The sequence below is a fragment of the Aptenodytes patagonicus genome, unplaced genomic scaffold (genome assembly GCF_965638725.1).
Source record: "Aptenodytes patagonicus unplaced genomic scaffold, bAptPat1.pri.cur scaffold_72, whole genome shotgun sequence".
In the NCBI taxonomy this organism is placed as follows: domain Eukaryota; kingdom Metazoa; phylum Chordata; class Aves; order Sphenisciformes; family Spheniscidae; genus Aptenodytes; species Aptenodytes patagonicus.
The window spans coordinates 425,094-569,272 of NW_027472021.1; the positions used below are offsets into that span (position 1 = coordinate 425,094).

The 144,179-nt window shown below is 48.7% G+C and overlaps 1 protein-coding gene across 1 annotated transcript; it reads right to left on the reverse strand.

Moving 5' to 3' along the window:
- Positions 1-36,825: 36,825 nt before the first annotated feature.
- On the reverse strand, positions 36,826-98,760 carry LOC143173402 (ubiquitin carboxyl-terminal hydrolase 36-like). Its single transcript, XM_076363623.1, is given in 11 exon segments — positions 36,826-37,572; positions 43,923-44,061; positions 44,368-44,471; positions 44,739-44,850; positions 45,175-45,263; positions 45,678-45,748; positions 46,177-46,244; positions 46,901-47,003; positions 97,374-97,489; positions 97,935-98,139; positions 98,745-98,760. Coding segments are annotated over 11 exon segments (1,770 nt in total).
- Between the last annotated feature and the right edge of the window lie 45,419 nt (positions 98,761-144,179).

Genomic DNA, 144,179 nt, shown 5'->3' on the forward strand with positions numbered 1-144,179 from the left:
GGAGGTGGAGATCCCCTGTAATCTGGTACGGTGGTGGGACTCCCCGCCTCACGGTGAAACCCTACGTCACGAATATAACGTCCCGTTCTCCCCGGGTTGGTGTATTCAAATTCCTAATAAATGGGGTGGCTTATGCCCACCATGATCGTTCTCGTTATGAATATGCTTGGTCCCTTAAACATTTCTTATCCAGTCCAGATAATATAGTTGATACACGGGAAATAAATCCCTTACCCTATGAAAATACTCCTCTAATGAATTGCTCACGAACAATTAGCTGTGACTCATTATCGTGGGATCCAATAGAAACAGGGTATGTACCAGAGCTACGAAATCTTTATTCGAGATATGTGTCTTTGTTGGGGTTTTTCGGTACCAGGGTTTAAGCCTGGAGATCCCATGTGTTATGGAAACATAATCAATCAAGAAACCGCGTTAAAATGTGGAGTTACGCTCACCCACAAAACAAAGTGGAATCTTGCGTGGGAAGGGGAAAGCAAACTAGCCGAATCCTACGAGCCATCAACATGCTCCACTGCTAAATATCCAGCCCCTCAGGGTACCTTTTGGACATGTTCAAATGGGAAGATGTGCTCACACCTACAGGTACACGAAATGGCAGGTTTACGCTGTGCCATTGGGATTCCATCGATGTGCCCTGCCAAAACATTTGATGTTATTAATTCTGGGTACAACCGAAAGAAACAAGATACTCAAACACTCCAGTCTGTGCCTGAGTGGGCAGTACATGAACTCTGAATACCCGATTATTATACCTGGGGCATGACAACATCTCTGATGTTAGAAAATGTATTTACCCCACATATAACCCTTAAAAGACACCAGTTTGTGTTAGAAAATTTAACCTGGCAAGTGGATGTTTTGAGTAATTGGACCGCACGTGCTTTTGGAGAATTAAATTTACAGGTGCAACAGGTGTCGAAGATGGCCTTGCAAAACCGCTTAGCCTTAGACATGCTGCTAGTTAAAGAACAAGGTGTATGTGGAGTGCTAAACCGTACGGCTGGAGAATGCTGCGTTACCATACACAATGCTACGACCGCGATCGAGGAAGCCCGTCAGAAGATGCAGGAAATCACAGCCAAGGCAGGAGACTTGTTCCACTCAATGTTACCGAGTGATTGGAAGGGGGATTGGAACCCTGCCTCATGGATTTCAACTTTGCTCAAAACCCTTGGACTTACGGGATGGTGGGATTGGATAGTAGAAGCTTTAGTAATGCTTTTGTTAATATTAATTGGTCTAGCTATCGGCTTTACTGTAATGAGGTGCCTAATTTGCCGCTCCTTCTATCTCTTCCTCTCTGCGCTATGTCCAGATCACCACCATCGAAGAGGACCTTGGAGTGTTTGAGCCACGGGGTGGTGTAAGGGACGAGGCCCAAGTGACTGTGCTGTATGCACAGACAATGCCCCAAGAGAAAGCTCCAGAAGCCAGCCACGGGGAGGGGCCCAGCGTCACTCTCCTTGACTGACTAATGTCTCAAGCACTCCTGAAGCTGGGGTGAGAGAAGACTCTAGAAAGCTTGGACTGGGGCCAATAAATAGGGGCGCACACGAGGCTCCTTGGGGCGCTCTCCACACCGACACCCCCTGTTGGCAGGTCCTGGATGCTGGATCCAGGATTGGTGATCTCTCTCTCTCTCTCCCCCCTCCCCCCCGCCCCCTCCCCTTCTCGCTCTTTGCCGTTGATGCTGCTAAGTAACACAAGGCCTACCTCAGCTTCTCCTAAAGCCGCTTAGCTTATGTGACATAATAATACACAGAGGGTTGATGCTTATAGAGTGTTTGTTCCATTAAAGTTGATGTTGGTGTATGGACCTTGAGTGTTCTCTCACCTTAATCCACACCGAGGGGATTTGTGAATGTTAGTCACTCTCCCCTTCTGGGAGGTGGGACGTGACAATCAATAAAAGTAACAAGTAATTAATACACGAGAATTCATTAATGGGGTATTGCCAAAGACTGATAAAGAAAGTAATCGCACCTTATTAAACGGAAACTAAGATCGGTTATTCCTAACCAGAGAGTAAGTAATTCTTGGCGATCGAGCCATACTAACTCAATGAATAGAAACTACTGATCGATTCCTCGATTTTTTTTTTTATGCCTGCCTTTAGCGTACAGCGGGAGGTAATCGCTAACTCAAATAGCGTCAGTCAAGGGGAATGAATCATGACAAAGACATTCGATTCTCCGTAATTAACGGTCGGTCGATACATTTTTGACTGCTTGCTTTATCGCACACCCAAAGATTTTGAAGACACGTCTAGACAGTGAATGATAACCCTACTGACGATCAAGCAAGAAAGCATTAATAAATACTGAGTCATCGTTAATAATAAACAACAAACAAGGTATTGGTCTTTCTCGATAATGGATTACCATCACTCTTAATGTATTAGAGTCCTCCTCAGCCTGTTAATTAATTAGTGAACAAACAGTATTTCATTAATTATACTAAATATTCTTATAATATATACTATATTATACTATACAAGATACACATACTCCGATGTGTGTGTGTGTGTGTGTGTATATCACATCCACAGCCTTTCCCTCATCCACTAGGCGGGTCACCTGGTCATAGAAGGAGATCAGGTTGGTCAAGCAGGACCTGCCTTTCATGAATCCGTGCTGGCTGGGCCTGATCCCCTGGTTGTCCCGCACATGCCTTGTGAGCACCCTCAAGATGAACCTCTCCATAATCTTCCCCAGCACCAAGGTCTGGCTGACAGGCCTGTAGTTCCCCAGATTCTCCTTCCGGCCCTTCTTGTAGATGGGCGTCACATTGGCAAGCCTCCAGTCGTCCGGGACCTCCCCCGTTAACCAGGACTGCTGATAAATGATGGAGAGTGGCTTGGCAAGCTCCTCCACCAGCTCCCTCAGCACTCTCGGGTGGATCCCATCCAGCCCCATAGACTTGTGAGCATCCAGGTGGTGTAGCAGGTCGTTAACTGCTTCCTCTTGGAGTATGGGGGGGTTTATCCTGCTCGCCGTCCCTGTCTTCCAGATCAGGGGGCTGAATACCCTGAGGATAACTGGTCTGCCTGTTAAAGACTGAGGCAAAGAAGGCATTGAGTACCTCAGCCTTTTCCTCATCCTCGATGACAATGTTCCCCTCCCCGCATGCAATAAAGGACGGAGATTCTCCTTGGCTCTCCTTTTGTCATTAATGTATTTGTAAAAACATTTTTTGTTGTCTCTAACGACAGCAGCCAGATTGTGTTCTAGCTGGGATTTTGCCTTTCTCATTTCCTCTCTGCATGACCTAACGAGATCCCTGTACTCTTCTTGAGTTGCCTGCTCCTTCTTCCACAAGTGGTAAACTCTCCTTTTTTTTCCTGAGTCCCAGCAAGAGCTCCCCGTTCAGCCAGGCTGGTCATCTTCCCTGCCTGTTCTTCTTACGGCATATGGGGACAGCCTGCTCCTGCGCCTTTAAGACTTCCTTCTTGAAGAGCGTCCAGCCTTCCTGGACCCCTTTGCCCTTCAGGACTGTCTCCCAAGGGACTCTCTCAACCAGCGTCCTGAACAGGCCAAAGTCCCCCCTCCGGAAGTCCGTGGTTGCGGTTTTGCTGGCCCCCCTCCTTACTTCACCAAGAATGGAGAATTCTATCATTTCATGGTCGCTAAGCCCAAGACGGCCTCTGACCACCACATCTCCCACCAGTCCTTCTCTGTTTGTAAACAGCAGGTTGAGCGAGGCACCTCCCCTGGTAGGCTCACTTACCAGCTGTGTCAGGAAGTTGTCTTCCACACACTCCAGGAACCTCCTAGACTGTTTCCTCTCTGCCGTGTTGTGTTTCCAGCAGACGTCTGGGAAGTTGAAGTCCCCCACGAGAACAAGGGCTAGCGATTGAGAGACTTCTGCCAGCTGCTTGTAGAATGCTTCATCCGCCTCTTCATCCTGGTTGGGTGGTCTATAACAGACTCCCAGCAGGATATCTGCCTTGTTGGCCTTCCCCCTCATCCTTACCCATAAACACTCGACCTTATCATCATCACAGTCGTTGAGCTCTAGACTATCGAAACACTCCCTAACATGCAGAGCCACCCCACCGCCTCTCCTTCCTTGCCTGTCCCTTCTGAAGAGTTTATAGCCATCCACTGCAGCACTCCAATCGTGGGAGTCACCCCACCGTGTTTCTGTGAGGGCGACTAAGTCACAGCTATCCCGCTGCACAATGGCTTCCAGCTCCTCCTGTTTGCCGCCCATGCTGCGTGCATTGGTGTAGATGCACTTGAGCTGGCCTATCAATTTTGCCCCCAGCATCGGCACGCTACCCCTATGTGGGGGTGAAAAGCGGCATGGACTCCGGCAGACACGGCAACCAAAGACCTTTATTGCTCTTTGTTAGCATCTTTTATAGCAAGCAGAAGTGTACGCGCGCTACCTGCAGCTTGCAGATAGGTTATAGCCTTGTGTTCACGCGCATCTATGCTCTAGCAGATTGGCCCGTTCTTCCTGATCATGCGAAATGCCTTCATGGTCTTTATCTTGTTTTTCTCCTTCCAGCTGCACATTCCTTTCTCCGTTGTTTTCTGCTTAAGTGCCTTGTCATGCCAGGTGGTGCAGTGTTTGCTCATTAAAATCAAACTCAGGAATGTCCGTTAGTGAGATTCCCATCCCCACATCTCCCCCTTTTTGTTTTACTAGAAACACTGCTGAAACAGATCTTTCAATCATTTTTCGCATACCTTGTAACAGACACGGCACACAAACCAGGATGCAAAGAAACATTACTAAGCATAGCCCTCCTAGCTTGGCTAGTCCTTTTAACCAGCCACTTAGACCCCATTTCCCGAATAATTTATCCAACCAGTCCCAGGGGTCTTCCACTCTTAGCTTCTGTACTCCTTCCTTCAACATCTGAATGCTGTGGTGAATTGATTCCGAATGATCAGATAGGTTCATACAACACATTCCCTCCAACTCTTCACACCCATGGCCTTGCGCTAAAAGCAAAAAATCTATCGCTGCTCTATTTTGCAAAGTAGCATGTCATATAGAATCTACATCCATTAATAATCCCGTTAGTGCTTCAGAGGTTGCATTTGATTGTTTCGCCAGCCAACATCCTAATTTATTTAATGTGACCAAACTCTTTGCTGCTGCGACACCTGGAGCCAAGATTGCAACCGCAGCTATAGTGTTCCGGTTCCATAGGTCGACAGCATCATCACATTGTGAAGTGTAGGCATGTGCTCTGCGCTTACCGCGCGTCTTAGGGGTGCTCCTCCTGTGGTCTAGGATCATAGATGTGTTTGGCATTAGTAGAGTTAATCTTCCCAACGAACACGGCCCACCTTTAATATGAGAGGGAATGCCAGGCCAGGCCCGGTCTCCACATATTAAAAAGACCCCCCTGGGTAATCCTATAGGTGCATTAGATGATTTAGATATATTGCTGCTTGTGTGGTTACACCACAGTGATTCATTTTTATAGATTCCCAGGGTAGCGTTAACTGACCAGGCTCGGGAAACATTGGCCCCTGAATAATTGAAATACAAACACCAATCCATTTTTATGGACCCTAATAGCTCGAGTTCCTGAGGTTCTATTGGCAAGTGATTAAGATGTGGTAGGTATCCATCCCAATTGTCAGTGGCGTGTCGTCCCCCCCCGCAGGCCTCCTTGAAAGGACTAATCAGGCCCAAGTCCCAATTATCTAAAGGAAGCCCCACTAGGCAGGTAGAAAAGGGGTTACCGGGGGAAGATATCGACAGGCAGATGGAATCCTGTCCTGTCTGATTGGCCAGAGTTACCCAAACATTTTCCTTCGGCTGTGAGGGTGCCCATAACGCAGCAACCGCACACAGTGATACTAGCCACAAGACACCCCCCCATACTGGCGTCATGGTTTACGTTCTCTTTTTGTTCCGTTTCCACCCAAGTCGTTTGTCACACTGTCGTTTGGTACTTTCCCAGTCCACGGCTAATGGCAACCCACTTGGTCCCCTATATACCCCGGCACGGCCTGGTCCACTAGGTGGTTCCCCAAATATCGAATGACATACTTTGTGTAAGTCCCAGTAATCTACTTCAAACCGTTGATGCATCTGTGGGCTCCTTGGGCTCCTTGTTCAGATACGGTCGAACGCAGCGGACAGGTATCCACCGGGGTCCACGATCTGTGGAAACACAAGCATATCCTCTCCCCCATGTTATAAGATCATAAGGGCCTTCCCATTGGCTATTTTCCAATGACTTGACCCACACCCGAGCCCTTTCTCCTACCGGAGAAGCTGAGTTACAAGATGTAAAGTGTCTCGCTATTACTGTGTTAGGGCTGCCAACTGCTGTCCTGTCTTCCCTTATTGTAAGATGATTTAACACATATATTGCTTTATGGAGGCAGGCTTGTGGTGATTCCCCTAGCATTCCCCCTTTTTGTTTTTGTAGTAGCTGCTTGAGAGTGAGATGAGCCCACTCAACGATACCCTGGCTCTGAGGGGAATAAGGGATACCAGTGATATGTCGAATGCCCCACTGTGCCAAAAAGGCCTGCGTTTTTGCGCTTATGTACCCGGGCCCATTGTCCGTTTTGATCTGGTGTGGAACCCCTAGAGCAGCAAAGGCCCCTTTCCAGTGCCGTAAAATATCTTTGCTTTTTTCTCCGGTCTCTGCGGTCGCCCATAGAGCTCCGGAGAACATATCGATAGAAACATGCACATATTTTTGTTTGCCAAATTCTCCGATATGAGTAACATCGGATTGCCAAATCTGTAGGGCCTTTTCTCCTCGGGGATTTACCCCTGTTTGGGGTATGGGAACTAATTGCTGACAGTCAGGACACATTTGTACAATACTTCGTGCCGTGTCCCAAGTCAACCCAAATTGTTGACGCAGCATTCGGGCAGATTGATGGAAAAACTCGTGCGACAATCGGGCTTGTGTAGAAACGTCTGGTACAGGGACTGTCCATATGGGGGCAGCAAGACAATCAGCTCGCGCATTCCGTTCTGATATAAACCCTGGGAGAGAGGTATGACTCCTCACGTGGAGCACGTAATACGGGTTTACGCGGCGATTCAACAAGTCCCATACCTGTTTGAACATTAAAAACACTGGTTCGTTATCAACTTCTTTGATCCAAGCCTTTTCCAAGCACCTGACAACGTTGGCGACATACTGAGAATCGGTAACCAAATTTAATGGCATCTCCCATTGGCGAAAGACCTGAATTACTGCGTATATTTCCACCAGCTGAGGACTTCCTACAACATGGTGAACTTGATGTTTCCATTCCCCTTTTTCACACCACACTATAACTGCCTTACCTGTTTGTCCTGATCCATCGGTGAATAAGGTGGGTCCTTTGACAGGTACCTCCTTACTCAACGATTCAGGAATTACACTAATTTCCTCATTAAGGGAGAATAATTTGTGAGATGGATAGTGAATTAGAATTTGTCCCTTAAAGTTTTCCAGCGCTATCTGTAGTTCTAGGCTATTAGCCTCACACCAATTAAGGTGGTCTTTAGTCAGTGGGAGATAAATTGTTTTAAGATCTGTGCCCGTTAATTCCAAACATCGTGCGCGTCCCTTTCGCACAAGCATCGAAAACATTTCCACCCTTGTCACTATCGTTTTTGGTGCTTGATGCGGCAGGAATACCCGTTCAATGATGGCTAAGGGATCCTGGGTACCCTTGGTGTCCCATTGGCCTAAGAGGCCCACTGCTTGTCGGGACTGATTTAGGACATACAAGTTAACTCCCAATCCTTCAATTACGCGTTGTGCTTGCCTTTCGGTAAGCGCCTGTGATATTTTTCGTAGCGCTTGTTTGGCCTCTGTCGTTAATTCTCGTGGAGATGTCAACTCAGGATTACCCTTTAACAACTTGAACAGTGGGTTTAACATGTCATTATCTATTCCCAGCAATGGGCGTACCCAATTGATAGTCCCTACTAGTTTTTGCAAGTCATTCAGTGTTTTAATGTTAGATTGCAAGGTTATGGGTTGGGGCTGTATCGTATGTTCTAAAATCTTCCACCCCAAGTACTTCCACGGGGCTTGCACTTGCACCTTTTCAGGAGCTATTTGCAAGCCGTATGTCTTTAACCCCTGCAACATATCTTTCATAACTGTGACGAGTTCCTTTGGGTCTCGTCCGGCGATTAAAATATCGTCCATGTAGTGATAACAAATTAAGTCAGGATATTTGTTTCTTATGGGCGACAACGCACGCGCAACATACATTTGACATATTGTGGGACTGTTTTTCATGCCCTGGGGCAACACCGTCCAATGATATCGCAACCTAGGCCCTTGATGGTTTACAACTGGGAGAGAGAAGGCAAATCTGGGAGCATCTTCCGGCGCTAAGGGAATCGTGAAAAAGCAGTCTTTCAAATCGATAATCACAATGTCCTATTGACGAGGTATCAATGTCGGTGAAGGCATACCTGGTTGCAATGTCCCCATATCTTGAATCACGGCATTTACTTGCCATAAATCATGTAGAAGTCTCCATTTGCCACTTTTCTTTTTTATAACAAACACTGGGGTGTTCCAGGCGCTGGTGGTGGGAACCAGATGTCCTTGACTCACTTGCTCGTCCACCAACGTTCGCAACGCGTCGGCCTTTTCCTGTGATAGGGGCCACTGATCCACCCACACTGGCTGATCGGTGAGCCATGTGAGTCGAACGGTGGGCCGAGCGCCAGTGACCCCCGCTAAAAATGTTGATGCGAATCAGCAGTGCCAATCACTAGTCCCCAAGTGCTCAAGACATCTCGTCCCCACAGGTTTAACGGCGCAGGAACCACAAAAGGTCGAATAGTTGCAACCTGTCCTTCCGGGCTTACAGTCTGTATTAAGTTGGCACTCTGCCTGGACGTCGACAGGCCTCCGATTCCCACTAGCCCCGTGTTGACCAGGATGGTTTCCCATGATCCAGGCCACTTTGCAGTACTGATGATAGTAACGTCTGTCCCTGTATCTATCATTCCCTTCACTACCAGTTGTTCCGGTTTGCTGCCTTTATTCTTTAGAGTGCAGGTCAAAGTGGGCTGAGTTCTTTGGACAAGCTGAGTCCAAAAAATATTTGGTTCACCTGTGGACCCAAATCCACCAGCTCCCCGGGAAATAGGATCCCGATTACGAACCATACTCTTAAAAGGAACTAGCTGTGCAATCCTACTTCCAGCTGGAATAAATACTGGAGGAGATGGGGTCCATAGCAACGCTTGCAGCTGTCCCGTATAATCAGAGTCGATAACCCCAGGTAACACAAACAAACCCTGCATAGTAGCACTGGACCTCCCCACCAATAGGGCACTCAGCCCCTGGCCAAGGGGGCCTCTCACATTGAGGGGCACCCTGTGCACAGTCTGATCGTTTATAGAGAGATTGGTGGCTGTGGAGACATCCACTCCGGCACTGCCGATGGTTCTGGCCTTGAGGTGATCCAGGCCTGCTGAGACAGCGGTCTCATGGGGTTTTGGGGTTGGGGATTTTGGGGTGGCATTTGTGTCGGTGCGCACCCCCACCTCGCGCTCGACTTCCCGTTTCCTGACAAGGGTCGACCGCGGAGATCGTATTTCGACCGGCATTGATTAACATAGTACCTCCCCTTGTGGCAGCGCGGGCAAATACCAGGGGGCTGCTGAATTCCTTCCGATCCTCCCTTCTGTACAGGATTCTCAGGACATTGCCGTTTAAAATGCCCCGAGTTTCCACAGCGGAAACACGCTTTGTTACCGGGACGCAAGGCAGCGGCTAAACAGGCTGCAAAAACCTCATTCTTATGTGTAATTGAACCCACACGATTGCACGCGTCAAGCATGTCTATTATGGTCGGATTTCGCAATGACTGTAAGACTCTTTTACAGTCCTCATTGGCATTTTCTATAGCCAATTTCATAAGCAATGCCTCTTTGGCTTCAGGATTTTGTATTTGTTTTTGAATAGCTTCTTGGAGCTTGTCGATAAAATCCATATAAGGTTCATTGGTCCCTTGCTTAATGCTAGTAAAGGATTTTACCGGTCGTCCTGTATCAGGGATCTTTACCATTGCTTGAAACGCAAGGTCTGCTGATTGTCTTAAAATTTCAGGCGCCAGCCGTGCTTGCAGTTGCGGCGTATTGATAGGGTCCTCCCCCATTAACTGAGCGAGTCCCGCGGCCCGTAGCGGGTCTCCCGCTCGCCGCTCCAAGTTCTGTAAAGCTGCACGATCACAGAGCTCTCGCCAGTGGGCTTGCCAGAGCACTCTTTGTGTAGGGGAAAATATTAAATCAGCTAACGCTTTGGTATCGAAAGGGGTTAACAAGTGTCCCTTCACAATATTTTGCAACAGGCTCTGTGTAAAAGGCGCTCCCAATCCACATTGCATGATGGTCCGCCTTAACTCCTTAACCAAATCCCATTGAAGGGGCTGCCAACTGTTAGGACCTTGTTCACTAATTATGACAGGGTATGCCACAGTAGAAAGGTCTCCTTCTGCCAAGGCTTGTTGTCGAACAGCCTGCCAGTGAGCAGCCGGATCATAGTTTAAGGTTTCATTGTTGTGGCTTGAGACCCCTCTGCTCTGTTGTTTAGGAGACTGTCCGAGATCACTTGATATCGTCAGGGCCGAAAGAGCCTCGGTCAGAAATTTTTCCCCTCCCTCAGGCTGATCTGTCCCACTCGGACCGGGCAAAGGTTCCGAGGGAGCCTGGTCTGGAGTGGCCAGAGTCAGTGGATCAGGAGCAGTGGCTGCCACCACAGCTTGATGGGCAGTACAATCACACTTCAATTGTTTTAACGTATCTGAGACTAAGCGCCATGTAGTAAGGACCGTTTTTGCAGTCTCATCTCCCCCGGTAGCTGCATCCCACAACAAGTTCCCTGCTTTATCCCAAGTTTCCTTCTGAAAAGCAGTAGCCGAATCAGGGGGAATTCCCTTTCGTTTTAGCCATGAAAGCAATAGGCGGAGGGTATGGTCATCATACTTAACTCCACGCTTTTCTAACAGTTTCTTAATAATACATAGTATAGATTCCTCCTCCTTAGTTAGTTGCGATCCCATTTTAAGTTTCCCAGCTGCTCACCTCTGCTCCAACGAGGCGATGATTCAAAGTTCCGGCTCCAGCTCTTTCCTGAGACTGCTCTGTCTCCCGCTGGCTATGACTCATTCAGCTGGCTCCCCACCGGTGCTCTGTTCCAGCATTTTCGCCCCACGTTGGGCGCCATTTGTGGGGGTGAAAAGCGGCACGGACTCCGGCAGACACGGCAACCAAAGACCTTTATTGCTCTTTGTTAGCATCTTTTATAGAAAGCAGAAGTGTACACGCGCTACCTGCAGCTTGCAGATAGGTTATAGCCTTGTGTTCACGCGCATCTATGCTCTAGCAGATTGGCCCGTTCTTCCTGATCATGCGAAATGCCTTCATGGTCTTTATCTTGTTTTTCTCCTTCCAGCTGCACATTCCTTTCTCCGTTGTTTTCTGCTTAAGTGCCTTGTCATGCCAGGTGGTGCAGTGTTTGCTCATTAAAATCAAACTCAGGAATGTCCGTTAGTGAGATTCCCATCCCCACATCCCTAGGCTCATCTCTAGTGAGCCTGGTTTTATCCCCTTCCCCCTTCAAACCTAGTTAAAAGCCCTCTCGATGAGCCCCGCCAATTCATGAGCGAGAATCCTTTTCCCCCAGTGAGACAGCTGAACTCCATCTGTCGCCAGCAGGCCCGGTGCCATGTAAGCCTCCCCATGATCAAAAAAGCCAAAATTCCACCGATGGCACCAGCCCCTGAGCCACGTGTTGATCAGGTGTGTTTTCCTGTTCCTTTCAGTATTCTTCCCTGCCACTGTAGGGATTGAGGAAAACACTACCTGTGCTCCCGATCCTTCAACCAATTGCCCCAGTGCCCTAAAGTCCCTTTTGATCGCTTCTGCACTTCTCTCTGCAGCCTCATCACTGCCAGCCTGTATAACCAATAGCAGGTAGCAATCAGAAGGCCGTACCAGACCAGGGAGTTTCCTAGTAATGTCTCTGACCTGGGCCTCAGGGAGGCAGCAGACTTCCCTGTGGGATGGGTCTGGTCGGCATATTGGGCCCTCTGTTCCCCTCAGAAGGGAATCGCCTACGACAATTACCCTCCTTTTACTCTTAGCAGAGGCAGTCATAATGCGTGGGGCTGACTGCCTCACCCTAGGCAACCCCCTGGATGGACCTTCATCTACATCCTCATTTCCCTGGCCCTCAAGTCCCAGAGCCCCATCTCTGTTGTGTAAGGGCAACTGGGAAGGTGAGGGAGGCCAGGCGGGGGTTCACCTGGCACCCCGAGCAGGGACCTGTTTCCATTCCCCCCCCGTCACTTAGGTCCCCTCCTTCTGCCTGGTGGCAAGAAGGCAGGGGATCCTCTGCTTCTTGTGGAGCCTCCATCTGCTGCCTTTGCCTCAGGGATGGTAGGGTGCAGCTCCACCAATCTATCTCCCTCTCACACTCCCGGATACTCCTTAACCTTTCCACTTCCTCCTTCAGCTCTGCCACCAGGCCGAGCAGATCATCCACCTTGTCACACCGCACACAGGTGTTGTCTCTGCTGCCCTCCGGTACAAGTGACAGGCTCAGGCACTCCCTGCAGCCGGAGACCTGGACAAGCTGTATGCTTGTGTGAGGGCTCCGTCTGGGTCACCACATTCCTTCTGGCGATGGCTTTCGGCCGAGTGGAAACCATAGCTAGGTCCTCTTCTGGGAGGGTGATGACTACTAGTTGAGCTGGCTGAGTTGGCCTCTAGAGCCAGGAGTGGGGACTGCGCCCTGCCCGCTCGCCTTCCCTACATGCCCTGCCTACGCGAACTGCCGCGCCATATTCTTCTGATGCGCCAGGTCCTGCTTACCCACCCTGTTCCCTGTGCTCCGGGTCGCTCGCGCTCCCTGCGGGCTGCTCTTGTATGTGAGGGGATTGGGCTGCTGTCCCTCCTGTACCTGCCCACGCTGAGTCAGAGCTACCGCTCGAAAGGAGCACACTTGTCCGGCTCGGGGAGGAGGTGGGCCTGGGGCACACTCTCTCTCCGTGCCCTTTTGCCTTTCCGGTTTTTACAGAGGTGTTCCCACTTTACAAAGGATGCCCCAGCATGATCCTCCGCTCCGAAGCCCTTTGCATCGGTGGCTTGGCTGAAATGGCAACATGTGACATCACAAGCAGGTGCACAAGCCAGCTGCATGATGCTAATATCAGCTACTCAGTCAGCACGGACAACAGAAGCAGCTGCAGAAGCCTGCTGCCTGCCTCGGCCCTATCACCTACTCAGCCACCTGTCACATCACAAGAACCTGCACAAGACAGCTGCACGCTCCTGCCCCAAGACCTACAAGCCACCACTGACATCACAAGCCCCTGCACCAGCCAGGTGGCCATTCAGAGCCAAACAGCTACTCAGCCACCAGGGACATCGCATGCGCCTGCGCAAGCCAGGTCCTGCTCTGGCCCCATCACCTACTCATGCACATGGGACATCACAAACACCTGCACAGCCCAGCGCCTTGCTCCTGCCCTAACAGCTACAGAGCTACCCGTGACAGCACAAGCACCTGCACAAGCCACCTGCCTCCTCCCGCACTATCACCTACTTGCCATCATGTGACCTCACAAGCACCCGCACAACCCAGGGGCCCGCTTCCGCCCTGTCACCTCCTCAGGCGCGTGTGACATCACAAGCACCTGCACATGCCGCTGTCCAAGTGGCTACTCAGCCAACACGTGCCCTTCCAGGAACCTGAAGAAATCACGTCCGTGCTTCAGTCCTGGCACGTCAGCAGCCATCAGTTCCATCGCAAGCCGCTGCAGAAGCCACGGGCATACTCCTGCCCTATGGCCTACTCAGGCACATTGCACATCGTCAGCACCTGCACAAGCCAGCTGCGTGCTCCTGCCCTAAGTGCTACAGAGCCCCCAGCGACATCACAAGCAGGTGCACAAGCCAGCTGCTTCCTCCTGGCCTATCAGCTCCTCAGTCATCAGTCACAACATAAGCACCTTCACGGGCCAGGTGTCCCTTCATGCACAATCAGCTTCTTGGCCACCACTGACATCACGAGGAGCTGTACAAGCCAGCTGCCTGCTCCTGCTCTACCAACTCCACAGCCACCTGGGACATCACAATGAGCCGCACAAGCAACGGTCCTGCTCTAGCCCTATCCCCTACGCAGCTACATGGGACATCAGAAGCACCTGCACGAGTCAGCTGCATGCTCCCACCCTGCTAGCTACAGTGCCACCAGGGTCATCACGAGGAGCTGCACACACCAGGGGCCACCTCTGGCCCAAGGCCCTACTTGCGATCCTGTGACCTCACAAGCACCTGCACAAGCCAGCCACCTGCTCCTGCCCTAACAGCCACAGAGCCACCACTGACATCAGAAGCAGCTGCAGAATGACCTACTCAGGCACATTGCACATCGTCAGCACCTGCACAAGCCAGCTGCGTGCTCCAGCCCTAACTCCTACAGAGCCCCCAGCGACATCACAAGCAGGTGCACAAGCCAGCTGCTTCCTCCTGGCCTATCAGCTCCTCAGTCATCAGTGACAACATAAGCACCTTCACGGGCCAGGCGTCCCTTCATGCCCAGTCAGCTTCTTGGCCACCAGTGACATCACAAGGAGCTGTACAAGCCAGCTGCCTGCTCCTGCTCTACCAACTCCGCAGCCACCTGGGACATCAAAATGAGCCGCACAAGCAACGGTCCTGCTCTAGCCCTATCCCCTACGCAGCTACATGGGACATCAGAAGCACCTGCACGAGTCAGCTGCATGCTCCCACCCTACTAGCTACAGTGCCACCAGGGTCATCACGAGGAGCTGCACACACCAGGGGCCACCTCTGGCCCGAGGCCCTACTTGCGATCCTCTGACCTCACAAGCACCTGCACAAGCCAGCCACCTGCTCCTGCCCTAACAGCCACAGAGCCACCACTGACATCACAAGCAGCTGCACAAGCCGGGGGCATGCTCCCGCCCTATCACCCGCTCCGCCACATCTCACCTCACAAGCACGCCACCAAGCCAAGTGCCTCCTGCTAACCTGTCACCTCCTCAAGCACATACGACATCGCAAGCACCCGCCAAAGGCAGCTGCATGCTCCGGCCCTAACTCCTACTCAGCCACCTAGGACATCGCAAGCACCTGCACAAGCCAGCTGCATGCTGCTACTCTATCAGCTACTCAGTCAGCACTGACAACAGAAGCAGCTGCAGAAGCCTGCTGCCTGCCTCGGCCCTATCACCTACTCAGCCACCTGTCACATCACAAGAACCTGCACAAGACAGCTGCACGCTCCTGCCCCAAGACCTACAAGCCACCACTGACATCACAAGCCCCTGCACCAGCCAGGTGGCCATTCAGAGCCAAACAGCTACTCAGCCACCAGGGACATCGCATGCACCTGCGCAAGCCAGGTCCTGCTCTGGCCCTACCACCTACTCATGCACATGGGACATCACAAACACCTGCACAGCCCAGCGCCTTGCTCCTGCCCTAATAGCTACAGAGCTACCCCTGACAGCACAAGCACCTGCACAAGCCACCTGCCTCCTCCCGCACTATCACCTACTTGCCATCATGTGACCTCACAAGCACCCGCACAACCCAGGGGCCCGCTTCCGCCCTGTCACCTCCTCAGGTGCATGGGACAGCACAAGCACCTGCACATGCCGCTGTCCAAGTGGCTACTCAGCCAACACGTGCCCTTCCAGGAACCTGAAGAAATCACGTCCGTGCTTCAGTCCTGGCACCTCAGCAGCCATCAGTTCCATCGCAAGCCGCTGCAGAAGCCACGGGCATACTCCTGCCCTATGGCCTACTCAGGCACATTGCACATCGTCAGCACCTGCACAAGCCAGCTGCGTGCTCCGGCCCTAACTCCTACAGAGCCCCCAGCGACATCACAAGCAGGTGCACAAGCCAGCTGCTTCCTCCTGGCCTATCAGCCCCTCAGTCATCAGTCACAACATAAGCACCTTCACGGGCCAGGTGTCCCTTCATGCCCAATCGGCTTCTTGGCCACCACTGACATCTCAAGGAGCTGTACAAGCCAGCTGCCTGCTCCTGCTCTACCAACTCCGCAGCCACCTGGGACATCACAATGAGCCGCACAAGCAACGGTCCTGCTCTAGCCCTATCCCCTACGCAGCTACATGGGACATCAGAAGCACCTGCACGAGTCAGCTGCATGCTCCCACCCTACTAGCTACAGTGCCACCAGGGTCATCACGAGGAGCTGCACACACCAGGGGCCACCTCTGGCCCGAGGCCCTACTTGCGATCCTGTGACCTCACAAGCACCTGCACAAGCCAGCCACCTGCTCCTGCCCTAACAGCCACAGAGCCACCACTGACATCAGAAGCAGCTGCAGAATGACCTACTCAGGCATATTGCACATCGTCAGCACCTGCACAAGCCAGCTGCGTGCTCCAGCCCTAACTCCTACAGAGCCCCCAGCGACATCACAAGCAGGTGCACAAGCCAGCTGCTTCCTCCTGGCCTGTCAGCTCCTCAGTCATCAGTGACAACATAAGCACCTTCACGGGCCAGGCGTCCCTTCATGCCCAGTCAGCTTCTTGGCCACCAGTGACATCACAAGGAGCTGTACAAGCCAGCTGCCTGCTCCTGCTCTACCAACTCCGCAGCCACCTGGGACATCAAAATGAGCCGCACAAGCAACGGTCCTGCTCTAGCCCTATCCCCTACGCAGCTACATGGGACATCAGAAGCACCTGCACGAGTCAGCTGCATGCTCCCACCCTACTAGCTACAGTGCCACCAGGGTCATCACGAGGAGCTGCACACACCAGGGGCCACCTCTGGCCCGAGGCCCTACTTGCGATCCTCTGACCTCACAAGCACCTGCACAAGCCAGCCACCTGCTCCTGCCCTAACAGCCACAGAGCCACCACTGACATCAGAAGCAGCTGCACAATGACCTACTCAGGCACATTGCACATCGTCAGCACCTGCACAAGCCAGCCACCTGCTCCTGCCCTAACAGCCACAGAGCCACCACTGACATCACAAGCAGCTGCACAAGCCGGGGGCATGCTCCCGCCCTATCACCTGCTCCGCCACATGTCACCTCGCAAGCACGCCACCAAGCCAAGTGCCTCCTGCTAACCTATCACCTCCTCAAGCACATACGACAGCGCAAGCACCCGCCAAAGGCAGCTGCATGCTCCGGTCCTAACACCTACTCAGCCACCTAGGACATTGCAAGCACCTGCACAATCCAGCTGCATGCTGCTACTCTATCAGCTACTCAGTCAGCACTGACAACAGAAGCAGCTGCAGAAGCCTGCTGCCTGCCTCGGCCCTATCACCTACTCAGCCACCTGTCACATCACAAGAACCTGCACAAGACAGCTGCACGCTCCTGCCCCAAGACCTACAAGCCACCACTGACATCACAAGCCCCTGCACCAGCCAGGTGGCCATTCAGAGCCAAACAGCTACTCAGCCACCAGGGACATCGCATGCACCTGCGCAAGACAGGTCCTGCTCTGGCCCCATCACCTACTCATGCACATGGGACATCACAAACACCTGCACAGCCCAGCGCCTTGCTCCTGCCCTAACAGCTACAGAGCTACCCCTGACAGCACAAGCACCTGCACAAGCCACCTGCCTCCTCCCGCACTATCACCTACTTGCCACCATGTGACCTTACAAGCACCCGCACAACCCAGGGGCCCGCTTACGCCCTGTCACCTCCTCAGGCGCATGGGACAGCACAAGCACCTGCACATGCCGCTGTCCAAGTGGCTACTCAGCCAACACGTGCCCTTCCAGGAACATGAAGAAATCACGTCCGTGCTTCAGTCCTGGCACTTCAGCAGCCATCAGTTCCATCGCAAGCCGCTGCAGAAGCCACGGCCATACTCCTGCCCTATGGCCTACACAGGCACATTGCACATCGTCAGCACCTGCACAAGCCAGCTGCGTGCTCCGGCCCTAACTCCTACAGAGCCCCCAGCGACATCACAAGCAGCTGCACAAGCCAGCTGCTTCCTCCTGGCCTATCAGCTCCTCAGTCATCAGTCACAACATAAGCACCTTCACGGGCCAGGCGTCCCTTCATGCCCAATCGGCTTCTTGGCCACCACTGACATCACAAGGAGCTGTACAAGCCAGCTGCCTGCTCCTGCCCTACCAACTCCGCAGGCACCTGCGACATCACCATGAGCCGCACAAGCAACGGTCCTGCTCTAGCCCTATCCCCTACGCAGCTACATGGGACATCAGAAGCACCTGCACGAGTCAGCTGCATGCTCCCACCCTGCTAGGTACAGTGCCACCAGGGTTATCACGAGGAGCTGCACACACCAGGGGCCACCTCTGGCCCGAGGCCCTACTTGCGATCCTGTGACCTCACAAGCACCTGCACAAGCCAGCCACCTGCTCCTGCCCTAACAGCCACAGAGCCACCACTGACATCAGAAGCAGCTGCAGAATGACCTACTCAGGCATATTGCACATCGTCAGCACCTGCACAAGCCAGCTGCGTGCTCCAGCCCTAACTCCTACAGAGCCCCCAGCGACATCACAAGCAGGTGCACAAGCCAGCTGCTTCCTCCTGGCCTGTCAGCTCCTCAGTCATCAGTCACAACATAAGCACCTTCACGGGCCAGGCGTCCCTTCATGCCCAGTCAGCTTCTTGGCCACCAGTGACATCACAAGGAGCTGTACAAGCCAGCTGCCTGCTCCTGCTCTACCAACTCCGCAGCCACCTGGGACATCAAAATGAGCCGCACAAGCAACGGTCCTGCTCTAGCCCTATCCCCTACGCAGCTACATGGGACATCAGAAGCACCTGCACGAGTCAGCTGCATGCTCCCACCCTACTAGCTACAGTGCCACCAGGGTCATCACGAGGAGCTGCACACACCAGGGGCCACCTCTGGCCCGAGGCCCTACTTGCGATCCTGTGACCTCACAAGCACCTGCACAAGCCAGCCACCTGCTCCTGCCCTAACAGCCACAGAGCCACCACTGACATCAGAAGCAGCTGCACAATGACCTACTCAGGCACATTGCACATCGTCAGCACCTGCACAAGCCAGCCACCTGCTCCTGCCCTAACAGCCACAGAGCCACCACTGACATCACAAGCAGCTGCACAAGCCGGGGGCATGCTCCCGCCCTATCACCTGCTCCGCCACATGTCACCTCGCAAGCACGCCACCAAGCCAAGTGCCTCCTGCTAACCTATCACCTCCTCAAGCACATACGACAGCGCAAGCACCCGCCAAAGGCAGCTGCATGCTCCGGTCCTAACACCTACTCAGCCACCTAGGACATTGCAAGCACCTGCACAATCCAGCTGCATGCTGCTACTCTATCAGCTACTCAGTCAGCACTGACAACAGAAGCAGCTGCAGAAGCCTGCTGCCTGCCTCGGCCCTATCACCTACTCAGCCACCTGTCACATCACAAGAACCTGCACAAGACAGCTGCACGCTCCTGCCCCAAGACCTACAAGCCACCACTGACATCACAAGCCCCTGCACCAGCCAGGTGGCCATTCAGAGCCAAACAGCTACTCAGCCACCAGGGACATCGCATGCACCTGCGCAAGACAGGTCCTGCTCTGGCCCTACCACCTACTCATGCACATGGGACATCACAAACACCTGCACAGCCCAGCGCCTTGCTCCTGCCCTAACAGCTACAGAGCTACCCCTGACAGCACAAGCACCTGCACAAGCCACCTGCCTCCTCCCGCACTATCACCTACTTGCCATCATGTGACCTCACAAGCACCCGCACAACCCAGGGGCCCGCTTACGCCCTGTCACCTCCTCAGGCGCATGGGACAGCACAAGCACCTGCACATGCCGCTGTCCAAGTGGCTACTCAGCCAACACGTGCCCTTCCAGGAACATGAAGAAATCACGTCCGTGCTTCAGTCCTGGCACTTCAGCAGCCATCAGTTCCATCGCAAGCCGCTGCAGAAGCCACGGGCATACTCCTGCCCTATGGTCTACTCAGGCACATTGCACATCGTCAGCACCTGCACAAGCCAGCTGCGTGCTCCGGCCCTAACTCCTACAGAGCCCCCAGCGACATCACAAGCAGGTGCACAAGCCAGCTGCTTCCTCCTGGCCTATCAGCTCCTCAGTCATCAGTCACAACATAAGCACCTTCACGGGCCAGGCGTCCCTTCATGCCCAATCGGCTTCTTGGCCACCACTGACATCACAAGGAGCTGTACAAGCCAGCTGCCTGCTCCTGCTCTACCAACTCCGCAGGCACCTGGGACATCACCATGAGCCGCACAAGCAACGGTCCTGCTCTAGCCCTATCCCCTACGCAGCTACATGGGACATCAGAAGCACCTGCACGAGTCAGCTGCATGCTCCCACCCTGCTAGGTACAGTGCCACCAGGGTTATCACGAGGAGCTGCACACACCAGGGGCCACCTCTGGCCCGAGACCCTACTTGCGATCCTGTGACCTCACAAGCACCTGCACAAGCCACGGACCTGCTCCTGCCCTAACAGCCACAGAGCCACCACTGACATCACAAGCAGCTGCACAACCCAAGGGGCCTGCTTCCGCCCTATCACCTCCTCAGGCACATGCGAGATCATAAACACATGAACAAGCCAGGTTTCTCCTTCCACCCCATCACCTTCTCAGTCACATGTGACATCACAAGCAGCTGTAGTTGCCACTATCCTGCTCCGCACCTAGTGGCTACTCAGCCAACCAGTGGCCTGCCAGGAACCTGAATACATCAGGGCTGTGCCTCTGTCCTATCACCTCATCAGCTATCAGTCACGTCGGTAGCTGCTGGAGAAGTCACGGGCATTTTCCTGCCCGATTACATACTCAGGTGAATTTGTCGTCTGTCACGTCCCACCCCTGAGAAGGGGTGAGTGACTAAAATTCGCACATCTCCTTGGTGTGGATTAAGGTGACATAACACTCAAGGTCCATACATAAACATCAACTTTAATGGGAGAAACATTCTGTAAACTTTGACCCTCTCACAATTATATCCACCTAAGCTATGCGGCTTTATGAGTAGTTGAGGTAGGCGTTGCGTTACTTAGCAGCTTTAAGAGGAAAGGAGGAGAGCGAGGCGGAGGGGGGGGCTGGGGGCGGGAGACAGAACAGGGGAGAGCGAGCTAGAGAGAGAGAGGGAGAGAGAGGGAGATCACCAGTCCTGGATCCAGCGTCGGACCTGCCAATGGGGGTGTTCTGTGTAGAGAGCGCCCCAGAGGCTTGTACACGCCCCTGTTTATTGGCCCAGTCCCTGCACTTCTGGAACCTTCTCTCGACCCAGTTCCAGGAGTGGTTGAGACTCCAGTCAGTCAAGGGAAGTGACACCAGGCCCCTCCCCGTGACTGCCTTTTGTTACTTCTGGAGCCTTCTCTTGGCGCATTGTCTGTGTCTACAGCACAGTCACGTGCACCTCATCCCTTATACCACCCCATGGCTCAAACACTCCAAGATCCTCTTCAAGAGTCGTGATCTGAACATACCGTATAGAAGGAGAGAGAGAAGAGAATAAGTGGCTAATCAGGCACCTTATTATGGCAAAACCGATAGCTAGACCGATTAACATTAACAAAAGTATCACTAAAGCTTCCACTACCCAATCCCACCATCCCGCAAGTCCAAGTTTTTTGAGCAAAGTTGAAATCCACGAGGCAGGGTTCCAATCCACCTTCCATTCATTTGATAACGCTGACTGGAACAACTCTCCCATCTCGGCTGTGACTTCCTGCACCCTCTGACGTGCTTCCTCGATCGTGGTCGTGGCATTGTGTATGGTAACGCAGCATTCTCCAGCTCTATGGTTCAGCACTCCACATACACCTTGTTCTTTGACTAATAGCATGTCCAGGGCTAGACGGTTCTGCAAGGCTATCTTCAACACCTGTTGAACCTGCAAATTTACTTCTCCAAAAGCACGTGCAGTCCAATTACTCAAAATATGTACCTGCCAGGTCAAATTTTCCAATACAAACTGGTGCCTTTGTAGAAGCACACCTGGGGCCACACGGGCCTCAAACACAAGGGCCGCTTTCATTGCCCAGGTATAACAATCGGGTGCTCGGACCCCTCTTACCCACTCGGCTGCAGCCTGAGGTGTTTGAACATCCCATTTCCTCCGGTTATATTTGGGGTCAATAAAGTCAAATGTTCTGGAGGGGCACATTGATGGCATTACAATGGTACAGTGTAGACCCGCCATTTCGTGCACATGCAGGTGTGAGTACGTCTTCCCACCTGAACACGCCCAGAAGGCACCCTGAGGGGCTGTATATTTAGTAGTGGAGCATGTTGATGGGTCATAGGGTTCGGTTAGTTTGGTTTCCCCTTCCCACACAAGATTCCACTTTGTTTCGTGGGTAAGCGTAACTCTACATTTTAACATGGTTTCTCGATTGACAATGTTTCCATAACACATGGGATCTCTAGGCTTAAACCCCAGTACTGGAAAACCCCAACAAATACACATATCTCAAATGAAGGTTCACAGTTCTGGCATATACCATGTTTCTATTGGGTCCCACGATAACGAGTCACAACTAATTGTTCATGAACAACTCATTAAGGGAGTAATTTCATGGGATAGAGGGTTTATTTCCCATGCATCAATTATGTTATCTGGATTGGACAAAAAATGTTTAAGGGACCAAGTAGATTCATAACGAGAACAATCATGGTGGGCATAAGCCACCCCATTTGTTAGGAATTTGAATACACCAACCCGGGGAGAACAGGACATTATATTTGTGGCATAGGGGTTCACTGTGAGGTGGGGGGGTCCCACCAACGTACTAGATTACAGGGGATCTCCACTTCCCGGGGACACCACGTCCAATTCAGCACAAGATTGCAAGGGATCTTCACTTCCTGGGGACACCATGTTCAATTCTTTCGGGCTGCAAGGGCAGCATTTGTAGTCCCCTGACAGAGCTGTTGCTTCCAACAGGTAGCATTCCACAGCTCTCTCCAGGTCGTGTTAACTGGAAATAGACAGGCCACTGGAGAGGGTCTGTACCAAGTTGTCCCGCTATACTCTTGGAATGGGGGTGAGTCAGCTCCCCACAAACATTTTCCCTTCCCGTATGGACTTTGAATGCACTTTTGGTTTAACATTTCTACCTTCGCATTTAGAATTCGTGAGAAATTTAGCCAAATAATGGCCAATTTGAAGCCCGCTGACGCGGACGTGGGGAGGTCCACACAAAGACCTTGGTCTCTTCGATTCCAGATTCAGCTAAAACCAGTAATCAGCTCCCATGCCAAGTTGGGTTGGCTATCCAAATTCCCAGTTGACTGAGACAAGATTATACATCCACAAAGTAAGGATATAAACTTCTCCCACCCCACCCCTTTTCTCTAGTAAAGAAACAAAACAGGCTTAATAAAATCAGACAAACAATGCAAAGAATGACCCACTCAACAACCGAAAACACAAGTCCCACGGTGGGCTTCTGACAACCTGCAAAATATATCCATAAAGACGAACAATGATTAATAGGATGGGACAATCCATTGGGTATGGATTTGGTGATCCTTCCCATGTGCGTCGGTGGCCACCCAAATGTAAAGATTGAGTGGGTTTTTTAAGGTTAGAGGCACCGCTCCCACTGTCGGCAGGTCCACCAGAACAGGTTGTCCCGGATAATGGAGCAGGTTTGCAGGGTCTTTAGCCTCCTGTTTCCCGGGGAGTATGGACAGAAGCTTAGGACAGAATGCAGTGGGTCATGGGCACCCATTAATTCCCCAGCGGCTATTGACTTGATATACCGCATCTGGCACCTGCTGTGCCCACCCAGGTTCGTGAGGTTTCAGGGCCTGCTGCAAGAGCCCATTCGTGCGTTCAACAATGCCATTTGCCTGGGGGTATTATGGGGTGTGGAAGATCCACTGGATCCCTTCCCGCCGTGCCCACTCTTGAACCACCCCGACAGTAAAGTGGCTTCCATTATCCGATTGGATTAATTGGGGCTTGGGTAAACAACTGAACCAGGACTTCAAACCTCTCATGGTATTATCTCCCGTCGCTCGTCGTACTGCTTCCGCTTGGGTTAACCCCAACACCACTTCAACTCCTACTAGTACATATCGTTTTCCTTCAGAGATCCGAAATGGACCGATGTAGTCCACCTGCCAAGTGTCCCAAAACCCTTTATTATCTCTTAAGTGCAGGGGTTGGTCCTTAAGAGGGTTGTGTTCTTCTAATCGAGTACGGCATAGGCCGCACGCAGAAAGAATGGTATTACACAACTCTCTGGTTACAGACCACCCTCTGCTAACTGCCTCCCTGAACACATCTTTACTTCCCAAATGGCCTCGTTTTATGTGCAACCATTCCAACAAATGTTCCCATTTTTCCCCCTCCCCTTCCATGGCCATTCCTGCTAAATGGGTCAATGAATCCACCTGATTATTCAAAAGGCGAGCTGGGTGATCCCCTGCCTGGTGTGCAGCAACCCATCCGACTACAAAGGACTTCTGTTTAGCAATATTTAGGATTTTTTCCCATTTTCCTCGTTGCCACACCGGTACCCAATTGACCTCCCATTGGTTTTGTTCCCAAAATGGGAGCCATTCGGTACATCCCTTGAACACAGCGTAGGAATCCGTGTAAATAAACACCGGTTCTTTAGTTGCAGCCTCTCCAATAACCATGCTCCACACAGCTGCCAATTCTCCCAGCTGAGCACTTCCCTCTCCTTCCATCACGATTCGGTCCCCTGAATCAACATGCTGGGCTACCGCTCGGTATTTCCATACCTTTCCCTCTCTTCTAGAGGACGCGGCAGTGAACCATACGTTTTTTAGGTGGGGTTCAAATGGAGGGGCAGGTTTTATATAGTAGGGAGGAGGTCCCTGCTCTGGTTGATTGCCGGGTGGTTCTTGTATTTGGAGTATTTTGGGTGTTCCCTCACCTTGGTCATTATTGGCAGTCTCTGTTTTAATCACTGGCCTCATCACCACTTCATCATTCTCGGGGTAAAATGTTTCTCGGTCAATTTCCAACTCCTTAGTCCGGTACAAGGGTCTTAGGCCCTGTTTCTCATCCAACTGTGCCAAGCTTGTAAATCCCAGCACACTATCCAAAATTTCTGGTGGTTTTTTTTTTCTTTTTTGAGATTTAAGCGAATCTGGTACAAGGGCCACCCCGTCCCTGTGCTCCAGGCAGTGGTGGGGCAGAGGGGATCATTTCTCCCCTCCCCCTGTTTCTGAGATTTAAGCGGTTCTAATACAAGGCAGTAAGGTTAAACATATTGTCTCACACAAGACTTATTTTTTCTTTATCAGCTTCCATAGAAAAGAAAATAAAATATTACTGAATAATTTTTAAGAATTTAGTGGTTTTTAAACGCCCCCCCCCGCCGCACTCACACGCGCACACACACACCCCCCGCCCCGAACCGGTGGCCGCCGTGCGCTCGCGGCTTCACCGCCCCGTCCAGCCTCTCCGCCCCGCTCCCCCGCCCCGCCTCAGTCCGGCTCACGGCAAGTCTGCCCGCCCGGCCGGCTTTTTCCCTCCCCGGCTGGCGGGGGACCGGGTAGAGGCGGCGGCCCCCGGGACGAGTTCGCCGTCTGCCGAGAGACTTCAGGACGGGGCGTCCCTTGCCGGGTTATTATTTTTTTTTTTAACGAAACAAACGAATTAAAAGAAGTGTCTGCGATCCTGCAGACGCCGCGGCCCCCCCCCCCTCCCCGCCACACGCGCTCTCAGACACGCACACCTGCGCGCGCTCTCCGTCCCGCCCTCCCTCCCCGCGCTGCAGTTCCGTACCCGCCGGCCGGTGGGTGCGGCCCCCCGCCCCGACCGCAGACTCTCCGGCGCCCCGGAGCAACGAGGGGGATGAGAGGGGGTGAGGCGGGGGGTGTCCCCGCAGCCGCGCGCGTCCCGCTGCCCGGCAACCGGGGCCCTGCGGTTCCCGCCACGCCAACGTTCCCGCGCTCAGGCGCGACGGCGGCAGCGGCGGTAGCAGCAGGGGAGGGCGGGCGGCGCAGAGGCAGGCGAGAGCGCTCGGCGGGCAGGGGGGGAGCCTGGCGCAGAGGCCGGCTGGGCAGCGGGGAATGCTGTCTCTTTCCGGAGAAGGTTTCCATTTAGGTCGTTTGGGGTTTTTTCCCTTATCCCCCTCCCCCAACACACACGGTTCGCGTTCGTTGGTTTTCAGCCCGCGGCGGGGCCGGGCAGGCGCGCAGCAGGGCGAGAGGCAGGGAGGGAGGCGGGAGCCGGGGCACGGGCAGGGCAGGGCAGCGACTCGGCAGCCGGGGTTAGAGACCGCACGCCGCCGGGACTCCCCTCTCCCGCCCGGGCACGGAGGCGGCAGGGACGCCGCCGGGTCCTAAAGTCTCCCGCCTGCCTTCCCCGGGGCGGCCATCCTGCTGGCGGAAGGCGGAGGGGGGGCGGGCGGGGCCGGGGGCCGCCAGCTCTGCCCGGTCCGCGGCCCCCCCGGCGGCGACAAGAAAAAGACTAAAAAAAGGTAAGGGGGGGCGGGCGCAAGGAAAATAAATAAATAAATAGCTAAACGAAGAATAACAGAAAAGAAACGAGGTGTGTGCGGGGCAGGTGTGTGTATTGGTAACGCGTTCCAGATTGTTGCAAATGTTGATTATTATTTTATTGAATCTATATTTTGTGATTGGTAATGAATGGGTAAATATAAGAATATTTTGATTAATCTTTATGTTAGCATTATGTAGGGGTTGCTGTGTTAGTAGTCTTTATGTTAGCGTTATGTAGGGGTTGCTGTGTTATTCACTGGACCATGTTAGCCTTAGTCTTAGTTTTCTAGACTGTAACCAGACCACTTAGGCTTTATTGTATATGGGATGAGTTATTTGACAACTTGACAAGGTAGATGAATATCTAGCTAACTTGGCAACGAAACTTACTTTTAAAGTAACCTAAAGTGAACTGCCCTCATTATAATACTAAAAGCACACCCACAGGTCAAGAAGACCCTTGCCCAGGTGAAGACCCTTCCCCTGCGCAAGCGTACTAACGGAGGAGAATGACACAGCAGATATTATAAGTTTATGTAAATCACTAACCAATCATTGTAATTGGGAGTGTGGTACCTTGTAATTGTTGTGTATAAATGTAACGGTGATCTAACCTGAGGTGTGCTTGATTTGTGGAAATTCCACCTTGCACCCAGCGCTGCAATAAAGAATGCCTGCTTTCTAAAACTCCAAATTGAGTCTTAGAGAGTTCTTTATCTGCCGATTTACGGTAACAAGATCAGGAACAGTGCCGTCCCAGCGAACGCGCGCGTCATTCACGGTCATGAGCTAACCATTAGCTATCAGTCAGTCATCGATAATCATGATAGCAAATAATGGCACTGATCAATAAAAATGACAAGTAATTAATACACGATAATTCATTCATGGAGTATCGCCAAAGACTGATAAAGAAAGTAATAGCACCTTATTAATCGAAAACTAAGATCGGTTATTCATAACCAGAGAGTAATTATTGACGATCGAGCCATACTAACTCAAATAGAAACTACCGATCGATTTTTATTTATGCCTTCCTTTATCGTACACTGGGAGGTAATCGCTAAGTCAAATAGCATCAATCAAGAGGAATGAATCATGATGAAGAAATTCAATTCTCAATAATTAACAATCGGTCGATTCATTTTCCACTGCTTTCTTTATCGCACACCTGTAGATTTTGAAGACGTCTAGACAGCGAACGATAATCATACCGACAATAAAGCAAGAAAGCATTAATACATACAGAGTCATCATTAATAATCAACAACGAAGAAGGTATTGGTCGTTCTTGATAATGTATTAACGTCACTCTTAATGTTTTAGTTATTTAGTCCTCCTCAGCCTATAAATTAATCAATTAATTAACAAACAGTATTTCATAAATTATAATGAAGATTATTATACTATAATATATACTATATTATACTAAACAAGATATATATACACTCAGAAGTGTGTGTATATATATATCAACTACTCAGCCATCAGTGACAAAACAAGCTGCTGCAGAAGCCAGGTGCGTGCTCCTGCCCTATGACCTACTCGGACACATTTGACACCATAAGCACCTGCACGAGTCAGCTGCGTGTTCCGACCCTGCTAGCTACAGTGCCACCAGTGTCATCACAAGCTACTGTAGAAGCCAGGTTCATACTCCCGCTCTATTAACTACACAGGCACATGTGACATCAGAAGCACTTGAACAAGCCAGGGGCCTCCTCCTGCCCTATCTCCTACTTGGGATCATGTGACATCATGAGCTCTGCACAACCCAGTGGGGTCTCCTTCCACCCTATCACCTCCTCAGGCACATGTGACCTCGCAAGCCCAGGGCAAGTTTCAGGGCCTGCTGCAAGAGTCCACTGGTGCATTTGGTAATGCCATTCGCCTGGGGGTAGTATGGGGTGTTACAGATCCACTGGATCCCTTCACCCCGTGCCTACTCTTGAACCACCCTTGCAGTAAAGTGGCTTCCATTGTCCAATTGGATCAATTGGGGTTTGGGTAAACAACTGAACCACGACTTCAAACCTCTCACAGTATTATCTCCCTTACTATTTTCCGTGAGCCTTCTTAAATGGACCCACTGGCCATCCCCTGGCTCACTTACTGGGGACGGCGCATCCAGTTTCCCGTCCCAAGATCCATCAAATCCTTTTCAGGGGCGGTAGGTGCCTTGGAGGCAATTTCCGTCATGTCGTCATATCGGGGTTCTGTCCTCATAGTCTCTCGAGCGGGCTGTTCAATTTTGGGGGGCACCTTCCTTTTGTCTTTCCACGCTCGAATGAGCTTTTCTAAGGCCATAGTAGGCATACCGTCTGTTAAATCCCGGGGAATCCCCTTTTTGATTCCCTCAGCCCACAATAAGTTTCTCTTTGCCCCCGAGATTTACGTGGGGGGTGTGTGTGTGTGTCTTGATTATCCTGCTGTTCCACTCTTTGCACCACAGTTTTTGATTTTGTAGCTCCCCCACTCCTACCATACTTTGTTAACTCTTGGGCTACTTCTCCCCAAGTCATGGGCCCTCCTCCTCGGGCCCGTCTCCCTCCTCGTGGGGCTAACTGCAGTCTTGTAGTTGTACTGCATATAGTTTCAAAGAATCAGGCAAACCCCGGATCAGGGGAGTCATTCTATCGGGGTTAGCAATTAATAGCATCGGGGAAGGTTGTTGAGGGAGTAAACGCCTATCATGCATTAACTGAAGACAAGCAGCCTTCTGCAAACTCTCGATCAAATGGTTTAGAATTGGGGTTTCGATGCATACTGGATCTCCCCTTTCCAAGGGGTCTAGACCCCCTGCCCAATAAGCAGTTCGTTGAGTTAACGACCACGGCTCTCTTGGGTCATCAGTAGTTAGGAAAACCCCTGGCCCCCAGTACCCCTGGGCCTCCTCTTCCAACAACAGAACTCGATCACCACCGGTCAGCGATACTCTCCATACATATTGTGTCTCAGTTTCTTGGGCTAACCTGGTGTATTTTTCCTGGATTTTCGACATTTTGGCTGCCAAGTACGGCACCGTCCAGATAGTAATTTGCGGGGCTCCCGCACCTTGGCCATTATTGGCAGTCTCTGTCTTAATCACTGGCCTCATCACCACTTCCTCATTCTCGGGGTAAAACATTTCTCGGTCAATTTCTAGCTCCTTAATCGGATACAATGGTCTTAGGCTCTGGTTTTTGGCCAACAGTGCCAAGCTCATAAATACTGGCACACTATCCAGAACAGAATTAAGATTTGTCCAATCCGGAGATTCTTGTCCCCCTTCCTCTAATTCGGACCGTAAAATTCTTTCTCGGTCCAAGGCATCTGACAGAGCCACGCGGAGTCGCTGAGTGGTATTACGTTCAGCAGTCAGTTGGCTCCGCAGGATTTCCACTTGTTCTTGCAAAGATTTAACCATTTCATCATTAGTTTGTTTAACCAGGTGCCTCTCCTTCTGGCCTGCCACTAGTGCTGCTCCCAACACAGCACACACCGTGGCTTTCCCTTTTCCTGGTCGCGCCTTTTGTTCCTTCATAAGGGTTGTAATTTTATCTGCTACAGCTTTCAGGTCATGCCAACTAATATGGGCCCATGCCATCCCTGGTGGGGAAGGGCACGCCTTATATTCCTTTAACTTTTCAATAACGGGAGCAGTCAAGCACCGGCATTTCCCAGGCAGCCATGGCTTGCACTGCTGAAACCTCCCCCGGCTTATCGCTGAGAGGTCACTTCCCGGCTCTCCCTGCCCACACTCACCGGGTGGAGAGTCGGTGTCCCTTAGGACCTTCCAACACTGAGGGGATCCTGTCCGTGATGCCAATTTATATGTCATGTGTCACACGGACTCAGGTGGCCACAGAGCCCCAATGACAAAGTACGATTGACTCAAAGAAAGTAGATCTAACAATACTTTTTAATACACATTAAAAGCGGCGTACAAATGATTATAAGAAAAAGAAAGATAACGTAACACTAACACATCGGTAATATCATGATTTGACAAAGTCATCACACTTACAGAGTAACAGGCAACAGACTATAGAAAGTAATGATTCTCGGACACGATGAGAACCGGCAGGAGAGACCGTCACTGTCTGAGGTCAAGTCCTCGTCATCGGTTCACTCATCCCCTACTACTTATATAGTCTGTTGGTCAGGTATATTTTAGAATTCAATCCTTACTTCTAGCAATCTCAGCTTCTAGTCAGTTGTGTTTATTAACTCAGCTACATGCCTTTTTGAACTCTTGCCTACTTGCGGTTTCTGCTCTACTAAGTTGCTTAGCAATGGCTTCACAGGTGCAAGCCACTAAAACTGCAAGCCGTATATGCCATTTGAGAAGAGGCCTTATACCAAGTCTTTTTCAGGCCTAGGAGAGCAAAAGTCAATTCATGAGTTGAGGACTATCAAGCAACACATAGACGCTCCCGTCCACATATTCCTTCTCCTAATCCTCAATCTCATCCGATTCCTCTCCTTCCGACCACTCTTCCAAAGGCTCATAAGGACTTATCCATGCTTGCATGGACACAAATAATTTCCCTATCAATTTAACTACTAGACTCTTGATAATGCAGAAACCAATTATTAAAGCACTTAACAGTAGTATTCCTATCCCCATCCATCGCAAGATGGACCCAATCCATCCACCTAACCACCATTGCCAGTTAGTCAACCAAGTTGGCATCCATTTCGCATCTTCACTAATCCAATTTAAAACTTGAGTATTCTTTTTAAGATTAACTAATGTGCCTCTAAGTCCACTTGAGAAAAATACAACAGTCTTCCGTAGCATTATCTTGTAGGAAACCACACAATCCGCCTTCTTTGAGAAGTATATAATCCAATGCCAATTGATGAGATTCCAATCGGAGTTGTATTCGATCCAATGCCAAAGCAATTTCTTCAAACGCTCGATCCGTGAGATTCGCTCGTTCTGCCAAAGCCTGAGTTAAGTTTTGTATCAATACATCATGTCGAATTACATGAATTGCTGGTGCTAATAAAATTAAAAACCCTTTTAATATGTCGTTTGCCGTTGTTGCTTGCTTTTGTCTATCCAAATTCGAATCCTCTTGAATCTATAAGTCAGGACATAAGGTAATGATACCATGAGTATAATGCATTCCTGGAATCCTAGGAGGTGTCATAGTATATGCCTTACCAGTATCACAAAGCCAAACCAGTTCATTAAGGATATATATTCCTTCCTCATCACATTTGACAATACCATATGGTTGTGTTGGAATTTCCCAATTTTTCTGCATTCCTAAGAATCTACGCCTATATGGGCCAGGTTGTCCGTAACACATCATAATATATCAATATTCCAATAAAAGACGATCATATTGTGGCTAATCCACATCCCAATTCCAAATCCCCCTTTCAGGTTCATTTTCCGTACAATTACCACAGTTGCCAGAAGAGTCATTGTCTTTAAATGAAGATCGACTACAATAAATTTTGGATGAATCAAGAACGTTGGTTTGTATGGTGGGATACCACCATTCAATAGTTGGAGTTTTACACTTATTATCATCGTTATTTGTATTTGTGTTATATGTAATCGATAAATTGTGTGGGACTAAATATTCCATATAAGACCACAAGCAGGAGTATCCATATGCTGGAACCAGAGAACGATCACATACTGCCATATTATTATTAAAAGGATGCAAATCAATGAAGCCTCTTGATCCGAAGTAGGCTTTACCTGTACTATTAATCTCAAAATGTAACTTGCACAATTTAAAAAGAGTTAAATTGTGCCCATCTTGTATTCTTGCATGTTGTCCTCCGTATTGTAGAAAAGACTTATCAGGACAGTAATCAATAGTCACATTTTTGCCATTCACTCTAGATATTAATTCCCCAAATGAAAACCAATACAAGGATTCATTTACGTTTTTCGGTACACAACTTGTCCAAAAATCTTCAGGACATTCTGAAGTTAAGTTTGTCGGATTTGGAAATCTAATTCCAAAAGGATGTTGTGAGATACTGGTTAATAAAATAATAGGAATTTCACTCCGCTCAGTTAAAGATTGGAACCATGCATTAGTAGCATATTGAACTGGAATTTCTCCAGAAGCCTTATACAGAGCTTCTGAAGTGTGATTATAATATTTATCAATAACATCAGACCCTACTGGAACTCCATAAAATTTGATTCCCTCTTCAGCACTATATATGGCAGGAATACAAGCGATCACTCCTCTGTCCTCAGACATATTTTTAAGTCTCAAGTGATGTTTTGTTAAAGACGAAACTAATCGAAGCTAGGTATTGTTAGACAAATGATGATTCAAATGATATCTTTGCAATTAAGCGTCCAAGGAGAATGTTGAATCAAGATCACCAAAACTAGGATCCAGATCAGTATCACACAGTATCTCATCCAGCACACTAGATTCATACTGCTGATAGCCAGTGTCTCCTTCAGTACACGCTTCTGAAAGCCAAATGATATCGTTTCGGAAGGTAAGTGCTCTATTTTCTGCTTCTGTTTTTTCCAATTTTAATCTACACAATTCTAGCTCAGTTTGCAATTGTCTATTCAATGCTCTGGCTTTGATCAGTTCCTGTACTATTGTCCAAGGGAGTCTCCAAGGCAAAGATTTGAGTTGGAGAATCCGATGGTCAGTTTGAAAGTGTAAAGTAAGCAGTGAACCACAGGTCCACAAAGAGGATGCAAAAGATCTTCAAATCACGTCTGTTGGTCTTCCATCCAACCCAGGATTAGCAATGATACGCCATCTGTTCCATTCGTTAGTAATCAGATCACACGGTCGAGATAATCTTACATACTCTTTGTTAAAGTCTTCCCATCTTACTTCTGGGTGTTCCGGATCCACTAAGGCTTTAAGAAGAAATGTAAAACCAAAGCCTTATCCACACTTATGTCTTGTTCGAGGAGATCATTCCAGATCTCCCCTTGGGTAAGCCTGTATTGCAACTCCGCACCAGTCTGGTGGTAATTTTATAAATAAAATCATTTTCAGTCCCTATTAGCACAACATTATATAAAGGTTTGAAATCCACAACTATTCCTGATCTCCACTGTTTTTCATCAGTTTTCTGTTTAAATAACACTTTATCGCCTATTGATAATCGCCATGGTTGTTCATCCTGTTCAGAGAGGTACACAGCTTCTCCAGGTTGAAAAACCATGTCTATAGGGATTCCCATCTTTAAAGCATGACGATTCATTCGCCACTTTATGGTAGGAAAATCAGTGCTACGCAGCTTAAAGAGCTTTATAAACCGTTTAACCTCTGCATTAGCTCTTTCAACTACCCCATTAGCTTCCGGAGAATGTGGTAGATGACATTGCCAAATAATCCCTTCTTGTTGGGCCCATTCCTTAACAATTTTCCCAACGAAGGGTCCTCCATTATCTGATTGAATAAACTGAGGAGTAGGTGTAGCAATAAACCATTTAATCAACGAATCCCTCACGTGCTGTGACGATTGAGCTTTAGTAGGACTTAATCGAAGAAGTCCAGTGACCACATCAATTCCTACCAGAACATAGGAATATCCACGACCTTTCATGGGACCAATATAGTCAGTTTGCCACATTTCAAAGCGTCCCCTATTCTGCTTCAACCGATGGGGAATTACACCCTCAATTTCCTTAGCTCTCCGTGGGTTACACTTCATACAGTTTTTTAATAGCGATTCAACCTGGTCACTACTAAAAGGAATCTGTAATTTCTTACATCTCCTTATTAATGCCTCTCTCCCCTCTTGTCCAAATTTCTTATGCCAGAATTCCAGCAACCGGGCTACATCATCATTTCCTTCTTTCTCTTCAGCCACATTGGCCTGACGGATCATTGTCTGTCTAACTTTCTTAATTTCATTGTCCACCTTTTCATTTCCATACTGTACCCAGCTGTCTATCTTTCCATGTGATCCAATCCATGCAATCTTTAACTTTTCAGTAGGAATCTTTTCCCACAAATCCCAATGAGCAATATTAACAACTTCTCCTGCCTGCTTTCTAGCTTTCCAACGTTCTATCCAATCAGTGACCCCTTTGAATACTGACTATCTGTTACATCTGGCACCAAGTTGTGAAGCCATATATAACGTGTATATTTCACCCCGCTGTTCTGTACCTTCTCCCGTTTCAGTGTATACCTCACCCTGCAGTGATATTACTGCTGCTATGAATTTACCAAAATCTGCCGTCCTCCCTCCATCAATGAACCACGTCTCGCTTTCTTGTAGATCTTCTAGCAGTATCTTTTTCCCAACATATTGTTGTCCATCTGCTTTACCCATCCAAGTTACTTCTTGTTCTAGTACGTCAGTATTCTTACTACCTATAACCTCTATTATATCAACTGCTGATTGTAAGGCCTCTATGGCCATCAAAAGCTGAATTCGTGTAGACATTGTGGCACTTGTCTTACCCAGTTCTTGTTGTGTTTTCAACATCTGAATTATTCTTATTGGACCTTTGAGTATTACTACCAGTTGTCCTTCTGGATTATCTATCCATTCAATGACAGACTCTAATATGTTTTTGACCGCTAACACCATTTTCCAAAAGGTACCATAATTATGCTCAGACTGTTTCCATCCTCTCCTAAAGAACATCATAATGGCTCCCCGCTGGGAGACCTTTGCCTGCCATCCAAAGGAGGAAATCTGTCACTCAATTTCTATAGGTATCTTAGGATCATATTTAGCTAAAGTAGTACTTTCTAGTAACAATATTATAATTTATTCTAACAATTTCTGATAAGTCAATGTCCACTCCCATTGAACCTTTTTCTGTAATAAATTATAGAAAGGTCTAGTAAGCTGAACATATCCTTGAATATGCTGTCTCCAAAACCCTAATTTTCCCAATAAAGTTTGAAGTTCCTTTTTATCTGCAGGGGCCTTCAATTGACTAATCTCTTTCTGTACAGTATCAGGAATAGAAAAACCCTTCTCCTGAATTATAACCCCTAAAAATTTTACTTTTGCTCCAGGTCCCTGTATTTTCTCATGGTTTACTTTTAATTTATTCTTTCCCAAATGTTCTGCTATTTTTAACACAGCATTTTTTACTTCATCATCATGTTCTCCAGTAATTAGAATATCATCAATATATTGGTAAATTTTAACTTTTCCTAAATCTAATTCCTCTAAGAGTGATTTCAGCACATTATGAGCTAATGTAGGGCTATGTTTGTACCCTTGAGGCAGTCCTGTAGGCTGATATTGGGTACCATCGAAAGAAAAAGCAAAATATGTTCTACATTCTACTGCTAATGGGATTGAACTGAACGTATCCGAGACATTCACCACAGCAAAACTTTTAGTGTTATCTTCTTGTAGTGCGCTTAAAATTCCTACTAAATCTGCAGTAGCAACATGGATATTGGGAGTAACCGAGTTGATAGCTTGGACATCAACAGTCAGTCACCATGTCCCATCCTTTTTCTTAACAGGCCATACCGAACTATTATAAGGACTACTGGCCTTTTCAATTAATCCCTTATCTAACCATTCCCTAATTACTTTACGAGTCCCTTCAGTAGATCTGGGAGGTAAGCGATACTGTTTTCTATTAATGATTCAGGTAGGTTCGGGAACTGTAATTTCTTGTAAAATGGTAGTCATCCCAAAAATATAATCTTTCCCTTCTATTTTCCACTGTTGATTTTCCAGATCCTTCATCCCCAATAAATTAAACTCAACTCTAGCCACTAGGACCTCCATGGTCTCTAGTCCCTGTCCTATACCTGTTTCTATCAGGCCATCATAGGCCTCTACTAATCGTCCTGCAATACCTTGAATTCTATGCTTCCGGTTAAGCCTTTTCCCTTCCAAATTATAAAAATCCTTAATTCTTAATATCATTCTAGAAGCTCCTGTATCTACCAAAAATTTAATGTTTTGCCCTTTAAGACCAATACCCTCTATCCAAATCATTCCTCTATCTTTTTGGGCCTGAGGGCTAGGCCCTTCCTCTAGTTTAAATGTGCAGGAGCATCTGGCAGAGATAAGTTGATCAGGCTGACATCTTGTGATAATTGTTCCACCTGATCTGCTGCTTGGGCTCAGTTCCCATAATTAGCGGTTGCCTGCTCAACTACCAGTTGTGCAACTCATTGATTATTTCCTGCATTTTGTTTTTGCATCACATCATTATTATTTCTATTCTCTCGTAGTTTCTGCAACGCGTTTTTGAGATTGGATGTGGGGGTTCCATCAAGTTTTTCCATATTAGCTCCTTTAGCTAACAGTTCCTGCCAAATTTCTAATTGGGTCATATCCCGCAAGCGCTTCATCTGTTTCCCTTTAACCTGCACTGCTACCATACTAGGCTTAGCTGTCATATTAATTAATTAAGTTGTCATATTAATTAACGCTCGCGCCATTTCCCCAAATGTAGGGACATTTCCTCCAGCCCACTGGGATTTTTCACTTAACAGCAAAAATTTAACCATTCCAGTGGTAGCTGAAGCTATTTGGCTGATGTCGTCACCATTGACCACCAGATCCCATGGATCGTCTGGTCGTACCCCCTGAGTGGTCACCCATCGATAGATGCACAACCTCCTTAGAGCTGGCTCAACATCGGTTGGACCATCAATCTTTTTCAGAGCTGGGGCTTCCAGTGCACCATTATCTTCCAAACTCACTGCAATCCAGTAAAGCAGACTCTTTTCCCCTGGCCTCACCAAGGATTTGGGATTCCACCATAACCCTAAATTGATTGCATTCGCTTCTTCATTATCTAAACTAATGTTCTGCCCGCCGGTTTCCCACACTCGGGTAATCCAATCTAATGGACCTTCTCCGCTTTTAATGCAAAATTGGTCAGCTATATTCTGAGCATCTGTTGGTGAGTAAGGTGTTCGTTTAATCACTGTCCTTAAGCTACCCTGGGTGTCAGAGGTAGTCTGAATGACCTGAACCGGGTTAGCTATGTCAGAATCGGAATCATTCCAGATATCCCCCTCCCAGCACTCTAGGCTCACAGCTGCTTTTGCTATTCCCTGCATGACTGGAGTCGAACGCTGGTTAAGCTGTTTCTCCAGTTTCTCAATTTGTTCTTCTAAGTGCTCCTTTGCATTAACTGCCAATCTTGTCTGCTGATAGAGAGTGAGATACAGAGCCAATAATCTCCGTGCTAACCATCCTTTACCTTTTCCTGGTTTCCCTGGTTTTCCTTCTATCAGAAAATGCAAAACCTGACCAATGGTTCCTGATTCTGGAACATCTCCTGCCAATAGTCTGATCGCTCCATGTTCATTGCGCCACCCTATTGGTGCTCCAAGATATTCTACAGACCACGCATCAATCAATTTTCTTTGAGCTGATGAAACAATGGGAAGTCCAGAGGCCCCCTCTGCATGTTCCCACAATGCTGGAGCCTTTTTCCTTCCCCATCTGTATTCATCAGCTCTTGGACCGGGACCCACCTCCCCAGATGGTGATCCTTGCTTCCATTTGCGCTTCCCCCCGGCAGGGTTACTTGGCCCTGCTTCCTCCGCCATCTCTCTTGGATTTCTTACGTTGGCTTATGGGGGTTGCTGGCGATCCCAATTTATGGGTCGGGGGTTCTCAATGAATGCTCTTATAAAAGAACCAGGCTACTATAATGACTACCACCAGGGCTAAGATTTGAGATGTGGCAAACAGACCGCAATGCAATTCTTGTCCTACGCATGTACCATTGGTGGTGTTATTCATCTAAAACAAAAATTCACAATTAACATCACAGCCTCATCACCGTTCTAATTCGTATCCCACTTCTGACACCGATTAATCACACTATGTCACAGGGACTCAGGTGGCCACAGTGCCCCAATGACAAAGTACGATTGACTCAAAGAAAGTAGATCTAACAATACTTTTTAATACACATTAAAAGCATCGTACAAATGATTATAAGAAAAAGAAAGATAACGTAACACTAACACATCGGTAATATCATGATTTGACAAAGTCATCACACTTACAGAGTAACAGGCAACAGACTATAGAAAGTAATGATTCTTGGACACGATGAGAACCGGCAGGAGAGACCGTCACTGTCTGAGGTCAAGTCCTCGTCATCGGTTCACTCATCCCCTACTACTTATATAGTCTGTTGGTCAGGTATATTTTAGAATTCAATCCTTACTTCTAGCAATCTCAGCTTCTAGTCAGTTGTGTTTATTAACTCAGCTACATGCCTTTTTGAACTCTTGCCTACTTGCGGTTTCTGCTCTACTAAGTTGCTTAGCAATGGCTTCACAGGTGCAAGCCACTAAAACTGCAAGCCGTATATGCCATTTGAGAAGAGGCCTTATACCAAGTCTTTTTCAGGCCTAGGAGAGCAAAAGTCAATTCATAAGTTGAGGACTATCAAGCAACACGTAGACGCTCCCGTCCACATCACGCCCACCTACGAGAAGGGGAGAGTGACCAAGGTCTGCAAATCCCCTCGATGTGGATTAAGGTGAGATAACACTCAAGGTCCATACACCAACATCAACTTTAATGGAACAAACACTCTATAAGCATTAACCCTCTGCATATTAATATGTCACATAAGCTAAGCAGCTTTATGAGAAGTTGAGATAGGCCTTGCGTTACTTAGCAATATCAAGGGCAAAGAAAGAGAGAGGGAAAGAAAAAGAGAGCTAGAGAGAGAGAGACAGAGAGAGAGATCACCAATCCTGGATCCAGCGTTGGACCTGCCAACAGCGGGTGTGGTGTAGAGAGTGCCCCAGGAGGCTTGTATGCGTCCCTATTTATTGGCCCCAGTCCAAGGCTTCTGGACTCTTCTCTCATCCCGGTTTCAGGAGTGGTTGAGACATCAGTCAGTCAAGGAGAGTGACACTAGGCCCCTCCCCATGGCTGGCTTCTGGAGCTTTCTCTTGAGGCATTGTCTGTGCTCACAGCACAGTTACATGGGCTTTGTCCCTTACAGTGGCACAGGGCAGGAGCTGGCCAGGGTGTGGAGGAAGGAAAAATACTGGTGAGGAGCCGGCATAGGGACAGAGCGGGAAAGAGATAGAGGGGAAGGGGGACAGCGGGGTGCAGGAATAAAAATAGTGATAAGCAGCAGGACAGAGGGACACAAAGAGAAGAAGAGCAGGAAGGAGGACAGAGGGACAGACTGACACAGGCAGGGTGAGGGAGCGGGCCGGGGGGCAGAGAGACAGAAAAGGTGCCAGGAGACTGGGACAGGGAGCAGGACAGAGGGGCAGAGGGGAAAGGGTGAGAGGGAAAAGGAAGAGGAGAGAGAAAGGGAGAGGCACAGATGGAGAGTGGGACACAGAGCAAGAGAAGGACGGGAAACACTCCAGCGAGCCTGAGAAACAGAGGGATGTGGATCAGGACAAGGAGGTGGAGAAGGACAGAACAGCGATGGCCTCCAGGGTGGAGACGGAGGAAGGGCAAAAGGGGATGGGGAGCAGGACAGAGGCCCGGAGAGGAGAAGGCGCAGCCATCTGAGCAGGGGATACAGGCAGGAAAGAGGGGACAGAGAGAAAAAAGAAGGCCAGGAAGCAGGACATGGTGATAGAAAAAAGAGGACAGGGAGCGGGGGAGAGAGATTTAGAAAAAGAAAAAAATAGCAACAGGCTGTAGGACACACAGGGAGGAAAATACAGACAGGGAGTCAGAGAGAGAGAGAGAGAGAGAGAGAGAGAAAGAAAAAAATAGTTCTGGGCTAAAGGAGGAGAGGGAGGAATTAGGGAGCCGGACAGAGAGTGATGGGGAGAGACCAAAAATAGCAATTATGGGCAACTGCCCCCCTGCTCACCCGCCGGCCTGTGCGGGAGCTGCAGATTATGCACTGCCATGGCCGCATGCCTCGTCCTGGCCCTCTGATGGGAGCAGGATGGGACCCAATCAGTGGCAGCCTCAGCACTCAGCCCATGGCCCCTCCGTGCCAGCCGCACGGGAAGGGTTCTGACCTCCAGGGCTCGGCAGGGCCTGCCGGGCAGTCGCGCTCCCCCCAGCAGCCCTCAGCAGGGACTGCTCCCACCTCTCTCCCCAAACCCTCACCTCGGCCTGGTCCCTGCCGGTCGCTGGCAGCCCCCGCCGTGCCTCCCCTGCCTGCACGCTCCCTGCGCTGTGTGCCAAGGAACTGAACACTGGGACAACTGGGATCAGCGCAATGCTGCCAGGGGCTGCATCCAAGGTGCCCCCCATACCAGGCGGCACACTGAGCCCCCGCTCTCCACTGCCCCATTGACCCCTCTTGGAGCCAGCACTGCTGTACAAGGTCAAAGCCACGGCCATGCCCAGAAGGGCTGAGCATCACGTCCTTCATGCCCCACATCCCCACGCTGCTCCAGAGGAGACCAAGCAGAAGCCAGGTCTCCTGCTGCGGCCCCCAGCCTGGCCACGTCCCCACCTGGCAGCCGAGCATCTCCCGCAGCTGAGTGGCCCCAGCAGAGCAAACCCCCTGGCAGGCAGAGAGCACTGTCGGCCTTCGCTGCCCAGGCACGGCCCCGATGGAGGAATGGCAGATGGGGCAGCCCTGAGCCCTTGGGCCCTGGAGAACACCGCTGCCCATCTCATGGGCCAGGAAGCGCAAGTGCAGGCAGGCCAGGTCACTTGTTCCAAGTCACCAGCTCCGGTGACATGACTCCCAGCCCCTCCGGCACCCCCAGCCCCTCCGGCACCCCATGCCCAAGGCAGAGGCACATCTGGCTCCCCCTGCGCCGCCTGGAAACGGAGCCCTGGGCTCCAGCTGCTCCGGCCCTGCTCCAGGGGAGAACCGGTTACAGGGGCATGAGCAAGGGCAGAGGGGCTATGGGGAGGCACAGATGGATGTGGTAGGCATTCCCCACGCTACAGAGTGGGGATCCCAGCCCCACAGGGCCAGGACCCCACACTGCACACACCCAGCTCCCTCCTACCAAGGGCAGAACGCAAGTCTTTGGGCTCATCGGCTGCCTCGGGTGCACCTGGCACTGCAGGGCGTCAGCCACCACCACACCACCATGTCTCCACCAAGGGCCCAGCCTGGACACGGGCTGCTCCATCCGCAGCAGCTGGGGAAGGTTTCCGGCAGCACCTGGTGCCCCAGGCTCTCCCCAGGCTCCGAGCGCCCACAGGGAGGGAGCTGGCTGAGGGGCCTCCCAGCTCCAAAGAGCATCCAGGGGAAAGACAAGAAGCAGCAAGAAGGCCAGGAATCACACGCTGCAGGAGACAGATTTGTGTTGTGTGGGAAGAGAAGACGGGAGCTCATCCCAGGATGAAACCTGCTCCCCTGAGCCCAGCGCTGGGGTCACACAAGACAAGGCCGATCCACATGAGCTACACAGGGGTCTCAGGCTGGGAGCCGAGAGGTGCCAGGGCTGCAGGCAGCACAGCCTGGGAGGAGGCTGCCTCGGCAGGGTGGACTCTGGGTGCCTGCAGGACAGGCACCTGCCAAGGGCAGCAGGGCAGGCCGAGCCACAGGCAACCACTGCTCAGCCATGCTGCGCCTACTCAGGGGACAGTGAGACAGACGGGGCCACCAAGACAGACGGTGACTCAGCAGCTGAGTCATGGCTGAGTCGGCACCTTGGGACGGGCAGTGAGTCATGAGTGCCCCGGAAAGCTGAGGCCGATGAGAGCGTGACGGGAAACCTCAGCCCTGCTCCTGGAGCAGGCACAGAGGATCCTGCAGTCCAGAAGCACCGGCTTGAGCACCAGCTCTGAAAATTCAGTGCTCCATTTTGTCTAGAAATCTCCCTGTCTCCAATGTGCTTCGTTGCATGCCGTGCTGAGCAGCAAGTCCAGGCAGAGCCAGGGCACACGGGGCAGCAGCCAGATGCTGCGGGGTTGCCCCTGTGGAGCAGAAACATCGGGAGTGGGGTCTGGAAGGGGCGAGGGGAGCCTGGGAATCTGTCAGGAGCATCCTGGCTCAGGAGCAGGGGATGGGGCAGGGACGTGCAGAGGTTGGGGCTGCCTAAGTGTTTGGGGATGTTACCTCTCCAGCTGAGCCTGGGAAAGGCCCTGCAAAGGAGAGCATCAGGAACTGGGGCAGGTCTGTTTGTTTAACATGTTAAATTTTAATAAGAGCATTATTCACAGAAAGAGGAATCCAGATCCCAATGCTGCCAAGCCCTCCCCTGGGCTTGTGAACACTAACCCGAACCGAAACCCAAACACCCTAACCTGAACCCTAACCCTACATGAACCCAAACCCTAATGCTAACCTGAACCCTAAAGCTAACCCAAACCCTAACCCTAAACCCTAACTGTAACCCAAACCCTAACCCTTAGCCCTAACCCTAACTCCTAACCCCAATGCCAACCCCTAACCCTAACCCCTAACCATAACCCTAACCCTAAACCCTAACCCTTAACACTAAACCTAACCCTAATACCCTAACCCCTAATCCTAACCCTAATCCCTAACCGCAACCCTAACCCCTAACTCCTAACCCTAACCCCTAACTCTAACCCTAACCTACCCCCTAACCCTAACCTCCTAACCCTAACCCCAATCCCAATCCCTAAACCCTAATCCCATCCCCTACCCCCTAACCCTAACCCCCTGACCCTCACCCCTAACCCCTAACCCTAACCTCAACCCTAAACCCTAACGCTAACCCCAACCCTAACCCCTAACCCCTAACCCCCTAACCCTAACACCTAAACCCTAAACCCTAACACTAACCCCAACCCTAATCCCTAACCCTAACCCCTAACCCCAACTGTAACCCCTAACCCTATCTCTGATCCCTAACCCTAACCCTCATGCCTCCCGCATCCAGGTGGGCCAACGGTTTTACTGCGACTTGCACAGCGGGAGGTGGGCTGGGGGTGCAGCCCTGTCAGGGCAGGGAGAGGCAGAGCCGGGCAGGGAGCTCGAGTGGTCCAGGAGAAGGGCAAGAGGGTTTGGAGTATCCCTGGGCCATGCCCAGGAGACGAACACCAGCCCTGGTGCCACCAGCTCTGCAGCATGGGCTGGTGTCCACCTCCCCACAGGGCCGGTGCGTGGCACATTAACACGGGCACAGAAGGCAGCTGCGGGAAGGAGAGCAGCTTCTTGGGACTCCGGGCTGCATCACCGGGCAGCGCTGTGTCCGTGTGGGTGGCTTTGAGGGGCAGTTTGGGGGACAGAGACCCAGCAGGCAGCTTCAGCCCTGTCCCAAATGTGCTGCGGGCCACAGGGACTCTGACCTCCTCTGGCCCCGGCAGCTTCTTCCCCAGCAGCATGTCTGGTCTCGAGACAAAGAGAAAGAGAGAAGTTCAGCGAGGAGACAATTCAAGGAGCCAAGGACACAGAGCGATACTGCCCTCCCCATCCCTCCCCAGGCCCACACAGGAACCCTTGGCTCAGCAGGATCCTTCCTGCAAACTGTCCTCCCTCACACCTGCCCATTCGCAGCACTGTGCCTGCCTCCCTGCGAAGCTGCAGCCCACATGCCCTTGCAGAGCAGACAGAGGGGCAGCAGCTCCCAGCTCCCGGGAGCGATGGCCGAGAGCATCCTTCAGGACTCACCCGACCCATCACCGGTGAAAACAGGGGTCTGTTGCTCACAGTTTTCTTGACCTGATCGGAGATGCTGCCAGTGTGGCCAGGCAGGCTGGAGGCAGCTTTGGCAACGGGCCCCTCCGAGCTCTTCTTGGGGCTGGGGATTCTGGTGAAGGCAGAGAAGTGCACGTGTTAACTGCAAGGGTTTGAGCAACTGGAACGCTCTTGTCAGAGATGCACGCAAGGAACAGGAGCCAGAAGCTCCAAGGAGGCGAGGTGCTCTTGATCTACAGCAAAACCATGACAAGGGGCTGGACCTCTCCCTGCCACCCTTCTCCAAGCCAGCACACGCACATGGGCATTGGGGCTACTTGGGCCAAGCTCCTTCCCGCACCCAGGCACGTGCTACCAGCCCTGTCCCAAATGCTGAGAGCAGGGGGCAGAGGGGCCGGGAGACACAGGGTGCTCTCACCTCAGGTAGAACAGCACGTAGGCCTGCTGGTTGAGGACCACTTTGATGTTGCTAGAGCATACCAGGTCATCATTGTCCATTTGATACCACTGCCCATTGTTGGCCTGCAGAAGAAGAGAGAACAGGGCCGGGCTGTGGCCGGGGACCCTCCTGGCCTGAAGAGCAGCAGGAACAGTGCCCATTGGCAGAGCTCCTCTCCCCAAAACCCACAGGTGGCCCAGGGCAGGCAAGGGGACTCTGCGAGAGCAGACCTCCACGCTTCCTGCGGCAGAGCACAGCCTGTACCCCCCATCCAGTGCTCCACACCACGCTCTAGGCAGCAGGACCTCAGGCCAGGAGACAGGCCCAGCTCTGGATTGCCAAGCACTCACCTTTGTGATTTTGCCTCCACTGAAGTTGGCAAAGCGCTTCAGCGAGAGTGTGAGAACATTGGAGGCTCGGTGGATGGTGAAGCGTTTGCTGGCCGGCACTTTCTTCTTGCATCTGCACAGGAAGAGCTCGGGCTATTCAAGCTGTTCCACCACCCAGATGATTGCCAGCCCTGGCCAAGTGGCAAACCCCACAGAAATGACCCTGCTGACACCAGGCACCGCTCCAGGGCACCTGCTCACAGCCATGTCTGCTGGCCCAGGTCCTCCTCACGACAGGAGGGAGTTGAGGAGTGGCAGGCTTCATCTCAGGCTTCCATGGCCACATACCTCACCATAGCCATGGAACAGGTAGAGAAGCCCTCCTGTACTGTGGCAGGCTTTCCACCTGCTTCCCACCAGCACACCCACGGGCCCCTTCCTGCACGCAGCCCCACACACTCATTTGGCACACATGTAGGTGTTCTCCCTGCCCAGCACGTCTGACTTCACAAACGGCTCCAGTGCCCGCACTATGTTTGTGGCTGGCTGCAAGGACAGAGGAGAGGTCAAGGCACGGGTGGCCTGTCCACGCAACAGCTCGGCTCCCTGCTGAGACGCTAGCCCTGAGAGATAACACAGAGCATGAGTACAGGGCCACAGACTACACCAAACCCGTGAGCCTGCCACCAGCTAGGCAATGGCCAGCAGGCTGTGAGGGACAGCTGCGCTGCCCCCCAACACCATGGAGCCTCAACGGAGGAGTTGTGGCTCACACTCAGGCAACAGGCACTGCTCTGTCAGACAGAGAAGGCAGCACAACAACGGAAGCTGCTTCCCTCTTGCCTGCACCGTGCCTTGACACTGGCAGGTTAAGGAGCCTGGAGAGCAGTAATGGGGCAGTTGCAGGAACATCCCCAACGAGAGCAGAGCTCCTCCCCATCCCCGACCCTGCTGCAGTACCCTGATCTCCAGCACCAGGCCCAGGTAAGGGTCATAGGTGTCCGAGACACTCTTGCACGCCGAGCACTTCACTGCAAAAGAAAGAGTCATGAGCACACCCTGGCACAACACCTGCACCCGCCAACATCCCAGCACAGTGCAGGCAGCTGCAGTATTCCCCCTCTCTGGGTTTGGGCTCTAGGGTCTCAGCACCAGGATTCACAGCCTGGCAAGGATGAAGGCTGGCAATTTCACTATGTGCTGGGACAGCAAGTGTTGCTAGATAGCTGGCAAAACGGGTTCCTTTGCTGGTGGCAATGAGCTGGGGACACACAGCCAACAGCTTTTTCCATCGCCACAACAGGGGTCACAACCCGCAGGTATCGCAAGACTGACCAACTGCAGCTCTGGATAATTTACACACGCTTAGCAATTTTCCCAAAAGATTTTTCCTGCAAGGCCCTCAGGGAAACAGCAGCCCTGAGAGTCACAGGCCCAGGACCTGGCAGGCAGCACTCACCACGGGACCGCAGGTAACCACCAAAGTTCTGGTGAACCAGCGTCGTGGCCTGGGTCTGGCGATCCAACCTAGAGACAGCAGCACCGGATCTCAAACTGCCCCTCCGCAATGGCCACTCCTGCAGGCTACTGCTGTGTCCTCAGGACAGCTCCCCCTTACGCGCTCTGGCCAGCGGACGGGCTGCAGAGCTCCGGCAGTGGAGGGAAGTCGCAGCTTCTGCCAGTCTGCTCTCCCAATGCCGGAGCTCAAAGGGTGGCACAAGTCTCCAATGTGCACCTTCCTCTAGAAGAAGCAGAAACTCCTGGCCAGAGCTCAGAGCTGGGTGCTACAGACAGAGGCAATGCAGGCTTCCCAGGACAGAGGGCCCAGGGGAAAGCTGCTCACCCACAGCCACAGAGCTGGGGCTGAACTAGCAAGCATGCCTGGATTCCTCGGCAATTGGGACAGGATCCAAACCCATAGCAGCCTCAGGACCTGGGGACAGGACCACAACTATGCTGGGACAGAAGAGTCAGAAGAAGGGAGAAGGCAGACAACAGCCCAGAGCTGTGTCACAGAGGGGCAGAGAGTTGGGCTATCCACCCGAGGCCCCTGGAGTCAGTACTCCCTCTATGAGTCTGACCTGGGGGACACGTTCACACCCCAGTCCCCTCCTGCAGGCGCAGGGGACCAGCGAGGGGACAGTGGAGGAGAGCAGCGACAGGCCGTCAGCGGCCCCACATACTTGGTACAGCCATTCAGGCAGGCCTTCTGCATGGTATCAACGGTGTAACACAGGAACTCGTGCACATCTTCCTGGCTGCCGAAGCAGATGTGCTGGGCAATCTCTGCAGGAGAGGCAGGAATCAGCCCCAATACGTGCTGCATCATATGCAGGCCCTCCCTCCCTCCCTCGGGGCAGGGACTCCGGGGTTTGAGCCCCCTCAAATCCAAAACAGATGTCAGACTCATGCCGGCCATGGGGGAAGCCCCATGCAGCCCATGAAGTCACCAGCCCCCGGCAGGCTCAGTGAGTCATCTCAGAAGAGCCATCTGCCAAGACCTGCCCCAATCTCAAAGGTTCTGCTCCTGCATAAGTCATAGAATCATAGAATAGTTTGGGTTGAAAGAGACCTTTAAAGGTCATCTAGTCCAAATCCTCTGAGCCCTTCCTCGCTCCCTCCATTTCTTCACCTTTTCCCCCACCTCCCCTTCATTCACTATCATCCTCACTTTAATAAACGAGTTTCAAGGCTGGTATGAAAAATTCTGAGCAGATCAAAATCCAAACGCGCCTTTGCCCATAATACTCTACCACTCCTCCCACCTACCTAGTCCTGTCCCAGCTTCTCTCTTTCACTTGTTTTTCTCCAAAACAGAGGCATGTCACATCCTAGAGAGAGGGAAAAACAACCCAAACCAAAAAACAATGGTTTTTGTAAGAAAGATCCAAAAGGAAGCAGGAGCTACAGTGCATATAACAGCCCTTTCAGGAGGAGGAGGAGTTTCAGGGAGAGTTTTCTGCCCACGAAGCCCCAGAGCCCCTGGGAAGAAAATCGATCATGACTACAGCCTCTGAAGACCCTTTTCCCCCTCCTGTTCTTACTCAGGGCCTACACCCAAGGCTTGAACGTGCAGGTTCTGCAGCTGCTGTAAAACCTGATCCAACACAGCCTGAACTGCATTAGTCCCCCCCAGGGCGCTAATTGTCTGCAGGCAATTTAGTGAGCGTGGACTGAAGCTCTCAGACTCCAGCAGCCACCTTGATATGGACCATCATTTAACCAGACCTGAAACACTGGAGGATCCGTGTGGTTTCACACTAGATACCAAAGCTGGGAAATTCCTCTAACACAACACTAACAAACAAACACAAACCTCCTTGGCTGTGAGAGCTACAGTATGAGCCCAGCGTCAAGCTGCCCTTCCATATTGGCATTACAGCTCCTAGTCTGTCCAGCATCTGTACAAACGTGTGCAGCATTACCTACAGAGATGACCATTTCAATGTAAGAGACAACTCCTGCGCACAAAGATCATGCAGGAAAAAAAGGGTTATTAGGCACTGTGCAAAGGCTGATGGAAAATCTGACTGCAAATATTCAACCTCTGGCTAGAAGCTACATAAGAACAAACTGCTTTGGTGAACATCAAAAAACATGCACGGCTTTCTCAAACTCTGGCCGGGGGGGCCGCTGCTCGGGGACTGGCTGGGCATTGGTTGGCAGGTGGTGAGCAATTGCATTGTGCATCACTTGCTTTGTATATACTTATTATTATGATTTTATTCTATTTCAATTATTAAACTGTTTTTATCTCAACCCATGAGTTTTCTCACTTTTACTCTTCCGATTCTCTCTCCCATCCCACTGGGGGAGGGGGAGTGAGCGAGCGGCTGTGTTGTGCTCAGTTGCCAACTGAGGTTAAACCACAACAACGTGCTATTTTAAAGCACGTTACAGTTAAAACAACAGTAGTGAGAAAATAGTCAAGAATTTGACTTGCAGAATGGGAGATGACTCGTGACTTTCTCAACAGCTTTTACTATTGATGAAGCTTACAACCACCTCACTATTTGGGAATGACATACTTTGTTAGTATTGGTCTGGTTAGAAACTCAGCAGGCTGGCTTGTTCATAACTGCAATTTTTCAATCAGAGGAAAGACAGAACGAAGGAAGAACTAAGCGGAAAGAAGGCCAGCAGGTACCACTTTCAACTAACTTTCACCTGGGTGCAGAAGGAAGCTTCCTTCTAAAAACAATTGCATCTCTGTCGGGATATTGGCTATTCTAGGAAGTGTCTTTTTTCCACCCTTTGCCTCACTAAAAAGCTTTTTGGCCCAGATGGTTTTCTCCTGCTGCAGAAATGTGAAAGTATGGGGAATCTTGCACATTTGTATAGGAAAGCTGTTGCCCACTTAGCTCTGTAGCTGTGAGGGTAGATGCTGCAATGGTCACGGTCACCTGCAAACAGCAGTTGTCTTTGCCTTATGCCCTAACATATCACAGACGAGCCACGTCATGAGAAAAACATGTTCAATTACAACTTCCTGGCTGGATGAGCAAGGACACCACTAGCGGGTCTGCAGGTCAGAAGCCCAATGCTGGTGCCACACCTCAGGCTCTTGACACATGAGAAGCTTAAAAGCGGGGCGGTTACTGTTGGAATGCCAAAAATAAAGGAGAAATATTGCTTGTGTGGGACTTAAAAAAAGAAAGGAAGAGCTTACTCTCTCTGTATTACATTTTCCAAACTGAAATGTAATATGTAAAAAGCAATCAAGACAGGATTAACAACTACCAACAAGTAAAACAGATTTCCTGGAATTATTCTGGAATCATATAATCCCTGTCCTAAGGAAGCTACCTGCCTTGAAGATGCAAGGCAGTGGCATTTCTGCGGTTGCTCACCTAGATTTTAGTTCATCAGTTAGCTCGCAGCCTGGGTTTTAAAAGAGGTTGTACTGGATAGAAGAGTCAGAGTTGAATTGAACTATCACATGAAGTTGAGGGGAGAATACAACAAAACATATTTACCACAAACTGCTATACACTTGACAAAACAGTAATCTATTTGGCATGGCAGACTTGCCATGATTTAGATGCTGCTAACATCTCTTGTCAGAAGCTGTCGTTATTTTGTGGGCTATTGTTATACTCATGAAACAGCCAGCCTTCACTGGCATGAGGACTGGAGTGAGACCCCTGTGATTTACTATGCTCACTGACTCAGTCTGCAGAAAATAAACAAACAAATAAAAATAATAAAAAAAAGCACATGTAGCACAAAAGAGGGCCTTCTTCAGAACTGAATGGCTCTATAGGTAAAACAATGGATTAGATTAGTTTCTAATTAATTCTTAAGTTCTCCTTCCACTGCTTTGACAAGTGTTGATTCAAGATCTCTCTGCACTCAGAAGCTCTACAGTTGGATATCCCAGCAGGAGGGGTGGGGGACAGCAGCCAGGTAGACCAAGACCTACTACTTGTTCTTTCTGTTAAGTCAATCAACCTTAAGGAGCATAAAAGCTACTCCTCTGATAGCAAAAGCAGAACGGGATGAAGGGGCTTGAGATTTTTAGAACTGGTCTCCCACATATCATAACTATGTATCATGAAAAACTTCATTTTGATCACATTTCACAGTTCCTTCACAGCCAGAAGGAATTTCCTTACAGGAGTTTTCATACCACTAAACTGGCAAAAAGGTATACAAGCCTTTTCATTCCTTTTTATCCTCTTACACTTGTTCCATAAAACCATTTGCCACTCTCCAGCTCACAATCGCTCTAAGCAGAAAAGTCCTATCTGCCACACACTTGTCATAAACTAGGTAGGATATGACAGAGTTTCAAATACATCAGTATTTATAAAATTAGAAACTTTAAAATGCAAAAAAGAAAATAAAAAAAAGGTTGGTGGGGGAAAAATTATTTTCTACCTTGACTGTTAGTTTCTTAAGCTGCCAGTATTTAACATTAATGTATTTCAAGGTCAGGATTGCAACAGTTCTGCTACTTGTGGATATCAGTGAGAGATTATCTGCCTTCCACCACTTCAGGTGCTCCACCTACACTTATTCATGGATCTGATTTTTTTTTTTTTTTTTAATGTTTAAAAGGTTAGAATCCGCCCCTCCAAGGTATAATGGGCAAAAGAGGACATTTTAAGTGAAATTAAATTATGCTTCTCTTGACTTAAATACAGAAAGTTAGCTCCACTGGTACATTAACCCACAAGAACATTAAGATCCCCAACTTCATAGACACCCATAAATTATTTTTGGAAACAGCAAATTACTAAAGATAGTACAACACTCTATGAAAGAGAAAAAGAATGCACACAAGCAGCATTTTCCTTTTTGACTAGAAAATGAAAATCTCTAACAGCAGATAAGCCTGAACTAAAAATCAATCAAATCTGGACCCCAAATGGGGTATGGGTTATGATATGCCACATGTCTGGACTCGACTCTTGAAAGCAATCACGCGCTAAGGAAAATTTCAGGTTCTTATGCAGAGGTTTAACTAGAGTCTTGGCAACTTAATTTGGGATATGAAAGGTATTTGCACTACAATACCACGTGCAGTAAAGAAAACTGGTCTTGCAGTTCGATTCCAACGCCGCATCCTCAAAACAAAACAAGGCTGCTACGTTTGGGGAACAGGGATGGAAATCTCACCTGCCATCCCGAAGTTACGCTGTGGCATTTCTTCACTTTTTGCCACTTTCCTTGGGCTTGGTAAATCTTTTGCAGAGTCTGAAGCAAAGGCCCATAGCTTTTTCCTGTGTGTAACAGTGGATGTCCAGGTTTTCACAGGTTGGTTTGTTGTGGGGCACCACCTGTACCCTGGATTTGCCTTCATAAATGCATCCTCGTACTAGAAAAGGAAAGGAAAACTACCAGTCATGCCAGTCGCTGTCCACAGGGCAACAGAGTGCACTGCTTGTAAGAGGATTTAATACAGTAAATAATCCTTCAATATCTTGATTTTTTAACAGTTTAATCACGTGCTTAGACTCTGACCGTCAATACAATCTAACAAGAAGAAATATTAAGTAGAGCTGTATTCAGAAAAGTGGGGTTTCTCTTTCCTCTCCTGAGGGTTTGTCACCCAGAGCAGGCTGAAGATCCTGCAAACTGCTCCCCAGTGCTTGTATGCTCACTCGGGGAAACAAAGACAGCTATTTGAATTCTTTTGCAGATACAATATTTGTTTACTTCCCAGTTTGAATGAAATGAAAACATACATTTAGCAGTAAATGCAGCATGATGCTCCTTACCTCGCACTCAGTTTTCTCTAATAGTTCTGTATCTTAGCATATTTGAGTTTATTCTTTCCCAAACCAGGCACTGAAAATAAACCATTACCAGCATCATCTCATTTTCAGTAACTTCTGATACATCATCCCAGTGTTCCTTTCAAAATGGACCATGCTGCAAGGCTGCATAAAACAAAGTGGGACCATAGAAAACTTTCTTTGGCCTGGAGCACACAGCGCACATCTCAGCTGTTTGCTATATTCTTGGTATGAGGCAGCAAAACGAACGAAGCCAGCCTACACATAGGAGGTTAGGGGGAAAAGGTCTGGATCCTACACAGTTGGGGGGGTAGGGGGAAGGATGGGAACCCCTTTTATTCTCTAAATGCAACAGTGATGTTTTCCAAATACCTTGCTGACCAGAGCAAAACAAGATTTTTGAACGTTAACAGCAATAAAAAGAGCACATTTCAGTATTTTAAATGTGTTGCTATGCAAGGGGGAGAATGGATGAATTGGAGGAACATGCCGCACATTCCAACTGCAGATGTTTGCCTAACAACTGACAGGGGCGTACAGCACTGGCTGCTGTGGGAGGCTACCCAGTAAGGACCAGTGTCGACCGCAGGGAGGAGGAACCCAAGACCTTCCCATGCACGCGGTAGCTCTCGATGGCAGCAAACGACCTGCAGCAAAGAGCTGCTTTACCCTGAAGTACATGGCAGGGCAGTTGCAGGAAGTTTCTTCTGTGATTGCACATGTTCCCACCCACCCAGCTCTCATCAGTCCCAGTTACGGCACAGAGAAACACCTCTGTTTCATGCACATGCCTGCACAGAAACACAGGCAGAGGGGAAAAAAACCCTTGGGTATCAAATACAGAAATAGCACTGAAAACCTTGTCCTCCGATAGAGTCCCTGCAGTGTTTTCCCAGATCAAAGAACAGCACGCCTTGTGGCAGGATCACCATCGCATGTGTATCGCTTGCTTTCATTCCATCTTAATCTATCAGCTGGCACTCGCTACCTCCAGACTGTAGCAAGGATAAAAACAATTCAGTTTACAAGAAGCACCGCACCGGGTGAACCCACTGTGTGAAGTCCTGTATTTATAGAAATGGCTATAAATAATAAAAATCTGCAGGGACCGCTGACCCACATACACGCTGCAATTTTCTGAATAGGGCATATATATTATATCTGCAAACTAAGGACTGTGACACCTCTCACCTTGCCCCTTTTCCCTCTCCCGCAGTTTGGTGGGGGAGCTCATTTCACCAGTGAAGGTACACCACAAAAACAGCCTCACAGAGGGAAAGGAAGGGGAGGGGATAAGAGAAGAGGTGGAAAGGAAATACACAGAGAAGCAGCTTTGCCTTCCCTTGTTAAAGCCACAGCCCACTCACGAATCACGTTTCCAGCCTGCAGAGTGGAAAGCACAGAATCCCTAGCAACGAAGTACGTAAGCTCTTCATATCAGCATTGCTGCTTTGAGTAATTGAATTGCACTGCGGAGTAGTTCGACAAGCCGACAGGCTGCCCATCAAATGAGAACCCGAATGCATGCCATTTGTGAGATGAGGCAGCAATAAGCTTTTAATCGGTTTCCAACAAGAGCAATTCAAGTGAGGTGATGTATTAATGGATTTTTTCCTCTGCAAAGCCAAGAAGAGAACATTAACCGCACTCCCCAAAGGGGAGGGAGCAAACTGAGGGAGGGCAACTCATCGGCCCCTTTCAGAGTTTCAACACTCAAGACAAATGAGGAAAAAATAAAGTAAGTTGTTACACTTGGCCAAGAAGCAGTTTTATAAAACGCATGTAGGGCCTGATCCACATCTCAGAAAGACTTTCAATATTGATTTTCATGACTAGTAGACCAAGGCCTAAAATGAAGTGATAGCTTCTGCTTGCCAGGTCATGAGAAGGAAACTAAATGAGCTACACAGTAACAAGAAAATGCCAAAGGCAATAGTGGAGCTTACTGTTTTTCTCCATTCGACCAACTGTGCAGTAAACCAACTTAACACAGCCAGCCTCAGGACGTCTCTAAAGTCGCTTAAAAAAAAAAAAAAAAGCTAAGTCCTTACCCTGGAATGTACAGACACCACCTTGGTTCCACGCAGAGTGGCAGAGATGGCTCAGCAGGGTCATGTCCCGACGTTCCAGGTAAGATAAAAAAAGCGCAGGATATGTTTGTGGGGTCAGTTTGATGTATCCTTTCTGTTTTGTGAAAGCCTGGGGAAGGATGTGTTATGCGGCAAGACCTGTGCCCCTTTAGACCTGAGGTTAAAAACGGTGCTGCACTTCAGTGCAACTCCCTGAGTTGTTTTCACCACCAAATAAAAAAAGATTTGCTTTCTCCAGTGTGGTGGGAACAGGAGCTCACAAGTGGATTCCAGCTACACCTCAGGGTAGCAGCTAGCACGTGCTTAACTTTCAATGTATGCTTAAATCCCACCAGCTGGCTATTAATGGTCACATGAATCCCAGAGATCTAACAACAAAAAAAAAATCCCCAGAAAATACTACACTCTGTTTTACACTTCTTCAGGACGCCGGGTTCGCATCACATGTTGCGGTCCATACCTCACCCAGTGAACTTGCCAGGCTCCAGCCGGGAAGCCAGAACATTTGTCCCCTCTCACCCCAAGGTGGCTGCCAAAGCAGTGGCACAGCAAGGACAGCAAGCTCCTAGTCAGGCTGACTGTACCTGCAAAACCACTGTCCAAGCACTTGCAGGGAGGAGTGTTCAGCTCTGCCACTGAATGGCAGCAGCCTGGATTCGTCAGGCTGCTGCCGACAGGAGACAATCCCGACTGCCTGGATCTTGCCGATGCAAGGATGTATTTAATAATGAAGTGTTTTCTAGCAAGGGAAACAAGGCTTGAACAATAATAACCTGGCTGGTGATTTTCCAAGGCAGCTGAGTATTTCCAGTGATACCGAAATACTAAGGAGACACACGGTTTTCTTTGTCAAAGCAAAGTAGCTAAATGTTCTGCAGACTGGACATTCCATAGATAAAAGGAATCCTTGAAGCTCTGTGTACAGGGGTGGAATGGATAAGGAAGTTATGCTGAAATCAGCTACTGCAACTAGATGAAAAGACTGAGTTCAATTAGCGGACACAGTGAGGAAGACTATCGACGACCACCGGAGGACCCTGGAAGACCACTAATGAACGTAAGAGCGCATGCATTAAAGACTTTTACATATGTTAATGAGTTCCAAGAAATAACATGAATATGCTAATCATCTCAGAAATCTAATGAGTATGTATATTCTGATTGTACATAACTCCCATAGTTGAGCAGCCCAGTGCGCACACTAGGGGGAGTGATCCTCTGTGCGCCCGGTGCCGCAATAAAGAATGCCTGCTTTCTAAAACTCCAAATTGAGTCTTAGAGAGTTTTTCATCTGCCGACTTACGGTAACACCAGTCCCTGAACAGGGCAGTTACAGTGAAAACCCTGTAAAATTAACAGCAAAACACACTACTCCTATTATTGCAGAAACTAAAAATGCTGGGGCGGCTCAGGGGGGTTCTGGGAGTCGAGGTGCCCAGTGCCTGAGCTCGGGGGTGGGGTGGGGTGGGGTGTGTCTGTCTCTGCCTCCTTCCCCTCCCCAGCTCTCGGATCACTCCCAGGTCTGCCCCAGCTGGGCCCGGCTTCAGCTGACCAGGACCCCATCGCACTGGGCGGTTTGGAGCTTCCCTAGCACCAGCTCCGGGCGGCCCGGCCCTCACCTCAGCTGGACTGCGGCTGGAGCGGAGACTGCGCCTGCCGAGACCAACATGGCTGCCGGGAAGCTGAGTGTGGGGAAATGACAGCTCCCGGCATGCCCCGGGACTGGACATGGCTGCCTGGCAGCCCTGTGCCCCAGGACTACAGCTCCCAGCATGCCATGGGAATCAACATGGCCACCCAGCAGCCACCTACCCCAGGACTACAGCTCCCGGCATGCCGCGGGGCGCTCCTTCTCCTGGTATGCCATGGGGCGCTCCTGCCCTGCTGTCTGACCCTGCAGGGACACCGTCCCCCGGCTGAGCCCCGAGCCCCGCAGGCCCCATGGGTGCCTCCCCGGAGCTGCCCAGGTCCTGGAGCCTTGGAGGAGAGAGGGACAGAGCGGCAGAGAGGGGTGGGGCAGGGTGGTGGGGAGGCAGGAGAGGGACGGGAGCCAGACAGAGGGACGGGAGCAGGACAGAGGGATGGCGGGAACAAAGGGGAGCTGGGCGAGGAGTGGATAAAGGAAACCTCTGGTGAGGAACAGGCACAGGGACAGGGAGAAGGGGATGGAGGGGAAGGGGGCAGGGGGCGGCCAGGAACATGGTGCTGAGCAGTGGGACAGAGGGACAGAGCGAGCAGAGGAGGGCAGGAGGAAGGACAGAGGGACGGACTGACACAGCCAGGGTGAGGGAGGGGGACAGAGGGAAAAGGATGAGAGTGTTACTGTAAGTCGGCAGATGAAAAACTCTCCAAGACTCAATTTGGAGTTTTAGAAAGCAGGCATTCTTTATTACGGCGCCGGGTGCTAGGTGGAATTTCCACAAATCAAGCACACCTATGCCGAGATCACCGTTACATTTATACACAAAAATTACAAGGTAGTACACTCCCAGTTACAATGATTGGTTAGTGATTTACATATAATTATAATATCTGTTGTGTCATTCTCTTCTGTTACTACGCTTGCACAGGGGAAGGGTCTTCACCTGGGCAAGGGTCTTCTTGACCTGTGGGTATGTCTTTTAATATTATAATGAAGGCAGTTCACTTCAGGATACCTTAAAAGTAAGTTTTGTTGCCAAGTTGGCCAGCTAGATATCTATCTTGTCAGGTTGTCAAATAACTCATCCTACATACAATAGAACCTAGGGGCTCTGGTTATGGTCCGGAGAATAAGGACTAGGGCTAACATGGTCCAGAGAATAGGGACTTTAAGCAACACAGCCTCGGATAACAAGTAGCACAGCAACCCATACATAACGCTAACATAGAGGCTAACCTCTTAAATCAAGATGTTCTTATAGTTGCTTCTTTCACAAACAAACACAAAATATAGAAAGATTCAGTAAAACAAGATAATCTTCAACAAGAGGAAAAAGGAAGGGGAGAAGGAAAAGGAGGGGCAGGGACCGAGAGCAGGACACAGAGAAGCAAGAGATCAGCAGAACAATCACTACTATAAACTAGCAGCTAACTGCCTAGTTAGAAACTAGTTACCCTAGTTTCACACCTCTGAAAAGGTGTGAAAACCGCAGTTAGTAATGACATAAGCAGCTGCAGCAGCCACATGCCTGCTCCTGCCCTATCACCTACTCAGCAATCAGTGATGTCAGAACTGCCACCATCAGCCCCGGCTGTGCTTGAAGACTTCTCCTGGCACAGGCACAGCTCTGGGTGTGCTTGGTGCGTACCAAGCAACACTCAAAGTTATTCCTGGGCAGTGTCCAGCTGGGAAGAGCTGATCTGAAGGCATGTTTGCTGCAGGTCCTGAGGCTGGTCCAGGGGTGCTCCCTGTCCCCAGCTCAGCCACAGGTCCCACATCTGGCTCCTTCCAGCAGGACTTTGGAAAGCCCGTTCCCAGCTGTGAGCACCAGGCCAAGGGCACGGAGCAGAAACAGCCCCCACCCCCGAGGGCCCCAGCCCCCAACTGGCCTCTGCCCCCAAACTACTACAACTTCCAAACAGTCTCTCTCCCTCTAACTGAATTATCTCCAGTTTTGAGAAATGCTCCCAGATTCAGGAGTCTGACTAAGACTGTTAGAGGGTGATTTGGGCTTCAGCTCCAGAACAAAAGAATTTCCGTTACAGAGCCAATGAGGAGAGGTGCTGTGCTGGACCTTGTTCTCACCAACAAGGAGGGGCTGGTGGGGAATGTGAAGCTCAAGGGCAGCCTGGGCTGCAGTGACCATGAAATGGTGGAGTTCAAGATCCTTAAGGCACCGAGGAAGGCGCACTGCAAGCTCACTACCCTGGACTTCAGGAGAGCAGACTTTGGCCTCTTCAGGGATCTGCTTGGTAGAGTGCCATGGGACAAAGCCCTGGAGGGAAGAGCGGCTCAAGAAAGCTGGTTAATATTCAAGGATCACCTCCTTCAAGCTCAGGAGCGATGCATCCCAACAAAGAGGAAGTCAGGCAAAAACGCCAGGAGGCCTGCATGGATGAACAAGGAGTTCCTGGACAAACTCCAACACAAAAAGGAAGCCTACAGAGGGTGGAAGCAAGGACAGGTAGCCTGGGAGGAATACAGAAAAATTGTCCAAGCAGCCAGGGATGAGGTTAGGAAAGCTAAAGCTGTGATAGAATTAAATCTGGCCAGGGACGTCAAGAGCAACAAGAAAAGATTCTATAGGTACATCAGAGATAAAAGGAAGACGAGGGAAAATGTGGGCCCTCTCCGGAACAAAATGGGAGACCTGGTTAGCCGGGATACAGAGACGGTGGAGGTACTCAATGACTTTTTTGCCTCGGTCTTCACCGGCAAGTGCTCAAGCCTCACCACCCAAGCCGCAGAAGGCAAAGGCGGGGACTGGGAGAATGAAGAGCTGCCCACTGTGGGAGAACACCAGGTTCGAGACCATCTAAGGCACCTGAAGGTGCACAAGTCCATGGGACCCGATGAGATCCATCCGCGGGTCCTGAAGGAACTGGTGGATGAAGATGCTAAGCCACTATCCATTGTATTTGAGAAGTCGTGGCAGTCAGGTGAAGTTCCCACTGACTGGAAAAGGGGAAACATAACTGCCATTTTTAAAAAGGGAAAAAAGGAAGACCTGGGGAATTACAGGCCAGTCAGTCTCACCTCTGTGCCTGGGAAGATCGTGGAACAGATCCTCCTGGAAGCTATGCTAAGGCACATGGAGGACAGGGAGGTGATTCGAGACAGCCAGCGTGGCTTCACCAAGGGCAAGTCCTGCCTGACTAACCTAGTGGCCTTCTATGATGGAGTGACTACATCAGTGGACACGGGAAGGGCTACAGATGTCTCTCTGGACCTCTGTAAGGCCTTTGACATGGTCCCCCACAACATCCTTCTCTCTAAACTGGAGAGGTATGGATTTGATGGGTGGACTGTCCGGTGGGTGAGGAATTGGTTAGATGGTCGCATCCAGAGGGTAGTGGTCAACGGCTCAATGTCCAGATGGAGATTGGTGACGAGTGGTGTCCTGCAGGGGTCTGTATTGGGACCGGTACTGTTTAATATCTTCATCAATGACATAGACAGTGGGATCAAGTGCACCCTCAGCAAGTCTGCAGATGACACCAAGCTGAGTGGTGCGGTCGACACGCCAGAGAGACGGGATGCCATCCAGAGGGACCTGGACAACCTCGAGAAGTGGGCCCGTGTGAACCTCATGAGGTTTAACAAGGCCAAGTGCAAGGCCCTGCCCCTGGGTTGGGGCAACCCCCGGTATCAATCCAGGCTGAGGGGTGAAGGGATTGAGAGCAGCCCTGCCGAGAAGGACTTGGGGGTACTGGTGGATGGAAAGCTGGACATGAGCCAGCAATGTGCGCTCGCAGCCCAGAAGGCCAATGGTATCCTGGGCTGCATCAAAAGAAGCGTGGCCAGCAGGTCGAGGGAGGTGATTCTGCCCCTCTACTCTGCTCTGGTGAGACCCCACCTGGAGTACTGTGTCCAGCTCTGGAGCCCTCAGCATAAGAAAGACACGGACCTGTTGGAGTGGGTCCACAGGAGAGCCACAAAAATGATGAGGGGGATGAAACACCTCTCCTATGAAGAAAGGCTGAGAGAGTTGGGGTTGTTCAGCCTAGAGAAGAGAAGGCTTCGGGGAGACCTTATTGCGGCCTTTCAATACTTAAAGGGGGCTTATAAAAAAGATGGCGGCAAACTTTTTAGCAGGGCCTGTTGCGACAGGACAAGGGGGAATGGCTTTAAACTAAAGGGGGAAAGATTTAGACCAGATATAAGGAAGAAATTTTTTACGCTGAGGGTGGTGAAACACTAGCACAGGGTGACCTGTGCTGGGTGACCTGTCATCAGCCTCAGTGACTAACAGCAGGCAAGACTCTCTCATCTGGCTTAGCTCAGATGCAGCTCCCAGGAAAAGAGCTATTTCAGAAAGTCAGGCCTTGTTATTTTGGGAAAGCATTTCAAGGAAATGTATTTAATACTGTGGAGGGGTAAGACTAAGCCTGGTAATCTCGCTCCATGTTTCAGCTCTGCCACTGGTTACATGAGCCACAATGGACAAGTCACAGGTTTGAACCTCCTCACTGAGAAAACGATGTCAAATGCATACAGTTTATGCCACTAGCTTCTGTAAAGTAACTTGAAGATTTTTTCATGGAAGGTGTTAAAAATGCAAAAAATGGAGTATCGTTATCTAGCAGGTTCTTAATAATACCCTCTCGTGTCAGTAGCTGGACACCAGGTAAGGAATGTACATGCTCTGTTCACCTACCTGCTCACTAAAACTGATTACATTTTATTCCTTGGAAAGAACTCCCTTTCTCTTTTCTTTTTTTTTGTTTTCCCCAAAAGGGTAGCACTGCTTTCTGAATGCAGCATGAGTTACATGGCGTATACATGGGAAAACTGAGAAATGAGTCTGTGACCACCACCATCCCTGTTCCACGGAACTCTGGCACTCCTATCCCAAAGACATTAATTTCTCTGCTGTTCTGCTCCTCTCATCCTTCCACTTGTGCCACTGATCTCCTTCACACCAACATTGACACACTTATCTCTCTAGTTTCTGGAATACTTTTCATTATACCAGTATATTTTAGCTTTTTGCTCCTTCAAAATTCCAGAGATTTCACTTTGTTCCTGAATGAATTGCCCTGTACTCCTATTTCCCATTCAACAAGCTATTTAGAATTGCTTCCTACAAGTCTCTCCTGCCCAGGTCCCTGAGATCCACACACATGAACCAAGCCATCTAGTTCCTCCCTCCAGACTGCCCATGCCTTGTATTAAAGCTGCTCTTATGAAGATCGTCAGTTAATATTCCCCTAACCAAGTCTCCGAATGATGAGCCACCTCTCAGTCTCCCTTACTAGTGATGTGCCTTTGGCAGGTTTGACCGTGGGGGGTTTTTTGACGACGCCTTGTCCGACCATGGTTTCTTCAGGTCAGCCTCTCCCTGGATCCCTCTGGTGACTCCAGATGTCCTCTTGCTCTCTTACGGGGAGTCCTGGTCGCCAAGGAGGGCAGTTGGGAGCTCCAGGCTGGGTCTGAACTAAGAAATGAAAGCAGGCATCGTGCAAGCAGTCTGAAAACACACACCAGGGTGAGTCAGTCTGAGCGCAGGAGGAGTTTCTTCTCCATCCTGTGCTCACACGCTGATCACCTGCTCCCGAAGCAGAAGGTGCTTCTGCAGGAGAACAAAAGGAGAACAAAGTCTCTGCACCTAATGGTCTTTCCATCACAGAGACAGCTGTAACGCTCAGATGTGCCACCAACACACCAGATCCAGCACACGCAGGAGGATTCAGCGTGTGATGTGGGTCCTGGGGTGGGGGGAAGTGGAAGGCTGTTGAAGGCAGCACCTTGTCTGCGGTAGGCTGTGTGACCACCCGTGTCAGTGTCCTGTGTGTGTCCTGTGCGTGTGTGTGTCTCGTGGACACGAGCTCAGCTGTGCTGCTGACTGAACCTGCAACGGGGAAAGCAGCAGCTGCGTCCCTCAGCTGGGGCAGAGACCCCCGGTCCATGGGCACCGGGCTGGGCTCCAGCAGCCGGGCAGGGGGGTCCCAGGCCAGGGCTGCTGGAGGAGGCGGCTGCTCCCGGCATCCCTTAACAGCTTCAGAGTTGGCAGGATCTGGTCGATCCATGAGCACTCCCAAGATTACGTGTCTATAATCCTTACGCAATGGGGGACTGATCCCTTGATAATGTGCCCACAGGGATAAACTTGTAACCCAGCTCCTAGAGGGCACCCAAAACAGGAGCTGTGCTAGGAAATCCTGGGTTAATTGGAACGATTGGACTGGGAAAAAAGGGTGTTTACAGAACATTACAAGGCATAAATGGCTCAGCTGCAGGCATAGCAACCGAATTTGTCCTTTGGAGGATGAAAAGAGAGGCTCACCAGAGTATGTTCAAGACCTCCTGCAAGTAACAGATCACTCCCAGCTATCAAATCGATAGTGTAAAGCAGGAGGAAACCTGAGCGAATCAGGCTACAGGCTGAGCCCTGTACAATCTGAATTTTCAAATTTGTGAAGAATCAAGTACAAATGCACAGCTGCAAAGAGCAGCCTCAACTTACAGAGGTTTAAACCTGATGGAGTCAAGTAGTAGAAGTGAGTATTACAGGGGAAATCGGTGAATTATAGGGGAATGAACATCACGTAACTGAAAATAATGTACCTAATGGAAGTGGAAATCCCTTGTGGCTTCTGTCATTAGACAAACACATACCATCCTGCAAGAGGACAGGACAACCCAGGGTCAGCCCTGTCAGTGGCACAGGAGGTCCGTTTTCCCTTGTCCCCTTCCAGGTGATGCTGATCAAGCCCCATGCACCTGCAGCCACGTTTGGAGTCCACCATTCGCTGGACACAACTCCCCTGATACTGGATGTCTGATACACATTTCATAAAACAATGTACCCCCAGAGATTTCGTTTGTTCACCTTGAGCTGTGAGGAGAAGGTCCGTGTGGGTGAGGAAGATCTGCTTTCTCTATTTAATTTCTATGCCCCAGCAAAAACACCACAAGATTTGGACTAGAGGAGGGCACTGCAATCAAAAGGGTAAGCAACGCAGACAGCTCTAACTGCACATTTTCACCTCATTGCCTTAAACAAAACAGGATTTGGATCATGATTGCTCACTTCATCCTGGAATAGTCCCATTCCTCATCTGAAAACTGCTATTTGCCTGGCTGAGGACAGATACAACCCACACAGAGAGCAATCAGAGCTAAAACCTGCACTTTCCTTGTTAAAGTTTCCTTGGAAAACTTCTTTGTTTGGCTGTTTTAAAACCTGTAACTGCAAGAACGAGGAAGAAAAAATCCCTGACGAGTTGATGGGAACTCCCCAGCTGTGGTAAAACCATGCACCCTTGGTACCCCCATTTCCCAAAAGCCGGCAGCACAGCTTGGGTGGGGGGAAAGGCATGTATCAAACCTGGGGACCAAGAAAGGGGCACAAGCATTGGCCAAGGGAGCTGCATCCAACCAGAAGCACTCCCCACTGACTTCTCTAACAACAGAGCCCTGGAGCATGCTCCCACCAGGAGGGAGAAACAACCTCCATGTCCTACTTATGAAAGATTGTCAACAGAGATGGGGCTGTCCATGAGCATGAAACCCACATGAAGGCCTGGGGACAGCAAAGTCTCCTGGTCTGACCCCACCAGAGCATGCCTGCTCCAAAGCTGGGCCGCCTCCTGTCAGAGAGGAGGCACCTCTGCCAATTTCACTCTGCCTTCGAAGACCAAGCCAAGTTGTGACACAAAGGCTTTGGTCCCCCTGTCTCCCAAGCAAAGCTAGAAACGGCGTTATCACCATCGAGCTCCCATGGGACATAAGGGAAACCTGTCAGGAAATAGTTGCGTCCTGCTGCGTAGGCTTTGAACTAGCCCTGGTGAAATAGGTGACCAGCAGATGGTCACCAGAGGATACTTGGGCTGCAAGGGTATGCATCTCCCAGCAGTCACTTACCTGGAGGAAGGTCGGTTTTGACGGCCCTGTGCCGGAAGGACGTGGACTGCACAGGCAGGCATTTATAGATGTGACTGTTGGACTTCTCGGGGAAGTAATCACCTAGGGCAGAGGATAACAGCACAAAAGTAGTGAAGTTCTGGCCTTTTACTCAAGCCAAGGAGGCAACTTCACCAGGAGGTGCTCTCCTTAACAGCTGTAGAAGAGCCAGCTGCCTGAAAACATCTACAGCTCATTCAAGGGGTGAGCTGAGTCTTTTGTACCCCACTTTCGCAGGGAAACATGGAAGCGTGCTTGTCTTGTCTGAACAAACGGCTGGAGAAATGTTACTCACTTGGTCCAGGTGTGATCTCAGTGTTTATCTTGGGAAGTCCACAGATGGCATAGGCTGGAGCCACATACTTCCCATTCCTGGTGATGGAGGGCTCCACACAATAACGAGGACCTGGAGAGCAGTTGTCTTCTGCGGGAGGTTTTGCCCCTTTACATGTGTAAGCGGGGGCTTTGGCTTTGGTGGGATTGTGGTTCAGGTAATCTAGGAAGAACAGCATATGAAAGGACACCTGCAGGCAGCTGCATTTCAAAGCTCCTTTGTAACTGGGGGAGATTGAGCTGCCCAGCTCATGAAATTCCCTTCCTGGGGGACTTTTTCCTCCAAGAGTAATAAAGGCGAGCTATACGGTCCCTTGTAGTGCCCAAGAGTCAATCTCTAAGCACAAATGGTTGTGCAACTGCATTGCTAAATAATCTTAAAAAGAAACTGGACCTCCTGCCAGCCTGGTTCCAGTCATAACCATGGAGAAAGGAATAAAAAACAACAAAACCAATGTAGGCACTTGCCAATTAATTGTAATATCACCGTTATTCTGTCATTATGAAGTATTTTAGCCCTATAAGCAGCTGGTAAGCTAAGTTGAAGCATGTGTAAAGAACTCTTGTGTGATTTTTTGCTTTTCCGGGAGCCCAGATGCTGCACAGTCAGGTGCTTTTACTGGTGAGAAAAGCGTCCCTCTCCCAGCCATGGCAAAGCAGAGCTTTATAAGGAAAAAGGGGGCAGGGAGGGGTGGGGTAAAGGGTAAACGGGTTTGTAGCTGATTTTAGCACGGGTGTACTAAACCAAGAAGGTCTTTTTCTTTTCAGACTAAACCTCCGCTTCCTGCCACACAAACCTTTCACTTGTGCTCTTGTTTTCCCTTCGCTTATTCGGTTCTCTTACCCTCCTGCAACAACCACCTCTCCAGCACTAAAGCATCCCTCCTCTCATTTTACAGTCTCCCTCCTCTCCACCAAGCCTTGGTTCATCACAGGTGGGATGTTTCCTTTGGCCTTGCCCACATATCTGTTAGGAACTCCTTTGTCCTGGACTGACCCGGGTCTGCATCTGCAAATGGCCTGTGCTGTCCTTTGCTCCAGCTGTACCAAACTGCTAGCGAAGTCCTACCCTAACTGGAGGAGGAGCCTTTTTCCAAGGTTGAGGAAGACTGTGCAGTGCAGGTGAGTACGAAAGGAGGCAGCAAGGACTTTCTCTGGTTCTTGTTTCTGCTCCTCTGGTAAGACGGGGCAGTTCCCAACTCTGGTCTGACCTGGGCTGCAAAGGGAAGGGCCTGGGGGGAGCCTGGACTTGGATGATTTGTGACGGCAAACCAAACATTTCCACTTGAGCACGTGAACTACAACATCACAATCCCAAGGGGCTCAAGTCTGTAAGACTCGGAAAGACTTAGTTGAGAAGATAACGAGTCCAAATGAACAGTATGTCCAGGGTCTGAGCACAGCACTACACTATAAGCTTTACTGACTGAACCTCTACTTTTCTACACAAATGCTAGTGATCTCCATAGAGAGAGAAAGGGTTTAGCCAGTTCTCCTCCAAAGCCCTTATATTGGTAAATCCAAACAAACAACACGCCCCTTCTGCAGATAGCCACAGCAAGCAGAAAGGCAAACATTTGTTAAATCCATCTGGAAACCCAATCCAGCAGAGAACAGAATCCTTACCGGACTGTTGGCAAAACTCCCCACATCTCCGGGCCGGGGGGGCATCAGTAACTTATCCGCACCTTTCACGTTTGGGGTCCACCACAACGATGGTTTCCATTCTGTCACATCCTCTGAGCTAAAGCTGCCGCCAGGAGCTGGCTCACCCTGGGACTCGGTACCACTCAGGCACGCGACCTGCAGTCCAGAAGTACCCCTGAAAAGACCTCAACGGTCTGCATTAATACACCGGCACACACTTGGGATGTAAAAACTGCCAAGTCATCTCTTATTTGCAACCGATACAGAGGACCAAATTTAGCAAATTTAGCCTTACTTCTACTGAAACTTTCCTTACAGAGAGCTCATCTTCTGCATTCATAAACTGTAATAAAGGCCTGTTCTAGTGCAAATGCTTCAACCCTACCTACGGTGAAGAAGCTGTTTAGACAAGCCCCAGTTTTCTTTCCTCACTGCTGCCTTGCTTCCCAGAAATCAATCAATATCAGAAGCTCTTTTCCCGCTAGTTTTGCTACAGCTTCATTACCTTTAAAGACAACACTTCTTACCTCTGCTACTCCAATACAGCCTCACAGCCCAGCAAAATCATACTGCAGGTAGGAAACCTTCACCATACAAAGACAGGCACACTACAGGAATACATTACTCTCAAAAAACAGGCTCTTTCAACCACTCTTCCTTTTGCCTACCGAAGTTCAGACAGTGTTAGAAAACAACAACAAAAAAGCAGGGTTCTCTCACATTTTACGGAGCCCATTACATCAGCCATTCAACATTAACTCCAGCTCCAGTCTGAACCCCAGAATAAGAAATGCTGTCTTAAAAATCCTGTGAAACAGAAGAGCTTTGAAGTGGCAAGACCAGAGAACATTTATGAAAGCCCCATCATGCAAGTACACATCCCTGATCACAGACCAACTACACCGTTACCTAAGTGAGTGAGGCTCTTAGCTAATTTGCAGCTCGGGATCTCTTGTTCATTAGCGCCAAGCACGTAGGTTGGAATTGGAGCTGGGGAAGAAAACCATATGCAGTCAGCTTGGTTTCATTCAAGTCCAGATAAGTTCAAGTTCACATTTACTAGGAATCACAGCAGGTCCCATCCAACCCTGCAGACCCAGCACCACTCCTCTGCAGCCTCCTGAGGAGCAATAAGCACAGAACAAGAAATCTTCCTTCAAAATAAGGCCCACAGCCTGTTCTTTCAACAAGATGCATAGAGCACCAGCTGAGGATAACCTCTGCTGTAACTACACCTACCTCCACTGTCTCCATAAGGAGACCAGCTCCTAAATGATCCCTAGCCCTAAAAACTCTGATCTTCCCTAGGGCAATGCTAAGGAAATGCCAGAGCACAGGGACACCTGGTCAATCAGCTTAAGCTGATGGGGAGAAGGACAGAGGACTAGAAAGAGACAAATATGATGAGGGAGAAGACTGAGGAGCCGAGAAAGAAAGGTGCAGGAAAAAGACTACAGAGATGGACAGATTGAGAGAAAGAGGGATGAGGAGACCTGCAGAGAGATGAAGGAGAAAAGGTGGGGACAAGGAGCAGGACAGAGAGATGGGGCAGGAAGGAGAGGAAGAAGGAAGGGGGGGTAGAGAAAGACAGGGACAGGGACTGGGACATACGGATGGAGAGAGAAGGACGGGGAACAGAACAAAGGGACTGAGAAATAAAGCGAGGGTCAGATCCTGATGAAGAAACCGAGAAGGGGGGGGAAAAAAAAAAGCAATGGGCTGAAGGACAGAGACAGAAGAAGAGCAAAAGAGGGCTGAGAAGTATGAATGAGGAAGAGAGGACAAATAAAAGGGAGAGCCAGCTGGACAGAGCGGTATAGCAAGAAACAATGGGACAGGCAGCAAGACAGAGAAATAAAGACAGAGAAGATGGGGACAGGAAGCAGGACACAGGGGCAGCGAGAGGAAAAAAGGGGCAGGGAGCAGGATAGAGGTGGAGAAAGAAGCAGCAGGGAAAGAGGAAAAGAGGCAGAAAGAGGGAAAGGGAGCAGAAGAGAGAGAAAAGAATAAGGACGGGGCAGGATAGAGATTGCAAAAAAAGTCTGGGGTGGGCAGCAGGACAGAGAGATAGTAAAAAAGATTAGGGGCAGGGATAGGGGCAGGGAGCAGGACAGAGGGATATAGTGAGAAACGATGGGGCAGGGAGCAGGACAGAGTGACAGACAAGAATAACAACAAAGAGAAAGAGAAGAACAGGTATGGTGAGCAGCACAGAGGGATGGAGAAAGAAAGAGAGGCATCAGGAGCCCTGCAGAGAGATGGAGGAAGTGGGGAGTGGAAGGGTCAGGGAGCAGCAGAGAGAGACAGAGAGAAGAAAGATGGACAGGAAGAACAGGGACAGTGGGATACAGAATGAAAAAACTCAGTGACAGTGAGCAGGACAGAGTGATAGACAGAGAGAAACAAAGATAAGTAGAAGGAAGGAAGGAGAGGGGAGACAAGGACAGGGAGCGGGACATACAGGCAGAGAGAGAGAAAGAAGGACAGGGAAAAGGCCAGAGAGACAGTGAAAAACAGAGAGGGATGCAGATCAGGACAAAGAGACAGAGAAGAAAACAACAGCAATGTGCTGCAGGATGGAGACAGCACCCCGTGGTATGCCAGGAGCTGTAGTCCTGGGCTATAGGGCTGCCAGGCAGCCATGTTGGTTCCCAGGGCATGCTGGGAGCTGTAGTCCTGGGGCACGGGGCTGCCAGGCAGCCATGTTGGTCTCGGGAGGCGCAGTCTGCTCCAGCCGCGGCCCGGCTGAGGTGAGACAGGAAGGAAAAAAGAGGTACAGGGCGCAGGAGAGAGGGACAGCAAGAAAAAGACAGGGACGGGAAGAGCGACAGAGACAGAAGGACTTGGAGAAGAGAGGGACGGGGAGCAGAACACAATACCAGAAGAAGAAAGGTATGGGGAAGCAAAAAAAAAAAGACACAGAGGGAAATAGGGGGGGGCTGGGAGGGACTGAGATGCAGAAGAGGGGTGACATGGCCCAAAGGGCCTGGAACTCACCGCAGCTCCCGCGCTCTGCACCGCCAGGAGAATTTTTCAGTTCAGGCACTTATTTCTCTGCCTGTCTGTCCTTTCCTCCCTTCTTCTTCTGTAGCTCCAGTTGCTTGCCTGTCCTTGCCTCACAGGCAGCCCCAGCCCTCACCTCAGCTGGGCCGCGGCTGGAGCAGAGACTGTGCCTCCCGAGACCAACATGGCCGCCTGGCACCCCCGTGCCCCAGGACTACAGCTCCCGGCATGCCGCGGGGCGCTCCTTCTCCTGGTATGCCATGGGGCGCTCCTGCCCTGCTGTCTGACCCTGCAGGGACACCGTCCCCTGGCTGAGCCCCAAGCCCCGCAGGCCCCATGGGCGCCTCCCCGGGGCTGCCCAGGTCCTGGAGCCTTGGTGGAGCAGGGAGGAGGAGGAGAGAGGGACAGAGCGGCAGAGAGGGGTGGGGCAGGGTGGTGGGGTGGCAGGAGAGGGACGGGAGCCAGACAGAGGGACGGGAGCAGGACAGAGGGATGGTGGGAAGTGGATAAAGGAAACCTCTGGTGAGGAACAGGCACAGGGAGAGGGAGGAGAGGGAGGAGGGGAAGGGGGCAGGGGGCAGCCAGGAACATGGTGCTGAGCAGTGGGACAGAGGGACAGAGCGAGCAGAGGAGGGCAGGAGGAAGGACAGAGGGACGGACTGACACAGCCAGGGTGAGGGAGGGGGACAGAGGGAAAAGGATGAGAGGAACAGAGTGGCAGAGAGGGGTGGGGCAGGGCAGTGGGGTGCCCGGAGGGAGACAGCAGATGGACAGATGGATGAGGGGCACAGGGCAGGAGCTGGGCAGGGAGTGGAGGAAGGAAAAATACTGGTGAGGAGCTGGCATAGGGATAGAGCGGGAAAGAGATGGAGGGGAAGGGGACAACGGGTTGCAGGAATAAAAATAGTGATAAGCAGCAGGACAGAAGGACAGAGAGAAAAGAAGGGCAGGAAGGAGGACAGAGGGATGGACTGACACAGGCAGGGTGAGGGAGTGGGACAGGGGGGGCAGAGAGACAGAAAAGGCACCAGGAGAGCAAAGTGACAGAGAAATGGGACAGGAAGCAGGACAGGGGGACAGAGCAGAAAGGGTGAGAGGGAAAAGGAAGGGGAGAGAGAAAGGGAGAGGCAGGGACAGAGAGTGGGACACAGAGCAAGACAAGGACAGGAAACAATCCAGAGAGCCTGAGAAACAGACGGATGTGGATCAGGACAAGGATGCGGAGAAGGACAGAACAGCAATGGCCTCCAGGATGGAGACGAAGGAAGAGCAAAAGGGGATGGGGAGCAGGACAGAGGCCCAGAGAGAAGCGCAGCCATCTGAGCAGGGGATACAGGCAGGAAAGAGGGGACAGGCTGCAGAGCAGAGAGGAAAAATAAGGCCAGGAAGCAGGACATGGTGATAAAAAAAGAGAAGGACAGGGAGCGGGAGAGAGAGATGCAGAGAAAGAAAAAAGTAGCAACAGGCTATAGGACAGACAGGGAGGAATTAGAAAACACAGACAGGGAGTCAGAGAGAGAGAGAGAGAAAGAAAAAAATAGTGATGGGCTAAAGACAGAGAGGGAGGAATTAAAAAAGGGGGTCAGGGAGCCGGACAGAGAGCGATGGGGAGAGACCAAAAATAGCAATTATGGGCAACTGCCCCCATTTCTTGAGCACTCCCCAGGAACTGCATTTCCGGGAGCCTCAAGAAATGTGCTGCCTGCAAAAGCCCTGCCCTGGGCCCAGTCCTGCACCCTGATATTGGTGACAATCATCACCTTGCAGAGTGGCCAGGACTGAGGGAAAAAAGCTCTGCTGGGGGGTGGAAAATCGCTCAGCTGTTTTTTTGTTTGTTTGCTTGTTGGTTTTGCTTTTCAAAAAAATTCTATTTAAACTCTAAAGATAATCTGCAAGGAAAAAGGACCCAGGCGTACCAGGTTGGGCACATTTAAAGCCCAAACCCATTCGACAGCTGCACAAACCACCGCTCACTCCTGCTGCATACACTCTACCACCTGCCTGCAGGTACAGGCAGCCACCCTGTTTCTTGAGCACAGCACCACCAGGGAGCTCGAAAAATGTGCTGCCTGCAAAATTGTGAGTATTGCTTAGTTCTGGGCAATTTTTTCTCCTTTTAGGCCTGCTGGTTAAAGACTTGTCCATCGAGAGATGGCTCAGGACCATGCCAGGGCCGGCGGCACTGCTCTCTGGATCCTGTGGCGGCGATGGGCGAATGGGCAGGTTGTCAGATCCCAGGGCCGGGTACAGATGCAGGGTGTCAGGGTCACCCCTGCCTGGTTTTTCCCAGCAAAGCCCCAGCTGGTGCCGGCCCCATGCTGCAGCCCTGGGGCTGAGGCTCAAGGAGCTGGGCATTTCTGCGGGCGCTGCGCCCTACCAGGCCCCACCGCCGGCTGCTGGCTGCCCTGGGCTTCTCCCCATTGTCTCCAGCTCTGCTTTCTGCCAGTGCCAGGGGCACCGCAGAATGTCTTGCCCACTCCCTGCCACTGTCCTGACCCACATCTGCAGCTTGTACATGGTGTCCACGTCACACAGCTGATCTGGGGGTGGCAGGTCTCTCTTGAAGCACCTCGGAATGGGGACAAAGCAAACCCAATCCTTCCTTTCCGATCTTTGTCCCCAGGGTGACCAAGCGGAGACATACCATGTGCTGGAGAGCGTCCTGCAGGGAGGTGACAGCCGTTGGCAGCGCAGTGCTGAGACCCACCTGACAGCAAAGGTGCCCGGTGGCTGCAGAGCAGCCCAGGTGAGCTGGTTCTCTTGGAGGCCACCAGAGCAGCCTTCCTCCGCCCCTGGTTTTTGTGAGAGATTGAGCAGCATCCAGGCCTGACGAGGGTTTCCCAGTGCCCCCCATGAGAGATCCTGCTCCCCGGAAGCACCTCCTCGTATAGCAAAGGCTGTATCCAGCCACCCAACTCTGGGTACGACTGCCCCGAGGGGTCTCGCAGGGAGGACAGGGTCATCTGCCTGGTGGCTCCGACACAGAAATGATGAGCTGAAGCCCCATGGTGATGGCTGGCCAGTTCAAAGTCTCCCAGTGCCTCAACCTTTCCCCCAGGGAGCGTCTAACCTGGGCACTTTTTCAGGGTGTAACAGATGATGTGAAGATGGATGCTGGTGATGTCCTGGTGGCTCTGTCGCACTCCCAGTTCAAAGTTGTGATGTCTGTGATCTGGGGCCACCTGAAGGCCCTGGCAGAGATCTCCAGGGAGTTTGTGTTCAATTTTATGGTATCTTAGGGCTACAGTGTGCTAGAGTTAGAGGGTTCTAGGGTTATTGGATGCCAGAGTTTAAGTGAGTTAGGATTAAACCCTGTTATTGTTATGGACAGGATCTGGGTTTGTTGGCCCTGGGTTCCTGGGGGTAGGTTGTTTTTGCCTTATCTTGTGTTCTGGGTGGTTGGGTTTTTTTGAGAGTCCTTCTTTAGCTTGTTTGCCTTTTTAGGGTTTGGATAGGGGCCTTTGGCTTTTGTATGATGTGTCTTCTGGTTCTGTTTTTGCTGTTGTGGTGGTTTGTGTTGCGTTTTCTGTCTTGTAACCACCCTTTGTGGTCTAACATATCTGACCGGGCCGGGCAGTGTCAATTCTGTTGTGGTCCTACTCATTTCCACTGAGTCAGTAGGTAGGTGGTTAGGTATGGAGGACTTGCAGCTCATGGAGAATGACTGCCAGACAACTAACGGGGACTTCTGGGGAGCTGTGGGAGGACTTCTGGCCCATAGATAATGACTGCCGGAGGATTAAGTGTACTTTTGAATTTGTGTGGACTTCCAAATTCATGGTCATTTCTTCTGCCTTGAGGAAGAGCCATGGGAATACACCAGCTTTGTAGAAGGACAAGGGTTTCCCCAAGGGTACATGACTTTTTCGGTTTTTGCTTTTGAGTAAGAAACCTGCAAAGAGGCTGCTATCGTTGTTCAGTGACATTTTGTAAAGTCCTGGACTGAGTATCGTGTGACCTGAAACATCACTGAAAAAATGGTAGAGGTTTGTCTGCCTGTTGTGGATGCTTCAGCTTTGAACGTCTGCTCATGGTGGTGACTACGTACTGTCCTTAGCTGTACTGTCCGTACTGTCTCAAGGCATGACGTGTGCTTAGGACAAGGTTCATCATCCACGACAGTGGATGTGAATCCATATTTCAAATAGACTTCTTGATCATTTTGAAATTTTGGGGGCCAAATTCTTCTCAGATCTGATTTGTTCATCCTTGGTTTTGCCTCTTCTTGTGGCTGGCAAAGAGCCAGGAGGAGCAGGAGAAGGGTCAGCGCTGCCATTTCCACCTTGGTTGCTTGTGCTGGACTTACCAGGTTTATCTTCCATCTGTGGTTTCTTTGCAGGAATCTCTTTTTAAGCCAGTTGTCCATTTTGTGAGGGGGAGTTGACTCCAGGGCAGAACTTTTGTTCCTCATTAGTGCCTCAGGGGTTTACCTGTCATTTTTTGTTTGTTGGTTTTCTTTTTATTTGCTGTGCTTAATTTCAAAAGCTTATTGTAGCTCTTTGGATTTCTGTCCTTAAAGGCAGTCTCTAGCATTTCTACCCAGGAGTGAGATGTCCAGAAAAGACTGTCCTTGTACACCGCTGTCAGCCTTCAGTCTAAAGAAATGGCTGGTAGTGGTGAATGTTTAATGATAATGTAACTCAAATGCATCTTAAGTATACGAGCTTGGCCCTTGTTTCTGGTATGCCTGGGGGGGGATGATTTTCAGCAGGTTGTAAACAGTATGTTATGCTGTGCTTTAGCCGTTTGAAATAATGTATCACCAGAAATGTCTTCCTTAGTGCCTGCACAGAGCAAGAACCTCCAGTAGTAAGGGCATGCTGACCCTTGGGCAGCTTCAAAGCAACGGCTAAAGGTAAATAGGTTAAAAAACCAGTCCCCTGGTAGCAGTGTGTGTGTGTGTGTGTCTAAGTCCACCTGACCCTCCATGCTTACTCAGCGTGTCACAACTTCATGTGGGTAAGGGTGGATGGAGTCAGTATAAGCAGGTGTTGTAACTGGCCAGGCAGTTGACCTAAAGGAATGAAAAATTACCTTTGAATGGAGCAGCATGCCTTTAGATGCAGGGGTGTATTGTCTTTTCCTTCCTTGGTCTGAGCACAGTGTAGTGAGAGGTGTTTCCATCTGGGGGAGGGAAACCCATCCAACAGCCACCATCAGCCTCAGGGCTTGTGGTCCTTGATGGAGGCGTAAGTGCTTGGGACAGTTTTACTTGTGTGGTGTTTCTCATTCTGCTCCCAGGTTTTCCCATTAACGTTTGTTCTCTGATTTATTTGCCTTTATAGTGTTTTGTAAATGTTCTCCATTCATAGCCCTGAGCCCTGAACTATGTGTTCCTTTCTCTGAAAACCCATAAATAGCTCTGGAGGTTTCCTTGGGAGCGGAGAAAATGGGGATCCTTTGGAGCAGAGAATTTAATATGAGAAGCACTTCGATGATATACATCTTGTGAGGATGAAAGTACCTGCTTTAACTTTTTTGCTTCTGAATTGTTTAGCAATAACTACTTAAAAGATTGATTACTTCAACAAAAGAAGAAATCACTTCGGTTTCTGTGTCTGACTAAAAGAACTAACCTGAACATACAGAAAACTGATGTGAAGAGCCATTGTTTGTCATTATTGGGTACCACATCTGACTTGTAGAGCTTTCCATGTGCGTAGGGTGGTGTTTTGTACATGGCATTGTCCAGTCCTCTTTTTGAACTGAACAAGTTACACTTTCACAATTTTTTCGTAGTCTTTCACTTGATGTGCAACTTCCTGCTCTTCATGTGTCAGCTAATGGCTTCCAAAAAGACAGGAGATGGCTCAGTGAGGAGGTGGGGCATTCCTGCGTCCGTTTCTGGTATCTGGTCTGTCATGATGGGTCCACATCCATGACAGTTGCTGGATTCAAGGCAAAAGGTTTATCCTCATTAAAATTACTTGTCTAATTTCAGGAACTGTCCAGGTAGACTTCAACATTAAACTTTTCATAATCTGTTTGTGCACTGGTAGAGAAGCAGTGGGTTTTTTTTCGAGGGCTGTGCCTGTGAAAGAGCTTTTAGGAGCTTGTGATCTGTCCCTCGACTCTCAGATGGGGCAATGAAGAGTTTAAGAAAGCCGTGCATGTTTTTTGATGTTCACCAAAGCAGTTTGTTCTTATGTAGCTTCTAGCCAGAGGTTGAATATTTGCAGTCAGATTTTCCATCAGCCTTTGCACAGTGCCTAATAACCCTTTTTTTCCTGCATGATCTTTGTGCGCAGGAGTTGTCTCTTACATTGAAATGGTCATCTCTGTAGGTAATGCTGCACACGTTTGTACAGATGCTGGACAGACTAGGAGCTGTAATGCCAATATGGAAGGGCAGCTTGACGCTGGGCTCATACTGTAGCTCTCACAGCCAAGGAGGTTTGTGTTTGTTTGTTAGTGTTGTGTTAGAGGAATTTCCCAGCTTTGGTATCTAGTGTGAAACCACACGGATCCTCCAGTGTTTCAGGTCTGGTTAAATGATGGTCCATATCAAGGTGGCTGCTGGAGTCTGGGAGCTTCAGTCCACGCTCACTAAATTGCCTGCAGACAATTAGCGCCCTGGGGGGGACTAATGCAGTTCAGGCTGTGTTGGATCAGGTTTTACAGCAGCTGCAGAACCTGCACGTTCAAGCCTTGGGTGTAGGCCCTGAGTAAGAACAGGAGGGGGAAAAGGGTCTTCAGAGGCTGTAGTCATGATCAATTTTCTTCCCAGGGGCTCTGGGGCTTCGTGGGCAGAAAACTCTCCCTGAAACTCCTCCTCCTCCTGAAAGGGCTGTTATATGCACTATAGCTCCTGCTTCCTTTTGGATCTTTCTTACAAAAACAATTGTTTTTTGGTTTGGGGTGTTTTTCCCCCTCTCTAGGATGTGACATGCCTCTGTTTTGGAGAAAAACAAGTGAAAGAGAGAAGCTGGGACAGGACTAGGTAGGTGGGAGGAGTGGTAGAGTATTATGGGCAAAGGCGCGTTTGGATTTTGATCTGCTCAGAAATTTTCATACCAGCCTTGAAACTCGTTTATTAAAGTGAGGATGATAGTGAATGAAGGGGAGGTGGGGGAAGAGGTGAAGAAATGGAGGGAGCGAGGAAGGGCTCAGAGGATTTGCAGCACCTCGTGCTGTATTAATCCATTCAGGCAGAGATCCTCTCTACTGCTCCCAGAGCATTAATGTGCTGCTCCTCTAGTGTCAGAAGGGGTGACTTGCCAGTGACACAGCTGTTGCTCCTTGTCCCTGACTTTATAATTCCCTTGAAAGCCAGGGATACAGCCTTTCTCTTAAGAATATATGTTAGAGGTACGAGTGCACAGGGGCAGCCATGTGAACAGTGGGCAGTGAGAACAGGCAATGTCTCAGTCCACGGACAGGGAACTTGTTATTCCTGTCTTTGATGGGGGGATGTCGTGGGCTTTAGCATCTTGGAGAAGGATGTTCTTGAGAGGACGAGAAACAGGGAACTGCTCGTCTGTCTTCCTAAGATGCGGCATTAGGGAGCTACCGTTGGGCTCCCAGTGTATGGGGAAATCTGCTTTCATACTAATTAGCTAGTATGTATTGAAATTAATTTGTCCTATCTTCATTTGCCGATGGAAAATCAAAGAGGGCTGGTCCCCACGTGGAGCTGCTCCAGGCAGTGTTGTGGTAGCCTGGTGACTTCATCACCAAGGCTTTTCCTTATTTAGCTTTTTGGTTCAGACTTCCCACCTTGTTTCCTGAAGACTCATCCCAAGTCTGTGTTGCCATAGCTGTGGTTTGACGAGTACCCGGTGTTCTTGCAAGTGATTGCCAAAATCGTTGAAGCGATGTCAAGCTTTCTTGTTCAGGGCTGTTCTGGCTGGAGTAAAAGGGGAGAAAATGACTATTCCTGTCCTGGAGTTTTCCTGGGGGAAGTTTTCAAAACCCCACATTTTAAGGTTGAAAATTTTCATAGTGGAAATTCATTTGCAAACAATCCGGTGCTCCTGAAACCTGCGCACTTTGTGTTATTTGCTGCCTTCTCATGCTTTCCCCTCCTGACCCAAGGCTGTGCTTTCCTCCCTGTTACCATCTGTGTGAGGGTCCCTGCAGCAATGTCTGAGGGAAACGGTGTGCGGGTTTGTGTGTTACAAGCCTTCTGGCCAGCCTGGCCTGCAGTGGTGGGTATGAGCCAAAACTATAATTTTCGTAAGGCAATGTAAGTGATGGGAAAAAAAAAATCCACTTTTTCATGAAACTTGGTATCAAATTTTCCAAGCTGTTTCAGGAAAGGAAATAATTTGAGTTGGAGCTACTGTGTCAAGCATTTCTTACTTGACTTGAATAGAACTTGACTTGAACTTACTTCATCTACTTGAATAGATGAAAATCTATTGATTTTCTCTCAAATTTAAAACTTTCCCACCAAAAGCTTAAGCTTTGCAGGCACCAAAATCTCTGTCAGGAAGGTCTTACCAGTTGGTAATCTGCTGCTGTGCGGTGCGTATACACCCCCATAGAAGAAATTAGTTTATTCTATCATTCTGCATCTACTAGTTGAAGATTATAATCTCTTGTCAAGAGTAATTGAGCATATGTTTATAAGATAAGTGTAAGTGACAGTATTGGTATAAGTGACAGGATCACATTTGTGACAGCAAATAACCCTGTCCTGGCCCTCCCTATTGCTATAGATGGGCCTATTTGCAGAGAGTTGTAATTTGAAATGGTAGAGACCCTGCTTCAGGACAGGGGTGGACACCTGTTGCATGGCAGAAATGGTGGCAAGCTTTGTTTACTTCATGGCTAAGCCGTGCAGTTGAGTTCCTCCTTAGGGATGGCAATTTCAGTTGCGGCAATAAATGCAGAACAAGGTTCTTGTTCAGCAAGGTCAGTAAGGGACCCAGCTGAGGAGTCTGTCTGGCCATCTGGGCTGTCTTTCCCCAGCTGACAGCCGGGTCATGGCCTTTGACAGATGTGGAGTTGTTGTCGTTGGAAATAAATACCTATTCTGCTCAGACTGTGAGGAGCAGCCAGCCTGTCTCAGTTACGATCCCAGGTGGAGCAGGTCTTTGCAGCCAATCAGCAGCGCTGTAAATCCAGCTCTACCTCCTGCCCAGTCTGTCTGGCCATGGTCAGGTCTGGGACAGGAGCCTCAGTTCACATTTGGGGGGTTTGGGCAGCTGGCTGCAGGCTTTCTGTCCTGGCTTTGGGTGAGACGTGACATGCAGGAGGTTTCAGCCGCTCTGTTTTAATGTCTCGGCGGCTGTGCCGCCGCGAGCCAGCCCTGGTCAAGAGCAAACACGTGCAGTCCATGCGTCTGGACTCTGCTCTCCTCGCCTGTCCTCTTGCAGCGTGGAGGAAGGTTACTTTCATAAAGTGGGAACTGAAATTCTGTGTTGTCTTCAATCAATAAAAGGAGAATTCTGTAATTACAGGATTTTTGAATACTTCAGATCCTTGAGATAAAAACATGGATCACCACATTAGAGGATTTTTGCCTCCGTTCTGTGGATCATGCAACCTTAAGATAGGTCTTTTGTATTTTAATTTTTCCAAGTTATTTCCAAGTCTCGTGTGGGACAAGCAATGCAATCCTGTAACGGGCGGCTGGGTGCCATTCGTGCGCTTTGTGTGCTGTTGGGCTGCAGGTCCCTCCCCGGGGCTTCTGCCCTGCCTGCCCTGTTGTGGGACGTTGCACCCAAGGCAGGTCTGTGGCTGCCAGCCCTGCAGCGGTCCTGTAGAGCTGGACCTCATGAGCGGTGGGGATGGCCATCATGTGCATCCTGCAAGTCGATGGCCAGGGGACCAGAAACATCCGCTCCCACAGTTTGGACACCACTGTGGTGGTGGGGATGCACCGAGTCAGGCTAGGGAGGGGTGTGTGTTACTGGGGACCTGCTTCCCAGGGGTGCATTGCCTGCCACGGTGCTTTTCTTGTCATTCAGCCCTGCTTGAGCAGGAAGACCTAGAAGCTGGGGAGTTGGTTTTTGCCTTTTTGCATTTCTGGTGGAGGAGGGAACGGGCATAACTGTGTGATGGTTCAGTTTGTACTTCTGCTTCCTGTGGAAGGGAGTGATGGCATCACATAGGAAAAGCAGCAGCACCTCCTGGCTGCAGGGTACACACCACGGTGGGATTGTCTCTTTTCTCCAGAGCTTGCCAGTACGTGGCATTAGACAGAGCTTTAGTGTGGGACAGCTGCGGAGAGAGGGAAGAGGAACTTAATCTATCACTGGGATTGTTCTGACCTGCGCTGGCACTCGGAGGTGTTGCTGTTAGAGGAACTTTCACCAGACACCACATGCAGGATGCAGGCACTCAGCATCTCTGACTGCTGTTCAGACTGAAAGCATAGGAAGGAAAACCTGGGTGACCAGATTTTCAAGAGGACTAAGAGGTGGGTGCCTGGTTAGTGATGGTTCTCATCCATGCTTTGGAGGGTTTTCAGGTCAGTGGTAATTACAGAATAATAGTATGATAATTACTGCGGTAGTCTGAGAGTATGAGGGTGTTGTGGTTTAACCCGGCAGGCAGCTAAACACCACAGAGCTGTGCACTCACTCCCCTCCCCCCACAGTGGGATGGGGGAGAGAATCGGGAAAAAAAAAAAAGTAAAATTCATGGGTTGAGGTAAAGACAGTTTAATGGGACAGAAAAGTAAGAGAAAATAATAATAATAATAATGATAAAAGAATATACAAAATAAGTGATGCACAATGCAATTGCTCACCACCCGCCGACTGATGCCCAGCCAGTTCCCAAGCAGCGGTCCCCGCCCCCCAGCTAACTCCCCCCAGTTTATATACTAAGCATGGTGTCACATAGTATGGAATATCCCTTTGGCCAGTTTGGGTCAGCTGTCCTGGCTGTGCCCCCTCCCAGCTTCTCGCTGGCAGGGCATGGGAAGCTGAAAAGTCCTTGACTAGTGTAAGCACTACTTAGCGACAACTAAAACATCAGCGTGTTATCAACATTATTCTCATACTAAATCCAAAACACAGCACTGTACCAGCTACTAGGAAGAAAATATCCCAGCCGAAACCAGGACAGAAGGAAACAAAGATTTGGGGGAAGGAGAGGATGCTTTTTAATAGGCGCTAGATTTTTTACAATACAGTTTTTGTGGGTCACTGACAAGACGATCATGGAGGTGTTGGCTGAGATTCTGTAATGGAAATTCTTTTGTTCTGGTGTTGAAGCTCAAATTGCCCTCTAAAAGTCTTAGACTACTTAATCTAGAAGTATACAGGGTTTTTTCCTTAAAATTGAAGATAATTCAGTTACAGGGAGAGCCTGCTCCATGCTCCCAGCCGAGAGCACCTTTATTGCTAGCAATAAAAAGGGGTTTTAGCTAGTGCCTACTTCTTCTGCCTTTTTCCCCAGTACCTGCGCACAAACTAGAAGAAAAGAAAAATGCAAGCAAATCCCTTTTGGTAACAAGAGAGGCAGGTGTGGGACCTGTGGCCGAGCTGGGGGACAGGGAGTACCCCTTGACCAGCCCTGGGGCTTGCTGCCAACCTGCCTTGCTGCCAGCCTGGGAGAGCTGCTTTCAACTCGGCTCTCCCAGCAGGACATTGCCCAGGAGTTACTTTGAGTTTTGCTCTTCTCCTTCAGGAACTACGTTCCATGCCAAGCACACCCAGAGCTGAGCCTGTGCCAGGAGAAGACATCAAGCACTGCTGGGGCTGATGGTGACAGCTCTGAACAGCTGTCCAAGTCAGAGAGATGCAGGTAAGATGCATGGAGGAGACTGATTGGACTTCTCTTGCAGGAACAGGGTTTAACAGCAGAAGGGAGCCAGGGCACAAGGACCTATGGGGTCAAAAAAATGCATCAACCAACCAGAGCAGAAAGCAGAGGGAGAAGAGAAATAGGTTCAGGTCACATGGCTGGGACAGTACTTTCAAGGTAACATCTGCCACAGAAATACAATAACAGTAAAAGGCATTGGGAGGTCATGGAGTGACTTGAGTGTCATGGTTTATCCTCAGTCGGCAACTGAGCACCACACAGCCACTCGCTCACTTCCCCCCCATCCCCCCGGTGGCATGGGGGAGAGAATTGGAAGAGTAGAAGTGAGAAAACTCGTGGGTTGAGATAAAAACAGTTTAATAATTGAAACAGAATAAAATCAACATCATAATAACAATAATAATAATAATATACAAAGCAAGTGATGCACAATGCAGTTGCTCACCACCTGCCGACCGATGCCCAGCCAGTCCCCGAGCAGCGGCCCCCCCCCCCAGCCAGCTTTCCCCAGTTTATGTACTGAGCATGACGTCACATTGTACGGAATGTCCCTTTGGCCAGTTTGGGTCAGCTGTCCTGGCTGTGCCCCCTCCCAGCTTCTTGTGCACCTGCAGCTTTCTCAGTCGGTAGAGCATGGGAAGATGAAAAATCCTTGACTAGCGTAAGCACTACTTAGCAACAACTAAAACATCGGTGTGTTATCAACATGATTCTCATACTAACTCCAAAACACAGCACTGTACCAGCTGCTAGGAAGGAAATTAACTCTATCCCTGCTGAAACCAGGACACTGAGAAAAGTGCCTGGCAGAGAGAAGAGCCCGGAGAGACAGGAGACTAGCTAGAGATAGAGGTGAAAAAGATGGCCTGTGGAAACTGAGGATGCTCATACTGTGCAGGTCCTTGTGAAGACGCTGGCGGCTGAGCAGCTGATGGGGAAGGAGCGGGAACCTGGCTTCTGCTGCAGTTACTTGTGGTGTCACCCGCTGCTGAGTAACTGATAGGGCAGGAGCTTTTAAATTACTTGTGCAGGTGCTAGTGATATAACTTGTGACTGAGCAGCAGATAGTTAGGAAAAGACACATGGCCTGCCTAGGTGTCTGTGATGTCATTCGTGGCAGGAACTAGCCCGTTGCTTTTTCAGGTGCTTGGGATGTTACTGGTGGCTGAGGAGCTGATAGGGCAGGAGTTTCTATTCGATTTGTGAAGGTGGTTTTTGATGTCATATGTGCCTGAGAAGATGATAGGGCAGGCATAGAGAACTGTTTTATGCAGGTGCAATACGCAGAGCTAAATAAAAAGAGTAAGTTCCCTTGGTAATTCTGTGCTAAAGTGTCCTTGCCTCTCTCCTAGGCCGGTGAAGAACTGACTTTTACACAGGTCACCAGAGTATGACTGCTGCCAAGAAAGATCCCTGCGCTTGGCTGCTCACCTGGACCCTGTTCCTGCTCACGTCCCCATTCCCAAGGCCTCTCTCACTGGATTCGTTTCTAGAGGACACGATAGTCCCAAGCACTGGCATCTGGAGATGAAAGAGGATGCCGATGGAGAAGCGCCCTCGCTTGTTTTGCAGTGAGTCTCATGGTAGGCTTGGGAGCTGGGGTGTTTTATACTTTCTGTGAGGAGAAATGCCTACATGTTTCTGCCTTGCTTTTGCCTCAGAAACTGATTTCATATCTAGGACGCCTTGTGACACGCTCAGAAATGGGCCAGAAGGCGTATGAACTGCAGCTCTTGTGGGACACTGCAGAAGCATCTTCAAGGTGAGGTGTTGTCTTTTTTACTCAAACTCCACTGCCCAAGTTTGCCAGGAAACCAGCTTCTTCACCGAAATAAGGAGGTGAAAAGAGTGGAAATCCATCTTCTTAACACAATGACTCTTTTGATGGGGGACTATCAGTGGCAATGTTCGTAATTCCTTAGTTTCCTTGTCTCTTTTGCACCGGATGTCACATTTGGGAGAAGACAACATGAATCACACACAGGTGACCTGAGCCTCTAATCGAGCAGCACTGGAGATGCTCTGTTCCTGGGCATTTTTTTCCCCTGAGATCTCTACATGCTAATTTAATACACTCAGCAGGTGTAGAAAGCTTCCACCCTTCTGCATCACAAGGGTGCTTTCATGAAGGAGCAAGTTAAAAAATGTCAAAAAACCCCCGAACCCCTCTGTTCTTTCTTGCACAGTTAAACTCTCTACAGAAATCAGAAGCACCACTTAGGACTGAGTTTGGTTATGATGGCAATTTTATTGTTTCAATTGTAAATGTCAAGTTTGATGGTTAGCATTCTTTTGAGAATGTTTGCCTGTGGCCTTTGATGGTAAATTGCACATTGTGATGACAAGCTCAGTCACAAGTACTGAACGCTTCTGTCCATAAGCCATGGAACTGAAACACCTGGCAAGGAGTGAGGCAACATTTCCTGGTGATGCTGCAAACATTGCTTACTTTTGAGTCCTCCTCTCCAGAGTTCTCTTTGGATTTCTCTTTCTTCTTCACTTTCTTGCATTTTTTTTTTCAATTTTGGATCACCAGAATGCTTGCTCTGTCTTTCACTGCCTTCTTTCGGGCGCACTTTCACCCCGCCCTGCACAGGACTGTTTCTTCTTTCTGCATGTTTGTTTTTCATTTGACTGGCAAGAGCCTGCAGACTCCGGGTGAACTGGCACTGGTGGGAGCACATGTGGTTCAAGTGAGTATTTCGCCGGCTGCTGCTCACCTACCGCACCAGGATGCAAGTCTGCTCTGTGGCCGCTCAAGCCATGCACGCCTTCCCCTACTGAGATTCTGCCTTCACCAGGGCTGTTTCTCTCCCTGTGGGAAGAGCTGCGCAGGTTCCCACTGCCACGCGCCAGCTGACGGTGAGCGTGCTTCTGCGCTTCCACGCAACAAGTGTGCCTCCACCTGGGAGGCAGACAGTCTGGTTGGCTTCCATTCAGCTTCTCCCCCTCCTCAGTGTCAGAGTGTGCTCTCTTCCTGCCGCAGTGATGAGGTGGAGTTCCTGCAGAGTCCTGTGTTTTTCTCTTCCCTTGGACCCTCTGCATATTCTCTCCACCTTCTTGATTTCTCAGTCCCGCAGTGCCTCCAGAAAACGGACTCTTCAGCACTTGACCCAGCTTTGCCACGCAAGTGCTCTTTGTCTCTTGGCATTCAGCGCCTGCTCCAGGGGTCAAATCATGGTGCCTGGAAAAACAACGGTGATCTTAGTCTAGGGTTGTTCTTGCAGCCTCCTTGTGGCTTCAGTCTCATCCTGTCATTTTCTGGCAGCACTTGATACGACATGCACAAGACTGAATCAGCACTAGAAGCTGGAAATTAGATCATGGTCTTCCAGCCATGTCTGTCCCTTTCAGAGCTGTTACTCATCTATATACCAGCTCGGACCTCCATTTTGCCTCTTTTTGCAGCTAGCCAGTCTCAGAGAGCAGACAGCTAGCAATTTACACAAGCGCAACACTTTAGTGCCAGACAAGGAGGGAGAAGAAAGGACCTGGTGAACTTCAGAACAGACACAACTCAACTGGACAAACAGTCATTCTCTCCTAGGACAGAAAGCAAAACCCACTGGAGGAGAACAACAACAACAAGATCAGTAACAGGAGAAGGAGTGTAATCTGAACACCCTTTCACACTTGTTATTACCTGGCATATTTACTCTTCTGACTAAATATGCACGCTGGCAGAGAACCGTCTTGATGTCACAAAGAACTACAGAGGCATCATCTTGTACCACTGTCCATTGCTGGCCTGCAAAGAAAGGCAACGCTATCTTCAGATGAACTGCAGGGGTTTTGAAACAAAAACACAGGCGGGACACCCCTGCAGGACACAATACACCAATGCAAATCAAAAAGTTGACTTTTACCTTTATGAAGCAGTAATAACGTTCTGTCTGACAGCTGGAACGTTCATGTACCAGGACGGCATACAAGGAATACAGGAGTGATTCTCCAGCCGCTTGAGACATGTATGTGTCAAGGTCCAAATATTCTGGATACTGCACAACCTAAAGAGAGAGCAAGAAGACTCAAAAATTATCCTGAGAGTCTTTAGGAAGCAGCCTGAGAAAACCTTGCCACCAAACACAGGCTAGAGGTATAGAAATAGATCTTCTTGGTTCATCAAAAACAGGTGTTGCCAATTGTGAGAGACTGAAAGAGTTAATGTCTCAAACATTGTGGCAAATCGGGTTGCGGTCTGCATGGCAACGGTGGACCGCAGGTGAGAGGCACGGACGAGGAGGGCATGCCAGAGGGTGCGCAGTTCCATGTTCTGATAGGCCTGGCAGGACAACGCACCATATATGGTCCAAGGTCATACAGGATTCATTGGAGGAAGGGGCTCGCAACCACCCAAAAGACCCTCTTGTGACCACCCCCCCCAGTGGCACCTGCGCAGGAGATCAGGAGCTACATAACTCCCCGAGGGGCGTGGCTGGCACGGCCGAGAGGTGGGGACTATACCATAAAAGGCACCACTCCAAGGAGCCACGTGTGCGCCCACCACCAGAGGATCGACACATCCGCAATCGTCATCGCGGGATCCAAGGGTGGTGAAATCTCTCTCTCTTTTTTTTTTCCTTTTCGTCTCTTTCCTTTTTTTCTTATAAATGTCTCAATAGAACCCACACCACCTGCTATTACGCTTTCCAAGTTCAGGTTGCTTCTACCATAAATAAAACCTTTGATTGATCGTCTGGTATCGTTTCACCTTAATTTAGCCCAAGGGAATCACGAAACCACTACAACCCCCTGAGGTACCCAGCCTGGGTCGTGACACCATTTCATCGTTGAAGTGGCAGAAAAGTGTTCTCGGCCAAAACAGCTCTTTACGAGCACAGGAAGTGCTTATCTTCACATTGGAACTTTCCTCTTAACCACAAGGGAAAGAGCAAGGCATAGCTATTGCAGTGATTTTTCTTAAGACGACTGCACTCGATAGCCATCATGAGCAGACATTAACAACTTCCAAAAAAGGATTCTTCTTCGGGAAAAGTCTCCTTCCAAGCAGTCAAGGTTGCAGTGCACTTGTATACATACCTTGCTAATCTTTCTGCCAGAGAAAGCATCAAATCTCTTCAAGCACAATGTCAGGCCATTGGAGGAACAATATAAGCCTCTTGGACGCAGTGGCCAGCTGTTCACACCTTGAAAGCAAGCACAGACCCAACTGTTGCAACCTGTCTTCTCCCCACTCCGCCCCCCATCCATGTATGGTTGAGTTAAGGCTTGTTTTGCCCAACTATCGTATGCACGTTTGCATTTCAGACCCCCATACGCTCTCACTGAAGGTAGCTTCAGTCTAGAGTGGCTCACTTCTGAGAGCAGCAGTCTGCAGTCTTTACAATACAAGAACTAGGCATGACACTGTTCAGAATGCCAGCGGGGGCTGCTACTGCTCCAAGGACTGAGGTCTCTTGGACAGAGACGCAAGCATCCAAAAAGCCTTGGAAATGAAACTGTTGGTTGCTTTCTTGAGGAAGTGGCTGTTGCCAAATCACTGTCCAGAGCTGCTCCTTGCTTCAGCTCACCACTGCATATAGGATATGTCTTTTCCCTTCTGGCCATAGGCGTAGTTCGGTGGGCAACTTCATAGCTAGGAAGGTTGACCACCTCCAGGGCAGACAATGCCAGGAATAAAATTCTCATCAAAGCTTTCCAAATATTCAGGCAGAAGGGAAAAATATTACCCATCTTAGAAACAAATGCATTATTTTCCAAGTTCCAGATGATTCGGGTGGATTAGTTGTACAGGGAAGAAAAAAAAAAAAAAGAAAAAAACCCAGGCTGCCTCACGACTGGGTTTCTCAATTAAGTCCAAACATGTAATACCGTAACCCAGTATCTACTATGAAGATGTCATTAGTAATAATCTTACTTGCTACATTTATAGCCATTGTCGCCATCCAGCTGCTCAGGTTTGACAAAGTCTTCCAGAGCTCCAGTGACAGATGAGGCTGCCTGGATGAGAAAGAAAGGAGAGCACTAAACTCTTGGAAACTCAAAATCCCAAGAAATAGCTACCCGTGTGGTACCAGCATTATCCCAATAAACAGCTACCCTGGGCAGTACCAGAGATGCCTGTGTTACACATGGTCAAAAATAGCAGCAGCAATCAAACCCATCTGTACAGCAATCAGATGTGTATTGAGGTAGTCCAAAGCAGGGTGGTATGACAGTGTCGTCGTGGCTGTAGATACTATCCTTACTCTTCACCTAGCTGATACCCAGCACACAGCACAGGGAGACCATTTACAGGGCTTCCACAGAAGGAGCAGAGAAGTCCAGTTCCCTTCCAAACCACCACCAAGCTCTTGCGTGGTAACAGCCCACAGGTTGAAGTCAATGGAGTTTACTGGAGATAAACTAGACCCCCTTCAGGGGCTTTGAAATATTTTGCACCACAATTTCAAAACATCTGACCTTGATATCCAAAGGAATATCAAGGAATGCCTCTCAGGTGTCGGAAATGGTTTTGCAGCTCAAGCACGTTACCGGAAGGCAAATCAAAATGCTCAGTGATAGGGGAAGTCGGCTGTGCCGGATCTCAGTACCTCTGGATCTCAGAAAGCCCCCAGATATTTAATGGATGATGGTAGTGGCTTGAGAAGAGATGTCCAAGCTGGAAATAAATGGTAAGGCAGAGAGTTATCTCCTCCAAGAGTTTTGCTTTGTCTGAAAGCCCTGGACCTATGGTTTGCTTGATGGGAGTACATCAAGGAGTCCAAAGGAAGAGGAGTAGGAAACAGGAGGAGGAGGATGATCAGGAGGAGGAAGAGGCGGAGGAGAGGAGGAAGTATTGTGAGGTAAATGTTCCAAGGCACACATACAGCAATGTACAATGAGAAATTACAAAAAAAATACTTGGTAAAAAGTCCCCATGGTCACCTTTTTTCCCTTTTCCCCTTCCAGGTGGAGCTGGTGTCGTGGTTTAACCTCAGTCAGCAACTGAGCACCACACAGCCGCTTGCTCACTCTCCCCGCCCCTGGTGGCATGGGGGAGAGAATTGGAAGAGTAAAAGTGAGAAAAATTCGTGGGTTGAGATAAAAACAGTTTAATAATTGAAACAGAATAAAATATAATAATAATAATAATAATAATATACAAAGCAAGTGATGCACAACGCAGTTGCTCACCACCTGCCGACCGATGCCCAGCCAGTCCCCGAGCAGCGGCCCCCCCAGCCAACTTTCCCCCAGTTTATGTATTGAGCATGATGTCACATGGTATGGAATATCCCTTTGGCCAGTTTGGGTCCGCTGTCCTGGCTGTGCCCCCTCCCAGCTTCTTGTGCACCTGCAGCCTTCTCAGTCGGTAGAGCATGGGAAGATGAAAAATCCTTGACTAGCGTAAGCACTACTTAGCAACAACTAAAACATCGGTGTGTTATCAACATGATTCTCATACTAACTCCAAAACACAGCACTGTACCAGCTGCTAGGAAGGAAATTAACTCTATCCCTGCTGAAACCAGGACAGCTGGTCAAGCCCCAGGCACCTGCAGCCATTTGCTGTACACAGCTCCCCTGACGCTGGGTATCTGGTACATGTTTAATAAAACGACGCATACCCAGAGATTTTGTCTGGGCTTTGCCTTGAGCTGGGGGGAAGGTGCATGTGTGGGTGAGTGTCCTGGTTTCGGCTGGGATAGAGTTAATTTTCTTCCTAGTAGCTGGTATAGTGCTGTGTTTTGGATTTAGTATGAGAATAATGTTGATAACATGCTGATGTTTTAGTTGTTGCTAAGTAGTGCTTACACTAGTCAAGGACTTTTCAGCTTCCCATGCCCTGCCAGCGAGAAGCTGGGAGGGGGCACAGCCAGGACAGCTGACCCAAACTGGCCAAAGGGATATTCCATACTATGTGACACCATGCTTAGTATATAAACTGGGGGGAGTTAGCTGGGGGGCGGGGACCGCTGCTTGGGAACTGGCTGGGCATCAGTCGGCGGGTGGTGAGCAATTGCATTGTGCATCACTTATTTTGTATATTCTTTTATCATTATTATTATTATTATTTTCTTTTATTTTTCTGTCCCATTAAACTGTCTTTACCTCAACCCATGAATTTTACTTTTTTTTTTTCCCGATTCTCTCCCCCATCCCACTGTGGGGGGAGGGGAGTGAGCGCACAGCTCTGTGGTGTTTAGCTGCCTGCCTGGTTAAACCACAATAGTCCTTTACTAGGACTTCCAGCTACTAGGAAGAAAATTAACTCTATCCCAGCCGAAACCAGGACAGTGAGGAAGATCTGCTTTCTCCATTTAATTTTTATGCCTCAGCAAAAACACTGCAAGATTCGGACTAGACGACAGCACTGAAATCAAAGGGTAAGCGACCAAGAAGGCTCCAACCACACATTTCCCCCTGACTACCTTAAACAAAACAGGCTTAGGATCCTGATTGCTCACTTCACCCTGGAATGGTCCCATTCCTCATCTGAAAGCTCCTGCGTGCCTGGCTGAGGCAAGACACAATCCACACAGAGAGCAATCAGAGCTCAACCCTGCAGTTTCCTTGGGCAAGTTTCCTTGGAAAACTTCTTTGCTGGGTTGCTTGAAGAGTTGTAACTGCAAGAACCGGGAAGAAAACCTCCCTGATGGGTGGATGGGAACTTCCTGGCTGTGGTAAAACCATCTGCTCTCCATACCCCCATTTCCCAAGAGTCGGCAGCACAGCTTGGGTGGGGAGATAGGCACGCATTAGACCTCAGGGCAGAGAGAGGAGCACAAGCATCTGCCAAGGGAGCTGCATCCAGCCAGGAGCACTCCCCACTTTCTTCTCTGACAACAAAGTCCTGGTGTGTGCTCTCATCAGGAGGGAGAAACAACTTCCACTTCTCCAACCCCTGTTTATAAAAGGCTGCAAACACAGATGGGGCTGTCCATGAGCATGAGAAGCACATAAAGGCCTCCGGACAGCAAAGGCACCTTGTCTGACCCCACCAGAGCATGCCTGCTCCAAAGCAGTGGCAGCCTCCTGTCGGAGAGCCAAACTATGATATAAGAGCTTTGGTCCCCCTTGTCTCCCAAGCAAAGCAAGAAATGGCGTTATCACCATTAAGCTCCTGTGGGACATAAAGAAAACTTGTCAGGCAGCCGTTGTGTCGTGCTGCCTAGGCTTTGATCTAGTCCTGGTGAAGAAGCTGACCAGCAAATTGTCACTCGGGCTGCAAGGGTATGCATTTCCCAGTGTTCACTTACCTGGAGGGGAGTCTGCTTTGATAGCCCCAGGCCAGAAGGACATGCACTGCACAGGCAGGTGCTTACAGATGTGTCTCATGGGCTTGCCAGGGGAGTAATCACCTAGGGTGGAGGACAACAGCACAAAAGCAGTGAAGTTTGGCTTGTTTTACAAGCCAAAGAACTAATTTAGAATAGAATAGAATAGAATAGAACAGAACAGAACAGAACAGAACAGAACATTTCAATTGGAAGGGACCTGCAACACTCATCTAGTCCAACTGCCTGACCAATTCAGGGCTGACCAAAAGTCAAAGCATGTTATTAAGGGCATTGTCCAAATGCCTCTTAAACACTGACAGGCTTGGGGCATCAACCACCTCTCCAGGAAGCCTGTTCCAGGGTTTGAACACCCTCTCGGTAAAGAAATGATTCCTCATGTCAAGTCTGAACCTCTCCTGATGCAGCTTTGAACCATTCCCAGGCATCCGGTCCCTGGATACCAGGGAGAAGAGATCAGCACCTCCCTCTCCACTTCTCCTCCTCAGGAAGCTGTAGAGAGCAGTGAGGTTGTCCCTCAGCCTCCTGTTCTTCAAACGAGACAAACCCAAAGTCCTTAGCTGCTCCTCATAGGACATTCCTTCCAGCCCTTCCACCAGCTTTGTTACCCTTCTCTGGACGCATTCAGGGACCTTTCACATCCTTCTTAAATTGTGGGGCCGAGAACTGCATACAGTATTCAAGATGAGGCCGCACCAACGCTGAATACAGCGGGATAATCGCCTCTTTTGACCGGCTGGTTATACTGTGTTTAATGCACTTCAGGATGCAGTTTGCCCTCTTGGCTACCAGGGCACACTGCTGACTCCTATTGAGCCTGCTGCCAACCAGCACCCCCAGATCCTTTTCTGCAGGGCTGCTCTCACATTTCACCTGGAGGGGCTCTCCTAAACAGTGCAGAAGAGCCAGCTGTCTGAAAGCATGCACAGCTCACTCAAGGTGTGGGCTGAGTGTTTTGTACCCCACTAATGCAGGGCAGAAAGAAAGCGTGCTTGCCTTGTCTGAACGAATGGCTGGAGACCTGTTACTCACTTGGTCCACGCGTGATCTCCATGTTTGCCCTGGGACATCCACAGGTGGCGTACGCTGGAGCCGCATACTTCCCATTCCTGGTCATGGAGGGATCCACAGACTCATGAGGACCTGTAGAGCAGCAAGGCAGACGCAGAGACAGTCCTGTCTTTAGCTGTCTGGAGAGCACGCACTCTCGGCCCTCAACACCAAGGCTGAGCCCAGCTCCCGCAGCAGGACGGAGCAGAGACATTTCCCCATTTCCCTGGGGCAGCTGTCCCCAGCACTCGACAGGCAAACTGCCCAACCTGTGTGTGGCAGCGGTGTGTTGAGCAGTGCTGGGCCAAGGGGGAGCCGAGGCAGGAGAGCGACCCTGTGCTCCGCAGGATCAGGCCACTCTCTCCTCTGCTGCTGTGAGATCAGGCCACTCTCTCCCCTGCCCAGCCTCTGGCTTGGCTGCACCCGGCAACCAGGAAGGGTGGGAAAAGGGAAATGGGTTTGTGCTGCTCCTACCAGGGGTGTCCTGAACCAGTGCTACACTGTTGGTAACTGGTTTCGGCTGGTGAGCGGGGTCCCCCTGGCTGCCCCTGGCCCGTCTCTCCCCCCATTCTCCTCAGGCCACTCGGCCTCAGGCCCCTCTGGCCCCGCCCCAGGCTGGCTGTGACTGATAGGCCACCACCAGCTCCGCTGATTGGCTTAGTCATGGCCAATGGCCTGGCTGTTGCTGGGTGGGCATGGGCAGCCCAGGCCTCTCTTCACAGAGTGCCCTGTGCCCCCTCACGGGCGAGCGGGGCCTGACCGGGGCAAGGTTGATGTAATTTGTTGCCAACTAAAAAGGGAGCAGGAGAGCAGCAACAAAACCAAACTAAAACAGCTTCCCCCAGCCCTGCTCTTCCCAGGCTCAGTCTCGCTCCTCCCTTCCCGACTCCTCGGCCCCCTCTCCCCACCCGAGCGGTGCAAGGCAATGGGGAATGGGGCTGTGGGTGGCCCACAGCACCTCATCTCTGCTGCCCCTTCCTCCTGATGCTGTTCCCCTGCTCCTGCCTGGGCCCCACAGGCTGCAGCTCTGGCCAGAGAACCTGCTGCTGTCGGGCTCCTCTCCAGGGGCCGCAGCTCCTGCCAGTAGCCTGCTCAGGCCTGGGCTCTCCACGGGCTGCAGCTTCCTGGTGGAGCTGTCGATGGCCACCTGAAGGTGACAGCATTGGTGGCTGGATTCTCTTCTAGGCATGCATTTCACAGAATCACCAGCTACTTGAGGCTGGCCAGGAGGTCACCTGGAGGGTGAAGTCACCTGGTCCAACCCCCCTGCTCAAGCAGGGCCACCTGCAGCCGGTTGTTGATGACCATGTCCAGAGGGCTGTGGAACATCTTCAAGGATGGAGACTCCACAAACTCCCTGGGCAGCCAGTGCTGGTGCTTGTCACCCGCGCAGCACCCTTTGCACTTTCCCTTGCTGAACTGCATGAGGTCCCTGTCAGTCCATCTCTCCAGCCTGCCCAGGTCCCTCAGGACGGCAGCACGACCCCTGTCCTAAGTGCCACTCCTCCCAGTCTGATGTCATCAGCCAACTTGCTGAGGGTGCACTCTGCCCCACCATCCAGACCATTAATTAAGGAAGATGTTAAAGAGGATCAGACCCAGTACTGACCCCTGGGCGACACCGCTAGTTACTGGCCTTGCACTAGACTTGGTGCCACTGAGCAACACCCTCTGGGCGTGGCTGTTCAGCCCGTTTCAGTCCCGGTTGCTGTTGGCTCATCCAGCCTATTTCTGTTTGAGTGACTTGAACTCCATATTTAAAAAGAAGAGATTGCAAGATGGGCATATGCAAGCACACAGCTTTCAAAATCCCAAGACATAACCTCCCACACTGGGTATTTCCACCAATTGCCCCAAAACCTACAGAGAAGAAAACACCCCATTAATTATATATGCAAGGACAACAATTGTTTTTAATTCTGGCTTTGGCTTTTCTGCCTGTTGGTACCAAATGAGTGTTGTTTTTGCAAGGCAATCCCAACAGCTGAACAGGCATTAAGGCTCTTCCTCAAGGGACCTGTGGGCAGGTGGGCTAGCCAGCAGAGCTGTCCGAGTCCCTGGAAGGTCTCTCTGAGCTCTTCCTGGCCAGAGGCAGTATTAGGAGGAGGGACAGGGTGAGCTGCTGGTGCCCTTTGTGCAGCTTGGTCCCTGCTGGGGGCAGTTTTGGTGCTTCCGGGATTCTTTGTCCTCCTCCTCTCCAGCATTGCAGGAGTCAGATGCTGTGCTCCTCCCTGATCCTGGGTCGCAATCTGCCCCTGTCACCACCGCAGCACCCTGAGTGTTTGCCCAACGTGCACCTCCAGGGTGCTGAAACCCTCCTCCTCCCTGCTGAGGGGTCATAGTCTGTGGTGTCCACAAAACGGCTGCAGAAATCATAGCCCTGTCGCAGGGATCTGCTCCGCTCCACTCTCTGTCTCGGCAGAGTTTGCCCCTGAGCGGCCCTGTGTGTGGGAGACCACTTGGAGCTGATGTAGAAGGGCCCTGGAACTGCATCATCCCTTGGGGCTCGGTCACCATGTGGAGGACTTGTTCTCCACCTCCTCCTTCTCCTTGCTGAGCAGTGGTAGTCCGTGATCTCCACAAAGCGGCTCTGGAGATCATAGCCCCGCCGCAGGGATCTGCTCCACTCTCTCTGCATTGGCAGGGTTTGCTCCTGAGCAGCACTGGGTGCGGGAGTCCGCTGGGAGCTGCCGTTGGAGGGCCCTGGAGCTGCATCATCCCTGGGAGTGCGGTCACGACTTGGAGGACCAGTTCTCCTCCTCCTCCTCCCTGCTGAGTGGTTGTAGTCTGTGGTGTCCACAAACCAGCTGCGGAGACCATTGCCCCACTGTGGGGATCTGCTCCGGGCCCTCTCCCTGGCACTGTTCCTCTGGCAGCAGGAAGAAGGGCTGCATCCATGCTCCTCTTTGTTGCTGTCTTCTCGCATGGTGTGCAGCACATGGTCAAATGGTTGACAGCAGACCGGGAACGCAGCTTTCCTTCTGGACACCAGCCTTATACAGCCACAGAAGAAGCGGTGCAAGCAGAAGCCAACGTAGGAGGCGATGTTGAGCCTGCCTGGCCAGATGGGGCACAGCCAGCCTGCAGATGCCTCCCGTGCACCTGCCCAGGTTAGCTGGCTCTTGCTGGCTGTTGCAGAGGAGCTGCTGTCCTCTGGAGACTCCTCCATGCCCACCGCCATGTCCTGCAAAGAGAGAGTGAAAAGGTCCTGCCCTTTGCTCCTGAAAGGACCAGAACAGTGGGGAACCCCCAGAAACTCTGTGAGGGGACAGCGGAGGGCTGCCCAAAGGCTCTCCTGAAGGGCTGCAAAGGCAGAAGGGCCAAAGGCATACACTGGGATGGATCTAGGCGGGATGCTTTGAGAGGGAGCAGTGTTGCGGCTGTGAAGAAAGCTGCAGTGTAGGAGGGAAAAGAGAGCAATGCCAAGATCCCAGAAAGAAATCCACTGTCCATCTGGTGCCCTGACCCACCTCCCCAGAGTTACCTTAGTCCTATGAGGCAGACCTTGTGGTCCCACAGAACCTGCCTGCTTGCTGCCAGCACCCCACTGACTGAGGAAGGAATGGACATATGATGGTGCCGGTGAGGAAGAAGCCCTTTCTCCAATTTTCATATCAGAACGCCTGGAGAAAAAAAGAGTCATCTCCATTTAAGGCTGTTCTTGCAGCCTCCTCTGGGGTTCAGTCATTTTCTTGGAGCGGTTTCTACAACAGAGAGAAGATGTAACCAAGACCACAAATGGGAAATTGATTGGGGTCTTCCCACCAGGTCTACCCCTGTCAGAGCAAGTCCTCGTCTTTATACCCCCTATGGACTCCATTTCATAGAATCATAGAATCATAAAATGGTTTGGGTTGGAAGGAACCTCAAAGATCATCTAGTTCCAACTCCCTTGCCATGGGCAGGGATACCTTCCACTAGATCAGGTTTCTAAAAGCCCCATCCAACCTGGCCTTGAACACTTCCAGGGAGGGGGCATCCACAACTTCTCTGGGCAACCTCTTCCAGTGTCTCACCACCCTCACTGTAAAGAATTTCTTCATAAAATCTAATCTACATCTTCCCTCTTTCAGTTTAAAACCATCATCCTTTGTTGTATCACTACACTCCCTGATAAAGAGTCCCTCCTCATCTTTCCTGTAGGCCCCCTTTCAGTACTCTTCTCTACATTAGCCAGCTTCAGATAGCAGCCAAGCAGCAATTTACACCAGGGCAGGAGCCTAAAGCCCAGCAAGGAAACATAAGGACTGATGTGGGGTAGTTCAGATTTGACAGCACTGAATGATGCAGGTAGTAATTGTCTCCTATGACAAAGAGAAACACTCCAGGGGATGAGAAGAAAAAAAAAGAAAAGCCAGGAAAAGGAAATGTATTCTGAACACATTTTAAATCTTGTTATTACCTGACATAAAACAGTAAATAGGCTTGCTGCCTGAGAACTGTGTCGATCCCACGACCATCCACAGATGCATCATTCATCTTGTACCACAGCCCATTGCTGGCCTGTAAAAAAAGGCAATGATAGCTGGAGATGAACTGCATGGTTTCTCAATGATCACACAGGCAGAAAACTACAGAACCAAGAGTATGCTAAAACAAATCCAATGCAGCCGGTAAGGAGACCTTCTCTCCCAAAACCTTGGCTGCCAGTACCACTGCCGTGAAAGTTTGTCTTCCCCAGCACACATTTTTCCCCTGCTAGGAAGGAAGTTGCTCTTTACCTTTGTGTAGCAGAAATAGTGTCCTGCATCACAGCTGCCACTGCTATGTACCAGGACAGCATATAAGGCATAGAGGAGCGGTTCTCCAGCTGTCTGAGATGTGTATGGCCGAAGATCCAAGTACTCAGGATACTCCACCACCTACGGAGAGACCAAGAGGGCTCAGAAATGATCCTGAAATACTACATGAAATAGCTTTCAACATGTAATGGTTTGGGTGGCAGGAAACTCTTCTCAGCCAAAGCAGCTCTGTTAGAGCAGAGTACATGCTTGTCTTCCCACAGGAACTCTCATCTCCGTGGAAGGCAACACAAAAAACCTAACATGAACAGCTTGTGAAAGAGCGTACTGCTTTGGGAAATCTCCTGCTCCGGGAAGAGAAAGTTGCACTCCAATTGTGTACACACCTTGCTGATCTTCCTGCCAGTGAAATCTTCAGACCTTTTCAGATACACCGTAAGAACCTTGGGCACATGATGGATTGTAAACCTCTTGGAGGTGGCAACCATCTTGTCACATCTTGAAACCAAGCACAGAGCCAAATGTACCCTTAAATGCACCCCTTTTTCCCGCCAGAAGGCCAGACAAGCTTTCATGTCTCACACATCCTTACGCTATTTTAAGGCTATTCAGTACCATAAGGCCATATTAAAAAAAAAAAAAAGCTGCATGTCATTATTGTGCATTAAACCTATGGGAAAAGATGACATGCTCAATGACATGCAGCACCTTCACACAGGTTCTAGTATTAGTATGTCATTGGTAATCATCTTACTTGCTACATTTAAAGCAGTTTTCTCCATCCAGCTGCTCGGGTTTCACAAAGTCCTCCAGAGCTGCGGTGACAGATGAGGCTGCCTGGAGGTTGAGAAAGGAAAGCACTGAGCTCAGGGAAACACCCTCGCCCAAACACTTGCCAGGAGCTGACAAGAAGGCGGCCCAGGTACCTGAGGCTGAGGAGACCCACTGTGAACCCACAAGCAGGGTCCAGAAGGAGGCAGAAAGACGGTATTGTGCTGAACATTTCCCTCATTTCCCAGGGATTCCCGGGGCTCTCAAGAGCTACTTCTCTGTGGCACCGCACAGTTCAGCTACCGATGGTGTGCAGGGTCATCAATAATGAAAACAATACAACCCATCAGCCTCAGAGCCAGACAGGTGTTGAGGGAGGGCAAAGGGAAGAAGGATGAGCATATGTCAAGGGTGGAGAGAGGATAATGCGTGCTTGTCCAGCTTAAAGCCAGCACCTACAGGGAGACCACTGCCATGGCCTCCCCAGAAGGACACAGTCCATGACAGTTCCCACCCACCACCAAGCTCTCTTTTGCTTGCGGTATATGTTTTTACACCACCTGTGTTCATTGTGGAAAGCTACAGGGGCCTTGGGACGTCTTGAATCACAGTTACAAACCCTCTTACTTTTACACCCAAAGGGATGTCCAGGAAGGCCTCATAGGAATCGGAAACCGCTCTGCAGCTCAAGCACGTCACTAGGAGGGAAATCAAAATGCTCAGCGATAAGGGAAGTAGACTGACTGTACCAGTTTATGTCCTCCATAGATACTATGCCAGTCACGCGATCAGCTGTTTATCACAGGCAGACAGAAGGGCACAGACAATTCCAAGGAGAGCAATAGTAATGGAAAAGTACCTCTGGATCTCAGAAAGCCCCCAAATATTTGACGGACAATGGTAGTTGCTTGAGAAGAGATATCCAAGCTGGAAATAAATGGTAATTATGGCTCAGAAGTAGGGCAGAGAGTTATCTCCTCCAAGAGTTTTGCTTTGTCTGAAAACCCTGGGCGTAGGGTTTCCTTGATGGGAGTACATCAAGGACTCCAAAGGGCTCGGGAACATTGAAAAGGTAATTTGCTTGTGCTTACTTTCTGCTTCCACTCAGACAAGCTCACTGCATGGCATCGACAGTATAGTGTAAGAACTCATGGGCATCTTCCTGCATGCCAAGCTGGAAATGTTCTCCTATTCCTACGAAAGAAGAGGTTAGTTGTTCTCCCCTACAAGAAGGGAAGAAAACATGTAAAAGCACCTGAAATGACTTACGTGTGAGGACATTGACGACAGCCCTAGGCTGGATGGCACTGGCTGAGGAATGCAGGACCTTGTTAATGTGCGCTTCCATTACGCACATCATGCAGAAAGGCTTCTGTGATGATGACCTGAAGAGGGAGGGAGGGAGGGAAGCAAGCTTCTCAGGTTAGCAAAATATCCATAGCAATGGGAAACCTAATGGAGATCTTGAAGTTGTAAGAACAGTCTCCGCTCTTCTTCTCCCAAAGTGCCAATGTCCCAGCAAGCCCACGACATTTTAGTGCATAGAAAACTTTCTTCAGAGGGGTGCTTAACTGACAGAAGATTTCTGCGCAATAAGCAAAGAGAGTTTAACTTGCAGGAATGGGGACTGAGACCCGGAGCTAGAAAGCAGTGCCTTTCTGAAGATGAACACACCTAGATAGGACAAGAGGTTTCTAGGCTTGAGTGTCAAAGAACACCAAGTCGGGGGGCTGACAAAGAAGGGCTGCTTTTCTCCTAAATCAAATTCCAGGTTCTGGGAATCCTTGGGAAGTGCCCAACAGATTTACAAGGAGATGTTCATAAAAGTACTCACATGACTGGCTGCGCTCCCGAGAGAGCAGGTAGTTGGCCAGAGGGGGTGTGTACGTCAGGCACTGCAGGACGGAGTTGAAGAAGCACGTATTGCCCAGGTTGTGGAGTCCCGCTCCAGCTCTCTGTCTTTGCTGCCAGTCCATGCAAATCTTCTCTGGGGGAAAGAGGATCCTTTGTGGAGGAGCCATTCCCTTGGCAATGACTGCAGGGAAATGACATTTGAAAAGAGATGAGACGATATTGTTGCACAAAAGCGTATTTAAAAGTCGAGTTCTCTACAGGAGCACCCAGAAGAACCAGCTCTAACCTCCACCACAGAAACATCGGGGGAAGCCTAACACTGCCATTGACATTTACTGGTCAAGAAACAGTTTTGGAAAATAGTCTGTTCCCCTGCTTACTTTGATGAAAGTCCAGCAAACCCACATTCTGATTTCTGTGCCTTGGGCTACCTTCCTTTCCACCTGGAGTCATGAATTGGATTATCAGGTCAAGTCTTCCCTTTTCCTGACTGTAACTTGATGAAAACAAGCAAGTACCTAGCACAGAAGGTAACCCTACTGATGTCAGATCTTTCTACGAGCAACGTCATCTTTCCAAGTCTTGTACATAGTGGCAGAGGAGTGACAAAATGCGTTTTCCTGTGTCTAATCGAAAACACCTGGGTAAGTCTGGCTGCTATCAGGAAATGCCCCAGGATTCACTCTAGGTTGTCAGCGCATCAACATTCAGGGATGGAGCACCAGCCACATCCGTTGCCTTTGGGGATTCACAAAGTCCAAGCCTGCTGGTGAAGCTGTTACTCACAGGAGTCGCTCCCCATTGTGGCAATTGCTCCTCTCAGGAACAGAGGGGACAGCTTTGGATGTCAGGATGCGCTCCAGAAAGAGAAGATCAGCGCCAGTCCCGTCACCTGATGGCAAAGAAATAATTGTAGCTCAACAAAATGATTAAAAAAAACCCTAAATGCTACCCACAGAACAGCATCCACCATCAAAAGTGTTTCAGTGGTACTTGGAACTGCTGCAGAGCTGCAGGCTGATGGCCCTACTGTCCCTGCCACAGGACTCCAACTGACAGCAATTACCAAGGCCCTTTTGAAAGACTGCATTGCATGTCACCTTCTCTGAAGAGGACCTGCTGCTGACCTGTGGCTAGCGTTAGCAGCAGGGGCCTCTGGCTCTCCAGCCCACGCTTTCCCACCTTGTGTGCAGGAGTGACAGGCATTTGGCTGCTACTGTAGTGGCTGCCTTTGCCATCCTCCTTTTCTGTCTCCCTTTCTACCGCATCAATCAGAATGGGCCTCTTGTCATCCTAGGCTGAGCCCAATGCCTCAGACTACATTGCTGCCCCTCTACTTACCTATCCTAGGATATGGTAAAGAAGTAAGAATTAGCAAATAGGAACTCTACCCATAGCCCTGACCAGACTATAAAGGTGTCATAGCTTAGCCTACAGCTCAGAAGGTATAGATCAGCCTATACAATTATCCTGTATCTACCTACTCTATGATCTGTCCGGAAAGTCAAATCAGAATTACCTTTGAAAGAGGATGGAAGTTGAGGAGAAGTGGGCAGTAAATGATAAATGGTTGGAAAAAAGTAGGCACGCAAGTAGCAAAGGAAGGAGCCGAGTTATCCCGAAGGCCAGCTCAGCCCAACTAGCTTTCGCTGGCCCACTTTTCAGGATCCCAAGTCCTGGCCAGGTGAGGTCAGAAGTGCCAGGTGGGTGCTGCATCACTGCCCCTTTGTAACACGGGCCCACACGGGGACGGGTCCCCTTGAGGCCACATGGCTGCCACGTCCCGGGCACCTCCCACACACCAGCAGCCACTGGGCTTCCCCACGTGCTGCTGGCGAAGGGCTGTTTGTCTGCCAGCAGAGCTCCCACCTCTTCCCTGAACCGCACCAGTGGGATGAATAAAATCCTGCCCAGGGCTGTAAGCATGCCTGTTCACAGCTTTGGCTGGCACATTCAGGTTGCTGGGGGTTTCTCTTCCACTCTTCGCAGGTATGGGACTGTGTCCGTGAGACTCGTATATGTCCTGGTTTCGGCTGGGATAGAGTTAATTTTCTTCCTAGTAGCTGGTAAAGTGCTGTGTTTTGGATTTAGTATGAGAATAATGTTGATAACATGCTGATGTTTTAGTTGTCGCTAAGTAGTGCTTACACTAGTCAAAGACTTTTCAGCTTCCCATGCCCTGCCAGCGAGAAGCTGGGAGGGGGCACAGCCGGGACAGTTGACCCAAACTGGCCAAAGGGACATTCCATACCATATGACGTCAAGCTCAGTATATAAACTGGGGGGAGTTAGCTGCAGGGCGGTGACTGCTGCTTGGGAACTGGCTGAGCATCAGTCGGCGGGTGGTGAGCAATTGCATTGTGCATCACTTCCTTTGTTTTCCCTTCCTTTTCTGTCCTATTTAACTTTTTTTTCCCCCCGATTCTCTCCCCCATCCCATTGGGGGGCAGGGGGGAGTGAGCAAATGGCTGTGTGGTGTTTAGCTGCCAGTCAGGTTAAACCTCAACAGTCCTTTTGGCACCCAATGTGGGGCACGAAGGGTTGAGATAACAACAGATCTGACCAGAGCGTGTGCTGTGGTTTAACCTCAGTTGGCAACTAAGCACCACCCAGCCGCTCTCTCACACACGCACACCCCCTCCCCGGTGGGATGGGGGAGAGAATTGGAAGAGCACAAGTGAGAAAAACTCGTGGGTTGAGATAAAAACAGTTTAATAATTGGAATAAAATAGTAATAATTATGTAATAACAATAATAATACACAAAGCAAGTGATGCGCAGTACAATTGCTCACCACCCGCCGACCGATGCCCAGCCATTCCCCAAGCAGTGCCCCCCCCCAGCCAGCTTTCCCCAGTTTATGTACTGAGCATGACATCACATGGTACGGAATGTCCCTTTGGCCAGTTTGGCTGTGCCCCCTCCCAGCTTCTTGTGCACCCCCAGCCTTCTCAGTCGGTAGAGCATGGGAAACGAAAAAGTCCTTGGCTAGTGTAAGCATTACCTAGCAACAGCTAAAACGTGGGTGCGTCATCAACTTTGTTCTCATCCTAAATCCAAAACACTGTACCAGCTACTAGAAAGGAAATTAACTCTATCCCTGCCAAAACCAGGACAATATCCACCCCTTATTCTATACCATCTGCGTCATGCTCAAGTGTCATATTTTCCAGTACATTTTCATTAATCACCACCCCCTTTTTTTTTTTTTATATATATATAGACACACACACACACAGAGATATCATTCCCTTAGTCTGTGGGCCATCCCTCTAAAACGTTCGGTGAGTTCATTTAGTCCATGACTTCGGGCTCCATCTGTCATAATAATCTTCCAGGGCAGGAAAAATGGAGATGGTATGTGGTGTTGGATTGTTTCATGTTGAAGTCAGTTCTGATACCATCATCACTGTGCTTTCCTTGGTTTCACTGAAGTTATTCTTCATTAGTCTGGGTGATTCTTATTGTAATAACATTAGTATGGCATATAATATTATTAGTATGATTAGTATATCTGTGTATTATTAGTATAACTTTTATAACTATAATTAGTACTTAACATCACATAATTCAGATCATTGGCTATTCTCACCCAAAATCAAATCCCCTTGAGGTACACATCGGACTTCCCCATCCTTCCACATTATCCACCAAGTGCACCCAGGTCCTTGAGCAAAAGCAATCCCACAGATGGGTTTGCCTTTGCCCGAAGCAGGAATAACCCAGACTGTTTTCCCCAACATATTTTTTATGTGCACTACAGGAACTTTATTCCCATCTACAGTACGTAAAAATTCTGACGGGGCAGGGCCTGCTCGATTGGCAGATCCCCTCGTGTTGACTAACCAGGTGGCCTTTGCTAAATGCGTATCCCAATGTTTGAATGTCCCGCCACCCATTGCTCTCAGTGTAGTCTTTAACAGTCCATTGTATTGCTCGATTTTCCCGGAGGCTGGTGCATGACAGGGGATGTGATACACCCACTCAATGCCGTGCTCTTTGGCCCAGGTGTCTATGAGGTTGTTTTGGAAATGAGTCCCGTTGTCTGACTCAATTCTTTCTGGGGTGCCATGTCGCCATAGGACTTGCTTTTCAAGGCCCAGGATAGTGTTCCGGGCAGTGGCATGGGGCACGGGATATGTTTCCAGCCATCCGGTGGTTGCCTCCACCATTGTAAGCACGTGGCGCTTGCCTTGGCGGGTTTGTGGGAGTGTGATATAATCGATCTGCCAGGCCTCCCCATATTTATATTTCAGCCATCGTCCTCCATACCAGAGGGGCTTTAACCGCTTGGCTTGCTTGATTGCAGCGCATGTTTCACATTCATGGATAACCTGTGCTATAGTGTCCATGGTCAAGTCCACCCCTCGATCACGAGCCCATCTGTATGTTGCATCTCTTCCTTGGTGACCTGAGGTGTCATGGGCCCACCGAGCTAGAAATAATTCACCCTTATGTTGCCAGTCCAGATCCACCTGAGCCACTTCAGTCTTAGCAGCCTGATCCACCTGCTGGTTGTTTTGATGTTCTTCAGTGGCCCGACTCGTGGGTACGTGAGCATCTACGTGACAGACTTTTACAACCAGGTTCTCCACCCGGGCAGCAATATCTTGCCACAATGCGGCAGCCCAGATGGGTTTGCCTCTGCGCTGCCAGTTGCTCCGCTTCCATTGCTGCAACCACCCCCACAGGGCATTTGCCACCATCCATGAGTCAGTAGAGAGATAGAGCACTGGCCACTTTTCTCGGTCAGCAATGTCTAAAGCCAGCTGGATGGCCTTTACTTCTGCAAATTGGCTCGATTCACCTTCTCCTTCAGCAGTTTCTACAACTTGTCGCATAGGACTCCACACAGCAGCCCTCCACCTCCGACGCTTTCCCACAAGACGACAGGACCCATCAGTGAACAGGGCATATTGCTTCTCATTTTCTGGTAGTTCATTATACATTGGGGCCTCCTCAGCACGCGTCACCTCCTCCTCTGGCGATATTCCAAAATCTTTGCCCTCTGGCCAGTCCATGATCACTTCCAGGATTCCTGGGCGACTGGGGTTTCCTATTCGAGCCCGTTCTGTGATCAGTGTGACCCACTTACTCCACGTAGCATCAGTTGCATGATGTGTACAGGGGACCCTCCCTCTGAACATCCAGCCTAGCACCGGCAGTCGGGGTGCCAGGAGGAGCTGTGCTTCAGTGCCGATCACTTCCGAAGCAGCTCGAACCCCTTCATATGCTGCTAATATCTCTTTTTCAGTTGGAGTATAGCAGGCCTCGGATCCTCTGTATCCCTGACTCCAAAACCCTAGGGGTCGACCTCGAGTCTCCCCAGCTGCTTTCTGCCAGAGGCTCCAGGTAGGGCCATTCTCCCTGGCTGTGGTGTAGAGCACATTTGTTACATCTTGTCCTGCCCGGACTGGCCCCAGGGCTACTGCGTGAACTATCTCCCGTTTAATTTGTTCAAAAGCTTGTCGTTGCTCAGGGCCCCATTTGAAATCGTTCTTCTTTCAGGTCACTTGATAGAGAGGGTTTACAATCAGACTGTAATTTGGAATATGCATTCTCCAAAAACCCACGACGCCTAAGAAAGCTTGTGTTTCCTTTTTGCTAGTTGGTGGAGACATGGCTGTTATTTTGTTGATCACATCCATTGGGATCTGACGACGTCCATCTTGCCATTTTATTCCTAAAAACTGGATCTCCTGTGCAGGTCCCTTGACCTTACTTTGTTTTATGGCAAAACCGGCCTTCAGCAGGATTTGGACTATTTCCTTCCCTTTTTCAAAAACTTCTCCTGCTGTGTTGCCCCACACGATGATATCATCAATGCATTGCAGGTGTTCTGGAGCTCCACCCTGTTCCAGTGCAGTCTGGATCAGTCCATGGCAAATGGTGGGGCTGTGTTTCCACCCCTGGGGCAGTCGGTTCCAGGTGTACTGGACGCCCCTCCAAGTGAAAGCAAATTGTGGCCTGCACTCCGCTGCCAAAGGGATTGAGAAAAACGCATTAGCAATATCAACTGTGGCATACCACTTGGCTGCCTTTGACTCCAGTTCGTAGTGAAGTTCTAGCATGTCCGGCACAGCAGCACTCAGCGGCGGCGTGACTTCATTTAGGCCACGATAGTCTACTGTCAGTCTCCACTCTCCATTAGACTTCCGCACTGGCCATATGGGACTGTTAAAGGGTGAACGAGTCTTACTGATCACTCCTTGGCTCTCCAGTCAACGAATCAGCTCATGAATGGGAATCAAGGAGTCTCGGTTGGTGCGCTATTGCCGCCGGTGCACCGTGGTGGTAGCGATTGGCACTTGTTGGTCTTTGACCTTCAGCAACCCCACAACAGAGGGGTCCTCCGAAAGACCAGGCAAGGTGGACAGCTGTTTAATTTCCTCCGTCTCCAAGGCAGGTATACCAAAAGCCCACTGGTACCCTTTTGGGTCCTTGAAATACCCTCTCCTGAGGTAGTCTATGCCAAGGATGCACGGAGCCTCTGGGCCAGTCACAATGGGGTGCTTTTGCCACCCATTCCCAGTTAGACTCACTTCGGCTTCCAATACAGTTAGCTGTTGGGATCTCCCCGTCACCCCAGAAATACAGATGGGTTCTGCCCCTATATAGCTTGATGGCATTAGGGTACACTGTGCACCAGTGTCTACTAGAGCCTTATACTTCTGTGGGTCTGATGTGCCAGGCCACCGAATCCACACAGTCCAGTAAACCCGGTTGTCCCTTTCCTCCCCCTGGCTGGAGGCAGGGCCCCTCTAATCCTCATCACAGTACTCATTTCTCATTTCTTGTACGTACAAGTCAGAAGTTTCTTCATTAAGATCAGGAGTAAGATCAGCCCTTCTACTCTCTCTGGGGAACTGCCCGCTGGAAACTGGAGCAGCAATTTTCCTGGAAGAACCTCTTTCTGTGATTGTTTTCCCTTGCAATTTGCGTACCCGTGCCCCTAGGGCGGCAGTAGGTTTCCCATCCCACTTCCTCATGTCCTCTCCGTGGTCACGCAGATAAAACCATAGGGTGCCCCGTGGTGTGTACCCTTTATATTCTCTCTCTTGAGCAAAAGAACGCTTACTTCTAATAGCCGAGATACTGGTCCGTACAGGTGAGGAGTAGGACCTATCCTCTCTGAGTTGCTGGATCTCCCGGGACAGTTTTTCCACAGCCGAGACGAGGGAGGAAGAGAGACTTTCCTCATATTGCCGGAGTTGACTAGCCAATTCATCCACTGTTTCTTCCTCTCCATCTTTCCAGGTTATCACTGCTAATGAATTGGCATATGAAGATGGTGCGCTCCTTATAAACTTCCGCCACATGGGTTGTGTGCACTTGACTTCGTCTGGATCTTTGGATAGTTGTTCATTGTTCAGGTCATCATAAATCACCTCCAGCACAGCTAATTCTCTCAGAAACTGGATACCCTTCTCCATGGTGGCCCACTTGCTTGGGCGACATATGACATCTTCCTTGAAGTGTTACCTTTCCTTCACGCTTGACAAGAGTCGCCTCCAAAGGCTGAGGACTCGTGTCCCTTTTCCAATTGCTTTCTCAATGCCCCCTTCCCTAGAAAGGGATCCCAGCTGCTTGGCTTCCCTACCCTCTAATTCCAGGCTACTGGCCCCATTATCCCAGCATCGGAGCAGCCAGGTGACAATATGCTCACCTGGACGGCGGCTGAAATCTTTTCGTATATCTCACAGATCACTCAGGGATAGAGATCAGGTGGTCACTGCGTCGTTTATGAGTTCTTCCTCTTCTTCCTCCCCGATCAGCGGCTGGCTCTCCTCCTGCTGTTCTCGTGATGGCCCTTCTCTAGGGTCATCTGTCTCGTACACTTCTTCCTCCAGCCCATTTTTAGAAGAAGCTTCTTCCTCCCTTACTAAACGAGCCGACTTCCGCTTCCAAGATTTCTTCTTGTGTACAGGGGCGACTGATACCAGCACAGGCTGGTTCTTTGGTTCAGCCACAGGGTGTGTCGCTGGGGTCTGAGTGGCCGCAGTGCATGTCACCGGAGTCTGAGTGGACGCAGGGCCTGTTGCCGGGGTTGGAGTGGCCGCAGTGCATGTTGCCGGGGTCTGAGTGCCGCAGGGCCTGTTGCCGGGGTTGGAGTGGCCGCAGTGCATGTCATAGAATCATAGAATAGAATCATAGAATCATAGAATCATTGAGGTTGGAAAAGACCTCGAAGATCGTCGAGTCCAACCATCGACCCAACACCACCACCCACTAAACCATGTCCCTAAGAGCCTCATCTACACGTCTTCTAAATACCTCCAGGGATGGGGACTCAACCACTTCCCTGGGCAGCCTGTTCCAATGTTTAACCACTCTTTTAGTAAAGAAATTTTTCCTTACATCCAATCTAAACCTCCCCTGCCGCAACTTGAGGCCATTTCCTCTCGTCCTATCGCCTGTTACTTGGGAGAAGAGACCAACACCCACCTCACTACAACCTCCTTTCAGGTAGTTGTAGAGAGCGATGACGTCTCCCCTGAGCCTCCTTTACTCCAGGCTAAACAAGCCCAGTTCCCTCAGCCGCTCCTCATAAGACTTGTTCTCCAGACCCCTCACCAGCCTCGTTGCCCTTCTCTGGACACGCTCCAGCACCTCGACGTCCTTCTTGTAGTGAGGGGCCCAAAACTGAACACAGTATTCGAGGTGTGGCCTCACCAGTGTCGAGTACAGGGGCACAATCACTTCCCTACTCCTGCTGGCCACACTCTTTCTGATACAGGCCAGGATGCCATTGGCCTTCTTGGCCGCCTGGGCACACTGCCGGCTCATGTTCAGCCGGCTGTCGACCAGCACACCCAGGTCCTTTTCCGCCAGGCAGCTTTCCAGCCACTCTTCCCCAAGCCTGTAGCGTTGCATGGGGTTGTTGTGGCTGAAGTGCAGGACCCGGCACTTGGCCTTGTTGAATCTCATACAGTTGGCCTTGGCCCATCGATCCAGCCTGTCCAGGTCCCTCTGCAGAGCCTTCCTACCCTCGAGCAGATCAACACTCCCGCCCAACTTGGTGTCATCTGCAAACTTACTGAGGGTGCACTCAATCCCCTCATCCAGATCATTGATAAAGATATTAAACAAGACCGGCCCCAAAACTGAGCCCTGGGGAACACTGCTTGTGACCGGCCGCCAACTGGATGTAACTCCATTGACCACAACTCTCTGGGCCCGGCCGTCCAGCCAGTTTTTTACCCAGCGCAGAGTATACCTGTCTAAGCCGTGAGCCACCAGCTTCTCTAGGAGAATGCTGTGGGAGACAGTGTCAAAGGCCTTACTGAAGTCCAGGTAGACCACATCCGCAGCCTTTCCCTCATCTACTAGGCGGGTCACCTGGTCATAGAAGAAGATCAGGTTGGTCAAGCAGGACATGCCTTTCATGAACCTGTGCTGGCTAGGCCGGATCCCCTGGTTGTCCCACTCATGCCTTGTGAGCACCCTCAAGATGAACTGCTCCATAATCTTCCCCAGCACCAAGGTCAGGCTGACAGGCCTTTAGTTTCCCGGATCCTCCTTCCGGCCCTTCTTGTAGATGGGCGTCACATTGGCAAGCCTCCAGTTATCCGGGACCTCCCCTGTTAACCAGGACTGCTGATAAATGATGGAGAGTGGCTTGGCGAGCACCTCCACCAGCTCCCTCAGCACTCTCGGGTGGATCCCATCTGGCCCCATAGACTTGTGAGCATCCAGGTGGTGTAGCAGGTCGTTAACTGCTTCCTCTTGGAGTGTGGGGGGGTTTATCCTACTTGCCATCGCTGTCTTCCAGCTCTGGGGGCTGAATACCCTGAGGATAACTGGTCTGACTGTTAAAGACTGAGGCAAAGAAGGCATTAAGTACCTCAGCCTTTTCCTCATCCTCAGTGACAATGTTTCCCCCCGCATCCAATAAGGGATGGAGATTCTCCTTGGCTCTCTTCTTGTCATTAATATATTTGTAAAAGCTTTTTTTGTTGTCTTTAACGACAGCGGCCAGATTGCATTCTAGCTGGGCTTTTGCCTTTCTCATTTCTTCTCTGCATGACCTAACGAGATCCCTGTACTCTTCTTGAGTTGCCTGCCCCTTCTTCCACAAGTGGTAAACTCTCCTTTTTTTCCTGAGTCCCAGCCAGAGCTCCCCGTTCAGCCGGGCCGGTCGTCTTCCCCGCCCGTTCTTCTTACGGCATATGGGGACAGCCTGCTGGGGTCTGAGTGGCCGCAGGGCCTATTGCCGGGGTCTGAGTAGCTGCAGTGCATGTCGCCGGGGTCTGAGTGGCCGCAGGGCCTGTCGCCGGGGTCTGAGTGGCTGCAGGGCCTGTCGCCGGGGTCTGAGTGGCTGCACAGCATGTCGCTGGGGTCGGAGTGGCCGCAGGGCGTGTTGCCCGGGTCTGAGCAGCCACAGTGCGTGTTGTTTTACTGTCAGAGCCAGAGACCTTCTCTTCCCTTTGAGGGTACTGAATGGTGTTGAACAGGGCTCGGTAGCATGGGCCAGGCCCCAGAACGTTGCAATGAGCTGCATCTCTCTGGAGTTGCCAGGGTGACAGCATACTTTGTCCAAATATTCTACTAACTTTTCAGGATTCTGCACTTGCTCAGGGGTGAAGTTCCAAAACACTGGGCGTGCCCATTGGCCTAGGTACTTGCCCATCTTGTCCCACACACCCTGCCACTCGTAATTATTCAGCCTTGGGGCAGATCTCTGGATGATATTCTTAAATTGCTTACCAACTTTAGACAAAACCGAAACAATATTCCCAAGAAGTATAGATAGAAGTATCTTAACTACCCAAGGATGTTCAAAATACTGAAAAGTTACTGTAATGAAGGAGGAAACATCAAAGAAGGAGGTAGTGACACTGCCATTCTGTATTTCCTCCATAAAAAAAACTCTCAGAAAAGTTACTGCAATTGCTAGTTGTCTCCACAAAATGGTATCCGTGGTACAGTAACGGCTTCATTGCGAAGTTTACATACCACACTAACGTCAAGGTCAATGTTCTAAAAACAAACCTCACAAGCGAGACATCACTATTCACTGCAGACCACGACAAACTGCAAAACCCAACACCAATCTTTAACATCTACTGCAAAGAAAGGAGCATGATGCAGATTATACAAATCAATATCGAGAACAGAGAAACGAACATTGTGACCCACAACTATTAACAGATATAAGTTCCTTAATACACTCTGGTTAATCTGTTATTATCTCAAACCCTTCGAGCCCCACGTTGGGCGCCAAAAAGGACTGTCGTGGTTTAATCTCAGTCGGCAACTAAGCACCATGCAGCCGCTCATCCATTCCCCCCGCCCCCGGTGGGATGGGGGAGAGAATTGGAAGAGCACAAGTGAGAAAAACTCGTGGGTTGAGATAAAAACAGTTTAATAATTGGAATAAAATGATAATAATAATCATATGATAATAATAATAATACACAAAGCAAGTGATGCGCAGTACAATTGCTCACCACCCGCTTACCGATGCCCAGCCAGTCCCCAAGCAGCGGCCCCCCGGCCAGCTTTCCCCAGTTTATGTACTGAGCATGACGTCACATGGTATAGAGTGTTTCTTTGGCCAGTTTGGCTGTGCCCTCTCCCAGCTTCTTGTGCACCCCCAGCCTTCTCAGTCGGTAGAGCATGGGAAACTAAAAGATCCTTGGCTAGTGTAAGCATTACCTAGCAACAACTAAAATATCGGTGTGCTATCAAATTTGTTCTCATCCTAAATCAAAAACACAGCATTGTACCAGCTACTAGAAAGGAAATTAACTCTATCCCTGCTGAAACCAGGACACCAACCCAACTTGGCATGGGAGCTGATTACTGGTTTTAGCTGAATCTGGAATCGAAGAGACCAAGGTCTTTGTGTGGACCTCCCCACGTCCGCGTCAGCGGGCTTCAAATTGGCCATTATTTGGCTAAATTTCTCACGAATTCTAAATGCAAAGGTAGAAATGTTAAACCAAAAGTGCATTTGAAATACACACAGGAAGGGAAAATGTTTGTGGGGAGCTGACTCACCCCCATTCCAAGAGTATAGCGGGACAACTTGGTATGGACCCTCTCCAGTGGCCTGTCTATTTCCGGTTAACGCGACCTGGAGAGACCTATGCAATGCTACCTGTTGGAAGCAACAGCTCTGTCAGGGGACTACAAGCGCTGCCCTCGCAGCCCAAAAGAATTGGACGTGGTGTCCCCGGGAAGTGGAGATCCCCTGTAATCTAGTACGTTGGTGGGATCCCCCCACCTCACGGTGAACCCCTACGCCACAAATATAATGTCCCGTTCTCCCCAGGTTGGCGTATTCAAATTCCTAACAAATGGGGTGGCTATACCCACCGTGATTGTTCTCGTTATGAATGTGCTTGGTCCCTTAAATATTTTTTGTCCAATCCAGATAATATAATTGACGCACAGGAAATAAATCCCCTACCTCATGAGAATACTATTCTAATGAGTTGTTCACGAATGATTAGTTGTGAATCGTTATCGTGGGACCCAATAGAAACATGGTATGTCCCAGAGTTGCGAACCTTTATTCGGGATATGTGTACTTGTTGGGGTTTTCCGGTACCGGGGTTTAAACCTGGAGATCCCATGTGTTATGGAAACATTGTCAATCGAGAAACCGCGTTAAAATGCGGAGTTACGCTTACCCACAAAACAAAGTGGAATTTTGCGTGGGAAGGGGAAACCAAACTAACCGAACCCTATGACCCATCAACATGCTCCACTGCTAAATATCCAGCCCCCCAGGGTGCCTTCTGGGTGTGTTCAGGTGGGAAGACGTACTCACACCTGCATGTGCACGAAATGGCGGGTCTACGCTGTACCGTTGGGATTCCATCAATGTGCCCCTCCAGAACATTTGACTTTATTGACCCCAAATATAACCGGAGGAAATGGGATGTTCAAACACCTCAGGCTGCACCCGAGTGGGTAAGAGGGGTCCGAGCACCCGATTATTATACCCGGGCAAGGAAAGCGGCCCTTGCATTCGAGGCCCATTTGGCCCCAGGTGTGCTTCTACAAAGGCACCAGTTTGTATTGGAAAAGTTGACCTGGCAGGTACATATTTTGAGTAATTGGACTGCACGTGCTTTTGGAGAACTGAATTTGCAGGTTCAACAGGTGTTGAAGATGGCCTTGCAGAACTGTCTAGCCCTGGACATGCTATTAGTCAAAGAACAAGGTGTATGTGGAGTGCTGAACCATACAGCTGGAGAATGCTGCGTTACCATACACAATGCCACGACCACGATCGAGGAAGCACGTCAGAGGATGCAGGAAATCACAGACGAGATGGGAGACTTGTTCCAGTCAATGTTATCGAATGAATGGAAGGTGGATTGGAACCCTGCCTCGTGGATTTCAACTTTGCTCAAAAAACTTGGACTTGCGGGATGGTGGGATTGCATAGTGGAAGCTTTAGTGATACTTTTGTTAATGTTAATTGGTCTAGCTATCGGCTTTGTCATAATAAGGTGCCTGATTAGCCGCTTAGTCTCTTCTCTTCTCTCTCTCCTTCTATATGGTATGTTCAGATCACCACTGTTGAAGAGGACCTTGGAGTGTTTGAGCCACGGGGTGGTGTAAGGGACGAGGCACAGGTGACTGTACTGTGAGCACAGGCAATGCCCTGAGAGGAGGCTCCAGAGGTAACAAAAGGCAGTCATGGGGAGGGGCCTGGTGTCACTTCCCTTGACTGACTGGTGTCACAACCACTCCTGGAACTGGGGCGAGAGAAGGTTCCAGAAGTCCAGGGACTGGGGCCAATAAACAGGGGCACGTGCAAGCCTCTGGGTCGCTCTCTACACCGACACCCCTGGCAGCAGGTCCAACGCTGGATCCAGGACTGGTGATCTCCCTGTGTCTCCCACCCTGACCCCCAGCTCACTCTCTCTCCTTTTCTAGCGTGCTCTCTCTCTCTTTCTTAAAGCTTCCAAGTAACTGAAGGCCTACCTCAACTTCTCATACAGCCGCATAGCTTAGGTGGATGTAATTGTGAGAGGGTCAACGTTTACAGAATGTTTGTCCCATTAAAGTTGATGTTTATGTACGGACCTTGAGTGTTATCTGAACTTAATCCACACCGAGGGGATTTGTGAATGTTAGTCACTCTCCCCTTCTCGGAGGTGGGACATGACACCCACACACACCCTGGCCAGGAGAACTGGGCTGCCTGGTCCAGCCAGCCTCAGAGCATGGAGCGGCCACCAGGTCTACTTGGCTCCACGGCCAGTGGCAGCCGTCAGGTCTACCCTCCTCCATTGCTGGCCACCAGGGCTACCCAGCTCCGGGGCCTGTGGCAGTCCCCGGAGACAGTGGGATGTCGCCATTGGAGCGTCCGGTGAAAAGGGTGGCCATGTCCACCCTGCTCCGCCAGGACTTGGTCGCATTTCCAGGGCTGAAGGATTTCGTTTCCGGGGCTGAAGGGTAGACCTGTTGTCCCCGCCGCTTCCTCAGAGCTGCCAAAGGGGTCTCTGTTTTTTGCTGCCTCCAGTTACGCAGGCTGAATGGCCAACTGGCTGACATCACTACTGTACTAGTTGGGTCTGTGTAAAGCAGAGCCTTAAAAGCAGAATGTTGGACTGTGTCCTGGTTTCGGCAGGGATAGAGTTAATTTCCTTCCTAGTAGCTGGTACAGTGCTGTGTTTTGGATTTAGGACGAGAACAAAGTTGATAACGCACCGATGTTTTAGTTGTTTCTAGGTAATGCTTACACTAGCCAAGGACTTTTTAGTTTCCCATGCTCTACCGACTGAGAAGGCTGGAGGTGCACAAGAAGCTGGGAGGGGGGCACAGCCACCTGGCCAAAGGGATATTCCATACCATGTGACGTCATGCTCAGCATATAAAGCTGGGGGAAGAAGAAGGAAGGGGGGGGACGTTCAGAGTGATGGTGTTTGTCTTCCCAAGTAACCGTTACGCGTGATGGAGCCCTGCTTTCCTGGAGATGGCTGAACACCTGCCTGCCGATGGGAAGCAGTTAATGAATTCCTTGTTTTGCTTTGCTTGTGTGCGCAGCTTTTGCTTTACCTATTAAACTGTCTTTATCTCAACCCACGAGTTTTCTCACTTTTCCCCTTCCGATTCTCTCCCCCATCCCACTGGGGGGGAGTGAGCGAGCAGCTGTGTGGTGCTTAGTTGCTGGCTGAGGTTAAACCACGACAGATGGGAATAAACTGTGATGGAGACCAATTATTATCACCAGAAGAAAAAATGTTTTGAAATAGGCCAAACACGTGGATTGTGTTATAGCAGGTGAGGAACAGAAAGCAAAGGTTTAGAAGAAAAATTTCTGCTCATCAGTATGTTACCCCATAAAGTGTTACTCTAATATACGTAACACCGGTTTTACAAATTGTCTTGCTTTGTTTCCGTACATAATCAGAATCCAGTGAAGAAAAAGTGTCTGCTTCACCAGGTTCTGTTAAATGTGGTGTTGCCTAAAGGTGAAGTTAAAGACGGAGTATCTTTCATACTTTAAAGAGCATCACTCTTGTTTAACAGTAACAAGATCCTTCTCTAGGTAGGTTGTGTTGCACTTTGACCTTTGTAAAATGAGTATAAAATATTAAACTTGGTATATTAGTGACGCAGATGCTTATGGAAGCTTTTGTAAGGATGTTCTTCCATTTGAAAACGCAAAAATGCCCCAGTGGTTTTCAGAGCAAAGCTAGAGAATAGTTTCTATAGAATAGAATTCTATAGAAATAGAATATAGAAATAGAAATATTTCTATAGAAATAATAGAAATAGAATTCTATTCTATTCTCTATATAGTTTCTATATAGAGAATAGAGAATAGAGTTTCTGTGTAATATATATGTCTGCCAAATTATTGGTTTATATGCATAACCGTGAATTTCAGTTTTTATTAATCAGATGTAGATGCTTGAACTTACCTTCAGAAGATAAAGGAAAAAACTAGACCCAGATATTCTGCCTAAATGGGATGTCTGGAATTCTTTCATTTGGACGTAAAGTATTGGGTTTTTATACCTTTGTCTGTGCAGGAGTCCTGACTAAATGTTGGAATGATCTTGGAAAGAACAAAGTGAACCTTGAGTGAAGATGGCCTACTTGTTCAGATTTTTCCGAGTACTCTAACCTTGCATAGTTCGGTAACTGTTACTTTTCATAATGGAAATCTAGTAATAGAAGCAATGCTCATACAAATATCAGTGGAAAAAAATTGTATGATGGACTCTTTTTAAGATGCTGGGAAGGCAAAATGGGTGGTTGGGACCTGTTTTAAAAGACGGGGCGCGTATGTGTCCTTTTCCATGCTTACTATAGAGGCGCGTTCTATAAAGGCAGAATTCCCTTCAGAAAGCCTATACTCAAGAATGATGCATTTAAACTTTCCTCCTTTTAAATTGATCTGAATTTCTTGACCGGTCTTTTACAATAGATGTTCTCAGAATATTGTGGAAGAACTGCAAACTCCAGAACTCAGGTTTCTTGAGGACTCTTTCCTGCCCTGTATCATTCTGACTCAAAATACTTGGAGAATGTGCTATTCTACTTGTCAGGCAAAATACAAAACCATACAAAACCAAAAATGGGACTCTGAACTGGTCTTAGATGAATAGTTTTAAGGGAGAATATTGCTTTTACAAGACTGTCTCTTGAACTCAGAACTTGCTTGAGTTCAGTGTTGCAGCATGCACTTGACAGTTTTAATAAAGCCACGATGTGACGTCTTCAGAACAAACTCATGCTAACTCTGAATGAAATCATTTGGCCTCACAGCTGATGTCTGTCTGTCTGTCTACTGGAATGTCTTCAACACTGTGCAAACTTAGCGTTTTAGAGCAGACATTGAAGCAACTTTTAAACCTTGCCCTTCACTGTGCCATTTTGTGTTGCAGTGCTAGTACGGGGGATTCCTTTGGTTACACCTCAGAGCGCAATGAATTCTTGGGCTGCCATGTGGCATTATGATGTAGAGCTTTCAGAAAGGCTATGGAGTTCCCTGTTGCCCTGGTTGAGTTGACGGTAAGTCATGTACCCATTCAAAAACCATGACGTTACAGTGGAGCTCACGCACTGCCTGTCTGGGAGTCAGCTGCTCTGACTCTGTCACCAGCAGGTTTGGGACCTCTTGGGGGTGTGCTGTCAGCTAGGTTAATGTCCCTTGGCCAGGTGCTTAGGGCAGGCTCAGTTTGGTTCATTACCACGTTGTCTCCAGCATTGCTTTCGCTTTTCCGGTCACACGCTGAAACAGCAAGCAGTGCCAGTAAGACATGAAGGCATCGGGCGGTCTGTATAATCAGGTTAATGATTGAAAGTATGTTACATTTTATTGACTCATCCTTTCAAAGCAATATAGGTGCTCTTTTGGAGCACAGTACTGTATGGTAATAATGCAAATGAAAGTTCCATGACCTGTTCTGCTTGCTGAACTAGCTGATTCAAGAAATGATGATATACCAGTTGTAGCTGAGATCATTGACGCCTATTCTGGGGGAAGGTGAAAATCCAGAAACAGTAGTCCAGTCTATGAATCAGGATGTTTTGAGGCAGTGCTTTCAGTGACCACTACATAGATGGTTTGTCGCAAAGTGTGCAAGTGGTGTTGAGTAGAACAGAGTTAAAAATAACATAATGAGAAAGCATATTTTTAAGTGCTAGGGAGAAAATGCGTTCTTGGGAGGTACCGTGTTTTCTGGTAGAGACAGTCTGGCATGTTAGTAGTCATCTTCATCTCCTGCTCTGCAAATCCTTCCCCCAGTAGCATAATAGCTGGTTAGCAAGGCATCTAAGCCTAATAAAGGCTTTTCTTTGTCGTTTCACATAGAGGCTTGCCTTCCGATGACTTCTGTTCTGATGAGCTTCTGTACTTCATCTGGGTGAAAATAATTCTGTAGATAGTACTCAGAGAGATGCTTTTGCAATGCTCTCAGACTCAAAATGGTGGATTAAAGCCAACCATAAAATAAAACAGGAACTTTTTTCAGTAACTTGTTTATAGCACACGTGACATAAATTCTTAAAACTAGCAGATTTTCAGAATTACAGATGAATTTAAAAATGGGATTTTTAAGTTGTGCATTCAATGCGAAGCAGTATAAACTTCAGAGCATAACCTGAGCTGTTTGTACTTCTGTGCAAGAAGAAGGTTGTGGACACCAACACAATTGTTGATTTAAGATTTCTAAGTCAGCGTGAGGCAGCAGTCAAAGCAGCTATTGTTTAACTTGTCTGCCTCCCTTCGTTCCTTGAAATACTTCCTTCCCTTGACTCTTCCAAGCAGCCTATTTTCTTGTAGAATAGATAGCAAGTTTTAGGCTGTTATGTCTCTTCTGCTCTTGACTAACATCCAAATCTTCCTTTGCTTTTGCAAGCTTTCTCCGTTAAGTGAATCCTTATTTGTAATCACAGGTGTCCTGGTTTCACCAGGGATAGAGTTAATTTCCTTCCTAGTAGCTGGTACAGTGCTGTGTTTTGGATTTAGAATGAGAACAAAGATGATAAGGCACCGATGTTTTAGTTGTTGCTAGGTAATGCTTACACTAGCCAAGGACTTTTTAGTTTCCCATGCTCTACCGACTGAGAAGGCTGGGGGTGCACAAGAAGCTGGGAGGGGGCACAGCCAAACTGGCCAAAGGGACATTCCGTACCATGTGATGTCATGCTCAGTACATAAACTGGGGAAAGCTGGCGGGGGGGGGGGGCACTGCTCGGGGACTGGCTGGGCATCGGTCGGCGGGTGGTGAGCAATTGTACTGTGCATCACTTGCTTTGTGTATTATTATTATTATCATAATATTATTATTATTATCATTTTATTTCAATTATTAAACTGTTTTTATCTCAACCCACGAGTTTTTCTCACTTGTGCTCTTCCAATTCTCTCCCCCATCCCACCGGGTGGGGGGGAGTGAGCGAGCGGCTGGGTGGTGCTCAGTTGCCGACTGAGGTTAAACCATGACAACAGGTCAGACTGACAAAAGCCCAGTAGCCACTTACTGGCCATCACCAGCAGTAAAACAAGTTTTGTGCTAGAAGGGAGCAGGAATCAACAAGGTTGTTACCTCCAGCTTTGCTGAGCATTTCCATTGGAGCTCTGCTTGGGGAAGTCTGAAAAGTAGCCTTGTTGAGCATGATGTCACTGGTGACTTTGCAGGTGTGGAGTCATGCGGTGAGGCAGAGTGACACTGCTTTGCAGGTCCTCGTAGTTGCCAAGTCGCTGCTAGGGGATGTTGCTGCCCGTGGGGAACAGGTTCCTGCTGGGAGATGGCAGTTTAGTCTGAGAGCTGTTAGACTGAGCTGGCATCTGTTAAATTCAAATTGAGCAAACAAAAATGTCCAGGGACTTCAGGAATAGCGCTCCAGCTTTAGTCCTTTCCTATTTAAAAAAAAAAAAAAAAAAAATTTTTTAGTCTACATTGTTTGACTTCACCTTTAATACATTTCATCACCAGAATTAATTAAATTAATTGAGGTAAAGGAAAAGTAAATGTATTAAAGCCAAGTGGTATCAGGTCCCTTCACAGAACTAACTCAGCAATGTATTGTGCTGTCTGTAAACACTCTTCCACAAATCGTCCGACACGGTGACCAAGCTACTGGGATACTTCAAGTACCAAATACAAATATGTGCCGTGATGAGTGTCCTATACAAAAAAGCCTTTACTTCACCAAGCTATTGTCACTCTTCAGTTGATCTGTTTAAATGTGTACTGATTGACTTTTAAGGTGAATTCATTTTCATATCAGTCTCTTATCAGATGGCTGGAGCTCTCTTCACTGTGCACTTAGCAAGCGGATTGAAAGCAAGCATATATCTATCTCTCTATATATACATGCACAGATAGTCTATTCAGAAGGAAGATGTCAGACAAGTTATCCTCAGGGTATTCAGCCCCCAGAGCTGGAAGACAGGGACGGCGAGCAGGATAAACCCCCCCATACTCCAAGAGGAAGCAGTTAACCACCTGCTACACCACCTGGATGCTCACAAGTCTATGGGGCCAGATGGGATCCACCTGAGAGTGCTGAGGGAGCTGGTGGAGGTGCTCGCCAAGCCACTCTCCATCATTTATCAGCAGTCCTGGTTAACAGGGGAGGTCCCGGATAACTGGAGGCTTGCCAATGTGACGCCCATCTACAAGAAGGGCCGGAAGGAGGATCCAGGGAACGACAGGCCTGTCAGCCTGACCTCGGTGCCGGGGAAGATTATGGAGCGGTTCATCTTGAGGGTGCTCACAAGGCATGTGCGGGAGAACTAGGGGATCGGGCCCAGGCAGCACGGGTTCATGAAAGGCAGGTCCTGCTTGACCAACCTGATCTCCTTCTATGACCAGGTGACCCGCCTAGTAGATGAGGGAAAGGCTGCGGATGTGGTCTACCTGGACTTCAGTAAAGCCTTTGACACTGTCTCCCACAGCATTCTCCTAGAGAAGCTGGTGGCTCACGGCTTAGACAGGTATACTCTGCGCTGGGTAAAAAACTGGCTGGACGGCCGGGCCCAGAGAGTTGTGGTCAATGGAGTTACATCCAGTTGGCGGCCAGTCACAAGCGGTGTTCCCCAGGGCTCAGTTTTGGGGCTGGTCTTGTTTAATATCTTTATCAATGATCTGGATGAGGGGATTGAGTGCACCCTCAGTAAGTTTGCAGATGACACCAAGTTGGGCGGGAGTGTTGATCTGCTCGAGGGTAGGAAGGCTCTGCAGAGGGACCTGGACAGGCTGGATCGATGGGCCGAGGCCAACTGTATGAGATTCAACAAGGCCAAGTGCCGGGTCCTGCACTTCAGCCACAACAACCCCATGCAACGCTACAGGCTTGGGGAAGAGTGGCTGGAAAGCTGCCTGGCGGAAAAGGACCTGGGTGTGCTGGTCGACAGCCGGCTGAACATGAGCCGGCAGTGTGCCCAGGTGGCTAAGAAGGCCAATGGCATCCTGGCCTGTATCAGAAAGAGTGTGGCCAGCAGGAGTAGGGAAGTGATTGTGCCCCTGTACTCGACACTGGTGAGGCCACACCTCGAATACTGTGTTCAGTTTTGGGCCCCTCACTACAAGAAGGACGTCGAGGTGCTGGAGCGTGTCCAGAGAAGGACAATGAAGCTGGTGAAGGGTCTAGAGCACAAGTCTTATGAGGAGCGGCTGAGGGAACTGGGCTTGTTTAGCCTGGAGAAGAGGAGGCTGAGGGGAGACCTTATCGCACTCTACAACTACCTGAAAGGAGGTTGTAGCGAGGTGGGTGTCGGTCTCTTCTCCCAAGTAACAGGCGATAGGACGAGAGGAAATGGCCTCAAGTTGCACCAGGGGAGGTTTAGATTGGATGTAAGGAAAAATTTCTTTACTGAAAGAGTGGTTAAACATTGGAACAGGCTGCCCAGGGAAGTGGTTGAGTCCCCATCCCTGGAAGTATTTAAAAGACGTGTAGATGAGGCTCTTAGGGACATGGTTTAGTGGGCATGGTGGTGTTGGGTTGACGGTTGGACTCGATGATCTTAGAGGTCTTTTCCAACCTTAATGATTCTATGATTCTATTATTCTATGATTCTATGAAACATCTCTACAAGTTTTCCATAATCTTCAAAGAACAGGTTTGACATTATCAACACTTACTTGACTGGATCGTATTCATGGCAAGACTGGATTATCACAGCTTTTATCTTATCTTCTTCGGAAGCATTGGCTTCGGCCAGATTGGCAGTCTGTGTAACAGGTAAGTATTTGACACACACATCAGAAACATATTCAAGCCCACACAGCCACAGACACCACCACTCACCCAATCCTGTAAAGAGCAGCACAAAGCTGGCTGAGGTTGCATGAAAACAGCCGCTTATATACAATATAGCTGTCCTGAAGATGTTCTGGGGGGTCCTTACGCTATTACATGGTGTTTATGTGCCTGTATCCTACTTGAAAAGAGCATTGTTGGGCACTCATAACCTCAGGCTCTGTTTGTACCTTACATCAAGACTTGTGTAACCAATCCAGTTTTCTTCCAAGTGGACTGAAGCTATGTGTAGAAAAAATTATACTATCCAGTATTTTTAAACTGATTTTTAAGCTCCAGACTATTTGAAGGAGAAGATACCCACTGCACATTTAATTGAGAAAGATATATGCAAGTACCATTATTTACATTTTGCAGCATTAAAAGGACACACAACTTAGGAGTCAGGGAGGTTGTTTCTGCTTACTGAAATTCAGCTTTGGACACAGAAGCATTAAAAGGAATCAAGCTTTTTATAATCCGTCAGCAAGGCAAAAAGATTCTTTTCAGTAGAAATTTGACCACCATGTGCTGTAGGCAGTCCAGACTGCATGTTCCTCCCCTACTAACTCCTTCATATTAAGTGATTTAACTACAGCAAGCAAAACCTGCAGTTTTTTTCCAGTTGACTGTGTCCTTTTAATGCACAAATTGTAATATAAACGTTATGCAGAACTAGATCTTCAAATTATTGAAGTCAGCTGATTTCTTTTAAGTAGTATTTCTTCATGTTTTTATCACACGCTAGTCCAGATACCAGCAGGGTCTAAGGGAGTGACTGTAAATTTGGACCTTCAAGCACCTATCATTCAGATCAAGCACGCATGTTTTTGTTTTTTGATGCATTAATTCACAAAAGCAACCCACTACTGTCAACATTTTATTAAATGGTTGTTTCATAGACACAGTTTTTTCTCAACAGTAACATAATCCAGATCGACATCTCTGAACTCATTTCCATTAACATTTACAGAAAACTTTACAGATACTTGACTAATTTGTTTGAACACAAACAGTTTACAAAACACATCCAAAACCCACAAAACATTACTAGGAATAGACCAAAATTCAAATATGGCATTTAATGCAGAGTAATAATAAAAGAGAAAACTTTTTACAACACATTGTCTCCATGCTAAGCCAGTCTGCACTGAAGAGGTTAGAGTAAGTAACAGTTTTGAGCTGCTTTATGTTATGTTCCTGTATTTTTCTGAAATACTTGAATTTTCTCAGAAGCTTAAATGTGTATACCACTTGGACAGTTTTTCACATTTTAGAGGAAAACTTCACGAGTTTACAGAACGAAGGACACGTTTAGGGACAGCACTAATGGAGACCAATTTCTTTTGGTGGCTACCTTCCAAACTAATTTCTTCTTTTTTTTTCTGCCAAATGTACACAGTTTGATTTCTGGGGGAGAGAGGGAAGAAGTTCCCAGTGGGAAGAGATTTCTCTTTCTTGGAAATGAACTCCAGCCCTTATTTTCAGGAGAAAGAACTAGCTCCTCTGTGTTAGGCCCTGCCTTCTCTTATCTTTGTAACTTTAAAGCCTAGTAGCTTAATTGGCTAGCACTACGCCTTTCCACAAAGTGCAATCGCTAGTGCTTTCCCAGACAAAGTTACACATTGTTGAGCAACAAATGCAAGCAGTTCCATAGCAAAACATGGCATTACAACAGTTTCAGAAGGTCACATCTGCTAATATGCCACACATACACATTGGTATAGTTCTATAAACAATTAGGTACATTTACACAGTTTACACCATCTGTGTTAGGACAAATTAGATTGTGTTGTCCACTGTATATATACTACAATTTATGAAATTGTGCAGCATTCAAAGAAAGGATCTATAACTCTAGTGACTAGAAATTCAAAAGTAGCCACGCAATTGTCCGTGTTCCAGAAACGCCTCTTATTTGGCTGTTGCAACCCTCCCTGAAATGTCCATAACTTACAGCCAATTAAATTCTTCTGTGAAAATTGTGTTACTTTCCAACGTAAAATTAACGAAACGTATGAAAAAGGGTAAACAGCTTCTGAATGCTTCTTCTTTGTGTCTTGAAGATGAGTAATCCCACAACATTACGTTGAGGCTGATCAGGTACTCCCCTTCTATCTTCCCACACTGGCAACTCCTCTTTACAGGATAGTATCAGACTATACACACATTTTAAAGTTAAAAGAAATACTTTAAATTATTAAAAATTAAAGTTGTGTTTGCATTACAACAGTAATCCGGCTATAGATCATAGTAGAAGATTTAGAAATACAAAGCAAACACCTTTTTTTTCTAAGTATTTGACAAGAATATATATATACCTTAATAAGCTGGGCCAGAGAAATAGGTGCAGAAGAGTCATCAATCTGTTCACAAAAAATTAAACAGATATTCAAGTTCTACAATCAAAACATAGCAATGGTTAACCTCTACTGTAGCCTGAAAGTCTGCACTATATCCTCTGAGCATCACTGAAAGAGGCATTTCCAACCCAGTGTAATTTGTATTTGTTCAAAACAAAGTCCAAACCTATGACAGCTTAGGAGTGCCCATGTGGTTAATGAGAAGACACTAAAATAACCAAACCCACCTGAGATCAACTTATTGCTCCAGAATATCTCAGAGAGGGTCCCTTGTCAAACACTCACAACTGCTTAGAAGTCGAAGGGGTAAGGAAGCTGTCAGTTTTCAGCTAAAAAGGATTTTAAACAAATATTTAAGTTTATTTGAGAAGGAAGCATCACTACAGGAAACATTTTCAGTGCAGTTTGTAAATTAATCAGTTAATGTCTCATCATTTATAAATGCACACGGTTATGCTTTTATGAACAGAGTAGTTGCCTGTCAAAGTAAAGCACAGGCGTATCAGCCCTGAAACATGAACTCTTCCCCTCCTGCCAATAAGTTTAAAAATGCCAAACTCACCGTACCCCACAAAACCCAAGTAAAAACACCAATCCAAAACATCAGCCATAAAAGTAACGCACCACTTTGTCTAGAAAAAATTAAACTGCCCAAGTTATTGAAATAAAGGTGTTTACCATGACAGAGTAGCCTATAAAAACTGAAAAAACTGATTTCTTGTACTTTATTCGACCACAGACCATACCATCCCAATTACTTTGGGAAGTGTGAGGATTTAATATTATTCTCCTTGCTATCAGACGAAAAACAATTTTTAATTATGATGAAAGCATGGATTCAGAGCACAATCCTGTAATTTTTTTCCCCACTGCAACCACACTCCTCCCTCCCAGCTACCTACTGGAACAGCTTGCAGGAATGAAGTCCTCAGCCACTGGTTAGTAATGGACTGCAGTGTTTATTGAGAACTAATACTGAAGTGCAGTTTTTCCACAACTAAACCAGGTAACTCTCATCTTGTTCCTTTTCCAGTATATTGAATTATATTATGCCACAAGCAGCAGTTAAGCTTACACTAGTGAAACATTATCAGAAAGACACGCGAATCACTGCTTATTATGTCTTAAGTTGTTCAAAAACGTAGAATAAAATTTCACAATGTAAACTGAACAGCTCTCCTCAAGAGGGCACTGAATTGATCAGAAGAGGGATTAAAACCCTTCCTTGGAAAAAGCATTAAACAGTCTAGTATTGACCAGTAACTGAAACATAGCAGTTCATAAACTATTAATTAGTTCTTGCATTTTTTTAGGAAGTAGTTATTATATGGCCTGCAGGGAACATGTCTTAAAGGAGGTGATAGCACTCCTTTCTACTAAACAGTTATCAAAACCAGCAAATAGATAATTAATGTACTATTTAGTATGTTTGCCCAACGGCCATCTTCCAATGATCCTACATTCTTCTGTCTTTTTTTTTCCTTTGAATTTCTGCTGAAGTATTTCCTGCCAGTCCCTCCAATCAGTCAAGTAGAAACAACATCTCCATGAAACTTTTATACAACCCTAGGATAATACTGCAGAAGAACTGGGGGGGAAAAAAACCCAAACCAAAAAACAAGCCCAAAACCCCAGAATCGGCAGTCAATGTATTAACTCCCATTTCAAACAGAAGACTAAAGAGAAACTAACACAAAGCAAGTGGGAAAGGGGACAGAAAATGGGAGGAAAAGGCTAATCTCACTGCTGGTGTGCTACATTTAAATTACAGTGGTTTCCTAAAACCCAATAGCTTGGCTGAACTAAAAATTCAGCCAGGAAGGATCACAGTTGTGCTTGATGGGGCTAAAACAACGGGCATGACTCTCTGCAGTTCTGCAGCTTCTAAGGACAAATACCAACTAGAGATTCTTGCAGTCACTGAAATAGTAATGCTGAAACAAAAAGGATCCACTTTCTTGCTTTGGCTGTAGTAAAAGTAGGACAGCAGCACAAATTTGGAAGTGTACAATGACAGCTGACATAAGAGCAAGACAAGGAAGAAGTATTCAAAGTATAAGATTTTGTGCATCCTTTTTAAAAAATCTTAACTAATTTTAGTTTTGCCGCTTTACTGTTCAATAATAATTGGCAAGCTTTCCAGGGATTTATTCCTACCACACTAAGATCCAGGCTCTGCTTTGAAATACATACAGAAATATGTGTATTAAAAAAAAAAAAAACAAACCCAAAACAAAATCCTCACACTTTAGACCAAGACCAGAGTTAGCTTTAAGAATAAAGCTAATTGTGTCTCCAACACTAGAAGCACCTGAGGCTGCAGTGCTTTTACAGTGAGAGAGAGAGAGAGGACTTGTGTCGTGGTTTAATTTCAGTCGGCAACTAAGCACCACGCAGCCGCTCGCTCACTCCCCCCGCCCCCGGTGGGATGGGGGAGAGAATTGGAAGAGCACAAGTTAGGAAAACTCGTGGGTTGAGATAAAAACAGTTTAATAATTGGAATAAAATGATAATAATAATATGATGATAATAATAATAATAATAATACACAAAGCAAGTGATGCACAGTGCAGTTGCTCACCACCCGCCGACCGATGCCCAGCCAGTCCCCGAGCAGCGGCCCCCCCCGGCCAGCTTTCCCAGTTTATGTACTGAGCATGACGTCACATGGTATGGAATGTCCCTTTGGCCAGTTTGGCTGTGCCCCCTCCCAGCTTCTTGTGCACCTCCAGCCTTCTCAGTCGGTAGAACATGGGAAGCTGAAAAGTCCTTGGCTAGTGTAAGCATTACCTAGCAACAACTAAAACATGGGTGCGTTATCAATTTTGTTCTCATCCTAAATCCAAAACACTGTACCAGCTACTAGAAAAGAAATTAATTCTATCCCTGCCGAAACCAGGACAATATCCACCCCTTATTCTATACCATCTGCGTCATGCTCAAGTCTCATATTTTCCAGTACATTTTCATTAATCACCACCCCTTTTTATATATATATATATACACACTCACACACACACACAGATATCATTCCCTTCGTCTGTGGGCCATCCCTCTAAAATGTTTGGTGAGTTCATTTAGTCCATGACTTCGGGCTCCATCTGTCATAATAATCTTTCAGGGCAGGAAAAATGGAGATGGTATGTGGTGTTGGATTGTTTCATGTTGAAGTCAGTTCTGGTACCATCATCACATGATTCAGATCATTGGCTATTCTCACCCAAAATCAAATCCCCTTGAGGTACACATCGGACTTCCCCATCCTCCCGCATTATCCACCAAGTGCACCCAGGTCCTTGAGCAAAAGCAATCCCATGGATGGGTCTGCCTCTGCCTGAGGCAGGAATAACCCAGACTGTCTTCCCCAGCATATTTTTTATGTGCACTACAGGGACTTTATTCCCATCTACAGTACGTAAAAGTTCTGACTGGGCAGGGCCTGCTCGATTGGCAGATCCCCGAGTGTTGACTAACCAGGTGGCCTTTGCTAAATGCGTATCCCAATGTTTGAATGTCCCACCACCCATTGCTCTCAGTGCAGTCTTTAACAGTCCATTGTATCGTTCAATTTTCCCAGAGGCTGGTGCATGATAGGGGATGTGATACACCCACTCAATGCCGTGCTCTTTGGCCCAGGTGTCTATGAGGTTGTTTTGGAAATGAGTCCTGTTGTCTGACTCAATTCTTTCTGGGGTGCCATGTCGCCATAGGACTTGCTTTTCAAGGCCCAGGATAGTATTCCGGGCAGTGGCATGGGGCACGGGATATGTTTCCAGCCATCCGGTGGTTGCCTCCACCATTGTAAGCACGTGGCGCTTGCCTTAGCGGGTTTGTGGGAGTGTGATATAATCGATCTGCCAGGCCTCCCCATATTTATATTTCAGCCATCGTCCTCCATACCAGAGGGGCTTTAACCGCTTGGCTTGCTTGATTGCAGCGCATGTTTCGCATTCATGGATAACCTGGGCTATAGTGTCCATGGTCAAGTCCACCCCTCGATCACGAGCCCATCTGTATGTTGCATCTCTTCCTTGGTGGCCTGAGGTGTCATGGGCCCACCGAGCTAGAAATAATTCACCCTTATGTTGCCAGTCCAGATCCACCTGAGCCACTTCAGTCTTAGCAGCCTGATCCACCTGCTGGTTGTTTTGATGTTCTTCAGTGGCCCGACTCGTGGGTACGTGAGCATCTACGTGACAGACTTTTACAACCAGGTTCTCCACCCGGGCAGCAATATCTTGCCACAATGCGGCAGCCCAGATGGGTTTGCCTCTGCGCTGCCAGTTGCTCCGCTTCCATTGCTGCAACCACCCCCACAGGGCATTTGCCACCATCCATGAGTCAGTAGAGAGATAGAGCACTGGCCACTTTTCTCGGTCAGCAATGTCTAAAGCCAGCTGGATGGCCTTTACTTCTGCAAATTGGCTCGATTCACCTTCTCCTTCAGCAGTTTCTACAACTTGTCGCATAGGACTCCACACAGCAGCCCTCCACCTCCGACGCTTTCCCACAAGACGACAGGACCCATCAGTGAACAGGGCATATTGCTTCTCATTTTCTGGTAGTTCATTATACATTGGGGCCTCTTCAGCACGCGTTACCTCCTCCTCTGGCGATATTCCAAAATCTTTGCCCTCTGGCCAGTCCATGATCACTTCCAGGATTCCTGGGCGACTGGGGTTTCCTATTCGAGCCCGTTCTGTGATCAGTGCGACCCACTTACTCCACGTAGCATCAGTTGCATGATGTGTACAGGGGACCCTCCCTCTGAACATCCAGCCTAGCACCGGCAGTCGGGGTGCCAGGAGGAGCTGTGCTTCAGTGCCGATCACTTCCGAAGCAGCTCGAACCCCTTCATATGCTGCTAATATCTCTTTTTCAGTTGGAGTATAGCAGGCCTCGGATCCTCTGTATCCCTGACTCCAAAACCCTAGGGGTCGACCTCGAGTCTCCCCAGGTGCTTTCTGCCAGAGGCTCCAGGTTGGGCCATTCTCCCCGGCTGCGGTGTAGAGCACATTTGTTACATCTTGCCCTGCCCGGACTGGCCCCAGGGCTACTGCGTGAACTATCTCCCGTTTAATTTGTTCAAAAGCTTGTCGTTGCTCAGGGCCCCATTTGAAATCGTTCTTCTTTCGGGTCACTTGATAGAGAGGGTTTACAATCAGACTGTAATTTGGAATGTGCATTCTCCAAAAACCCACGACGCCTAAGAAAGCTTGTGTTTCCTTTTTGCTAGTTGGTGGAGACATGGCTGTTATTTTGTTGATCACATCCATTGGGATCTGACGACGTCCATCTTGCCATTTTATTCCTAAAAACTGGATCTCCTGTGCAGGTCCCTTGACCTTACTTTGTTTTATGGCAAAACCGGCCTTCAGCAGGATTTGGACTATTTCCTTCCCTTTTTCAAAAACTTCTCCTGCTGTGTTGCCCCACACGATGATATCATCAATGCATTGCAGGTGTTCTGGAGCTCCACCCTGTTCCAGTGCAGTCTGGATCAGTCCATGGCAAATGGTGGGGCTGTGTTTCCACCCCTGGGGCAGTCGGTTCCAGGTGTACTGGACGCCCCTCCAAGTGAAAGCAAATTGTGGCCTGCACTCCGCTGCCAAAGGGATTGAGAAAAACGCATTAGCAATATCAACTGTGGCATACCACTTGGCTGCCTTTGACTCCAGTTCGTAGTGAAGTTCTAGCATGTCCGGCACAGCAGCACTCAGCGGCGGCGTGACTTCATTTAGGCCACGATAGTCTACTGTCAGTCTCCACTCTCCATTAGACTTCCGCACTGGCCATATGGGACTGTTAAAGGGTGAGCGGGTCTTGCTGATCACTCCTTGGCTCTCCAGTCGACGAATCAGCTTATGGATGGGAATCAGGGAGTCTCGGTTGGTGCGATATTGCCGCCGGTGCACTGTGGTGGTAGCAATTGGCACTTGTTGGTCTTCGACCTTCAGCAACCCCACAACAGAGGGGTCCTCCGAAAGACCAGGCAAGGTGGACAGCTGTTTAATTTCCTCCATCTCCAAGGCAGCTATACCAAAAGCCCACCGGTACCCTTTTGGGTCCTTGAAATACCCTCTCCTGAGGTAGTCTATGCCAAGGATGCACGGAGCATCTGGGCCAGTCACAATGGGGTGCTTCTGCCACCCGTTCCCAGTTAAACTCACTTCGGCTTCCAATACAGTTAGCTGTTGGGATCTCCCCGTCACCCCAGAAATACAGATGGGTTCTGCCCCTATATAGCTTGATGGCATTAGGGTACACTGTGCACCAGTGTCTACCAGAGCCTTATACTTCTGTGGGTCTGATGTGCCAGGCCACCGAATCCACACAGTCCAGTAAACCCGGTTGTCCCTTTCCTCCCCCTGGCTGGAGGCAGGGCCCCTCTAATCCTCATCACAGTACTCATTTCTCATTTCTTGTACGTACAAGTCAGAAGTTTCTTCATTAAGATCAGGAGTAAGATCAGCCCTTCTACTCTCTCTGGGGAACTGCCCGCTGGAAACTGGAGCAGCAATTTTCCTGGAAGAACCTCTTTCTGTGATTGTTTTCCCTTGCAATTTGCGTACCCGTGCCCCTAGGGCGGCAGTAGGTTTCCCATCCCACTTCCTCATGTCCTCTCCGTGGTCACGCAGATAAAACCATAGGGTGCCCCGTGGTGTGTACCCTTTATATTCTCTCTCTTGAGCAAAAGAACGCTTACTTCTAATAGCCGAGATACTGGTCCGTACAGGTGAGGAGTAGGACCTATCCTCTCTGAGTTGCTGGATCTCCCGGGACAGTTTTTCGGACAGTTTCTCCACAGCCGAGACGAGGGAGGAAGAGAGACTTTCCTCATATTGCTGGAGTTGACTAGCCAATTCATCCACTGTTTCTTCCTCTCCATCTTTCCAGGTCATCACTGCCAATGAATTGGAGTATGACGATGGTGAGCTCCTTATAAACTTCCGCCACATGGGTTGTGTGCACTTGACTTCGTCTGGATCTTTGGATAGTTGTTCATTGTTCAGGTCACCATAAATCACCTCCAGCACAGCTAATTCTCTCAGAAACTGGATACCCTTCTTCATGGTGGCCCATTTGCTTGGGCGACATATGACATCTTCCTTAAAGGGATACCTTTCCTTCACGCTTGACAAGAGTCGCCTCCAAAGGCTGAGGACTCGTGTCCCTTTTCCAATTGCTTTCTCAATGCCCCCTTCCCTAGAAAGGGATCCCAGCTGCTTGGCTTCCCTACCCTCTAATTCCAGGCTACTGGCCCCATTATCCCAGCATCGGAGCAGCCAGGTGACAATATGCTCACCTGGACGACGGCTGAAATCTTTTCGTATATCTCGCAGCTCACTCAGGGATAGAGATCGGGTGGTCACTGGTTCAGCCACAGGGCCTGTTGCCGGGGTTGGAGTGGTCGCAGTGCATGTCGCCGGGGTTGGAGTGACCGCTGTGCAAGTGCATGTCACCGTAGTCCGAGTAGCCGCAGGGCCTGTTGCCGGGGTTGGAGTGGCCGCAGTGCATGTCGCCGGGGTTGGAGTGACCGCTGTGCAAGTGCATGTCACCGGAGTCCGAGTAGCCGCAGGGCCTGTTGCCGGGGTTGGAGTGGCCGCAGTGCATGTCGCCGGGGCTGGAGTGACCGCTGTGCAAGTGCATGTCACCGGAGTCCGAGTAGCCGCAGGGCCTGTTGCCGGGGTTGGAGTGGCCGCAGTGCAAGTGCATGTCACCGGAGTCTGAGTGGCCGCAGGGCCTGTTGCCAGGGTTGGAGTGGCCACAGTGCATATTAACGGGGTTGGAGTGGCCACAGGGCCTGTCGCCGGGATTGGAGTGGCCGCAGTGCATGTCACCGGAGTCTGAGTGGCCTCAGTGCATGTCGACGGGGTCTGAGTGACTGCAGTGCATGTCGCCGGTGTTGGAGTGGCCGCTGTGCAAGTGCATGTCACTGGAGTCTGAGTGGCCGCAGTGCATATCGCCGGGGTTGGAGTGGCCGCAGTGCATGTCGCCGGGGTCTGAGTGGCCACAGTGCATGTCGCTGGGGTCTGAGTGGCTGCAGTGCATGTCGCCGGGGTTGGAGTGGCCGTAGTGCGTGTTGCCCGGGTTTGAGTGGCCGCAGGGCCTGTTGCCGGGGTCTGAGTAGCTGCAGTGCATGTTGCTGGGGTCGGAGTGGCTGCAGGGCCTGTCGCTGGGGTCTGAGTGGCTGCATGGCGTGTCGCTGGGGTCGGAGTGGCCGCAGGGCGCATTGCCCGGGTCTGAGCAGCCGCAGTGCGTGTCGTTTTACTGTCAGAGCCAGAGACCTTCCCTTCCCTTTGAGGGCACTGAATGGTGTTGAACAGGGCTCGGTAGGCATGGGCCAGGCCCCAGCACGTTGCAATGATCTGCATCTCTCTGGAGTTGCCAGGGTGACAGCATACTTTGTCCAAATATTCTACTAACTTTTCAGGATTCTGCACTTGCTCAGGGGTGAAGTTCCAAACCACTGGGGGTGCCCATTGGCCTAGGTACTTGCCCATCTTGTCCCACACACCCTACCACTCGTAATTATTCAGCCTTGGGGCAGATCTCTGGATGATATTCTTAAATTGCTTACCAACTTTAGACAAAACCGAAACAGTATTCCCAAGAAGTACCAATAGAAGTATCTTAACTGCCCAAGGATGTTCAAAATACTGAAAAATTACTGTAATGAAGGAGGAAACATCAAAGAAGAAGGTAGTGACCCTGCCATTCTGTATTTCCTCCGTAAAAAAACTCTCAGAAAAGTTACTGTAATTGCTAGTTGTCTCCACGAAATGGTATCCGTGGTACAGTAACGGCTTCATTGCGAAGTTTACATACCACACTAACGTCAAGGTCAATGTTCTAAAAACAAACCTCACAAGCGAGACATTACTATTCACTGCAGACCACAACAAACTGCAAAAACCAACACCAATCTTTAACACGTACAGCAGGAAAAAGAGCACGATGCAGATTATACAAATCAATATCGTGAACAGAGAAACCAACATTGTGACCCACAACTACTAACAGATATAAGTTCTTTAATACACTCCGGTTAACCTGTTATTATCTCAAACCCTTCGAGCCCCACGTTGGGCGCCAAAAAGGACTGTCGTGGTTTAATTTCAGTCGGCAACTAAGCACCACGCAGCCGCTCGCTCACTCCCCCCGCCCCCGGTGGGATGGGGGAGAGAATTGGAAGAGCACAAGTGAGAAAAACTCGTGGGTTGAGATAAAAACAGTTTAATAATTGAAATAAAATGATAATAATAATAATAATAATATGATAATAATAATAATACACAAAGCAAGTGATGCACAGTACAATTGCTCACCACCCGCCGACCGATGCCCAGCCAGTCCCCGAGCAGCGGCCCCCCCCCGGCCAGCTTTCCCCAGTTTATGTACTGAGCATGACATCACATGGTATGGAATGTCCCTTTGGCCAGTTTGGCTGTGCCCCCTCCCAGCTTCTTGTGCACCTCCAGCCTTCTCAGTCGGTAGAACATGGGAAGCTGAAAAGTCCTTGGCTAGTGTAAGCATTACCTAGCAACAACTAAAACATGGGTGCGTTATCAACTTTGTTCTCATCCTAAATCCAAAACACTGTACCAGCTACTAGAAAAGAAATTAACTCTATCCCTGCCGAAACCAGGACAACTTGTAAAGAGAGGTGCAAGGCTTCCACCCTCCCTGTGGCTACCCACAACCCAAATCAGGTACAGTCAGAGCAAATAAGAAGGGAATGGTTTCGCTTTGTCTTTCATTTACTTTAACTAGTTCTAACTAACACTAAGGCTTCCCTCCCACTCCAGGGTTTTTCCTTTTTTTTTTTTTTTTTGAGGCATCTGTGTTAGCTTGTTAGTAAGATGCTACTTAGAAATGTAATACAGACATGCCAGGGAACACAGGAGGCTAAAAGAACGTTCACTTTATTTATAAACATCTGATTTGTGTTTATACACATGAACACAAACAAAGAGGAAAATAACTGTTTTCAAGAAGCAAAACCCCATCTGAATTAGAACAAATACTTTAAACGTGGTTTACATAAATGCATTACATTAACTACTAGGGTCACTGGGCCAGTTAAAGTAACTCAAACTGACAATGAGAGGCATTCATGTCCAAAAAGGAATTCCAACCAATCAGTGACAGAATTACAGCTGTCAGATTTAGACTTAGTCTTTTTAGACCTACATGCAAGAAGTTTTCCATTTTAAGTTGATTGTATACCATTCCACGAGAATCAGAGGCTGTATTCTTCACAGAACACCCAGAGTTCACAAATTTCTAGATTAAGTTTTCCTAACAGCTTGTCAAATGATCAGATCCAATGATCCAGGGATAGTGTAATGCCTCACACCATTTGAGTGAAGAAAAAGCAGTTATACTTAAAATAAAGGTCAAAATAAAAAACATCATGTAGCAATTTTTACACTGTAAGGACTATTTTGAAATGCGTAGTTACACGTAGTATTTGACCCAAGTGGCAAATCAAGATCTAGACCATCATCAGTCAAGTATTTCCTTGTGTTACTTATTTATATTTTAGCAGCGGAATGACTGTGTTTTCAAACCTGAAGAAAAATGCTGCCCCTTTTTCCAAATGTAAATTCAAAGAGGCGGCATACTAAAGAAAGGCCTAACCCTTGGGAAATTAAAGCAGCATCCAACCCTGAAATCCCCCACATCCAAAAATGTACTGCAAGCAGAAGTTAAGAAAAATGGCAGGGATTTTACCCACAAATGCACCACGCTCTAAACCTCATGCTAAAATTTGTACACTGGGTTGTAGGTATTTTCATTTGCAGGCAAACTATTAAACTAAACTGCTTCATCAGATCAAGTGGAAAGATCAAATGCCATTGATATATTTAGAATATTATATTTATCATACCAGTTAGTGTAGCAACAATATTTAAATTCACGGCAATCGATTAAAGACATTTATCTACTCAGAGGGGCCCAAAGAATATCGCTTCAATGATACAGTTTTAGGAACAAATACCCAAGTATTTAGGGACATGGAAACGAATGATTTAGTTTCATGGCACTGTCCTCAAAATGTATGGGAAATGTTGGTTTTGGTATTTGTTTGAACCCCCAAGTCAAAAGTAAGAAACAGTACCAAGTTTAACAATAATGGTTTCACCATGTTCAATTGTGCAAACCTTGAACCTACACAATCTAAAAACGATCACACATTATCTGTACAACACAACATCATTCAGGAAATAATTAGCATATTCAAGATGAAATACAATACTACGCACAAATACCAATATTCACATTAGAACTGTGCAAATGATGGCATTATTCAGTTTTTACTATGCTGAATCAAATACATTGTATTTACAACATATACTATGTTTTACTGGAAAATATATTAAGTTAATGTTTGGAAAATTAATACAAGGCTACATTGTTTAGAATGAAGTGCAGTGTGTAGAAAAAAAGTGTGAGACTGTTTTTATATCCTGCTTTTGATGTTCCAGTCACTGGCTCAGTTTGACTTCTAGAAGAAGACATAAAGGTGATCAGAACATAAAATGAAGCACTTGTACCCAACATAAAGCAGTGAAAACAGATTATAAAACCTGAACATCAAAACATTATGTTCTGATAGTCTAGGGAATGTGGAAATTTATTTGCATACATAAACTGTTCTCTCTTGGTACGTTCAGTGCAACTAAAAAAAAAAACAAACCCAAAATCACATTTCTACTTTGTCACCAATTACTCTAAGACTTACAGATACAGAACACAACAGTGCAAGAGGAAGTCCTCAGAGATTTTGCTTCTGCTACGTAAGTATCAAAATTATGAAGTCTGTACTACAGTTTTGTGTTCTTAGCTAATCAACCATCAAAATACGAAGGTAACTCTAGCCAATCTGTATATCCCTAGTATTACAAATAGGCACCAGATACAGTACTGTAGTTTCTAAAAAAGGACAGGGATAGTCTAGACACTTCAAAGTGCAAGTTTACTTAAGTGAAAAAAATCAGTCATCTGAGAAAGAAGTAACAAAAATGTCAGCAGCAGCATCTTTAGAACAGTGTTTCTTCGTGGAAGCCCAAGCACTGTGTTCAGATATCTACCATACTTAGCCATGAAAGTGCCAGAATACGAAATGTGTTACATATGCTATATTGACTAAAAATAGTAGTAGAAATGTCACCTGAAAGCAGTACCTAGGATTTTGTGCGATTTAGGAGCCCTGTGACAAAAAAAAAAAAGGTCTTACTTGCCAGAAGTTGCTTTAAGATCATCCTGAAAACATTTTAGGAAGTATTTAATACATTTTAAAAACTTGCTGAGATTCCACATACTCATTGATCTGTATCTGCATGCTACTCGTCATGAATCAGACATGCAAGCATCGATATAGCTAACAAACACTTCATACATCACCCAAAGTATCCCATGAGCAGAGGCAACTCAAAGGCTGCTGTGGAATTGATGTACAAATAGACAGGCTCATGCCTCCTGCCACTGCGAGAACACCGCTAGGCTCGCAATTACAGCCACGTACCTCCTGAAGATGAGGAAGTACGAGGAGATACTTTAGATTACCACACAATGGTTTCTTCATCCATTTACCTTGAAGAACATACTACAAGGCAAGTAACACATTTTTGAAGGCCTTTCCACCATTACAGCCTACATTAATCATTCCCAAACATTAACCACTCTACCAGTTGTTTCTGCAATGTTTCCAGCTGAAGGAACAGAAAGCCAATCCGCCTGGTTCATTTTTAACCATGTTACAACAGCAGTGCCATTCTTTCCTTATCCCCGCATACAGGTATTTATTTTATCTTTGATGCTAGCAGCATCTATCTGCTCATTTTAGGGCAGCATTACAAGACCAGGAGAGCGTGCCATCCAACCAGAAATGGAGGATGCATTGACAAGACAGCACTAAGCATACATATTTAAAATAACCCCCAAAACAAGGCCATGTTTATAAGCACAACGCTGTGGTGTCCAGAATTACTAGTTAGTGCCTGAAAGCACTGTAACGACGACTGCAGTAATATGCCCAAAATTTACATGCAGAGTCACACAAATTCAGGGGATTTTGCTTCCAAATGCTTCATGGGTACCAGGATGCTGCTGTCCCATTTGTTCGAGACACACTGTAACTCATCAGTCTATTTATTGAGAACCATCACTAGAAAGACATGGCAAAACCACAAGCTAATAATACCTACTAATTGTGGTGGAGAGGCATATCTTTAAGAAGGCTGGAAAACATGACCATTCAAACAATGCTAATGTAGCTGATACAGAACTGGACTCTCTGAATACATAAATGACAGCAACAATCCTGTAGTCAGGATTGCATTTGAATATCTGCAGTTTTAATCCATACACCCGATTCTCTGTCCTCCGTAAATCTTAGGCATACAGAATTAAAACCTGGAGCACAGATATCAGCTTAGGGTAAAAACAGACTTAGTAAGGTAACTCGTAACATTTGGTAACATGCTAAACTGCTTTCTCCATTTCAAGTTTGGAAAGGATTAACTATTCCTTCATTGTACTCGCACAAAAGGCAATACACTTTAGGACATTGTTCTTTCTCTCTTGCCTGAAAGGGACATTGTCTTTAGGAAACTAATAGGAATCACTGATGAATGGAACTTCTTGCTTGCATGGTTCGCCAGCTGGCAACCCTTGGTCTTTCCTCTACAGCTAGAATGCAAAAAAAACAGATTTGGGGTGTAAGAATACCTGACATATCCCCCCCCCCCAGTGCAAGAAATAGTCAAACACTGAGAATCAGACTCTTCTGAGATGGGAGCAAATTGTAAGTTTGCACTACAATGAGTATCTGTCTTTACTACCAAAGCAATAAAAGCAAACACATATAATAAGGAATCTCTCCACGTAGAGGAAACAGGATCTACAACTTGGGTCTCAGAAAAATCAACCCCAGGAACAAACCCCATAGAATCATCTTAAAAGTTACTGTTGTTGGAGTTTGAACCCCATGTCCAAGTAGGCCTAAAAAGGTAAGTCTACTTTGGGACAGATACATTAAAATGTACCCCATGACAACAAATATTAACAGCAGCTTTAACAAGAAAGATACAATCTGAATGCCTCTGTCAACTAATATCCATAAAAAAAGTTAACACACTGAAACCCCTCACGAAGAATACAATGCTTTAGGGATACTTACATAACCTATGTTTTGCTGGTGGCTTTAACTCCTCCAACAGGGATTCTTCTAACAATTACTGATGAATTCTTAGGAATCAGGGCATTATCATCTGTGTATTCTGAAAACACCATAAATACAGAAAAAAACATCAGTCAATTCGTAAGAATGTATATTAGTATGTAATTACATAGCACTTCAGAGAATCCCTTGACAGATATAAAAGCAAAATTTTACATGTAACCGCACTTTTCTCGTCTCAACACACTAACAGTACATTGCAAGAAATTTTCAGGTTTGAGAATCAAATGCAGGCAGCAAAACCTTTTTCATTTTTTCAAAATAGTTTGAATGCCAACAGCAAAAGGGTCTCAAAGGTCACTAACGGAGAGTCCGCTAATGCATGAGGTTCTCTCCTGATCTAGCTTAAGTTGCTTTTGCTTCTGTTAGGCTACAAAACCTGGAGAATCCTGGCTACAAATCTCTGGAGAAAAACAAACCACAGCAAAGTCTCACCTGCCTAAACCACATTCTAAAGCCTGACGAGCTTGCCCTGCAACAAAACAGGCACTTAGCTAAAGCATGAAAACTCTGCGCCATTGCTTTCAAAGCTGCTAACTAGAAACGATTCACCTATGCTGCTAGTGCTCGAGACTGACAGAACACAGAAGAGCACCTGCTACCTCTGTCTATTTCTTGGAGCTTAATCCATCAACAACCACGCTTCTCAGCTGCTCAGTGCTTTACATTTAAATGGAAACAAAACTGGCAGTGCTAGAATTTGGACCACAGAAATTCTGAGGGTTTTTTGAGCTTGCTTTCGTGAGTAGGGCAGAATTGGTGCCAACTAAAGTGGTATCTCCCCTCTTAAGCTAATCATCTAGTTCGAATTAAACAAAGGGATGTGAATTCTTTTGATTCACATTTGCAGAGCAGAGAGACTCAAACGAAATTACTTAGGAAGACAGCCTTCAAAAGCCTTTTGAAAACAGGGTGTGCCTGAAGCTCTCCATGCTTTGCCTTGGCTTACACCATGTTAGTCTTCTGAAGAGGAGGAAAGCCTTCTGACCTTTCACATAAGGCCCAAACAAAAAAACCCAACTGCCTGAGACACTTGGACTGAGTAAGCTTAAAATGCAAAGATCTCTCCATGAGAATGGTTTTCATATTGTACTTACACAAGCTGGATGTGACTAAATATTTTAAAGCACTATCAGCAGCCACTCCCTGTAATATGCCTACAGTTTGTCCAGGTTTCGGCTGGGATAGAGTTAATTTTCTTCCTAGTAGCTGGTACAGTGCTGTGTTTTGGATTTAGGATGAGAATAATGTTGATAACACACAGATGTTTTAGTAGTTGCTAGGTAGTGCTTACACCAGCCAAGGACTTCTCAGCTTCCCATGCTCTACCAACTGAGAAGGCTGGAGGTGCACAAGAAGCTGGGAGGGGGGGCACAGCCAGAACAGCTGACCCCAACTGGCCAAAGGGATATTGCGTACCATGTGACGTCATACTCAGTATATAAACTGGGGGAAAGCTGGCCAGGGGGCAGGGGGGTGCTGCCTGGGACTGGCTGGGCATCAGTCGGCAGGTGGTGAGCAATTGTACTGTGCATCACTTGCTTTGTATATTCTATTATTATTATTGTTATTGTTGGTATTATTTTATTTCAATTATTATACTGTTCTTATCTCAACCCATGAGTTTTCTCACTTTTACTCTTCTGGTTCTCTCCCCTATCCCATGGAGGGGGGGGAAAGTGAGTGAGCGGCTGTGTGGTGCTCAGTTGCTGGCTGAGGTTAAGCCACGACAAGTTTTAAATATCAAAAGGCCTTACCTTTGCAGACCGAATCAGAAGGGTGGTCTGAAAACCAAAGGTGCAGTCAAGCTCTGTCAGGGTGGCTTTGCTCAGTGATCACACACAAAATAGGAATATTTCACAATTCCTGCTCCATTTTTCAGTATACTATTCCTACAGGCAGGAACCTCTCTTAGACCAAAACATACCTACCAGAAGACATTGTTTCAACAACAAAATGAAAATTTTACTTCTATTTCCAAATGACAGAATGCTTCTTCAGAAAACTGAGAAATCATGTAGCTGAAACTAAGTCCTGATCTCCCCCCTGAGGGAACCGAACACAGCAAGCTTCCTCTGGACTTCAGAGCAGTTTCAAACTGTGGGAGAAAGGACTACTAATGATGAAAACAGCAGCTTTTACAGAAGTCATATATCCTGAAACCAACCCCTAGAGCTCTTCTCAAAAGGAAAATCTAACCGTTACACAGCCACCTGTCAAGAAAGGCCTGCACTGGGACTTTCTAATGGAGAAGGAGCTCAAAGAGTACTGAGGCCCAGACAAACAACGGGGAGGTCACACCAGCTGCAGTTCTAGAAGCCCAAAGCAGCTGTTTCTACCCGCTGAACGGAGTCATACAGAGTATTCCTTCTGGTCCAGATCACAAACCACTGGACTGAGATTTCAGGGATACAGGATAAGCAACCGTGGCTCCACAAAAAGGCAGGAGTTTGCTACGCCTGTGCCAAACTGAGGATTGTGGCAGTTCTGCAGAAGATTACAAGTGGCAGCACCTCTCCTAGAAAGAGACTGTATATATGAGGTCAGCAACCAATGCCTTTATTCACAAATTACACAAGCCTGCAGAGGTCAATTTGAACATGCACAATAGGTGTATGATGCACAAAGAGGAAGAAGTCTTCTTTTAGTAGTTTGTGACAATTCATTGGCCATTAGAAGAGAAGCATTGACATAGAATCATTATTAAGGTTGGAAAAGACCTCTAAGATCATCGAGTCCAACCGTCAACCCAACACCACCATGCCCACTAAACCATGTCCCTAAGAGCCTCATCTACACGTCTTTTAAATACTTCCAGGGATGGGGACTCAACCACTTCCCTGGGCAGCCTGTTCCATCTACTAGGCGGGTCACCTGGTCATAGAAGGAGATCAGGTTGGTCAAGCAGGACCTGCCTTTCATGAACCCGTGCTGCCTGGGCCCGATCCCCTAGTTCTCCCGCACATGCCTTGTGAGCACCCTCAAGATGAACCGCTCCATAATCTTCCCCAGCACCGAGGTCAGGCTGACAGGCCTGTCGTTCCCTGGATCCTCCTTCCGGCCCTTCTTGTAGATGGGCGTCACATTGGCAAGCCTCCAGTTATCCGGGACCTCCCCTGTTAACCAGGACTGCTGATAAATGATGGAGAGTGGCTTGGCGAGCACCTCCACCAGCTCCCTCAGCACTCTCGGGTGGATCCCATCCGGCCCCATAGACTTGTGAGCATCCAGGTGGTGTAGCAGGTCGTTAACTGCTTCCTCTTGGAGTGTGGGGGGGTTTATCCTACTTGCCATCGCTGTCTTCCAGCTCTGGGGGCTGAATACCCTGAGGATAACTGGTCTGACTGTTAAAGACTGAGGCAAAGAAGGCATTAAGTACCTCAGCCTTTTCCTCATCCTCAGTGACAATGTTTCCCCCCGCATCCAATAAGGGATGGAGATTATTGTATTATTTGGATATATTATTATTATATATATTATAATATTATTATATATATGGAGATTATTTTATAACTTTATTTATTTAAAAAGGGGAAGCCTAGCAAGGCAGAGCAAAGCTTCAAGTCACCACTGCCTGGGGAACCACTTCACCAAGGAAGTGACGCCAAGCATACTCTGACCTACACCCTGGTGGAAATTCCAGCTCTTCTGACCAGAGGATGCTGCTGCAGAACTGCTTGTGGGATCAGGCAGCACAGGGAGCTGCAGCAAGGGCTGGGGACTAACAGGCAGAGCGACGCCAGCTGACAAGGCAGCAGATCGTCGAGCCAGGTGTACGGAACGGCTGCCTGGATGGGAAGCTCTGCTGCATGAGCCCGTGCTGACCCGGCCCTCTTCCAGCCTGCATGGATGCCAAGGCACAGTGGCACAGAGCTGCTGGCTCCCTCTGGGCTGCAGGCCCCACACAACAGGGCTTTCGCAGCAGGGAAAAAAAAAAAAGGGTATTCTCCTAATTTTCTGCATTCTCTGTTCTGTCTCAAACATATGTACTAAGGCTGTAAAGGCTGACGTGCGTGTGGGAGAGCTGATGGAGGATCAGTAGCAAGCAGTTATCTCTGCCAGCCACAGGAGACAGGGCTCCTTCACCCATCAGCTAGCGTTGAGACTGGTGTATACGTTCATCAGGGGCACAGCTCAGGCACACTCACCCATGCAGGACCTGACAGGAGGGCTGGCGGGGCTACCCCTGTTTCATGGGGACAGCAGGCAAGTACTCCGAGATTTCAAACAAAAGCCACTTGTCAACATTCAATCCAGAGAAAATCCATGACTGAAAAAATGAACCAGCCTAAAAGGCTTGCTGTTGGGCAGCAGACCCTGGATGTGATTTCCTAGAGGAAGCTGAAAACTACCATTACAGCTTATTTGTTATTGTTATACAGCCATCTATAAGCATAAAGTCAGTCCTTTTCTCCTGCTCACCTTTCTCTGTTGGATGTATGCTACTTTGCTCTTCCTTTTCCTAGCACTACGGCAGTTGCCACAGGATTTAACCACCAGCTAATCCCGGTCTCGTCCACTGTGCTCACTGAGGGCAGCAGGGATTTCCTGCTGGGAATACTCAGTGTGGCCAACGTCAGCTGCTTGGGGAAGCAGCAGACAAGAAAATGAACCCACCATACATTAACGAACCAAAACTCCATTTCCTCTACATTTCTGGGCATATGCTCCCTCTGCTCTGACAACGTTCCTATTTTAAAGGGCCCGATGAAATAGAGGACACTTCAACATTATTGTACGAAAACCAGGACAAACAGATTTGTCTGTGCATTTCTGTATCTCTCGGGAGGAAGATGCTGTATTTTTAGGTCATGATCTTTGCAACATTACGGGATGTGATCTCCAGGCATCTGAACGCTTCGAACTGAGCCAAAAAAGCCCCCGAGCTAAGACCGAGAGGAATGCCACAAAGAAGCATCCATTTTAAGCTGATGCTTTATTTCTAGTCCTAGAGGACACAGACAAAAAAAAGTTGTAGGCAATCCCGTTCCCAAATAAAAGCACACTATGCTTTCCTCTCCTTGCCTTCCCAAAATGAAAGCTTCAGTGATGTGCTTAGTGTATAAGTGAGTGTCATGGTTTAATCTCAGTCGGCAACTAAGCACCACGCAGCCGCTCGCTCACTCCCCCCCGGTGGGATGGGGGAGAGAATCGGAAGGGTAAAAGTGAGAAAAACTCATGGGTTGAGATGAAGACAGTTTAATAGGTAAAGCAAAAGCCGCGCACGCAAGCAAAGCAAAACAAGGAATTCATTCACTACTTCCCATGGGCAGGCAGGTGTTCAGCCATCTCCAGGAAAGCAGGGCTCCATCACGCGTAACAGTTACTTGGGAAGACAAACGCCATCACTCCAAACGTGTCCCCCCCCCTTCCTTCTTCTTCCCCCAGCTTTATATGCTGAGCATGACATCACATGGTATGGAATATCCCTTTGGCCAGTTTGGGTCAGCTGTCCTGGCTGTGCCCCCTCCCAGCTTCTTGTGCACCTCCAGCCTTCTCACTCGGTAGAGCATGGGAAGCTGAAAAGTCCTGGACTAGTGTAAACACTACCTAGCAACAACTAAAACATCGGTGTGTTATCAACATTGTTCTCACCCTAAATCCAAAACACAGCACTGTACCAGCTACTAGGAAGGAAATTAACTCTATCCCTGCCGAAACCAGGACAGTGAGCATTCCTCACAGCACAGGGCAGAAATAATGGCTATGCCTGTTGCTCATTTTTGCATACAAGTGGATTTGTGACTCACTGCAGACTGCTGACTTCTGTGTGGTGGGATGTTTTGGCATGTATGCCATTGGAAAGAAGAAAAAAAAAAGGATCGGCCACAGCTCCAGCAAACGTCGGAGCAGGCCACCTGCACAGACTCAGTGTAGCTGTATTTGTCAGCCAGTTTGTGAAATTACTATTGCATATGCACACTGCCAGTTCAAACAGCTTGGGGTAGAATTTGCCAAAGTGTTATGGCTTGTTCAGTTCTGCTCCCACTGAAGAAAGACCCCCATTAATTTCAGCGGGAGGAGAATCTGGACAATTTGGAAAGCTTTGGGGGAAAAAATGCCTCTCATTAAAGAAAGTTCAAATTTTCCCTTATTATACACGTGGATTTGAAACAGCTCTCACGTTACAGGGTTCTTCAGGTGTTTCTATACAAAAAGAACTGGCTGAAGTGAGGACTGGACGTGACAAGCGCAATGGAAGGAGTCTGTGGGCACTGACCCACTGATTTTCCGCTTAGGAGATGGAAAACATCCTGACAATCCTGGCTGTTGGGGTTAGGTAGCAGATCAGGCCTCGTGTAGGTATAGGTTAATGACATTTGACACAAAATCAATCCAGCACCATTTACTCCAAAATAAAACATATCAGGGCATACAGCCCTAGTTATGGGGGGGGGGGGGAACACCCCAAAACCAACAAACAAAAACACTTCTCCTGTTTTATTCACCTAACATCCTGGGGAAGTTTTAGTGTGCAGCACTCCAACCTATTTTCCAAAGTTTAAATGTAATTTAGTAGGCAATGACCTGTAGACTGGAAAAGTGAAGTACTTGTCTGAGAGCTGAGAATGCCTGGGAAGTTTATGATCCTGCACATGCTCATTCAGAAAAAGCAGGGAATGGTTTTAAAGAGTGTTTACGAAACCTGCCCCTAGTGATTATTATTACCTGTTGTTTGGAAACATCCAGAGGCCCCCACCACTAGTAGGCACCATTTGTGCTGGCCATCTCTTCTAATTACCTTACAGAGACAACCCCAAGGAAGAGCAAAGCAGCAGAAACAACTCCACACAACACAGTAACGCAGAGCACAGCAGAGCAAAGTTAAGGTCTCCTACATCCCAACACGGTCACACCCATAAGACTATATTGACTAAGCTAGTGAGCTTGCTTGTATGCAATTTGGTTCAGGTCATTTCCAATCCACAACTCGCATCCTAATTTTAATCATCCTAACAAAATAAAACAAATGAAAATCGACCCATTGCCATGGAATATTTACTCTTTAGTGATCTTTCTTTTCCAAAAGAAGAATGGTTTGTTGAAAGTTTTTCAGCTACCTCTTGAGAGCTGAACCTCACTCTCCAGGGACCTGGAAGGACTGACACAAGCTGACAGCATACCCAGCTGACTTGAGTGAATTCAACATTTGTTGAAATTAGGAGCAGATATCACTAGCTCCGTCTGGATTTAGTTTGGGGCTGCGGTTAGATGTTCGCTACAGAAACAGCAGTGTCACTATCGGACATTCCTGCCCTGGGGCTGCTTGTTGCAACCCCACAGCTCAGCTGGCGGAAAAGTTCACGTGACTATTCATCTTCTGCTTCAGTGCGGTCGGCTGGCTTAGTTTAAAGAGCTCTGATTGTCAGCCAGAGGCAAATGGTCCAAGGCCTCCTCCCTGGGCTAGTACTACCGGGCTTGTAACCTGCCTGCAGTTATGTCTCTGACCTTCCCTTGAGTCATGGCCAAATATGCTCCAAAGCTTTTTAAGTGATGCAAACAAGGATAAAAAGTAAGCTCCCACGTATGAACCTAGCCAAAAGCAGAATGCAGTTCTGGGCTACCTGACTTGAGGTAGCATTCTAGCGTGCCATTCCCAAACAACGTAGGGCCTGCAAAATTTTTAGACGTACAGACACTTGAACAGGTAAATACTGTAGCAAGAAATCCAAGGAGCTGCTATTACAACTTCATCTGTGAGGTCACGGTAGATGAGGAGATCTTGTTCCCAAAGGATGTTGCTTAACTAACCACTGTATTATACTGTAAAGCAATTCATTCATGCTCATTGAAGAAGTTCTGCCAAATATAGAGCATAAAACAATGAAAGGCACTTGAAGTCAGAACTCACTTGGTATTAGCACAAGTCTAATTTTGCAAAAGTGA